The sequence below is a fragment of the Ambystoma mexicanum genome, chromosome 5q (assembly GCF_040938575.1).
Source record: "Ambystoma mexicanum isolate Mex_15411 chromosome 5q, UKY_AmexF1_1, whole genome shotgun sequence".
Lineage (NCBI taxonomy): Eukaryota > Metazoa > Chordata > Amphibia > Caudata > Ambystomatidae > Ambystoma > Ambystoma mexicanum.
In genome coordinates, this window is record NC_090933.1 from 490,542,874 (window position 1) to 490,687,052 (window position 144,179).

The 144,179-nt window shown below is 43.3% G+C and overlaps 1 protein-coding gene across 1 annotated transcript; it reads right to left on the reverse strand.

The window, feature by feature from the left end:
- Positions 1–1,488: 1,488 nt before the first annotated feature.
- On the reverse strand, positions 1,489–108,187 carry DSC2 (desmocollin 2). Its single transcript, XM_069620957.1, has 16 exons — positions 107,892–108,187; positions 84,802–84,886; positions 76,588–76,790; positions 70,833–70,958; positions 69,380–69,535; positions 65,064–65,208; positions 63,669–63,835; positions 41,161–41,295; positions 40,822–41,007; positions 39,604–39,863; positions 39,087–39,226; positions 31,694–31,921; positions 30,390–30,632; positions 18,771–18,901; positions 5,570–5,896; positions 1,489–3,545 (listed from the first exon to the last, which is right to left on the reverse strand). The coding sequence occupies exons 1-16, from the start codon at positions 107,943–107,945 to the stop codon at positions 3,345–3,347; spliced, it is 2,787 nt and encodes a 928-aa protein (XP_069477058.1). The 5' UTR covers positions 107,946–108,187; the 3' UTR covers positions 1,489–3,344.
- Positions 108,188–144,179: the final 35,992 nt, after the last annotated feature.

Sequence of the window (144,179 nt, forward strand, 5' to 3'; positions counted from 1 at the left end):
CATTCCCGCATGGCGTTTTGGAAAGCTTCGAATTGTGGGTAAGTCTGTTGGAAACTATTGATTTAAATTTGGAGTTTGAGTGGGAGCAGGCTGCAGGGAGGCAGCACTTAGTTCAGATGGTGACAAAGGGGTAACACATTTTAATTTATCTTTCTCCGTAGAGTGGTTGCAAGTTCTGGCTAGACCAGTGGAATAAAACCATTGAGGAGGGTTACAGAATCAGTCTTCTATTGCGTGACCAACCAGTGGCAAGAATTAGAAATGATACGAGAGTCCAAGATGACTTTATGGACCATGGATACTTCCAAGGTCAGTAAAATGCATATGTAAAGTGTCCCAAAATTAATTCTAGATATAGTTGTGTTCGCTTTGCTATTGAGATAAACTTAGGACAAACTTGTGTTTTTTGTGAAATGTATTGTAGGACACAGAGAATCGAATCACATCAGCACCTGAAGAAGGGGTCAAGATAACCCCGAAACGCGTAGTGGAGGAACATCTAGTGATTGTGATTGTGGCAGGAAAATAAAACCCCTTTTCCTCAAATCTGTATAGAAAACGAGAAATTTAGAGAATTTATCTGAATTATCTGTGGATGATACTGTTTTTTTGTTAAGAACTTGTTTGCCTTCTGATTTGGTGAAGATTTTGATGTGAAAAGTTCTATAAACTTGTATAATGAATTCTATAATTCAGGTTATTAAGTACATTGTATGAATTATGAATACAAATTGTCTTTAAAAGATACTTATGAATTGTGTTTTTCTTTGTTGCTCTTTGAGATTTTGATTTAAATGAAGTAACATTTATTTGATCAGCACTGAATATTTTTGAAGAGATTTCTTCTCGAGTAGAGTGACCAGGTACATGTCTCATAGGTTTCTTGAGGCATACATTTTATCAGCCCTAATCTACATCACCAGTCTCTGGAACCTCATATCCATAAACATTAAACTCTCGCCCACCCTGATGATATTCAGAATGGAGCGCAAGACCCTCTTTAAGGTTCACCTACATGCACTGTAGACAATCCCGATCCCACCTGCCTGACAAGAACTCCTCACCCCTTCATTACTGATCGTGTTGCTGAATTGCATACAACAGCCCTTCTGTAACTTGTGCCCCCTTATTGTATTCCTGTCAGCCCACTGTTGCACATTCCTCTGCATTTCAAAGGTAGGTCCATGCTTAAAAAAGTAGGCCACAGGAGCCACATTTAAACCAATTATTTGGCAATAGACCTGCCAACTGGTCTCAACTCCTTCAAATGCAATTTAATAGGTATACTCTGCACCAGAGACACAAATGCATAAGGTATCTTGCTAAGAAGGTAAGATCACACGGTCTAATGAAGAGGAAAAATAGTCACAAATGAAAACTAAAAGTATGAAGGGAGAAGAGAGGCGGCTTCCAAAGGGGAACACATTCAGTGCATGACAAAAGCAAGAAGGTACAGTATGAATAGGACAATAACTGGAGTCAGGAAAGCATGATACGGATGTTTTAATGAATTTAAGAAATCTTAGCTTACACACGGAGCCTTAGTACAGTTTGCATGAGAACCAATATTTTGCACATTAAAGTAAACCGCATTAATAGTGCTAGCTAGGCTACCTAAGCTAAAATGTGTTTAACTAGCATGTATGTACGGACAAGTACTCCAACATGAATTGTGCACCAACAGATTTTACATAGATGCCGCTCATGTTCTTATATTCCGATGTAAAATGGTACGCTTGAAGAGAAGTGCAACAGGCTTTCAAAAAGAACTACCTAAATAAACCAATTAAAAATATATACAGTGCACATTTTTAAGAAATTCTGTACAAAAACATGGCATACAAAATTTACATTTACTGTACAAAAAAAATAAAAACTTCGTTAATGCCATACTCTAAGGCAAATATTCGGTCCCAATAACAGAAGTCAATTAAAAGGTAGAAACATTTTTACTATGTATGGTATTGCAACACCATAGCACCTACTGCACTCATAACAGTGTATACGTATTCAGTGTCCAACTCTGAATTAAATTCAGATCGGCAAGTGCCTACATACGAAACATTCATGTGCGTCATCGATTTCAAGAGGGGACACGTCACCAAAACATAGTACTAGGGTTTGAGCCCAAGCACGATTCCGTTTAATAAATACATGGTTTCCCTAGGAGTCTTTCAGTTACGTGAACCACATGGCTCCTTTTATATTTCATGGTTTGGGCAGGATACTTATTTTTAGAATAAATTGATGCCAAGTGAGATGTACAAATTTAAAGTGGCAAGTTACTTGCCAGTCCTAAAATGTCACTGGCCACCTTAATTCTACACAGATAGAGTAGACTTCTTACTCACCAAGAGGCAATTATCAGTAGCCAGTGACAAATGGAGAATGCACGTGTTGTGCCCTGTGACAAGTTACATAATGTTAAACGTGCAAATGTGCAACATCAAGGTTGTGCTGCTATGATCAGCAAAGGAAAACACGTTGAATTCATTAAAAAACCCAGTACCATTTTTTTATTACAAAATGTAAGGAGAAAATATGCAAGCATTCCCTTTAGCAATGCAGCCAGAAACCGGCCTTGTAATTTGATATATAGCACACACATTTTACAAAAAACTTAATTTAAACCATGGACAGTGTCCCACATAAAAGTCTTGTTTGCTGTTCCTTCCTCCTCGAGTTATAAAATGCAGTGCCACATTTCAAAGTTCAAAGCAACCATATGCAAAAGGTACAAAGAATGTAAATTGCAATATGAATAGAGGAAAAAAAAATGTATCTTTAGAGAAAAGATGGCAATAACCTTTTTTCCATCGAATCCAGGTAAAAATATCAACTTTGCATTAAGCAACCCTATTCAGTGCAAGAGATTTTACTGTAAAAACGTACAAGGTCTCCAAAAGGGGAAACACATTTTGATGTGCTGCTCCAATTAAAACTTTAAGCAGACTTGGCTTACGTAATTCTAATACTATAGGTTGCAAGTACACTCAGTAGCAATGGTAGCTTTACCAAGGAAGAGCAATGACTCATTGCTCGTCCACCGCCCCTTGGCACTGCTATAGTCTTTAGAATCAAACCCCGATTTCCAGTCAACGGATGGACTCCAAAAATAAGTAGCATCAGTAAACCCTTCCCCCCCAGTTATCAATCGCTAACAATGTATACTATGGTAGTGAAGTAGGGAACTCCGATTTGTGACTTAAAGGTGCTGAAACAAAGTCTTGGACATCTTAATGTCCTCAGGTCACTGCTCAACAGTGTTCTAAACATCCGATAGCTGACCCGTAATAAGGTATGCGTAGGATAAAGTCACATTTTAAATGATCCTGGAGGTACATTTATTTCTTTGTGCAAATATCTGCCAATGTTCTGAATTTTGGTTCGAGGGTTTTGGAAAACTCAAACCGTTCGTCTTCCGCTTGGATGTCGCTACAGCAGCCTACAGAGCCGGCCATGGATCCTTTTCCTTCATAGTTGTATGGCAGCACGTAATCCTCGGCACGTTGATGTTCTTCATCCTGTCTGCAAAGGTGCAACTTCTGCTCAAAGAAGAAAGACGTATACGTATTAATAATTAGCATAATTATGCAACTAGGCATGTACAATTGTGAACATGGACGTCTGTTCCTAAAAGTGCTTACTAGTTTAGAGCGCTTTAAAATATTAGTACCATAAAGTATTTTATATCATGCAGAGATGTTGAATAGCTATCCTTTCATAGGCCTGGAATACATATGCATTCAGTGAAACATCAATGACAAGTACTTCAGTTGGTATTTTGATTTGTTCTTTCTGCATAAATGAGGCTGATGGCAGGCAAGATGGTCAATTACATTCCACTGCTCGCACGCCAGAGGTGCAGTTATGTGGACGATTTGCTTGGGTGTTCAGGTAACAGGAAGACAAATCGTAGTATTTGCACTTCACTGTGCCACTTTGATTACTCTTGGTACTTTATAATCCCAACCCATGCCTGCACAAGCCCTTAAAGTTCAACTTAGGCCCCACTACCTAAATTATCACTGGTCAGCATTTGGGCAGGGTGGTGCAGGACACGCTACGAGAGGACAGTCCATTTGTATGGCCAATCATTTCAGAATAAGCATATGAAAGGGTTCTCTTGTGACGAATATATGTGCTTTAAAAACATGTGAAAGGTGTTTTCTGGATTGGCAATATCATTTGATCAGTCCAGTGACTGCTCAGACGAGTTGCCAATTAAATGCAAGTCAATTTCTGCCAAGTCGGTCAGTGCTCTATGTCAAAAACCAATTAAAAAAAGGGAGGAGCTGGGGGATGAGCTAAAATGTTCACCACCCTTCATACCTAGTCTTACTTCATCATAGCACATCATGGCCAGTGTTTGTGAATTGCATAGTCATGCAGTATCTCGAAGAAGCAGTTGCACTCGAGTCCCCCCAGATTGAGAGGTAGAGGTATGTGTGCTGCACCTTGATGCTAAATATTAATTCTGAACATCAAGCAATTACTCCCAGCCGTACTCCTCCTGGGGCTGCTGGGTAACCGCAGTATTGAGAGGTTAGATTCTTCAGGCATCAAATGTCATGGTTGATGCTGGAGCAGCATGGAGATTGCATACTCGCTTCTGGCTCATCAAGGGCCTTTCCTTACACTCCTAGTCCAAGTATCACGGGAGGGAGACACAAAGGCATGACCTATTGGTAGAACCTAATTTTTATTGCTCATTAAAGGGCATAATGGAGTATCTGTATTTCCAGCCCTTTCATAGTATTCATCAGCACAAGGTCAATGGTGACCAGATAAATTGTGCATGTGGGCCAATTCCCAAAACTTCACAGCCAGCCATCAGGGAGATGTATAGTAATCATTCATGGTTTTAATGTCAAACTATGGATAGTCCTGCAATACAAAGAACTTCAAGGCCCAGAAAAAGCCTTCAGGTCCAGCATTCTCATGTGCAACTACGTGTCCTCCTCTGGCCCTGGTCGCTATGGGATCTTAAAATCCCAATCCCGTCCATAACTGAATTTGGCCAAATAGTCTTCATTTGGAGACACTCAGGAAGTGTTCTTGTGTTAGTCCTTCAAGATGGACCTTCGATAAGCACAAGATGTATAAAATTCCTTTGACTGGGGACTAGGCTCTCTGAATCACACGCAGTGCACAGCATTTCCTCGAGATAAGGTCTGGCTTGTGAAACTGCACCAATGAATAAAACATTGTTTGGGCCCATAGAATACATTACACCAACTCTTTAGGAGCATGAACGTGGGTACTTCTCACAAACTATACTTGCTCAATGACTACCAAATGGTATTTGCGCATACACCGACAATTAACATGTAACGTTACCAAACATTCAGATTCTAAGGTGACATGCAACTTGCCGAACAAAATGTTAGACTGTAGAAAGGGTAGAAAAGATCACAGAGGCAAGCGCTAGAGTGATTTACATCATACAAAGCCTTTTGTAGGTAGCTCTTTGGTACTGAATATTTGAGAGGTTCCGTGTTAAGGAAGATTCAAACATGTGATGAAATTGTCTATTTTTGATGGAGATAGAAAAGGTGGTGGCACTTACTTCTCCAAGATGACCTTGCATAAAATTCTGCCATTCAGAGTAGGAATATTTTCCTGAGTCTAACAAATACTGTCCTCCTCGGACCGAGCCCATTGTCTGCTGTCCTGTTCGATAGGTTTCCATAGTCTGATGGCCTCCTCGAAGGGTGTCCATGCCCTGATGCCCTCCTCCTCGAAGGGTGTCCATGCCCTGATGCCCACTTCCAAAGGACTCCATTACTTGCTGTCCTCCAGATTTTGTGCCCTGGCCATATGTACCAGAAACCGGTGGCGCTTGCCCAGTGAGATTGGCATTTGAAATATGGATGGGTACTTTGAAATTAGCATCCTAAAAAATAAAAAGGCTTATATTCATGTAATCAGCACTGAAACATCGTTACCCTGAACATTGTCCACACATTTGACATGCACTGTATTTGAGCACTAATAAAACTGGAGAAATTGGTTTTCCAACATACACAAAAATAAGCAAATACCATGTACGTGTAGGAGATAGCAACACGTGCCTTCAGAAAGTAGACATTGAACAAACACATCTAATATCAAGAAAAGCATCGCTAGAGCATGAAAGAGGTGGTCTTACCCATGAACACGCACCATTGTCATTCACTCACTCCCACCAGTGTATGACTTGTCAATACATTGAAGAACATTGATATTTCGACTGTTTCAGATGTTTGACAAGTTTATTGTGAAGACGATTGTGAATGGAGTTCCAAAGTCTGTCAGAACTACAAGGATTAGCCATTTCACTGAACTCTGGGACCCCGATTCCCAAACATTGCTGGGAATAACTTCGGCGAGTCTGGGGCTAAATCGCTCAAATGGGTTTCTTATGTTCAAGGTAGCCTTTAAAAACCACAGAAAAACAAAGCTGGTCCATTCGCTTCAAACAGCGCTAAGTGTTACAAGTAAAGCAAGGCATTTATTAGGTGCACTCCTGCAGAACTAACCAATATTCATTATACTGTCTGGGAAAAGTTTAAACATAACTTCATAAATTGACACACTCTTCCTTTGCAACTATGCAATGTGTAATCCCACTGTTAGGGTAGATTTTCATGTATAATCTTCTCCACATGCGAGACCCCGCACACTTTTGGCTGGACTAATGGATTTTTGCTCTGTTCCCCCTGAGTAAGTGGGAACCTTTTTCCACACTCATTCATTCATTCATTCATTCATTCATTCATTCATTCACCCTATCTTTTGGAAAACTTTTTATGCATTTTTCTTGGACTTCTTTCCTCCATGTTGTATAGCATCTCTCTTGACTATTGCATCACACAACACTCTATGTGAAGGATTGCAAGGAGCCCTTTGGCCTACCTTTGTGTTTTTCTGTTATAGGGGGATATTTGCATCCCTCCCATCTTTTCCTACTGTGAGATCAGCACACCTCAACTTATGTTGAGTGCTGAGAGGCTACATAGTATCCTCTTTCTCACTGTTCCTAACATGTTGGTTACAGTGACAGTGTTACCTGAATGGCTGGTGGCAGTGGATTTATTCTACCTACTTGTGTGCAATTCTTTACTTCCAGGCTGTACTCCCAGCCATGGTAGTGCACAGAAGGGTCACCATTGATCCAACATGGTGACTGTATTCTTTTTTCACCGTTTCTGGTTTGCTTGTCCCTTCTTGGTCTTTCTGCCCTGCTGGGTGGGGGCGGGTGAGGGGTCCTGGTTTGACTTTTGTCTTGGGCGGGAATCCTTTGTGATGCCTGCCAAGGCTCCAGTGTGTCCGAGGACAGGAAACTTGGGAGAACTCCAAAACGCCAATGTTCTCTGTCTTCTGGTATGCCTGCCTGGAACTAGTTCCAGCTGGGGAGCTAGATGTCCTGAATGGATAGCCACCACCCAGAGTGTGAATGGTGCATGGGTGCCGATTGGCTGGGTTCCTGCATAAAAGGAATACATCCTGAGCTGAAAACAAGCCGACCACTGGAACCGAAGTATCGATGAGGAAGAAGAGGATAAGACGTCCACAGTCACTTCCAGATGACTGGAGATGCCTTCTCTGTAATCACTGCTGCTAGCTCTCCTTCTTCCAAGCATCAGTAGAGCTAGGATGACAATCCCTTTAGACTAGTGGGACCAATCAGTCTTGAGACGACATGCATTTTGAGCCATCTCACAACGAGCTGTGACCTTCACAAGCTGCAAACCTCCAATACCCTGCGACCTGTGGCCACTGTGCAGTGCATCATCATCCGAAGATCGAATGCTCCAGAAATTTGGACGACTCCTTATGGACCTCCAGAGGCAATATTCCACTCCTTGAAGTCCCCTCAGCCAAGTGCTGCACTGAGAAAGCATGACAAATTGACCGGGTGCTAATAGTTCTTCAATGGTGCTTCCCAAAAGGTGCCACAATTGCAGAACTCTTAAGAATGCTTTGCTGGAAGTCTCTTCACTTGACTGCTGCTGCGGAATCCTATTCCAGTGTCCCTTCCCCAAGAATTCAGTGACAGGGTCTGCTGCTGCATCATGGGGGCATCATGCTGCGACATCTTCTTCACTCCTAAGGTACTGTGAGACTCTTGGTAGAACGGCATTGCTGGAGTACTAATTCATGTGTTTGCCCATACACATTTGACCAGTTTCAATGCCTGCAAACTTAGAGGGAGACTTCTGCAAAGTCTCTGACCCTTTTTGCCAACAAAGATTGTTACTTACTTGCTACACTTCCTCTGGAACATTTGAACTTTCTACAGCTTTGCATTACCTATTTCTCCCTCCAATATGACTGAGACACTCCTAACTAGATAAGGATGGGCTTCTAAAGTGGTAGACCTCTGTGAAATAATTGCAAAGTATTTGTTTACCTTCTGTTGGTTTTTGTTTCACTCATTTGACCTGAAACTGATATTCTGAAAAGTTATTACAAAAGATATACTTCCCTTTGAATTGCATGCTGCCATTCTAAAAGTATTATAAAGTGATTTACTTACTGTGGATGATGCATTGATTCTTCTAAAGTTACTTATTGTGCGTTATAGTACTTAGGCTTTACCTTAGTGTATATAGAAAATAAACCATTATTATTATATTGCTTTTAGTGCGCCAGTGTTTCTTTGGGCTATGTGTATACTATGTTCTTTGTACCACCTACAGTACTTTCTCCCTAAGATAAGCCTGGCTGTTCAGCCACTGCTACCAACAAAACGTGTGTGGTTCAGGCCTATACTAAGAGTTGGAGCCCAAGTGTGAGTCTTCTAAAGTCTTACCTGTTGGACTTTTGTAAAACTCCCCAACACCCACACATCTACAGATTATGTGAGGGTCCTTCATGTCATTTTACCCCAGGCTTTAAAAATGGGAACATGCCACACCCCATGCACCACTTTGCTCTTAGTTTGTTATTGGAGTAATGGTTCAAGCTAAACATTTTGGGTCTGCAATACATCATACATTGAACCATGTTCCTCCGAGTTTGAAAATACTAGTAAGGCAACAAGATCCAAGCCACCCATGATATTTAAAATGCTACATGTTTCTGCCTGGAATTCACGGTGAATGTTGATTTCCCTTCACAGGGCTAATGGTTTTGGAACATCTGCATGATTAAGTTTAGCAGGACAAGAACTCACTGGGTTTTCTACAAAAACAAAGTGAGGCTCGTACACTCTTGATTCTTTGCATGCAGATTCTATTTCAATGCGTGTCCAAATTTGTAATTAATTATTTATAGAGATATAGCGTTTTGCCTGTCAATTACTAAAGTTTAGAGGTAGTTTAAAGCAGTGTACATTTCAGTGCTCAAATGTCTCGTAAATAACGAGTTCCTCAAAAACAGGTGTGTGTGCATGCATGCAAGACCCTTTACCTATTGTGGCGTACTTAAATAATAAAAATGGCTTGGACTTGTAAATTATAGGGAGAAGCCCTTCAATGCAAATTCCAGTACAGCAGGGATTGCTGCATTCTGTAAAAATGTGTTAGGAAGTCCATATATCTAGGGCTGTATAGAACTCTCTCTACTTGGCAATACAGAACTCCAACTTCTAGTATAGGCCTGTACCACTCAAGGTAAGGGTAGCCAGGCTCCTTTTAGGAGGGCGAGTGGGTTGTAGGACGGTACAAACAACTTGTAGCATACATATGGTCCAAAGAAACACTTACAAACTCTGGGAGTTATATAAAAACCTATGGTTTACTCTATATACACACACACAAGGAAAGATAATTCTTCAGAATGTAAAGTACTATCACAATTTGCACACACTACAGAAAACCAATGGAACCCTGCTGGTAAGTAAACCACAGTGTAAAAGACGTACACAATGGCAGTATGTAATTCAAAGTAAGCAAAAACCACTTTGTAGTAAACGTTGTAGAATATTCTGGTTCAGGAATTGAATGAAGTTACAAGACCAAGATAAGCAGGTAAGCACTTTTCAACACATGTAATACTTTCTTTAGAGAGGCCTTAAGCTTTAGCAGTCCTTCACTATCTAGGTATGAGATTGTCCCAGAGTCAGAATGGGACACTGGACATCAGTGGCCTGTTGTAGGAAGAACAGGATGAGGCACAAGCTGTTGAAGTCATAGTTCCAGAGGATTCTTCTGTAACAAGTAAGTACTAAGCTTTTGTGGGTAGAATGCGCACCTGTGTTAGGCCGGGTCAAATGTTTTTGGATGAATAACCAAACATGCAAATCACCACCCCAGCAACAAAAGGAGATACTTACCCAGAGTTGTTCTGCCGCTCAAGTCTCACAGTACCTCAGCAGTGAAGATGATGATGCAGCCGGAAGCCCTCACGATGCAGCCACTACAGGACCCAGTCACGAAATTCTTGGTCTTCTGACGAAAGAAAGGACACTGGAAGGGATTGTGCAGCAGCAGTCTAGTGGCAAGGCTCCCAGCAAAGGATTCTTCATGGCTTCTCTCAGCTCTGTGATTTTGATGCCCTTTTCAAGACACCAGATGAAGAACAGTAACTGCCCGGTCGATTTGCCCCCCTTTCTAGGTCCAGCACTCTGCTGAGGGGACTTCAATGGGTGAAATCCTGCCTCTGCAATAGAATCTTGCCTCTAGAGGTCCTGAAATCCCACTCCTGTTTCGAGAGGATTCAATCTTCTAAAGATGATGCACCGCACATGATGGCTATCTGCCCCAGTGTATTGGCAGTTTGCAGCCCAGGAAGGTCACAGGTCGTCGTGAGATGGCTAAAAATGCAGTGATTATGCCCACCGGCCCAAAGGAAGGAGTCGTCTTTAGAGCTCCTCTTTCGCATGGAAGAAAGGGTCAGCACAGCAGCGGTCACTCAGCAGGCCGCTAAAGTAGCTGCAGGCGTCTTCTCTTCTTCCTCTTCCTCTTTGGATCACGTTCCAGTGGTCGACTGTCTGTGCACCAGGAATCCAGCCACTTATCTAGGAACCGAGCATTCATTTCACATTCTAACGGTGGGTGGCTGTCCTTTCAGGACAACCAGCCTCCCAGTTGGAACGGTTTCCAAGCAGGCATGATAGACAACAAAGACCAGCAGAGTTTTGGGTCCCCCCACCTTCCTGTCTTCACAGACACACTGGCGCCTTGGCAGGTTTCTCAAAGGAATCCCGCCGAAGACAAAAGTATGAGAAGAACCTCCCTAACCCTGCAAGGCAGAAGGACCAAGAAAAGACAAGCAGCCAAGAAATACGACAGTCACCATTTTGCTTCAATGGTGGCCCTTCTGCGTATTATGGCAGTTAAGAGCACAGCCTGGGAGTAAAAATTACACAAAGGTCACAAGGAAACACAAAGGAACACGTCCACTGCCACCAGCCATTCATATATGCTTGTCACTGTAACCCGAAATGTTACAGGAGCAGTGAGAATGTGGGATACAGTGTAACCCCTCAGCACTCCACATACGGTGGTGTGTTCTGATCTCACAATATAAAAAGTACAAAGGATAAAAAGTATCCCCCTGCCCATGGGAACAAGTGTTCTTACAAGGAGAATAAAATAAAAAGGGGAGCCCAAGAGGCACCCCAGCAACACTGCAGGCAACACAGCACAGAAACTGTCTATAAAGTTGGAGAAAAGCATGACTCCAGGATAAAGCATGCAGAGACACAAGAATTACTGCCATAACCAGAGTAAAAGAATAGTTGAGCAGGGAAAAAGGATCCCACTCACCCAGGAACATAGATAAACAAATCCACAAATCCAGCAAAAAGTGCTGGGGTTTCACAGGTGAAGGAGATTAGGTATATATTTATATATATGATTTTTATGCCTAACAAATTTATAAAAGAGTAGGTTTCCCGGTGATAAAACATTCCCATATGAAATTAGCAGTCAACTTTTGACTCCAATTACTTTTTTACTAATGGGATGAAATCAGACAAATTAGGTGAGAAATCTTGCACAACTATATTCAGTTGTTGTGCACTGGTCGGCTGACCGATAAGGAGTCCACTAAAATGCATTTCACTTGCCAACATATTTAATGTAAGATTTGTGTATACGATGTTGGGATGGACTTTTAATGTTGCCCAAGGTACAGGGTTCATGTAGAACTTGGGGTCAGACCAACTAATCTGCCATTTCGTACACTCAATTCCTTGTTTGCACTACACAGGTCTACTTAACTTGAGCAAAGCCTTCAGCTTCCATTACTTTAAAGGCCAGCCATTTATAGAGATCAGGTAGTTTTCTGTGGACTGGTGTTGATCATTTCGCAACTGAGATGGCATCAAACAAAATCATTTGTTGTTCAGAGGACATTTTGCATACTGTGAGTTTAACAAAGTAAATTACTATTTGTTTCATACTGAATTACTTCATGAGGAAGTAAATGTATATTTTGTGTAAAGGTTAGAGGGTATAGGCAGGCACCACCCAATGTTTTCTTTAAACAAAAATGATAATTCTGGCTAAGTAAATTCCCACAGAGTAATTTACTTCATTAAAACTACATAGAACTGAACATTTTCCTATCTTTTCCAACCAATTCTCTGCCTGCACTTCCAAGCATCAGCCACCTCCCCACCAAGACTAATTTGTCCACAGTTTTTTGCAGTACCTCAGGGCCATTGCAGAGAGCAAATTTAAAACTTGTTATCTGGGAGTTCTGAACCAAGATTTTTTTTTCTGCCATAATGTGTGTCCAAAACTGTCTACTATGGCCAGTCACCCAACAGGGGGCAATTCTTTCCCGATTATCCTAATTTTCATAACCGTATTGCTCCCTTTCTGCCTATATTGCTTCTCTAGGCTCTTCAGCTTATTCTCAATTTGTTGCAAGCGTCTGGCTCTATGCTTGCTGCCAAACTTAAGCGGTTTCATAGCAACGCCTTAATTGCCCGTCAAATTAGCTGCTAGTCGCCCATGCCATTTCTTTTGGTTGTCAGGAATGTGACCATGTCTTTACCCATCTATCATTTCCTTCAGTCCATAGGACTGGCACATTAGGCAACCACAGTGGCCTGGACTCGTGTTGCACATTGCAACATTCAGCTGTATCAGCAGGTCATCACACATATGGAGGTTTTTAATACTAAGGTACCGGAACCTTTGCAAAACAGCTAAAGAAATTGAAAACATTTAAATACAATTGTAAATTAATGACATGGCGAGGTTTTGAATTTTAGAAACGGGACAGAAATAGTTTATATTAAATTCACCTCCTAGTAGGACTTTGTCCATGTAGATTTGAGAGAGTTTCTTCAACAACTCTGACAGACAATGCGAATTATAGATAGGAAGGTAGACATTCACCAGAGTGTCTCTCCATTTTGGTGATCAGTGCAAATACTACAAGGAATCTACTCTCGTTGTCCTTTAGCGCTACTAGGCACTTGTGAAGCAGTATTGACAAGCCTCTGGATTTGGTTTAGAAGGGGATATGGAACTCAGCCAGCCCAAAGGGGTACTATGCAAAAGCGACAATGTCAGTTGTAATCTCTTTCAACCAGTTTAAAAAAATTCCTCCACTTGATTGAGCCGTTGACTCAGTTTGTGTACCATGAGACAACATTTGCACTTTGAAGATGTTACTTTGCACTAACTGTAACTAACGCCCCGATGCCCGAGGGTTGTGTGCGCTGCTATAAATGCAAAAATAAAATAAATATGTTTATCTACTGCAGCATTCTGGTGAGTGGGTACATGCTTGTAGACTTATCATTGTTTTCCATACTGTGGAACCCAACTCTCAGTGCAGGCAGAGTACTGCAGCACAATTAAAAGTAAAGACCCAGAGTACTACCTACCCTCCTGCACAGGCTAATCATATCATCAAAATTATTTCCTGCTCCAAGTCCTTCCCACTCTCCCCCTTACTAACAGTATGCATTATTACCTCACAAAAGAGCTCCACCCCGGTGTATCCCCCACCCTCCTCCACATTCCTTTGCTCAGTACCTCGAATGTCACTCAGTCATGCATAGTGACAATCTTAAGTTAAAGAGTCACAGTTTTAATCTTTCCACTCTAATAACTGTTTTTTCTAGTGACCTGTGCAAGACAGCAAAGTCTTCTCTCGCTGGCATTCCCAGCATCTCTGGGAAACGTAACTTAGTGATACGTAGAGGGGCACTCCAATAAGTTATGTTTATTTTTGTGGAGTTTTGTAAATGTAAAGATGAAATTCTCTGACTTCTGGTGCAAGGGGGTATTGTCTCGTGGCCCTAGGAGACAGTCTTCGACCAAAGCATCTCTCCCTTGTCCAACATGTGTTTACGTTGTGTTCAAATCAGTACATCAGAAGCATAAAATAAAGACACTGATTTTTCTGAATACCAAGTCATGGCTAGGGTCACCCTAACGTAGCCCTCCTCTGCCCCAAATTGGCCCACACTACTCTACCCATTCAATAAACGCAACTACATGAAGACTTCACACCAGCTATTTTACAAGGTCAATCTGTTCCTCCGAACTCTAACACAATCTAGCTCTATCACCTACTTTATACATTTGGCTGTTCCTGAAGATCAGACTTTTTTTTATATTACATTTCTCAAAGAGCTGCTAGGACTATGCTTGGAGAGCTGAAGATGGATGTGCCTTTGAAGACAAAGTCTAAGGGTTGGAGGAGTCAAAGGGGGGCTTTAATGCCCATTTCCCTTGATAATCTTCTCGCATCAACATGTTTTTATTTTTTTTACTCTCAGTGGAGCAATCCTGGTAGATTACTAAACGGTGTTCTTTCCATTCGAATATGTTTAATTCAGTTGCCTTGGCTTCTGGAGTAGTTTATTACTAGTACAAAACCACTGGAGTGTCTCGTTTGTCTGGTGTGGTGTTGTTGATGCTGGTCGACTATCATACCAGCTCTGAAAGCTCTGCATCATGGGCTCTTAAGATGTCAACTAAAGCTTCATGTGGCAATTGTACAGCCTGTAAATTCACTAGGAAAACCAAAGACTTCCTGGTTAACTGCAGACCATGGACCCTCCATAACCTCACAAACTGCAAGAGCAAACAAGTAGTATATGTGATTGAGTGTCCTTGTGGCATCAGATACGTGGGTCAGGCGATGCGTCCAGCCCATATCAGGATCTGTGAACATCGATCTAGAATCCGATGTAAGAACGTGAGTGCCCCCCTAGTTATCCACTTTATAGAATCTCATCACTCCGTCGATGACATTACTTGGTGGATCATTGACATAGTTGTCCACTCAACTAATGCCCTTGCAAGCCTATCTAAGGAAGCCCGTTGGATCCATCGTTTGGACTCTTTTCACAATGGACTTCATGAGGAATTCATACCTCTAAGATGATCACTTCCTCCCTCCCTCTTGTTAGTTGGCCTTCCTTGTCCCTTCTTCCTCTGGGACCACAGGGTCCTGCCCTTTGAGCGGTTGGTCATCCCTTTTTCCTACTATATGCGGGTGCCATTTGTTGTTTTCTAAACAAACACACGGAGCCCCCTTTGTCTTTGCAGGGCTGCGTTTCCACGGCCTCTCTGTGCTCGCTCTTGACGAGGCAGCTGCTCTGCCTCTTGCACCAATAGCCTTGCGGCACTGTGATACACTTCGTGCCCCACCTCCCGCGCCATTGGCCGCGTTGGAACCGGATATGCTCCCATCAGGAGCCGCAGAACGGTTTGGCTCTCACCACACCCCCGTTCAGTCTATTTGAAGACAGGTTGCCATGACAACCCTCACCCGAGTACGCTTAGCAGCGTCATTCGGCTGCAGCTGCTTCCCGGGTGCAGGCTCCTTCATTGTGAGTCTCCCGCATGACACAGCATTTTCGCGCTCTGCCGTGCGCCTCAATTTCCAACTCTCTGCACTTCTGCACCAGCGCGCAAGGTAAGCATACCCAGCCTGGTCCAGCAGAGGGATATTTACGGTGGGCTCCACGATAGATAGTGTTTTCCACGTACCAGTTCTTCTCCCTCCCCCCCCCATTTTTTTATGAAATCATGAGGCCACCTTCGAGTTCCTAAAGGCACTAACTACATTGTCTGTAATGGTGGTCTCACCACCTATATAAACGGACCACATAAGTAACGTTTATACCTGCTCGATTTGGGGGCCACTTGTTTTCGTTTTACAGTTATTTCTGTACTGCAACACCGCACCCGCGCCACACCAGCTTCTCCTGGACTGACCTGTGTTGTCCTCGACTTCCCCACCCAGCACTGACTGATACCGTGCTGCAAGTTAACCCGCTCGTACACCTCTGTATACTTCGTCGGTATGCTCCACACGGGTCACCAATTGTGTATGGGTTGTGCATCTCCCTTTTTTCTTTTGTTCTTGCCACTCTACACATGGAACCTATCATCGAGTTTGCCGCTCTCCAGCCTCTCATACACATCTATCTTTGCCTTGTTCTTAACTCATTTCTACAGTATATATTATTCACTTCTGTACCTGTATTCTCCCTCTAGGCAGTCATGGGGACATGGTGTATACACTGCAGTTTTATCTAACACACCATTCTTGTGAATCCTTTTGACGCTTGCATGCACTTGTGCTCGATACTTAACTTGATGACTCCCCCCCCCCCCCTCCCCATTCTGAGATCTACTCCCTTTATGTGCTTACTTCTACAGCTGTTGGATTTCCGCACAACTAGTAGAAGTTCTGGCATCAGCCTTGTCCATTTTCATAAAGCAGTACAAGAGTTCCGACACACCGGGACGGCAGCCACGCAGGTAAGTTCCCCTGTCCTCCATACATTCATAGGGTGAGTGTTTCGCGTCCGTTTGTCAACAGTATCATACAACCTCAACACTCCTTTGTAATTTTTCCTATGGAGTACTAGTTTGACCAATCATGTTTTAATTTTCTCTGCCCCCTTTAGGGATTAATCTCTATACTACATCAACTCTGCCCTGAGGAAGGCTTCAATCACATTAGCCTGTTTAGGCCTGCCAAAACGTGTTTTTTGCTGTGTTGTGTTCCCCTCCCCTCTGGAAGCACCTTTGGGAACAAATCTACGATATTTCATACACGTTGGCAGTTAATGATATGGCAAAATAACCATATGTCATAAGTTGATTGTGAATGATTTCACTCTGTACTAACCAGGGTAAGTTATTTTATACACCCTGGTTAAAATCCAACCCACAGGTACAACTGTTTTCCTGTTGGGCCTTCATCCTTTTATCAATTGTTTTTGCACAATATTCTAAATGAAATTACAATGTACACATGTTATGCTCTTTGTTTCTCTTTCATTTTTTGTTATGTTTTTTAAACTTGTGTAAGAAGCACCTTGAAATTCTTAAATATGTTTTTCTGTATAATAAATTTATTTTCATGTACTCCTAGGTTTTTCCATTGGTTTTGTTGTCTCTGTGACTTCCTTTGAAAGCACATACCTCATAATAATATGGCGATTTAACTTTAAATCATTGACAGAATTCAGGACTGTCTCTGGCGTGGGTTCCTTTCTTAGGTACCTTGTTTTGAATACTAAAGCTTCATGTAGCAGTTTGGACAAAAGTTGCATATTTCTTCATTTAACACATTTTTGCCTTCCACTCCTTCAGTATTCCTCCACGGCAGTGGGTTTTGAGTCAAGAAGCATGACCATTTTCTCCAGCCCTGCACCCAGACGTCAACGTAGGCTTTGTAACTATTGCCCAGATCCACTTTGCAGCATTGGTGTAGTCAATATCTATTTGTGTTTCTCATCACTGCTGTGACCTCAGTAAAGTCTAACGTTAAGCTAGGGGCTCATGTGTGCGCGCAAGGCCCAGCCAAGGTTCAATGATACAGACAAGAACATTTTTGTTCAGGGAATTTATTCCAAGCACCATTTTAGTTTGATGCTTTTTATCATCGAGGTCTGAAATCTCGCTTCCACTTAAACTCAAAAGTGGATAGCTTAATAGGAGAGAATGTGTGTGTGATGAATATTGTGTTATCGTTTGAATCTACTTGATATTCCTAATATTCATAGTCTACCTCCTACCCTGACAGCTATGTTCTTATTATTGGCTAATGTAATTATTGCCAGCAAATATCGGTGATGGTATATAAACTTGTTATGGGGGGTGGGGGTGATGACAGAGAAACTAAACTTTCCTGCATTTTGTTAAAGAGCAAAAACCTTAATTTTATGCACGGTCAGTAGAGTTGGACCAGTATGATAGAATAGTCCAAGTTGGCACGAGGCCAGAAGGTGTGGTAAATTATAAAGTCTTCTTTATCTGTGAAAAACTAGATATTCAGCAGCTTTGCTTTGAGGACGTTTCCTGGTATGAATCCTGAATACGCAAATGCCTCTGTTCTCTTTAGCTATGTGGGACCCCACTACAACAGGGCAACCCTTGTAATTACTTTAATAAAAAATAAAAAAAAAAAGTAATTGACTTCTCCAGTTCATAAATGGAGCTAAAAATACAATAATGCTTTGAGAAAATATGTTTATAAACCCACAGTGACATTAGTGAGCTAATCTCTTGCAGCCCTAGATGCATTACCCACACCTACCACCAAACCTAAAAATAAGTAAGCACTGGGAATCGTGGCATATGTATTAAGATCTTTACCACCAATTGAATACAGAATATTGTAAAAAGGAAATTTCAAAATCTTGCTACTATATTAAACCATGTTTCAAGGAATCCACTCTCAAAAGGTCTGTTCTATGCGACTGATATGGTTGGTCAAAAACAGCCATAAACACTTTAGAGACAAGAGTTCTATCGGGAAACAGCCATATCGGCATACATTTACAGAGATCGAATACACAAACCTTGCAACACCAGGATATTTTATTACACTAGCTTATATCCAGGACTCACCATAACTTCTTCTCCTGGAGCTTCGGTGTTCGACACAATTAAATTCTGTTGTGCCAAATCATCAGGAAAGCCTTTGTTTCCATGCATACTCCCAGCAGCACCGCCACATAGGCATTTGAGGAGGAGAAGACCTAAAAGAAAGCAGTAAATTGTTCAGAATCACACAGCTTTCCCCTTGCACATCTTCAACCGTGGTAGCAGGGGAGAACGCAAAGACGAATAGAAAACTGGCAAAATGAATACAGCATTGCACCTGAACAAAACTACCTCCTATGCACCATCAAGCACCTTAAACCTCATCCACACGAGCAATAGTGAATAACACACACACAACAGAGTCCACCACACAGCACCTCAATATGTAGCACAGCATAATTTACCACCTTGGTTTCAAAATATTTTGACAATTACAGTGGAGTCCCTTCTGTGTGTAGGGTTGGGTGCTATAACATCACTTCTGGACCATTTTACTGTCCAGGAGGGTGCCTGCCCCCCCCAGCACCCACCATGGGCATCAATGTTTCTCAACCGGTGGACCAAAGAGGACTTCTTTCTTCAATCAAGATGGTTTCCAGGAGAACAGCCAATGCCTCCACATCCCCCATAATCAATCAAGTGTATTATTTTGGGATGCAACAGTTCTGCCTCTGACAAATATGTAATCTGGCACTGGATACGACAGTCAGTTCACATAGCAACCAGACATGATTTGCATGTGGAATGCACCTATTAAAATAGGTTTGCCAGCAAATGGTTTCTGTCAAAGGCAGGCAGCAATGTAACCCACGGACGGGGAGCGCAATTTGGAATTTACAAAAAAAGGCATGTGTGCATATTTACACATCAATAACATTAAAATTAAACTGTTTAACATTTTCTTTTCTTTAATGGTACAGCCCAGGTATATGCAGATCCTCAGGTTTTTCGTGGCCATGCCCGAGAAGGCCATCCAGTCCTGTTTTTCCCCCTGGGTTTTAGTACTTGTAGTTTTTATTCCACATTTGAAATTTAGGAAAGTCCCTTAACTCCAAGAAAAATTAGGACTTGGTGGACTTCTCACACATGGCCATGGTAAACTAGAATGCTTTGTACACAGTGAACGGTCCCCCATGGCTCATGGGTCACACATGAACACTTTCAAAACAGTGTGCAACTTGATAATACGGTTGTATAAGAATTGATCGTTTTACAACTGCTCGAATGACAATTGACCTTTTCACAATTGACCGAATTTTGAAGGTCAATTGTACCATATATGTGGGGGGAAACCCCCCACAACCCCCCACCCAACGCCAAACCCCCCAAAACCCATATATATATATATTCGGTCAATTGTGAAAAGGTCAATTGTGACCCTTTAAATTCGGTCAATTGTTCATTCGAACAATTGTAAACGAACAATTTGGGTAATACTGATAATACATATGGAGCAGAGTCCTTGCAGGAGGGCCTTGCTGCATTGCACTCTGATCACCACAAGGCCATCCTGCGTGCACGCACAACATACAATCTATGTGCCTGGTTGATCTTGCCTGCTGCTGCACCTCCCACACTCTTCACTTTGTTTGTGGGTGCACTGCACAGATCAGTCATAACCCACATTGCAAAGCTGCCCTGCTCCTCCATTTCCCTTAACCCAAGTCACCCACTGATCTCAGTAGCCCATGACTTGTTCCTCCTCTTGCTTCCACCTGCTCCTCAGAAGGCCTGGGCCCCTTAGAGTGTGCAGCCCAGGGTATGTATTTGCCATCACACAATCTGTGCAGCTTGAGCCGGAAAACTCCAGACCTACACGGCCCAGAGGTTCTATGGAATCTCGCTGCTGGACCCAGGCTAATCATAATCCAGCACATTACTGTATGAAAAGCCAAAGGGGCAATTGGAGGCTAGACAATCCACAACCAATCTACAGCCTCATCCTGCACCAATAGCCCACCCACAGTGAAAGGGTAGGGCTGCCAGGACTTGATCCACTGTTGGGAGTCAACTGTAAGAGGACATCTGGAACAGGCTTACTAAGCTGCAGATGCCACCACACTGCATCTTAAAACTAGCCATTCTATAGAAGTGCACACTTTAGGTGCTTTGTAAAGTCACCATGGGTAAACATACAGTGTGGGTATAGGTAGGTTTAGATAAGGACTACTCGACTCTTAAGGAGCCTTCAAAACTGTACGTGGCCTGCACTCAAATGGAAATACTAGCCCCACATGCCCACTGAGATCAAAGCCAACTGTTGTACTGGGCTAAAACTAAAGCTGGAGATGAAGTTCCCCAAAAGATCACTAAAAGATTGAACACCAGTCAAATGGGCCAATGGGTTTATGGAGTGCTGGACATGTGTTAGAGAAGTTTTTCATTGTTATGCCAAGTCTCCTCCACCTGTGAGACCCCCAGCACTTTTTGCTGGACTCCTGGGATTTGTGTCTGTTCTCCTGCATTGGTGGGAGCCTTTTTCCCCCAACTCAATCGGTTGCTCCGACTACGGGAACCCCTTTTCATTATGTTTATACTTTATTTTATGGAGTCAGACTTTCCTCCATCTTTTCTAAGACATCTGTAATTTTCTTTTGCAGTACACAGCACCTTTTGTGCAGTGTTGCTGGGAGCCCTCTGGGCTTACCTTTTAATTTGAATGGATTGTCCTTGTGTGAACACATGTTTCTAAGAATAGAGGGATACGTTTTATCCTTCTTAACTTTTCTTTTGTGAGATCAGCACACACCACCTTATGTGAAGTGCTGAGGGGCTACACTTTATCCCCTTTCTCACTGTAACCTTTTAGTTAAGTGACACGCTCATCTGAATGGCTGGTGGAAGTGGATACAAACTACAGACTTTTTGTGTATTTTCCTACCCTGGCAAAGAAGGGTTACCATTGGCCCAAAATGGTGGCTGTATTTTTTGCCTATTCATGATGGCTTGTGCTTTCTTCTGCCATGCAGGGGGAGGGGGAGGTGGGGCCGGAGTCTTCAGCGGGTATCCTTTGTGAAGCCTTCAAAAGCACAAGTGTGTCTTTGAGGACAAGAAGCAGGGGTCGATCCTGAAGGTTCTCTGGTCTTTGTCTGCTAGCATGCCTGCCTGAAAGGACAACCATCCTGTTTGAATGTTGCTTGCATGCGGATTGGCTGGGTTCCAAGATAGAAGGCGAGAATCCTGAGGCTGATGTAGAGTTGACCACTGGAACTGAAGATTCAAATAAGATGGTGACGACGACAACCAGGGACACCTGCAGTACGTTCCAGCAACCAGAGAAGCCTGCTGTAGAGACTGCTGCTGTCCTGACCCCTTTTTCAAATTGATAGCGAAGCACCGAAGAGGATGGCTTCCTCCATTGGACTGGTGGGCATAATTAGTCCTAAGACAACCTTCAATTTGGGCCATCCCTCAATGTACTGCAGCTTTACTGGGCTGCAAACCACCAATACCCTGGGACCTGCGACCATTTTGCAGTGCTTCATCTTGTCATGAACAAATGCTTCCAAAACTTTGGCGGACACCATCCGGACCTCCAGAGACAAGCCTCCCCTCCTAAAAGTCCCCTCATCAGAGTGCAGGAACAAGCAAGCGAGGTGGATTGACCAGGCAGTAACAGTTCTTCATTGGTGTCTCTAAAAAGGTTCCAAAACCACATATCGGTTTTGGAGCATTAAGAATCCTTTGCTGGAGGTCCCCTCTCTCAACTGCTTCTGCAAAATCCTTTCAAGAGTCCCTCCTTTCATCACCAAAACCAAGGAACAGGAGACCGGCTCTACAGCTGCTGCATCATAAAGGCATCCAGCTTCAATCTCTTCATCACTCCCAGGAACTTTGGGACTCCTGGTAATACTTACCTTGAGTCATTCTCTCGCTTCTTTGCTGCTGGTGTGCCGATTCTGTGGTGTTTGGATGTTCGCATATACACATTCGCCCGAGCCCAACGCTTATGCGCATTGTGGGAGACTTCTCCGAAGTCCTTGGTCACGTTTTACCAACCAAAACTTTCTACTTGCTTGTTACTGAAGACTCCTTTGGAACTTTGCCTTTTCTGTTGCTGTACCTTGCATGCTATTCCTTCCAATCTGACTTTGAAGAATGCATACCTAGAAAGGAATGGACTGCTAAATCCTTTAAGCCTCTGAAAAGTATTACAAGTTTTTGAAAGTGCTTAGCTGCTATTGTTGGTGCTGTTCATTCATCGCATTCCTACAGCAGAAATTCCGAGTTACTATAACTGTGGTTTACTCACCTGAAGTACTGTATTGGTCTTCTATTGTGTCGATTAGCTTTAAAATAGTACTTACCTATCTGAAGATGTATCTTTACCTTGTGTATACAGTTAAAAATAAAAACCAATGTTATTTTGTATTATAACTCAAGTGTGTAAGTGTTTCTTTGGGCATATGTATATTCTAAGTTCTCTGCACTGATCTACAGCTCACATCTCCCTCCAAAGAGAAACCTGGCTGCTCTGCCAAACTACCAAAACCCAGAGTGGTACAGGCCTATACTAGAAGTTGGAGCACCGTATACCAAGGGGTCCATTTTTATAAAGTCCTATCTCAGGTGGACTTTAGAAAAACTCCCCATCAACATGTACATACACTGTATTGTATTTTTATGGACTTGGGAACGCTTTCATGCACTTTATCTTGGCAGTCTTCTTCCGCACCTATATGCACCTACCATCCATCCATCCATCCATCCATCCATCCATCCATCCATCCATCAGGGTTCAAGAGAGACAGATATTATGTCGGAAAAGGGCGATTACAGTTAATAAGAAAAAGCTCATCATTACCCTTCCTGCCTGCGCCGGTCTCTAGCTCAATGTGTACATGCATCACCTGCTACACAATGCACCCGAACGCCCTTTTAATCAGCCCTTTCAATAATGAAAATGGCAGTGCAGTAGGGGAATGACAAAGAAAATCCTTTGGGTATTAAAGGTTCAAGCACACACCACTAAGGACTTTTCAAACTATTTAAATTGAGCTTCATTTCAAAATCCACATAATTTCCTGTTGGCAGACTAAGGGCCCGATTAACAGAACGTTTTCCTATGGGATTGCACCATTATACTTCCATGAATCAAGCCCTAAATGTTTAATTTACAAAAAAGGCAGGTTTAGTAATTGTTGGCACCTATCACTTCCAATTAATCCAACATATTGAAAAAGGGCATTCGGATATGCCAAGCCTAGATCAAGGGCACAGGTTTATAGCATGTCAAATGGCATTCCATTCCTGCCTGCCAAGATTAGGTCAAAATGTTTCGTTGTCAAACAACTTCTTGAAATTCAACAAGAGGACATATATATATTTTATTTATATGTAGGGCACACATGGAACAGGATTCAGAATATGCAATTTAAACAGTTATCTTGAAAATTGGTGGTATTTCGGGTTACTCAGTACAGGAGTCTTTGTACACAATGCCCATCATTGAATACTAGGCAGACAGGATTAATGGGTCAAGAAAATAAATATATATGGATGCTAAATATTTTCCCGGGTCCGAGGATAGCTCAGGGACAATGCACTCATTTTATAAACAAGATAGCACTGAGCAGCACAGGTTGGATACCCGAACCCCACACTTATAGGCTGGTGTCTGACATGAAGCAAGTTATTAAAAATAAAATATATATTTTTTGGCAACAGCAACAATGAAACATTTCGGAAAGATTATTTTTTTCTAATTTTACCATAAGAATCTGACACTACACTAACCAACTTCACCTCATTAATCTTAAATATTATGCCTAGGATAACAGTACAATACAATAGCCAGAAAAATGTTGAAATGGAGGCAAAGCCTCCTAGAACTGAGCTGCCATGGGCATTCTTAAGAAGGACTATCAACAACAGCTTTGGGTACGGATATATTGCAAAAGTACATTTTTACCATTTGAGAATTTCTATGTGCAAGAAAAGACAGTAAGCAATTATTTTGGTTATGAATAAAAAATAAATTAAAAAAATAAGGTCCAGCCACCACTCTTCAGTTTTTCAAAGTCACTCAAGACACAACTATCTCGGGACCCACTGCTGGGCATATCGATACCACAGATCGTAAAGCTGCAAATTGATTATGACCAAGAAGGCCAACAGGTCTTGGGCTACTTGCAGTTTTGTGCAGAAGGCATATGACCTAGTAGTATGGGCTAACTCCCCCTTTTGGAATGAGGCCACGACAGATTCAAACATGGTCTTTCTCCTTTTCCAATAGCATGGAATACAGAAAATAACATGGTTGAACAGCTGCCCAGAACGATGCCAAAGGTTAGGAATTATTCAGGACATCCATCACCCTTTAGTTTGGTCCATGAGAAGACAGAAATATCAAATATCTGAAAAATGAGAAGACCTTTTCAGAAGTTGTGTGCATCATTTGCTCAGCCATATCATCTGTCTCAGGGAGTTGCACTTTCCAGTTAATTTCAGCCACTTTAACAACTACTGTGATTCATGATAAAAATGTGTGTGTGTGCGCGGATGGTAAGGACAAAATAATATATATGTACAGAGATTTAAAATAAAGTCATGATGCTCAGATTACTCTGTGGTTATCTTCATTACTCCGTCATCCCTTCACCACAGCCGTGACACTACAGAGGTGGGTTTGTATCTTCCTCCTTTACCCTAACCCTTCCTCCTCCTAGGCTTACCTCTGATTCTTACAGTCAACATCCAAGCAAACATCAACCCAACTACCCATCAAAACCTACAAGAGATGAAACCTGGATGGGGTGGAGGAAAAGAGGATTTAGGAAATAAGGATGCAGTTAGGTAAATAAGGTTATTACCCGTCTCATCCCTACAGTATCGCAACAATCCCTAAAGTATTGAGGATCAGCTTAGCTTGTTTTCAAGTGAAGATGAACAAAAGCACACAGAATGCAAGGACAGACAGTGAATAAAAGATGGACAGGCATTGTTTCTTCAATGCAAAACAATTGCCTATCAATGTAAAACAAATTATGGATTGATTGGAGACCAAAATGTAAACCTTAGGCATAAGGAAGTGTTGTCTGAAGGATGTCTCAGCAGCAACTCGTACAGAAAGACTATGATGAAAGTTCCTGAGCAAGCAAATTCCAAAATGGACAACAGCACCCTAATACCACTAACTCAACTCACTGAGAAAATAGTGCAATGCGTATGCAGCACTGGGGCAAAAGCAGTTCACAGCAGGATAGTTAAAAGATCTGCAGATCCACACACGTCAATTCTCCCCGATCCACAGATTCAAGAATGCAGCTTTATAAACCCTTGACTTGCAAAAACACTCCTCAATCAGCCCATTAAGCAATTATTGGGAACCAGTAGATACACCGTACATGGAAAACAAACTGGAAAAAGTAAATGCACAGATGAAAGGAGTGCAACTAGGCAACACTGTTCAATTAGGAAACCCAGAGACGACGGGTAAAAATCCCAGCTATTCATACCCATAAGGGAGGTTGTGGAAACAGTATAAAAATAAATGGCAGAAGTGAATCATCAGTGAACATGTAAGAACAGCATTCCAGTGAGGTGTGTGTTGGCTGCAGAGGATGAACTTTGAGAGAGGTGGTGGGAGGAGCGCCTTGCTGAGTAGTGCATCTCAGATTGATGGAAAACAACTTAGTCTCAAAAGGTACATAGGGGAGAAATGTATGCCTGTATCTATTGAAGGTGCCCATAGGGCAAGGGGCATGGTAAGTTCCTGCCCCAGTAGAATGCTACATTTTAATGGCTGCAAATCCCAGAAGGTTGCCAGGTCTTCTAGAAAAACTGAAAAGGCCGAGAAAATAAAAAGTGTGCTGGGGTGCTCGAACTACATGACTGAGTGAAATGGAAGTGGCTTTCAGTGTGCGACAACCAAGATATTTTGTTTAAAAGCAGGAGGTGAGCATTAGGGCTAGGCCTTAAAGTTCTCTTGGAACAAACGCTTGCACAAACTTCAATTGCTTCTCCACCCGACACTGCTAGATTTTCCTGGGCACCGCATAGACTCTAAAGGAGTTTCTCACACTAACTCCTGGTCCTCAAGCTACATATTGAAGGTAACAAGTGACAATGTTAATTTCATCCTGTCACAAGGCTGGGTGTTGTCGAGTAAGAGTCCACCTTTTCTTTGTATTGTTTCACATAGAAGGACAAATTGGTGTGCAATGCAAAGGTAGTCATTTTTGTGTCTTGACCACCGCCCGCCCCTGCCATTTTTTCCAAATACTGGCCTTATTTCAAATAAGAATATAACTTTCCATAACCCAACCACAACTGACATGTGTTGAATAATGTTACTTCTCCACCACGACGGGTGTCTAATTTCACATTGGGGATGCAGCTTCTGACCTCCCAGGCAAACACAGGCCTCCTGGCCATGAAGCGAAGAGTCTATTTGTATCAATCTTACCATGTCTCCCAGATTACCTAAGTGGGGTATCTGGTTAATCTGAATACCCCTGGCCTGATCCACTAAACAGGACCTGGGAGACCACGTTTTCCTCACTTTAATATTTACATTAGTGGTTACAGTTTAATGTATTGCCTTATAACCCACAAGGGGAGGGTCCTATTTATAATCAGATGTCAGGCACACCCTACACTACATCCACCAAGTAGGAGACACATTATTGGACCATTCTTTGCTTGGGGCTAGACAGGCTATTTGGTGCCATTCTATTCTGAACTGTTATTGCCACCAGCATTATCATCCCCACCAAGGCCACGACAGAGCTCCACTAGTGCAGCAGAGATTGACCTGACCTAGAGGTGAAGACTTCATTTTTGCCTCTTAATGCAGCAAAATAGACACTGGGCCCTTGGCATATAAGTTCACTGCAATAGCTCATGTTATGTTAGTGGTATTTATAGAGCACACGTTCTCCAGGGGCATCATGTCTCTAGGGGAGCATCAACAGGAGGGCCTTGAACAGAAGGATTTTAAAAAGTTGACGAAAGCCAAGGTGGTCAGCAGTTGCTCAGAGAGACAAAGGCAAAGTGTGCCACAGTTTGGCAGCTGTAACCAAAAAGGAGCATCCACCCATCCAATCCCGCCGAAACCGAGGGATGACCAAGAGGAAGGCAACACATGATCTCAAAAGACGACCCGGTTGATAGTGCTGAAATTTCTCCTGCAGGAGTTCTGCTCCCACTCCAATAGGCTTACTGGACAATACAGAGGAATATGAAGATCATCCGCGTCTGAACCGGGAGCCAATGGAGTGAGCGCAGAACTGGGGAGATATGAGCACCATGTTGGTGGCAATACAAGTTGCAAGGTATTGCAGTAGCTGCAACCATGGAGGATATAGGCCATTTGGGCCAAGAATAGAGAGTTGCAGTAGTCGAGCCAGCTCGGAACCAGGGAGGAGATCACAAGAGGACAGAGCTTAGTAGGGAGGAAAGGCATCCTTAACACCAAGCTGAAAGTAGCCTGTTGTACACATCGAGCTAACTTGGGCTGCAGCTGATAGAGGTTCAGAGAACATTAACCCCATATTCCTCACTGAAGAGACTGGCGAGGGACCTGGGCTGAGCTCCGGGGGCCACCAAGTGGATGATCACATTGAGAAGGAAGCTGGAGACGAGAGGAGTGCTAGAGGGCGAGGAAAGATTCTTGTCCCCATTAAGCTTCAGCCAGTTGCTCCCCAACCAATTACCAACCGCTGCTCAGACAGCTGAGAGGCGGTGTCCGGCTAAGCAAGGTCAAGCTGGACAATGATTTGAGTGATCAGCATAGGAGGAAGAGCGGAAGCAGTGGGAACTGATGAGGAGCAGAAGTAGCTGAATGTAGACCTGAAATAATGCAGGGCACAGAGCAGAGCCCTGCGGGACACCACACAAACGTGTGCTAGATTGGGAAAGCAATGGTGCAAAAGAGAGGGTCCGAGTACTGTCAATCAAGAAAGATGCGAACCAGAAAAGAACCTGGCCAGAGAGACCAGCCTGGGAGAGACAGTGAAGCAGCATAGGGTGATCCACTGTGCTGATTGCTGGTGAGAGCTCTAACAAAATCAGAGCATCCGTCTTCCCCTCTACTCCCTCCCCACCCCCCAGCATCCACCAATTTGGTCAGGTCATCCATGTCCGAGACCAGGACATTTTCAGTGCCTCAGCGAAACCCTGATTTAAAAGGGTCAAAGAATTCGGAGCACTCCAGAAAAGATGTAAGAAGTGGAGAATTCAAAGAGTCCAAATGATTCATGAGAAATGAGAGAAGTGAAATAGGGTGAAAATTAGCAAGGAAAGAGGGGCGAAAAGGTTTCTTAAGCAGGGGAATAACATGGTATTGCTTTAGTTCTGCTGCAATGAAGCTAGTTGAACTGGACCGATTGCCTGCCAGGCAGAGCCAGGGAGCATGGTGACCTATATCTCTTGGAGTGCATAGAGTAATAGCATCAGAAGGGGAAATAGATTTAAGCACTTGGTTGCCCTTAAAATGTCAAATGAGGTAAACAGTGGAAAGGTAGACCACCTTTCAGTGTCAACTGCAGGAGGGGCCAAAGAAATCGTATTACTCTTAGGATGCGATCAATGTACATATATCGCTGCCCTTAGAAGTCAGCCACGGAGTCCCAATACTTGAGACGGGGTGATACCAGCTAAAGAATCTGTCTTGGTTGCGAGCGGTTTATTCAGTGCACCTTCCACTTTGTAGGTATAAAAATTAGTTTTAGCAAGGCAAAGGAAGAGCACCACTATGTTCAATTTGGCACTTTTTGGGCGAAGAGTTGTCAACTTATCATTGAACCGTGGCTCCGAGGGGCGGGATGTAGTCTTGCAGCTTCCTGGGGGCTAGGGAGTCAGAAAAAGCCATAAGGATGTGTGCTATGCAAGAGAGGTCCACAACCCAGGTATCATCCCAACTAACACGGAAGTTAGAAATCAGGTCTTCATTAGATACCCTATGCGAGCTACGCTTTAAGACCTGTCAGTGACTAAGCTCTACCTGAGGAGTGGGCATGTGAAGCAGAAAAGGAACGACATTGGCATCAAGTGCTCTGCAAAGAGTGGCCTTAAGATACATAGCCTAGGCTGCAGCAAAGGAAAATAATAAAGGGCACCCCTGTGCAGTGCACCAGAACTCCACCCAGGACACATGGTAAATATTTATGGGCCCAGGAACAGTGGTGGAAGGGCTTTTTATTATCATTTTTTAGGTAGTCTGCTACAAACCCGTCTCTGGGTATGAGGATGTGCCTCGATAGCTTAAGTACAGTGATAAAGAAGTAGGAGCATGGTGATATTTACAAAGCACATTATCAAAAATGCTTTACAAATAATACTGTGTATGCAATTATATTGGTGCATAATCGAAATTGAAAATGATTGTATTGACCCTTGGAAGATTAACGTCCGAGCCAAACCTGCCAGGGAATGAACTGCAGATAACAAAGATCACACAGCGCATACTTCACTCACGAGTTCTTAACAGACTAAGAAATATTACCAGCTGTCTGAATAGTCATTGCCAGTCTTCTGTGAAGGATAAGCCATTTGTAAATTCTGTCTTGGCCAAAATCTTTTCGAAGACCAACAAAACATGCTGTGGCAACATTTGATCAGTTTTATTGTTGTAACCCCTACAGACATTTCCATAGCACTCCCTGCAACACTACAGTACAACAAATATACTGAGTTACTTACCCAGCAACAACAGTGGTAAAAGTGCTGTCAGTATCAATGCAAGTATACCCAAGGGGCCAAAAGAAACCTCCCCGGCAGTTCTGCGGTCGATGGCACTGGGACAGTTAACGCCATCGGGGCAATTACATATATCCACTGTAACTTGGTGGACAGATCCCTTGCCCTGCTGGTCAACTATCGAGATTGGAACATTGTATGTTCCAACTGGCTGATTCCCAATATCTTCAAGTGTCATGGAAGTTCCTGAAATAGAAAAGAAAAACACATGGTTGCACTTCTTAATGTGCCAGTTCATATAACACACAGTTAGTCAAATCTTAACAGGTTTGGTTAATTCAGCCTTAAACTCCATGTGAAAGTCCTGGATTCGGTCTACTTGATCAAAAATACTTGACCCTCTCCTTTTTGACCAACATCTTTTTGCATGTTTTTTGCCTTAAAATGCAGACGAGACCCCCCCACCCTCCGTCACTTCCCCCACCTTTACCTATTCCCTTACCACACCCCATAAAATATATATTTTATATAGTTTGACCAAATTTCCCCTGAAAAACAAATCAAATTCAATCAAATAAAAATTCAGTCAAATTTAAAAAAGGTCAAATCATTCTCCATCAAGTATACCAATGCCAACGTCCTCACTAGATGAAGTTCAAACCCATCCATTTATTTTGCACTAGCAATCTGGAGTTTGTACACAGGCGGTTTATTCTCTAGAACTGCTAAAAAGTGTGCATCATTCTTGTCCAGTGCAGCAAAGGTAAGTGCAGAACTGAACACAATGTAGGCAAGCAAGGCATAGCTGTAGGAAAGGTAGCACATGCCCTTCCACAATACTGTCTGTTCTCTTTGTGGCAAGTATGGTAGCCATCCCTCTTATGCAGTATTTTTCAAAAGGAAAAAAGATGGAAGTCAATTTTCTCTTCGCATCTAAGTGAAGCATAAGTGACTGGCCCACATTCCATGCTGCCATGCCTGGTGCAGTTATAATGTATAGTACCAACATTTTGCTAATAAGTTATTATTTTTTTGTTGGATGCTTGATTAACTGAAACCAATAACAGAAAAAGCAAAAGTGATTATAAAAGATGTTAATACAATTACACAACTACAATACCAACTGGTGACTTGAGATTTGCAAAATAAATTAATTAGGTTATGATTCACTACACCGGCATCCCTAATCAGCAGTCTGAAATAATTACCCACATAGGAAAGGCTTCTACAGAGAGACACTCTAACTTGAAGCAATCAGAGGAAAGTTCCAAAATAGACTGATAAATGAGCAGTCTTGATGTACATACCATCATGCTGAGTTATCCTCCATTTGCTCTGAAGGTCAGGAGAACCGCTGGCATCCAAACTGAACTTCAAGGGTACAGAATTGGGAACTTCATCAAGATCCTGGGCTTCAATATTCACTGACTTTTTGCCCATAAGGCACATGCTGGTCTCCTGTTTTGTGATGGACGGCTCGTTATCATTTACATCATCCACAGTTATTACTAGTGTTCCAGTTCCTGTCTTGCCACCTGGAATGCAATAAGAAGGATTTTGAGCAGCACATCTTCACCATTTGCCTTGCTAGCTTTTATGTCTCCCATACAGTCATGATCACAGAAGGGGCTCATGGCATGGGATAAAGTATGTAATCCATATACATAGCAATAGAATACAATTTTGTATCTAGGTGACATGGCAACATATGAGCACAGTACCTAGAAGAGAAACTGATTGGCACCCAAGAAGCACCAGAAGCTTTAACACATATCAAAGTAAGTGCACCTATAACTGGGTACACAAAATCGACTTACTAGACAAGCATCAAATTAAACTCTGTGCAAATGAATTAATTTGGTCTTGCCCCTGAGGCAATATTGAAAGGCACAGGACCATTTTAGCAGCAATGCCTCTGAGTGATGTCAATTAATCCTTAGCCCTGCAATTTCTCTGGCTTAAAATTATGCTTTAGCAACGGATATCTCAATGAAATATAGAAGAAATGTATATTCCAAAAGAAATAGAAAAAAGTGATAAACATTGAAACCTTCTCCGACTACCCTCTTTGAATAATATTTCATGCCATTTTCGCTGGTTGGAAGGACAATACATTTATAGATTTTCTATTGTGCATATTTTTGCAAAACTCCTACAGTAATTGTTTGAATTTGATGGCGTGGTAAGGCTGAACTATTGGAAAGGATTTTCTTTTCTAAAAATAAAAAAATAAACATACAAGGAGCATATTGAGCAGGAACAGTAGGCTACATAAAACTTACTTAAATAAGTGAGAACATGCAAACTTTTTAAGCTTGCATTTAGAATTTGATATATAAATTTAACTGCTGGAACCTCTTCCAATTCCTGGTGCTGGACAGTATTTTGCAAATATATCAATATTCTTCAGTTCTTAATTGGGATCTTATAAATCATTTCTAATACTGATAGAGTCTCTCAATCCATTTGGCTTAAAAATCAATTATCCGAGGACATATTCAACAGTCCAAAGAACGTGAACATTTGAGAGACTGAATACATCCACCTGGCAATCATGAGAGCCGTTCACAAAGGTCTACATTGTACAACTATTGTAGACTCCCGTCCTAATGTGTTCTTTAGAAAAGAAAGGTGTACAAAATCATTACTTCCTTACCTACGTGACACACTGGACAAGGGAATATGCATGAGTGTCCCCTCTCTTCTTCTCGGATTTGTATATAAACCCCAATCTCAGGATATCACACAAAACAGCAAATGTAATGTCTTCAACGTAGTGTGTTTGTAGCGCACTGAAACCAAAATGAGTAATGGCAACCTCCTATGTTTTCAGTTTATACTGCACTGTTATGATAGACTGAGACTTGCTAGGTGCAAGAGTTTGAATTCCTTCAGGACTCAAAGAAAAACAAAAGGGAGATAGCTTAACAAATATATCAAAACAGGACTTTAGATAATTCAGCTCCCAACTGTAAGCTGCAGAAGAAATTAATGAAAGTTATTCTACATGGGCGATTGAGAGATAGAGGAACAGCTGTGCAGTCTGAGCATATCCAATGCCTGGTCTGGAGACTCTGCATGCCAGATAAAGGTCACAGAATTGCATTGGCTAGGTTAGATCCTTAAGATGTGTCCTGTAAAGCAAGGTCACCATTAAGCTTTAAAATAGTCCAACCAAGTCCTACAATATTTGGTTCTATGTTGAAAAAACAAATTCCAAAAGTTACAAAATTGCAAAGTCCACTTGCTGGCATTTTGTAACTCAAGCTTTTGGGATTTTGGTTGTTTGTCACCCGCTGTTCATTTAATGTATGCAGGGGACATCCCTGCAACCCCCGCAGTCCATAATACCAAACTGGGGGGGGGGTGGGGAATACCCCTGCTCCCCTTCTTCGGTATTATCGGCTTTGGTCTTTTTTACCATCCCTAATGCGCACCAAATGTGCAGTCGCCTTTTTTTTCCTACCTTCGATGGAAAAGCAACATTTGCTGACAGAAACGTAGGTGCCATGCAGTTTGCACGGCCACAGGATTCTAATGCCTGATCAGACTTTCATGGACACAAGAGTCGTTAGCTGCCTAAACGTTCCAAATTATCAACACAAAATATCAATACAGAACAGCCAAACAAACACATTTAAATGGATGTCTCTTTCCCCTATTCATGCCTCCTCCATTTAACATGCTTTCACAGTCTTTCAACCCCCCTTTCCAATGGCTGAAACTGGGTGTTAACGCCATTAGCATACCAGGTTACCAAAGCGGTAACCCGGCCAGATTCTACAAATTCATCTTAACACTACCCTACAAAAACTCCCTTGTTGCCCGCACCTCTGAACTGGACTCTACCAAATCCTACTTCTCAAACCTAATCTTCTCACTTCACAAGAACCTCTACAACCTTTCATCTGCCCTCCCATCTTTGCTTACAACTCCCAAACCAATATCCATTGCCTCCTACCTTTTTACCAATGACTTGCTTAATACTTTTCCCCTATATTTCATGCAGTGGTCGAAGTGTCCGAAAAGAAGTAGTGGAACTATGTTCCCTGCTGGCCTGTCACCCAATCCCCAAAAACCCCATCCCCACACCACCTCCAACACACAATACAAATCCTCAAACACATGTACCTGCTGTCTAAGGAAATCTTCAGTCTTGTGCACTGAAAGAACAAGTTTCAATTTGTTTCTATACTGTTATTTTTAAACTAAACCATTCCGGAATGGTTTCTTTTTAAAATAAAAGTATAGGAGCAGTACAACTTAATTAAAAAAAGTAGAGGAACACCGCTCCCGCCCACTTTGACCACTGATTTCGTGACACTCACAGCCACTCTCCCTCCTCCTCAACCACATTTTGTCCTCCACCTCTCCCCTACCTCTTCCTTGCTCGACTTATAGTGTACCTCTATTGAATTAGAATCCATCCTTCACAGTGCCAACCCATCTTGACCCCCCATCAAACCTTTTGCTACCCAAATGGTGAAAGACACTTTCAAATCACTTGCCTGTAGGCAGCACAGATCTTTAAACCCTCTTTCCTCGCTACCTCTTCCCTGCTTCCTTTAAATCTGCAACTGTCTTTTTCCTTTTGAATAAACCCTCTGCGGACCCAAAAGTACCAGCAAACTATCACCAACTTGATCTCCTTCCCTGCTGTTCAAACGCCCTTAAGTGAGTGGTCTTCGACTGGATAACTGATTACCTTGAGGATAATGGCCTTGGAGATCCACTTTAGTCTGGCTGCCATAGTAAACACTCCACCAAAACTGTACTTGTGCATGTTTCCAACTTTCTAATGTTCACTACCCCAGACTCCTCTATGCTCATCCTTTTGGACCTTTCTGCCACTTATTGACACTGTGGACCACTCCTCTACTACTCACTATCCAGAGCCTTAGTTTTCACAAAACTGCTCTCGCTTTAATTGCCCGCTACCTGGAAGGTTGAGCTTTTAAAACCTCAAACGTCTGACCCCACCTCTCTCTCCCCACAGGGATTCCCAAAAGGAACGGTCCTTGGACCTCTGCTCTTCACCCTGCATACCTCTTGCCAAGAACAATTGCTTTCATCCTTTGGCTTTCACCATCACTATTTTGCTGATGACCCTGCATTATTTTTCACCTTTCCCTCCTTCAACCCTGCCATCTCGGAATGCATTACCAACTGTCTTACTGCAATTGGTCACTGGATGGCTCTCCGCTGCCTCATGCTGAACTCTTCGAAAAAAGAAGTTGTCTTTCTCCAGGCTCCCAATGCCATCCCTACCTGTGACTATCCTATCTCCTTACTGCCCGACGTTCTTGCTCCCTCACCCAAGAATCGCAATCTTGAGTCCTCTTTGATACCAACCTAAGACTGCAACAATTCATCACTAGCACTGCCTCTGCAGGTCGTATTAACCACCTCAACATTTGGGAAATGTGTCCTTCTCTCACTAACAACTTTACAAAAACTAATCTCCACTCTTGTCTCAGCAAACTTGACTACTGCTCACGCCTACTCCTTGGTCTCTCCCTCTATTCCCTTTTCCCTCTAGACAAAGTCCTCAACTTTGCTTCCCCAAAGCTACCAAGACCCCCCCCTCCCCCACTTCATCTACCAACAATATACTGGTCGACTCTCCATGCACAAGCAATCTTTTCCAGTTCCTTCCTCCTAGTTTACAAAGCCATCAATGGTCTCATCCTCAGTACCTGCATGATTTAGTTTAGAAGCACATGCCCTCTTATGTTAATGTTAAATTTGTAAGTCACCAAATTTCTCATATTCATTTTGTTTGTTTTGTCTTGTCCCTGGTACATGCTCTTTTTATACCCTCGGTCTGGCTCACTACTTCTCATCTTTATGCTATTGTACAGGCATCCTTCATAGGAATGCCTTCAGAGGCTGAAAATGTGCTATTGTAAGGCATTTATGATGGAAATGGACATCCCTTTTCTAGAAAACAAAATAAATATATCCGCCGCAACAGTTTCACTTCTTTAGGATAATCTTTAGGATAATCCTAGTTGCAGAACACAGTTTTAACCCTGATTGACACCGGTACAGAACTTTAGCAATTCCCTGGTAATGCTAAGGGTCATGCACACCTATTTAGATTTGTTTTTAAAAAGTCAATGTTTAGCTAGATTGATAGACTCCATTGAGGACTTGTTTAGAATTATCAATGTTTTAGGGAGTTTTTCTAAAGTCCAATACCCAATACTTTATAAGACTATTTGGCACCACAGAGCTCCAACTTCTAGTACAAGTCTGTACCACTCAGGGTAAGTAATGGCAGAGCAGCCAGGCTTATTTTAGGGGGGAGTTAGGGCTGTAGGAAGGTACAAAGAACTTGTATAAGCAGCAATTCAATATTTCTTGTAAGTAAACCGCAGTGTAAAAACGAATGGAATGGCCTTATGCAATTCACAGGTAAGTAAAACTACCATTATAGTTTTAAGATATTCTGTTTTGGGAATAAAATGGAGTTACAAGTCCTACATAAGCAGATAAGCACATATCAGAGCTTATAGTTTTTTTTTAGACAACAATACAAAAAGAAATTAGCAATTACTTTTCATAATAGCCTTGTACAAGTAAATAACTTTGGCAATTACTTTTCAGAAGGGCACTATGCAATTCAAAGTTAAGTAATAACTTTTAATATACTTTGCTTGAGATCCTTATGATAAACCATCCCAAACACAAGGCAGGTTTCACAGAGCCTAGGCTTTAGGAGTCCTTCCCTATCTATTTCTGAGTCACCTTCAGGGTCGGATTGCAGACCCGGCTGCCTGTTCCTTGGTCGCGGTGACTCTGGAAGCTATTTTGCAGCAGCAGTCAAGAAAAGGGGCCCTCAGCAAAGTATTGTATGAGTTTGTTGCCTTTTCAGAGACACCAGATGAAAATCAGTTACAGCCCAATCGATTCACCTCACTAGCTTGTTCCAGAACTCTGGTGAGGTGACTGAGGAGTAGAATCTTGCTTCTGAAGGTCCAGCAGGAGTCCACCAAAGTCCCAGGAGTATTTGCTGTTCAGAGGATTGTGCACTGCACTTGGGTCGAAGGTCACAGGGTATTGGCAGTTTGCAGCCCAGGAGGTTTTCAACACATCTTACAGGTTTTTTCAAGGCTGATAAGGAGGAGGTGTGGAGAGTTGGTGGGACATCCTCTTTGGAGCTCCCCTGAGCCTTGGAAGGAGGGTCGTGCAGCAGCTGTTACATTGGAGGCATCTCCAGTCCTCTGGAAGTGGCTCTGGCAGTCTTGCCTCTTCTTCCTCATCGGTTCTTCGATGCTAGTGGTCAGCTGGTCTTCAGCCTCGGATCCAGCCATTTATCCAGAGCCCAGACAATCAGCACTCAAGCAACATTCAATCTTTTGGAGTTACAGCCTCCATTTTGGGTCAATGGGAACACTTCCATGCATTAGAGGGGATGTGAACACAGCCTGTAGGTAGAAATTGCACAAACGTCACTAGAACACGTCCACTAACAAAAATGTTACCGGAGCACTGAGAAAGGGGATACATAGTAAATCCTCAGCACTCTATGGAAAGGTGTGTGTGCTGATCTCACAAGATAACATGAGTCTCGGGAGGATAGCCTAGGGGCAACCTGCTCACCTTGGAAGCAAGATAACACGGAGCAACACAGTTTTGATCCCCAGATCCACGCTTAGAAACCTCTAGGTATTAAGCGCATTATAAATAACCTATCGTATCATATAGAAAGGATAACAAGTATCCCCTACCTTGGGGAACGTGTTCACACAAGGAAAAAAAAAAAGGGAAGCTTAAAGGGCTCCCAGAAATGCTACAAAAAAGGTGCTGTGTGCTGCAAAAGTAAATTCGAGATGCCATAGACAGTTGGAGGCAAATATGACCCCAAGTAAAAAGTATTAAAATAATTATAAAAAGTTGGCACAGGCAGAGTACAAGAATGAATGAGCGGGGGAAAAAAGATTTCCACTCACTCAAGAGACAGGCCAAAAGATCCAGCACAAAGTGCTGCGGGACTGATAGTTGTAGGAGATTTGGCGTAGAAATAGAAAATCTAACACCACCCAAAGTGAATTAATTAATAAGGTGTTTGGCTAGAATGACAGCAATATTAGTTTTTTTAGAATTGTAAATACGGCTAGGTTCAATTTAGTTTAGTTATTAGATTGAAAAGTCTTGCTGCCCCGCGTTTGGAGGTACACATTTTACGCAGGTAAGGCATTGATGTGGACTCAGATGTTGGTTAAATGGTCTTAGAGAAATTGTTTAATATTTGCAAACCACAAGGGGCTCGGAGAGTATCTACACATGGAGCGTGAAACTCATAGGTAAACTGAAATAATGGTTGCGGTTTATTAGATATTTTGGGCAATTGCTGGAAAACCACTTTGCAGAAAGCAGACTTGCAACTTAATCACGTGTAGTCGCACTGGTCTTCAGCGTGCTTAATGAAGGGTCAATCTTATCCGAGCTACTTTAAGCAGAGTGAAGATCGTGGAATGTATTATTATGGTCACACAGCAAGTAGAGGCAAGCACAGGCTATATTTTTACAGTTAGTTATGAAGGACCCATGCCCTCTAAACCCAGAGTTCAGGAAGAATCAGACCACTGCCCCGTAAAGATGTCATACATGGGTAAATCTATTTAGTGGTAGACACAGACAAATGCAAATACGTTGTTGCATGAACTTAATTGTCACAGTAAATCTGTCACTTACTTTGGTCAGTAGCAAGGACCGTTACATTATAATGTCCCTTCGATACGTCAGCCGATTCTCTATTCAGAACTTTTGTAGTTTTTATTTGACAAGCAGATGTAATATTGACCCAGGATGATGGATCGGTTAACTTCTTGTAGCTGTTTTTTGAAAATCAAAAAACATACTTTAAAAACTTCACAAGGGAGAAGAAACTACATTTATATTTCACAATGTACATTCATCACAGAGAACACAACGTCCACCCTCAGGACTACTCTACGTTACCTGTAAATATGCACTTTCTGGCCTCAAGCTGTCAAAATTAAAAACATTTATCTCCTTCTCCTGGAAACTGGATCCTACTCTACCCAGTCATCACCTTGTCAACCTCATTCAATCTATCAATGTTATTTGTAATGGGGACCCTACCCTGGGAATACTGCCACAACGGCTTGTGGTTGTCTACTTCAGAAGTGATTCCTGTTTGAAATGACCCTTGTTTTTCAATAAATACAAAATAAAGAATTATTTATACCTGATACCATCACTGGTTTTCTTCTCTGGGTCCTTGGCTGAGCATGTGTAAATCAATGTTCCAACTGGCTGTCCTTCTTTAACGCGCACAAACCAAACATTTGGCATGAATTCTGGACCTTCATCAACATCCCTCACTAACACAGTGACTGGTACAGTGTTCCTCATAGTCGTTTTTGATCCTGATTTAGTAATGAGAGCTGCTTCATTAGCAACACCAACTTGCAGTTGATAACGAGATTGTTCTTCATAATTAAGTGGCTGGGGGAAATAAACAGATTTTGTAAGTATGACAGGTAATGATCAAAGTGACCGTGAATAGAACAATTGATTTTTCTCAGTTTCAAGGGTATGTAAGAAGAGACTAGACTTCAAACTGTACTTTGACTAGGTGTTGCCCACATGGAATGCTTGGATACTATTGATTGCCAAGAGTGAAATGTTGAAAGAATAACAGAGCCAGTGGAAGACTGTGGCAGCATAGGTGGAGTGCCAGGTTGGTACCACTTCCTCAATTGCAATTGGAATGGAATAGAGGTTCCCAAGGCCACTTACAGAGATCCATGGTGGAAGACCCCTAGACATACGAGGGTGCAGAGCATGGGGACCTATTTTGACATCTTAAAAGGAAATGAAAATATCACCCGTCAACAAGTTAAGACTACCAGCTTCTTGAGATCAGTAACATTAACTCAACACATACAGGACCAAAGCAAAATGGTCCCTTTTAACCCATTTGTACTTTCTGGCACTATAAACCGAGGATTCTGTGCAGGGCTGAGCTCCTTCAGAACTCACATGTCACAGCTGCTAGAAGGGCTGTGCTCTCAACCACAGAAAGTACCCAGATAAATAGTACCATGAAATCAACAGTACAGGAGCAACAAAACAAAGACATTAGGGCAATGATGCTTTTTAAATTATCCAAAATCACCTGAAAGGTGTGATGCTTTTAGACAGGTAATGATCAAAGTGATCAGTGTAGTATTTAAGGTTGCCACCTACGATTCATCAAGAGAGAAACGGAAAATAGGATATTTTTGAATATAGAGTTAAGAGGTAAGTGAGAACGTATCCACAAATAATCCAAGTAGAAATAAACATAAGTGTCCTTCATTGAGAACAAATATGTGATACAGCTCTGATTCAATGACCTACAGTAGTCAGGTTACTCTAGCAATGAGCATGCCTAAACTTTGACTCCATTGGCTGCCCTTACCTTTACAACACGTAAACATCCTTCGTTAGTTTCTGGATTGGTCACAATTTCGAACTTCCCATCATCGTTTCCGGATGTGATTGAGAAGTTCGCCCTCCAGTTAGGAGTGTTGATCTGATCATTGTCTTGGACAGGAATACACAAGACTGGCACGTTCACTTCATTTTCATTCACTTCACCTTGGTACTGTTAAACGAAATGTTCACGATTTAAATGGTCACAGATCATCCACAGAGTTGTACTACATTTCACTGATAAGATGGCATTTCACTGATAAGAGGATAGCAAAGGAAATCAATTGCCAAAGGGAAGTAGAAAAATTAGAGGAAACCTACTTACCGATGAAGCAGTAAATGTTGGTGGGTGGTCATTTATATCTGCAATTGTAATCGTCATTGTTCCAGTGGACGACAAGGAATAAGGCTGTCCACCCATGTCTTGTACTTTAAGTAGTAGCACATATTCTGCAGTTTGCTATAAAAAGTGATTTTAAAAATAATTAATCGGACTGCAACAGGTTATCAGAACAAATTCTACATTTCTACACTATTTATATTATCATTGCCTTAAATCTGAAGTACTACATTGTAACAAAACTTTTACATAAGGAAAAACAAAATAGTCAACTTGGGAAAACGAGGACAACAACATCAAAGCATAAACCTGAGAAAGGCACCAATCAAGGAACCCGAGGACATTGGCATTTCAGCCGTCTGTGTCTGAGAATACTCTATTATATTTTAGTTTGAGGTCCCCATACTGAGACATACAGCAAGTGATTGCATATTACTAAAAAGAGGAGAAAGAGAACTTCAGTTTGTCAACTATATAAAAACAATTTAAAAAACATGTACCTTAATACGTCACCATTAGCATTAAGAGTTACAAGCAAGGTCTTAAAGGCAATGATGTACCGAACTATAACATAGCCCCACATGAAAAAAGTAAAAGCTATAATATAAATCATCCAGAATCCTGAGCTAGTGTTAATCTCGGTGTTAGGCAGAAACCTGTGCAGTTCCCTTGGGGAACACTGCAAAAGATTTAAGACTACAGGTAGAGCAGTAAACCCCTTTGGTAGCAGTCCGCACCACCCAGATTTACCTGGTAGCTGTGGCTGAGCAGTCAGACCTCTCTCAAGAAGAGTTAGGCAGTATGTAAAGTATACACAATATGTACCAAAACACAATAGCACAAGCAAACACTGACCAGAGCTTGGTTTCAAAAGTATATAGTTATTTATTTAAAATACACATAAGTTAAAAACACTCTAGCAAAAATATAGTAAAAGCACTTCAACACAGTTATAATGGAAGTAGATTCAATCCTTTCTCCTATCTAGACAACTCTAAGTAAACACCACTTAATTAAAACAGAGGTGAGTGCTTAACGTTAGATGACACTCTAGTAGTTTCCAAGAAAGGGAGAGAAAAAGCAGAAATGGGTTAGACACACCACTCTAAGGTCCAGAGCACTTGCAATAGGCTTAAAGAAGAATAAAGTCACAGGTGAGCAAGAGTCACTAGGCAGGGCCCACTCTTAGAGTAGCCGGAGCGAAAATGTGCCCAAGATCACACTGTTAGTTAGAGATTCAAAGTCTTGCAAAGAGTCAAAAAGAGGTTAGAGTGGCTCAGAAAGTTTAGCCAAAGTGTCCCAGGCACTCCCAGGTTCGAAAGCCGGGGACTAAATCTACCCCGTACAGTCGGTAGCAAGGGAAGCCAGGCAGAACACAGTACCTTAAGCGGAAAGGATCCTCCAGCGGTGGCAGTTGTTCCAGGCAGTGGCAGCAGGGCTCGACGTCGGTCAGGGGAGAAGAAGTTCTCGCTGAAGAGCAGAAGAAGAGGGTCGTTGCACTGCCCGGGAAGAAACCAGCCGCGGAGTCCTCCGGTTAAAGGGTTGGTACCGACTTTCGCGGTATGGGGGTAAAGTGTGGTATTCCGGTTGCCGGGGTGCTTGGCACAGGCAAGGCGGCCACGAGATACCTCAAAGAACGGAAAGAAGGCGAAAACTGGTTGTCCCCACCAGTCAAGGGAAGGAGCCACTCCGTTAAGAGTTCTCCTCGGTCGTCGGGAAAAAGTGGTGAGACGGTTCAGCAGGGCTCCACCGGGTGGTGTCGTCGAAGCAGGTCGGCTCAGCTCTTCCCTCGTCGGATTCTTGGTCCTGTGGCGACTTCTGAAGTCCCAGTCCCCAAAGCCCTGCTTTTATGCAGCAAACCCCCATTCACCCAGCCTAGCTGTCACTCAACCATGCTAAGTGGTGAGCCGGGCGGCTCACCACTTGGGCCAATCAGGACGGAGTGCGACTTGAGTTACCAAGGTAACTCAGTCCAGGGTGCCTAAATCCCCCTCCACCCCTCCTAAGTACCCCAGACAGAGTGGCACCACTTTGGAGGGCTTCTGTGGAGAAGCCCGCCAAAAGTGGAACAAAGGGCTCCACTTTGGGTCAGAGTTACAGAGGCGAACACCAACGCCATTTTAGAATCAAGTTTTGGCAAAAAGTCCCAACCGGAGTTATAAAAATAAATATATAAACCGGCGGTGTGTTTAAGGCTACCGTAAATAAATAATTAAATGTGTTAGCCTAAAACAATGGGAAATCCCATAGGGAAATATTCGCGGTCGAATATAAAAAGTAGTTTCCACTGCCACCAGCCAAAACTCGATCAGGGGGGACGGAGACGTGCCCCCTCGACTAACAGACCCTGGGGCAATCGAATTGCCCCAGCCAGTACGTCCACAATATGATGGTTTGTACTGGTTCTGTTCAGGATTCAAGACTAGCAAAGTCTTTGGTGACTTTACATGCCCTGGGAGACAGTAGTCAGTCCCAGGGTATGGAGTCTATGTTGGGGAGTCCCTAGGACACCCCTGGGTCACGGCACAGAGGGTGCTGTGTGACCCACATCACAAAAATACATGAGGCCCTATGGAGTAAAAGACCCCATCGCCCATTCAACACAAGGTTTGTCCAAGATAACACACTTCAACATGTCCAAGAGTGAGGGTAAAAGAGTCTCACTCTTGGCAGGAGAAAAAAATTAAACCCCAGAAATCCAGCAAAGCTGCTGGGGGACTCACTAGGTAGGGAAATTCAGCCTAAACAGAGAATTCTCCCTAACACTCGCCCCCCCCAGACTAAGGGACAGGAGGATTTAATCCACTCCTGGATGAACCTCATACCTCTAGTCGATGATATACATCCTAGAGAGTCCATCAGCATTTTGATGGTGACACCTTGACCTATGCTTAAGGGAGGACTCAAAGGTTTTCTTTTGCAAGCTAAAGGACCTACAAACCCTTTGAGGAACATCAGTCTTTTTGTTATAGGGGATCTGGTTGACCAGTCCCTCAGAAGTTGGTACAACTTCTGAACCTATGTTAGGCTTTTTGAAGGGGTCCTTATAAAGGATTCCCTTAGATCTAGAGGGGCCTCCAAGGTTCCTCACCACCTCTCTTGTGGGAGCAGGTTGGGTCTTAGGCCTCTTGGTTGGAGGGGTTGGGGTTAGGCAATGTACCTGCTTCCCCTTCCTCTTAGATCTACCCTTACCTATTTTAGGAGTTTCCCCCCTAATATTAGGATTTGAGTTGGGGACTTCAGTAGAAGGTCCAACAGTCTGAGGGTTTTTGGCCTTAGACTTTTCTTTTCTGGTTTTCCACCAGCACTGAGAATTACCAGTTCTCTCAGGTCCAGATAGGGGCCTAGTTGGTCTATCCACCTCTTCCTCAGAAGCAGGGGGAGTCAGAGACTCTGAGACTAGGGGAACAATGATGGAGCTTGGTTGGGGCGCCCATGTTCCTAGCATACTATCCTGAAATGTGCCGGGGTTAGAGGTCAACTTACTAACACCAGGGCTTGTAGTGGGGTTCTCAGTAGAGGGTCCCACAGGCTTAGAAGGGTCCTTCAAGGTAGCCTTTCTAGCCAATTTGGTTAAGTTCTGCTTCTCCATACTGGGAGGCCTGGGGGTATGTGACACTACTCCTAGAGTTCTTAGGTCATTCCCTAACAGGACCTTCCCAGGTACCTCAGCCGGAACACTGACAGGGATCCTTACTGTCATGTTGTTACATTGAATGAGGGCTGGTAGAATAGGAACCATTTGGACAGGGCCTCCAGACATCCTAGTGGGACCTTTGGGTGCTTTGGCCACATCTTCAGGTTGAAAGAAGCTTTCATCCACTACTGTTCTGCTGGCCCCAGTGTCTCTCCTGGCAGGAGTATCCTGGCCATTGACAAGAACACTGTCCACATAATACACCTTAGAGTTAACAGGTAGGGAGTTATACACAACCCTATTCTGGGGACTAACCAGACCCATAGGCTCTAAGTTTACAGTAGCTTGAAGACCCAAGGGTTCTTCAGCAAAGAGTTCAAAGTGGGCACTAGCCATCTGTACTTCATCCTCAGGAGTGAAGGCTAAGGAGACTGTGCTGATCCCTGCAGGTTTACCCTTGCACTTGGGATCTCCTTTGATATGGTCAGTACCCTGACAGACATAGCATTGTCCAAATGCTCTCTGGAAGGGTGGCTTGCTCTGACCTCCTTCTGGCTTGTGGCCAGAAGGTACACTAGCCTGATTCGGTTTACCCTGGGGCTTACCCTGGTTATTTGGTTGTTTGTGGCCCTCTTGGGTATGGGAGGTATTAGAATTCTCTTTGGGGTCCTTTTTAGGCTGTTTCTCCCCATCCTTCTTCTGAGTTACCCCAGAATCCTTGTGAGTGGCCCTGTTGGCAACCCACAAGTCAGCAGCCTTAGCTAGCTTCCTAGGATCCAATTCCTGTGAATCAGCCAAGTGCTGTCTGAGCTCAGGAGAGCAGGCATCATAAATTGACTCCAACATAAAGAGATTTCTCATCCCCTCATAAGTGTTCACCTTGTAACCCTTAATCCATCCCTCTAAGTTTTTCAAACATTCACTCACCCAGGTAGCCCAAGGGGTACCATCATGCTTTTTGAGGCTCCTAAACCTCTTAAGATACTGGGAAGGGGTCTTCCCAAACCTAGCTATCAAAGCTAGTTTCACACATTCATAGTCCTTCCTATCCTCCTCCCCCATCTCCATTACCACATCAGTTGCAACAGGGGGAAGCCTAGAGAACAACCAGGTGAGTAAGTCATTTCCTGTGATGTTCTGGAGCCCATGATTATATTCAAACAGAGACAACCAATCCAACACATCCAACTTAGGCTCATACATACCAACCAATTCTTTAGGCATCCGGGGTCTTTTAGGACTGGAACTTCTAGAGGAGCCAGAGAGAGAAGCATTCTCAACAGATAATTTCTTCATTTCTAGCTCATACTTGAGCTCCATTTCCCTTAGCCTTAGTTCTTTGTCAGTTTGAGCATTAAGTTTCTTATACTCCAATTCTAGCTTCATTTTCTCCAGTTCAAAGTACTGAGGACTAAATGTGGGACCTGGTAAAGGTCCAGTAGGTACAGCAGGTAGAGCAGGCAGAGGCCTAGGGGGGACAGTTACAACAGCCTCACCCTCCTCTTCTGACTCTTCCTCAGAAACATCAACATTTTGCTCCATGTTAACTTCAACACTGTCATCTACAGTCGCTGGAGTGGTAGGTTCCTCTGAACCATCACCCAGACTTTGGTTAGCTAACAATCTTTCAATCAGCTCCATTTTCTTGCCCTTAGTCAGGAGATCCTTATGTTTACAGAGTACTCTTAAACAATCAGCAGTTTTGGCTGCAAGGGACTCTTGACTATAGCTTTCTATAACTGACATGTTAGAGGTTTTACTTTTTCAGTGCTAAGCTTTGTGGTTAGTTGCACTAAGGTATCTAAAGCACAATAAAATGTATACTCAATACAAATCCCACCGCTGTACACCAGTGTTAGGCAGAAACCTGTGCAGTTCCCTTGGGGAACACTGCAAAAGATTTAAGACTACAGGTAGAGCAGTAAACCCCTTTGGTAGCAGTCCGCACCACCCAGATTTACCTGGTAGCTGTGGCTGAGCAGTCAGACCTCTCTCAAGAAGAGTTAGGCAGTATGTAAAGTATACACAATATGTACCAAAACACAATAGCACAAGCAAACACTGACCAGAGCTTGGTTTCAAAAGTATATAGTTATTTATTTAAAATACACATAAGTTAAAAACACTCTAGCAAAAATATAGTAAAAGCACTTCAACACAGTTATAATGGAAGTAGATTCAATCCTTTCTCCTATCTAGACAACTCTAAGTAAACACCACTTAATTAAAACAGAGGTGAGTGCTTAACGTTAGATGACACTCTAGTAGTTTCCAAGAAAGGGAGAGAAAAAGCAGAAATGGGTTAGACACACCACTCTAAGGTCCAGAGCACTTGCAATAGGCTTAAAGAAGAATAAAGTCACAGGTGAGCAAGAGTCACTAGGCAGGGCCCACTCTTAGAGTAGCCGGAGCGAAAATGTGCCCAAGATCACACTGTTAGTTAGAGATTCAAAGTCTTGCAAAGAGTCAAAAAGAGGTTAGAGTGGCTCAGAAAGTTTAGCCAAAGTGTCCCAGGCACTCCCAGGTTCGAAAGCCGGGGACTAAATCTACCCCGTACAGTCGGTAGCAAGGGAAGCCAGGCAGAACACAGTACCTTAAGCGGAAAGGATCCTCCAGCGGTGGCAGTTGTTCCAGGCAGTGGCAGCAGGGCTCGACGTCGGTCAGGGGAGAAGAAGTTCTCGCTGAAGAGCAGAAGAAGAGGGTCGTTGCACTGCCCGGGAAGAAACCAGCCGCGGAGTCCTCCGGTTAAAGGGTTGGTACCGACTTTCGCGGTATGGGGGTAAAGTGTGGTATTCCGGTTGCCGGGGTGCTTGGCACAGGCAAGGCGGCCACGAGATACCTCAAAGAACGGAAAGAAGGCGAAAACTGGTTGTCCCCACCAGTCAAGGGAAGGAGCCACTCCGTTAAGAGTTCTCCTCGGTCGTCGGGAAAAAGTGGTGAGACGGTTCAGCAGGGCTCCACCGGGTGGTGTCGTCGAAGCAGGTCGGCTCAGCTCTTCCCTCGTCGGATTCTTGGTCCTGTGGCGACTTCTGAAGTCCCAGTCCCCAAAGCCCTGCTTTTATGCAGCAAACCCCCATTCACCCAGCCTAGCTGTCACTCAACCATGCTAAGTGGTGAGCCGGGCGGCTCACCACTTGGGCCAATCAGGACGGAGTGCGACTTGAGTTACCAAGGTAACTCAGTCCAGGGTGCCTAAATCCCCCTCCACCCCTCCTAAGTACCCCAGACAGAGTGGCACCACTTTGGAGGGCTTCTGTGGAGAAGCCCGCCAAAAGTGGAACAAAGGGCTCCACTTTGGGTCAGAGTTACAGAGGCGAACACCAACGCCATTTTAGAATCAAGTTTTGGCAAAAAGTCCCAACCGGAGTTATAAAAATAAATATATAAACCGGCGGTGTGTTTAAGGCTACCGTAAATAAATAATTAAATGTGTTAGCCTAAAACAATGGGAAATCCCATAGGGAAATATTCGCGGTCGAATATAAAAAGTAGTTTCCACTGCCACCAGCCAAAACTCGATCAGGGGGGACGGAGACGTGCCCCCTCGACTAACAGACCCTGGGGCAATCGAATTGCCCCAGCCAGTACGTCCACAATATGATGGTTTGTACTGGTTCTGTTCAGGATTCAAGACTAGCAAAGTCTTTGGTGACTTTACATGCCCTGGGAGACAGTAGTCAGTCCCAGGGTATGGAGTCTATGTTGGGGAGTCCCTAGGACACCCCTGGGTCACGGCACAGAGGGTGCTGTGTGACCCACATCACAAAAATACATGAGGCCCTATGGAGTAAAAGACCCCATCGCCCATTCAACACAAGGTTTGTCCAAGATAACACACTTCAACATGTCCAAGAGTGAGGGTAAAAGAGTCTCACTCTTGGCAGGAGAAAAAAATTAAACCCCAGAAATCCAGCAAAGCTGCTGGGGGACTCACTAGGTAGGGAAATTCAGCCTAAACAGAGAATTCTCCCTAACACTCGGTAAGAGAACACGGTTTAGCATAAAATATAGGTTACATAACCATGTATGGGCATGCAAATTCTTTAAAATGTGCGGAATACCAATGACCTTGTATCATTTAAAATCAAGTGGGCTCAAGGAACGCTCATGTTAAAGGCACACATTCAGTAGATTGTTCTTCTGTTAACTAAGTGGTCTTTGTGGATGACCACCAACATTAGGTATCCAGCAGACACTTGAAGGCGAGTGCCACTCCGTCAATATGTATTTTTGTTGCTGGATGTCAGTCTTTCAACCCAAACTTAGCTATATCCCAAAAGAAAAAATATTTTGAAAGGGTACTATGGTTTCCCAAATCAAAACAAAAATATATATATATTCAGATTCAGTGGAAAAAATAAATCTTCTGGGGGACATTTTAGTTGCAGCACAAACAGTTAAAATAAAATGTGTCAGTTATGGTTTCTAAAAAAAAGATAATCTCACCACTAGCATATGGACCAGAACTCAACGATTCATTACTCATGAAGCTGCTAAGAAAACTTCCCTGGGAACTTGAGCCTTGAATTCCTTTTTTTCACAATAGCGAGTATTTGGTTTGTGTTCTCTTGCTTTGGCTTGGTTTCCTTACCCATGTCCTGTTGGAAGTATGATTATTTGCAAATTGTTTGAGTTGACATAAGGAAATAGACTTCCCAACAAACCTGTATCTGCCCAGTCATTCCAGAATCTGGTGAAAAACCACATGCCCTACCGGGTGCATTGAAGAAAGATCACCCAGGCACTATTGATTTTATCTGCCCAGAAAATAAATCAAAATCCCCAAGAAATGGCAAAATAATTGCTTTTCCAATTATTATCATCGAGAGAAGAACTTTTTTTTCTCCAGCTTTAAATCTTTTTTGAAAAAAATTATTTCATGTACCAAAAGCAAACTATAGGATTTGAAGAAAATATAGTAAAAATAAACAGTAGAAGCAGTGCTGGCAAGCAATAGAACAATCGGGTTATAGCAAGTAGGATAAATATGACACCAAGGTGTAAGAGAGAAAATGAAAAAATGTAATAAAACAGAAGTCATAAAATCATGCACATAACATACATATGCAGTAGGACCCCAATACATGAACAGTGTGATTAAAATTACATGGATGAGAACATATCAGGAAATGCATCTCAAAAGCATATCAGCCACATGCATCCTGGAAAGGCCCCCATATGTCTGGGAATTTATCAGTGTGCCCAGCCTGCTTGAAAATGGCCCTATCATACATGGACATAGTCAACAACTCCTCCACTCAATCACTGATAAAGAAGGAATTGTATGATTTCCATGCACGTCGGTCCATGCTATTTGCAAGCAAGCAGCTCCGAAGCAGCCAGATTTTCTTAGAAAAAGACAGATCCACTAATGAAGGCACATATCCAATAATCAAAATGTAAGCTTTCCTTGGACTGGTGCAGTTCAGCACAAGGCCCATCCTCTCACAGAACCATTCCCAAAAGGTCTCTGGTCTCAAAACTAAACCAAGAGGCTCAATGTACCCGTTGCCTGCTTACATTTCCAACACTGGTCACTCTCTGAAAGGTGTTTCTTAAACATTTGTTCCAGGGTCCAATATGTCCTAAAGAGAATTTTAGTTTGAGAGGCCCTCAGAACCCAGTCTAAGCTGGCCAAACGGACATTGTTACAGCATCTCTGCCAGCATCTAGGGTCAATTGACTCACCAAGTTAGGTTCACCAGCCCAGACACTGGCAAGCTCAGAAACCCCTTTCCAATTAGACACAAGAACACTCTGCATAGTGGCGGCTGGATGGACTGTCGTTCAAAAAGTTCTACCACTGACCAGGCCACACGCTGCATTGTTAATGGCTGAGCAAGAGCACGCTTTGCTGCAATTATCCCCTTAGCTGTCTGTATTCCGCATAGCTGCAATCTTTCAAGTGAAATTCTCTGCACAGACGTGTAAAGGCAATCCATGTTACATTCTCAAACAGGTTCTACCGAATACCACCAAGAAACCAGGATGGCCAGAAGAAGACATTCCTCTGTATAGTCAAAGCCGGGTTCAGCGAAATGGATCATGACACAGGAACAGTTCACTGCCCAGACGTCGTGATATGCAGCACCAGCACTCGCGCAAAAAAGCTATTAAGATGATTCAACGACCGGGATAACCTTGAAACTATTGGCAACATGGCCCTGGGTTCCAGATGGGAAAAACAGTTTGATTCCAATTTGAATTAGTCCCACTGGTCTCAATCTTCGCCACATTCCACAGATGCCTAACTGTGAATGCACAATGGTAATCTTAGAAATTTGGCAAATTCATACTACCATGCTTCAATGGGAGTTGTATCTTCCACAGGACCAACTTGGCTGGTTTTCCATCCCTCAAGAATTTCCTTGAACATACATTTTGATTGTAACAATATAATTGACCCTCAATGCCATGTTAATTTTGATGCAGTTAATTTTGCCCTATGGTGAAAGTTTCAGAAGTGACCACCTGTCAAAATCAGTACCCAGCTTATGCAGTATGTAGTCAAAGTTGATCCTGGGCAACAAATTCACCTCTCGGCAAATCCTCTCGGCCAATCCAAACACCCAAGTACTTCTTTGCAGATAACTACGTAAACTCCCGCTAGTCAAACATGGATTGAATGCAAGTTCCGGTGACAGGAAGTATCTCAGACTTGCTCAAATTGACCTTCTAGCCATATACTTCAGAGAAGAGAAGCACCAGATGTCATTCATCAGATGAGTAATGCTAGATTCAGGGTCACGCATGACCACCACTAAATCATCTGCATAAAGCCAGATTGTTAGGGCATTCACCTCTTCCAAGGTTGCAAATATTGTCATCAGCATAACTGCCAACGGCTCCATTGCCAGTACAAAAAACAAGGGGGAAAGTGGACATCCTTGCCTTGTCCCACTTTTCAGCTGAAAGGAGTTGGAAACAAGGTCATTAGTGAATACACTGGTGGTTGGGTTTGCATACAAAAGCTCCACCCAGTGCCTGAAACACTGTCCAAATCCCATTTTCTTTAGGCATTCAAACAGGCAAGGCCACTTAATCCTATCGAAAGCCTTCTCTGCAGCAAGAGAGACTGCTGCTACAGGAAATGCTAGCTTGCTTCCTTCGCCAATTTTCAGCAGTAGTCTTCTCATGTTATCTGCCACAGAGCTTCCTGTGACAAAGCCCACCTGGTTCTCGTGCACTAGTAATGGCATAGCTGACTACAACCTTTTGGCTAGTATTTTTCGCCAAAAGCATCAGGCTAATAGGCCTATAACTTGCACATTGTGTTGGAGACTTGTCTTTCTTCAACAAGCTGTCACTAAGGCATGCTTTATGGTGTCTGGCAGGGACCCATTTTTGGACAAAGTGGCGTATACATCACAAAGCAATAATTGAAGTGCACAGTCTGGCAAGATCCAATACAACACAGCCGGAAACCCGTCAGTACCAGGAGTCTTGTCTCCTCTTAGTGTAGAAACTGCAGAACGGATGTCTTCCAGTGATATCTGCGTCTCCAACGAAGCAGCAAAGCCATTAGACAACCGAGGAACTGAAGTATGATTCAAAATTGATTAATTGTGTTGTGCCCATTTGTAGACTGCGATACATAGAGACGTTCACAAAAGCCTCTAAACACCCCCTTAATGTCAGTATTAAATGATCAGATATATCTCTCACCGCCGTGATTGTCTGTTCACTCTCCGCCAACTTCACCCTATGTGCAAGCAGCCTTCTCTCCATTTTCAAAATAATGAATTTTACTCCTAAACAATGCATAGTCTACCCTGCCAGAAATGATCTTGTTCAGTTCATACTACTTTCTGAGCATAGATCTCATTCTGGGTCGTCGCTGACAGGATAGCGATTTTTTAATCCTTTACACAAATTCTTCAAATTGTATAATCTTCATGATTTTTTAATACTATATGTAAACTGTAATTTTGTATTTTTGTACTACCCTTATGTCAATATATGTAATGGTTTATAATTGTATTCTTTTGAAAAGTTGAAAGTTATTTCAGCCAAATCAAATAAAAAAAACAATCTTAAAAAACATAGCATTTTTTCAAGAGCGTTTGCCTCCTTGGACAGTGCCCTCAACTCATTTCTTTCTCCTTCCTGTAACGTCCTGTCTTTGACATCAAAATTCCCCCCAGATATAGCACTTCGTGGACTCCCACACAGAAGTAACTGTGACATCAGTCCTATTTATTGTAATTAAGTTTTAAATGTCATTCACAACCTCATCCTTTATGTGGTCATTCTGTAGGAAGGACGTGTTCATCCTCCAGATGAATGTTTTACTCCGCGTGTATCGCAATGAGAGGCACATTGACACCAGCACATGACCAGTAATCCCAATGTCAGAGTCATAGCAGCTAGGCGTCACACGCCCCGATGTCAAAAAGAGATCAATAGGTGAGTAGGCCTCATGACATGCAGAGTGAAAGCTGTAATCCCTTTCCGATGGATTCTCTAGAAGCCGTAGGTCAGCCAGATGAAGTTCAGCAATCAAGTTACCAAGCGACTGCTTACTCCTCGTTGACACTCTAGATCTATCCCCATTGGAGCGGTCACGCATTGGGCCCATAACAATGTTAAAGTCCCCACCCAAGATGACAGAAGCAACATGCAGTTTTGGATATGTTGAGCCAGTCCAGGAAAAAAGGGGGTCATCTGCACATTGGGAGAATACACATAGCACAACAAAACCACAGTGTCTTGAATTTTAACTTTAACAGAAACAATTCTGCCCCAGGCATCTGTATTGCTGGATAGGACCTTCAAATGGTACTTTTTATTTTTGAGAATGGAAATACCCCTTTTGTGTGATGTGAACATGGAAAAATAATTCTGCCTCACCCAGCTCTGTCCAGGTTTACTTGCTTCATCATCAGTGAGATTATCTCTTGAAGCAAGACAACATCACAGGACATGGACTTAAGGCAAGCATCAAGGTTATTCAAACCATTTACATGCCAAGAAATCAGATTGAAGTGATTCATTGCCCTGGCTTTCATAGAGGACATATTCATAAGATGTGTTGGTAACACAAAAAGATAACAACTTAAAAAACAAAATTCCCAGCCCAAATATGGCAAGGACAAACAGAAAACCTGCTAGTGATCACAAAAAGATGAACCATCAAAAGGCACAGCAACAGTAAAAGAGCTATGCAACAAGAAAGGAAAACGGTAACAAACATGTGAAAGACGTACCCACTACCCACCTGGTGCATCATACTCTTAAGTTCAAATAATTTAAAACAAGATACTTTAAAGCGCCACCTGCACAGGACTAGCCAAGCTAATTGATTGCGATTTGATTAAACCCTGTTATATAACGGGCATGAAAAATGCCTTTTCGCAAGGCAGTTCAGTCAGTAGTACCATAGAATGTAAACTCCCCCGCCCCCACCCAGCAGAGTGCTATATAACCCAATACATACAAGCAAAAACTGGTCAAGCCTCGCTCAATTTCACAACCCATACTAATCTGTGCAAACCTTTTCCAAACTAATGCGAGAAACCGGGTGCCACACAATCATTGGCTCCACATCTACAACATTCAGTGAAGGACAATAAACCGGACCATACGCACGGCGCACACATCAAATATCAAATGCAAAGGATGGGCAACGTATCATATTCTCAGTGACCAGCAAAATCCAAATCAACTTCAGGTGGTCAGATCCTTCCATTTGAATACACAAACATTGCATATCACCATTGTCTGTTGAGTATCCAGTCTTAAGCAAACAGCATGTACGTATGGGATCGTCATCAATATGTCACCTACCAAGTAAGGAATGTCTATGTCATGTTCTAGTGACACAATCGGAATCAAAACAAGCACCTAAACTCAAAATAGTGGAGTTTTCTGGGTTAGAGCCCATGCAAAGGCATCACGGATCGCTACATGCCTGTGACCCATCTCGGTTTATCAAGCGATCATTCATGTAGCCAAAATGATCTTAAAGCGGGCATCATTATGCAAAGGAAACAGATGTAAATAACAGTGGCATGGCCAGGAACGTAGGCCATCGAGCTGTGCATCAACATTCACTAGTCAATTAACAAAGACCTGAAAAGCTCAATACCAGGTCCATCAGTCCACCCGATATTTACTCCAGGGCTAAATATACAAAGGAGTTACTAAATACTGCACTCAAAAAATAGAAATCGAATGAACAAGACAAAAAAAAGGCTAACCTCACCAGGTCAAAGTGCTGGCAAGGATACGATGTGCATCCCAAGGAATATGCAAGATGAGGATGAATTACAGGTGCAGATGGGACAAGCACACCAAAAGAATTATGCACGTTGCCTCCAAATGAATTCCCCAACGTTTAGTACTGCACAATGACATGCTAAGGAAAAACGGGGGTCACATGTAAGCACAGAATCCTGACATTCAAAACTGTCGACTATGGAGCACACAATGATAGAATGTTTATGCATATTCCGTCTCTGGCTGACTACACCTTAAAGCCAATGTACATGCAACGACGCAGAAAAATACGGAAATATCATTCCAATGCTCACATTCAAAATGGAAATGCACTCACCCCAAACATCACGCTCGCATTCCGGCCAGGTTTACGCTAGCAAAATAGAAGCGCACTACCCTGCAATATAACTTCTATTGATATTCTGGAAGCAGAGATCACTTCTCATGCGTGATCCCTAGCAGGGTGGCAGGGTGCGCTCCTCTAAAGTAATCCCCAAGCAGTATCCCACGCGAACACCAAGACCAATGCCAAGGATGAGTGCTGCCTGCATCGGAGAGTACAAGACCCGCTCACCATGGCACCGTTGGAGAAGCCCAGGCAGCATTACATACCAAACAGTGAACGTGAGGGGGCGAGTACCTGGGGCTTGGGGAAGGCAGGGTAAAGCACGCTCTTCACTACTAAGGCACGGCATACATGGCGGGACGGAGATTTGAAGTCCAAGCATATCTGTCACTGCGCACTGTGGCGCAATGCTGTATAGGCCAAACTATGCACTCCAAAACCAAATAGGGATCATAGAGGAGGGAGGTGAGAGGGGGAAGCGAGGACTGCAAAAAAGACAGTTAAAAAAACGGTTGTACTCTGCCATCTCGACTGAAAGTAAAACAAATAATGAAAAATAAAGGGACATAACCAATTCACCAAAATCTTAATACAACCAACAATAAAACACATATATTTGCGAGTGTTACAAGACTTAAAATCCACTGGTAGACTTTCATTCGATGGAAACAGCAGGGCATCCGTTAAGCCATTCACACACTTGTGCAGGATCCTGTGTGATCCTTAAACCATCAGGCATCAGGTAGATGCAGCTACAGGGGTGTGGGCTTCCGGAGGGAAACCTTGATCCACAATCTTTTGCAAGCCGCTGGGCCTCCCCAAATGCCCTCCTTTTGGCTGCCACATCCTTGGGGAAGTCAGGGTAAAGTTGGATTATGTTGCCACACCAAGAGAGAGAACCCCGGAGTCTAGCCCATTGCAGGACAGCTAGAGGAATGTAACCAATATCTGCCTTGGTCTGCCAGCATCCAACTTGCCAGCTCTAATCTCCACATCTATGTCACCCCTTTGTAATAGACAGTCAGGCAAGCAATCTTGTAGCAGTTGAAAGAAAGGTCAGCCAAGTCAGGGTCTTGTTTTTCGGTAGCACTAGAAGACAGATTATTAACCCTAGCTTTAATTTTGAGCTGCATATTTCTCAAATGCTGTCTATTCATGCCTTCTCCCAGCTCTTTGTAGGCTCTATAATTGCCAGACGCCTGCCCCTCCAAACCAGAAGTACTTGACTCTACCTCTGTTATTCACAACTCCAGGGTATGGACCTTGCCTGTCAGGTCAGAGAGGGCAGTCTTGACATGCGCCACATCACTAGCGACTTACTTCAGGAGAGCAAAACATCTGAAATACTAGGAGTGTCTTCTGGGAGTTGCTTGGATTTCTTGGTGGACATTATCCGATGTCTCAATCTTCTTTTTGCCATACATAGTATGATTTCCAATGAAATCCAATGGTCAGCCAAGTGGTGGGCAGTAGCTGCCTTCTCAAGCTGCTGCTTCTCCAGTGGACATTCCAGAATCCCAGAGAAGAACCTTACGAAACCTAAACACGGGTACAGGCAGGCCCATTCCCCCCACAAACAGCGCTTCCAATATCACCTGCTCAGAACAGAATATCTCCAAGCAATTGAATGCATCTTCACAAATTTCATAGAGATCACGTCCTCAAAGTACTTTCAAACAACTTTGCCCAATCATTTAAAAGCCAATATCGAGTCAATTCTGACCATCACTAGGGAATTCTAAACTTCCGCATACCCCAACCCCCCCCCCCACCCCCCCCCCCCGGCTGAGGACATTACTGTACTGTCAAGATTACAAACCCACCTCGCAGACCAACATTTGCTCAATTGAGAGTTTTCACTTGTTGAGAGCTTGAAGACCTTGGAGGGAGGCAGCTCCTCATTTGTCCCCCGACCCTTTTATAAAATCATGAACACATTTGGCACCTGCCATCTCTATAGTCTGCGAGTCATTTCACAGGCCAGTTATCATCCCTCTCCCACAAAGAATGATCACTTGCGCTTTGCTAAAAACAAAAAAACAAAAAAAAAACACAGAAAAAAACCACTCCCTTCTCTGCAATGACACATCCAATCACAGCCCTTTAAATGAACATCCTGTAGTTGGCAACCATTTTTTTTTAAAAAGCTACCACAGTTCCACTAGCCAACCTTGGTAAAAGATTTAATTAATTACGTGATAACTAGTCATGGTTCAGGAGCCCAGAATGGGTGTACAGAAAGCAATCCCAAAAGCATTCAACTTCACTATACTAAATCTGGCAAGACCATCTGCAGCTTATGATACGGTGGATCACACCACAATTATTAACAGACATGGGCATCAAAGATGTCACACAATTTGATCTTGCAAGACCTGGGTTAAAGTAAGCAATTCCAGATCTAGCCCAACTAGACTAAACCTAGGCACCACCCTTCCCAATGGCCCAGCACTCTTCCGCAGGGTGTTCAATGCACACATAATACCCCTGTCCTCTATCCTCAATCTTTTCTCCGGGTTTCCAGCTCTACAGTCACAGTACCCCTCAGGGTAAGCAACCAAACTGCCTCCACACATTGCATGAGTGGCCAAGCCTTAATAACCTCCATCTCCACTTTATAAATACTGGCACACACATGTTTGGGTTCCCCAAGTCCAACACCCTCCTAATGGCCAATTAACCTGTCCCCCCACCTGTTCTCATTCGTACAGTTCACCAACATTTCTACGTTTAATCTTTTAATACAGAAACGTTTGGCAACCTGAAAATTGATGAAATCTATCCAAAGCACACTTCAAACGTCTCCTTCCTTCTTAGAAAATCAACCCTTTCTTGTAGGTAGCCCAACAAACACAGCTGGCCAGTGCGTTTGTGCAGTCAAACCAAAACTACTGTAACTATGTATGTAGGTCCTCCACCAACACTCAGACTCATTCAAACAGCACTGCAAGGCCGTTACTAAAACTCAAAAGAATAAATCACACAAGCACTCAAGGCACTAAAAAGTCTCTTGCTCAAAGCCAAATTTCACCTGAGGGGTCTGTGATTGACCTACAGATGTTGATGTCACCAAGGATGCAAGTCCCTCCGGACTCTACTGCCACACATGCCCCAACTAAGCACCATAGGTCAGTCTGTCTTCTTGACGTCCCCAAAGTTAAAAGTTGGACACGTAGAGGGGGTTAGAAGCTTTGCAGTCTCTCACAGAAAAATGTGGAATGATTTACCTACCTGCCTGGAAAACTAACAAAACTACAGAAAGGTTCCAAAGCACTCTAAAACAAGCTTTTAAGGACACTGGGCCTCATTACGAGTTAGGCGTTAAGGGGTTTATGGCGCCCTAAACGGCGCCGACCCTTAACGCCTGATTACAAGGTCCCTTAGCGCCATGGTGAATTTAACGCCTGCTTTTTGCAGGCGTTAAAATCCATGGCGCTAAGGGACCTTGGAGATAATTACGGCACCGTAATTTACGGTGGCGTAATTATCTCCTTCCCCACTCCCATTATGCCCTATGGGGCAAAAATGGGAATAGGGAAGGGTAAATGGGAAATGGGGATTTACCGCCCCACTCACCTTGGAATGGGGCGGTAAATCCACCAACCACCATGGCGTAAAAGTAGTTTACGCCATGGCGGTAAAGGTACGACCCAGGCGGTAACTTACCGCCTGGGTCGTAATGAGGCCCACTGACTTTTTGAATTTCACAAAGCATCCGGACGATCCACCTCGAGTTGCTCACTGCATGTTTTATCATCCAGGTCGCGGTTACACTTCTTACAGTGCTTTTCTTCCACATACTATTCACTAGGTTTACCCTGATGTTTAGTTCATGGTTTAGATGTCAAATAGAAGTTTATTACTCTGCGCTGTACCACGACTGTTTGCTTCTACTTCCCTACTTTTCCCTTCACTCCCAAGGCTTTGAAATACATTTGGTTGTAAGTTGCCACAGTAAAAAGCACCAATAATCTGTGGCATAATGAGCAGTGCATGCCGGTGGACCAGTTATGGTTGTTTTATCACCATGTTCTGAGCTTTATCCAGGGAAATCAATGAATCAGTGGCCAGTGTTGCCAAGGTAGCACCATCAACTCTGCCATGCCCTCCCCAAATTGAAGTAACTTGGTCATTGGACATGGCTGGCAGTCAAGATCAGTGGTCCATGTGGCTGTAAAATCCTGTTACTTGGAAGAAACTCATTTTAAAGTTGGGAAAATTCTCTGCAAGCAGAGCAATGGTGGCGGAGCAGTTCATAGAAAAGTAACGGGATGTTTGTACTTTAGTGCTATAGGGGATCTATGGTCTAAAACATGCCATTTATAGGCAATATAAAATGCACTACATGCTGCTTTATGGAGAATTCAATAACTTAGACACCAGCCCCGATACCACTGTACTAACCAACCTTTGTAGTGGACGAGTCGCCAATGTCAATATCGGTTTTAATTATATTTGTCAAGTTTACATATCACAAGTATGGCCTACTGCTTGAGAACGCTTTAACAAATGAAAGTAGAGAATGAAGGGATGGAGTAATAGGTCTGAGGCAGGCTTAGCAATATACTGCACAATGCATACGACTAAGTCCAGAACCCACACCTGTCTGAGGAGGACAATTAATTCCTTTGTGGTGTATGCCAAAATCATCACCCTGAAGGCAAACAGACTAGTCAATTGTGGATCATACAGTTAGAACCAGGTATGAAAGCAGTTCCCTGTGGACATCTCCAATGGTTCTATACATTCCTCAAGACTCTGACAAGAGATCAGAAGACTCAGCTGTTCCAGTCGCTCTATGGAACCTTAGGCACAGAAATCTTGCTTCGACTTTTCACCACCTCTGACATTACCCTGCCAATGTACTGTTCCGCACCACCCTTTGTGCATTCCAAGGTGGTGTTTTGAATCCAAGCAACAAAATAAGAAAGCCAATAATATGGTGCTGGGGACTTTACATAAAGAAATTGTCTCCTGTGCATGTAGGGTGCGACAGGGTGGCCTGCCATAAAGGATCAGGCAGACTCTTACATTAAGTCCATGGGTGTTTATTAAAATTACAGATGGTCAGAATGGCTTCTCGATTTCAAGGTTCTTTGGGGCCTACCAGGGTCGAAGAGGAATTGGCGCTAGAGCCGTCCCCCTCCGCTTCCCCTACCTTCTCCCCACCTCCCTAACCCAGGCGTCCCTAACAGGGGGTGGGGGTTAATAGTTCTCAGATCTGTAACCTGGAACTGTTGTCCTCGGACTGGAACTAAAGAAGTTTTTCCTCAGACAATGTCTCCCTAGGGGTCTTCCAGGCATTGCCTAACCCGCTTAGTAGTCTTAAGGAGTTTGAGATGGTGCCTTCTTCCACCCTGTATCAAGTTTGCTTCTTTCACACAGACTTGTGTCTTACCCTTCACTATACTGGTCTCTTTAAGATGTTCTCCTCCCGCCACGTTACTGTCCCTCCAATCGCTCATTCCACCTTTCCACTGCTATCCTTCAATCTTACTTCATTTTACTTCATTTTGCTACATATCGCTCATGCCACCAACTAGCTATCTACATCCATTGCCTACTCTTCCCCGTCTCTCTCTCTACTTCCCCACTTCTTACTGTACCTCTACTTATAATCCCTGTTTCACCCTATACCAAAAAATTCTTCTCCCACTCACTGTCACTCTTCCTACTCTGTCTATTATTGTTCCTACTTTGTTGCTCACACTATGTTCTTACTACTTTAGGCTCGCACTACCACTACTGTAAGTTTACGCAGGTCTTGCAATGTCTTCTAAATCCTACTAGACCTGCAGGGCAAGTTCCTGCATTTACATACTCAACCTAAAAGAAATGCACTTGCTCCATGGTGTCAGGTGACAAAATATTTACCCATACTAGCTGTACAATGGTGCATGTCACCACAAGGACACTTCATATTTGGTGCAATGCTGCCACCCAGAGGGCAGCCATACACAGTGAAACCTTTATTTGCAATTTACTGAAACAAAGTTTGTATTCTGTAAATATCAAATAAAAAAAAGTCTCAGACATCCCCATACTCTCCAGCAAGATCGAGTAACATGCACATGCAAACCTATCCACTAAACAGGCCCTAATCACTTTGAAAATATTTTACATAAAATGAGCTAGAGCGCTCTATACTCCGGGTTGCTCAATATGATCTATCTTGAGTGTTCCAGAAATTCACATGGGCATTAGATCTGCTGATTGTTTGGTTATCCATAATCAAAGTTATTGGCTGTTTTTTTTTATTTTATTATTCTTGTTTTTAAAATTTTATTATTCTTTTATAATGCGCTTAATACCAGTGATTGGTTTCTAAGTGCAGGATCGGGATTCAAACCTGTGTTGTCTTGCTTCCAAAACAAATGCGTTGCTCCTGAGCAATGCCCCTCACCATTATCAAAGTTCTGCAAGTTTCCCCAAGTTCAACAATAACAAGTCTTAAATTCCTGCAAAACCAAACTGCCCATCTTTCCCTGGATGAAGGGGAGATTTCGCTGATTCCGCTCCACCACTTGGGTGGCTCGGGGTGTGCAGTCATAATGTCGAAAAAAAAACGTCGACAGACAAAAATGTCGACAAAAAAATGTCGAAAAAAAAAATGTCGACTTTCTCCTTTTTTAATTATATATTTATTGTAGGGGTTTGGGAGCTAAAAAAAAGGGAAAAATTAAAAAAAAAATTAAAAAAAAGGGGGTTTGGGGGGGAACCCGCCCATATAAAAAAAACCCGCCCATATAAAAAAAAATGCATTGAAAAAAAAAGTCGACATTTTATTTTTCGACATTTTGACTGTCGACATTAGGACTATAAACCGTGGCTCGGGTATCTCCATTCTCTCGTTTCTCATCTTCACTTTGTTTATTAAGCCCCCTTGGGTTCCTCTGTCCTAATGTCTGATGTACCACACTGGGGTTTTGGTAATACCCCTCTCCTTGTGGCCCTCTTCAATCTTGTGGGTTCCGGTGACCAAAGGATGATCCTACTCTGGTTTCTCAAGTTCCTGTAACCCCTTTTCTCCTGTGCCTTTTCTCTCTCTGGGCCTCTTTGACCCTGGTGTGTGGTTAGGGCATTACTTCATTCTTCCCCACTAGCTCTTTTCTCTACCCGCCTCTCTCTGACCTGAACAATGTGCATATCTTCAGTGCTGCAGGGCTTGCTCAAAGGAGGAGGAGTCTCTTTGGTAGCGGTGACATTACCCATGGCTTGCCACTCCCCCGGATTGTGTAGGAGTGGTTCTCAGGTTCCACTTGTCTCTGCATTCTCTTGCCCTTGTGCTCTCGTGTTGAGAGCAGAGGATTCACTCCTCCCTCGGTTCCTGGGTTTGGCGTCAGGTCGCAGACACCGGGGCTCACCATGATCACGTCCTCCCTTCAGCCGGCTCTGCTGTACAGCGCGGCTCCACCCTTCACAGATGTCCTCAAGTCTGAAGCTTGCCTCTGTGTATGGTTTCTTCCTCTCCATTCAAGGGTTGTTGGCCCTTTATTCTCGTTCTGTGACTTCAAAGGGGTGTATTGTTCACCATCAGCTGTCGAGCCTATGGAGAGTTCAGTATTACCTTGAGCCAAGCACATAGCAGCAATGTCAGGGTTGTTTTGAGTCCAATCTATAGATGTATGATCAGTCTCTATTCCCATGTAGGCAGATACTTTTTGGTATAGGGAGTTCCCTGTGTGAATGGGAGGATTTGTTCTCTGAAGGGGAGTCACTCCCATTTAGGTCCCTTGTTTCCCAAACCGCTAGGGATGGTTTTGATTAGCTGGGTCAACTCCCTAGCCTCAAATGGGGTGGCTGCCCCTTGGGAAGAAGGGACAAAGTCTCCAGATGTCACAGTATTTGATCCTGCAACACCTTTATGACTTCATCCAGGAATAAATGCCAGTGTGGCTAAATTAGCACTTTATCATCATTGCTACTACAGCAATTGGCAGTAGCAGTGCTATCATGTTACCAATACTTCAGAGTGGATCTTATGTATGTGGAAATTGCAGCCATTTTAAAGTCTTTCTTCTGCTGGTAGACTGATGGCAGTAACACATTCATCACAAACTATAAACTTTACTGCCAGCGATAAATGGAGGGTAAACCAGTGGAGCAGTTTCTTTAATCTACTAGTACTTGCACTGCCTGCAATTGTCAGTTATTCCAATTCTTTCTGGAGCGATACCAGCCCACTGCATGGCAAGGCTAGCGAAAAAGCAGATGGGCCCACATACCGAGGGCGTGGCTAATGCTTTCAATAAAGACTCCGAGATCATATTACATGCATCAACATAATATTACCTCTCTGTCTGTATTTTGCGAGAGAACGGTGACGATGCCGGTGTCGGCGTTGATGGCAAACAGTCGAGGTGAAGCGGGGAACTGACCGATTATGGAATATTTTAAAAGCGTGTGAATAGTACCAGGCTCATCTCGATCTGTAGCATTCACTCTTCCAGCCACTGTACCTGCAACAAAGCAAACTGGTGTCAGCATGCCAAGGAGCTCTTATGTCACAAAAAAACAAACCTCAAATTACCTTCAAGAAAACAATTCAGGTACAATAGATCTAATTGATCTTCCAGGCTAAGTGCTGCCATTATCTCTGTGCAAAACTGTTCAGTGCCACTATGCCTAGGTCACTAAAACTGACAATAGGATATTGTATTGGTCCAGATTCTAAACACTAATCTACCTGGCAAATGAAAACCCTGTAGAAAGAGCATATTTAAACGTGGGCCGTCGCAAAGGAACTTGCACACTCCGTTAGACCTTGGAGCGAGAAAAAAACATTGTTTGAATGCATATCCTCTACAAGACCAATCTTGTTAAATCATCAAAAAATACATGCAAGAAGAGAAACGCAAGGAAAGTGTGCGTGGGAGCAGATATTCACTCAGAAACACTAGCTTTGCGACAGTCACTCAGCCATTTTGCACAATGAAAGTAAAAAAGAAAAAATGCGAAAAGCAAGTATTATAACAGTGTGGCAATGTTAGAAGAGGACGATGGCTATTTGGTTGTAAAAATGCATTGATACATTGCGAATCAATGGTGAATCCCAAAATCAACAAGAGGGAAATCTTTGGTTGACTATGCAGCAATCAACCAAGTTGAAATACTCTTCATAGTCGGCGGAAATAGAAGATCAATGAAAATCGGTGGTAAATCGGTCACTTACAGGAAGGAGTTTAAGCTGCTGCAAAATCTTGACATTCGTGATAAGCATTCAAACAGTCAGGTTTCCAAAAGCATCTCTTTTTTTACATTGTGCTTCCACTTCTGCAAGCGCTCTAAAACACAACACATCAGATACCCACGTTTCACTAGCCTGGGGATCGGGTCCCTAGCACACCACGTGACACAATAAGCCATGAATCTAGCCGAGCATGCAGAGTTCACTAACAGAGTTGAGAGACTAATTTATTTCATTTAAACCAGAAAATGAGAAAAGGTAGGACACTGCAACCTCCTACTTTACCAAAATACCATGCCCAATTCCAGCCTGGGAGGACTGGATAATACTAGTCCAGTCCTTCTTTTCCTCTATTCTGGGAGCTTTCGTCCTCGGGCTTTCCCCATTATAAAGCCAGGACAGAAAGTCCCAGAATACAAATTTCAAACCAGGACTGGACTAGCATCTCCTGAATTGGAATGGTGCGTGTATGGCATTCAATTGTGTTGATATTTACTCACCAGCTTTGGAGTGCTCATAGAGAGTAGTACAAAAAGATTCTTCTGTAAATTGTGGAGCGTTGTCATTATCGTCCTCCACTCGAACGACCATGAGAAGTGGCGACTCTGGAGAGTATCCTTCTTTGGTTTTTGCATAACCGATCAGCTAAAAAACAGAAAGTCACTTTAGGTAGGAGTTCTGATCTGTCCTGGTGCTGACGCTGGCCACATTATATTTGCAAACCACTGTTCATTTAGAAAACTTTAAAGGTTGGGCATCTACTTAGTGCCATATGTGGTTGGGCACCGACTGGGCTTTAAAGGTCATTTTCTAACTCTTCCGTTCTCTGTGACTGGAAGACTATGCTAACAGCAAGGGAACGATTCTTAAGACTGTCCAAAACCAAGCCAAACGTGTCCATACCTTTCACGATGTAAAACGTAAAGCCACGGATTGTCTCACTTTCTTCCCATGGCCTGTCAATGCATCTCCTTCCCATAGGCCGATCATCTAGCATGATTTTTTTCACGCTTTTGAAATGGGGAATCTATTACTACCAGCAGCAATTTCCAGTTCTCATAGGCACTACCTTGGTACCCATTTTTGTAATGCGAACTCTGGTGAGCTTCAAAGCCCCCCAAAAAGTTGATCATAACTTTTTTTGTCAACTATTATTTCATGAAGCAATTCCAAGCTTTTCTGTGCCTCAGTAGAAAGCCCCTGCACTCATTTCCATGAACTCTCACCCGCAATGCTTCTAAAGGTTCTCCTTCTATGTGCAACATCAGGCCACGTACGATTTTAAGGAGTAAGATCTGCAAATATGACCATAGTGAGCAATACTAATCCAACTTTGATAACGTGGGTGGACAGCAGGGACGCCACATCCTTTTCTTAGTGAATGTCATGAAAAACCTAATTTTGACAATTTTTATAGGTGTTCATTCCTTTTTAGCATACAAACTCAGTAATTCACTACAACACTACAGTAAAAGTGCCTATCTACGTGGTTCACATTTCGGTTCCATTCCACAGAGCAGTCTGCTATGCAATGTCAACCACGATGCAAATACCAATTAAACTAGTACAACTATTTGGAAATCCCAAAAGGCTTAAGGTGTAATAGGAAAAAACAAGTTATTCATTCTAGCTTAGTCATCATGGTTAAATTAACAAAAAGGAGACGGCATCATCGATTGTATGGCTTTGCACCAATGTGTTCAAAAGGAAGTGTCTATCAGTGAAATAAGTGTACTGCGGTCATGCTCTGAAATCCTGCAAAGAGTGTGGCCCCTGCCACTCCCTGAGGTCCAGGAGGCACGAGGTGGTTATAGCAAACGACAACAAAAAAGCTGAATCCGACAACCTCGCCCATGTTTCAGTAGAGATCATTAGATTTACTTTATGGATAAGCAAGTGGAATGATTAAAGCCAAGAAAATAGGAAAACTCCAGGTCCGGTGAATTAGTAAAAATGTTGCATATGCTTTGCCAATTACAGGATTGTCTAGCCATTTAGATAAAGTAGTCGTGAATACAATATGGCACTGCCCTGCACGTGGATTTTACACTCTGTACCAGTGTTCAACATACTTTAGAGCCATAAAGCTATGTTGAACACCTATTGCGGAGAGTGCAAAAAAGTACGAACATCACCAAGTATTCTAAATCCCCAAGGCCTTATGACCGATAGATAGAAGCTTGCTCAGTCTTCATCTCTAGTTCAACATTGCAACCACTGGTTCAGCTTCCACAGCTGGTAAGGCTCACCCTCGATGCCAGTCAGCAGTGAATTTGTTGCTGCAGTGTTTCCCACCACCCTTTGGCAGTCTAAAAGCCGTGGATAGGATGACCCACTGCCAGAGGCTTAAGGCTCCCGCTATGCTGAACTACGGGCCTGAGTTATGGCCAGACTATTTCATGGACTCCCCCTTTGATTTACAGGAAATGACCTGCGGGGCACCCTGTGAACAATCTACTGAACAGCTAAAAGTGAAAGACAAACTATCGATCTAACGGGTGACCTTCCATCCCTTTCACATGCACACTGTGGCACATTCCCCTTGGCTAGGTTGGTAAGAGTTTCTCTTTTCCCATTCCCCCGTTTGAATTTGTAGCATGATACAGCGCCAATGAGGCAAGATAAATGGCCTATTCCATCTGGAGCCTAACTTTGGAATCCTGTAATGTGAGTGCAGATAGCACTTCGCACCAACCTCCTCTCCCCTTTACTTCTACAAACACCAAGCGATACCACCAACTAACCCTGAGCCAGTTTTAAGCAACGGCAGGTAGGTTTGGTAGGGCACCCAGGTTGTAGTGTGCATGCAGTGTTCAACCTGCCCTGGGCATACCACACGTGATGGTGGTGACGATGATGAGGATTTAAGGCTGATGGTCTGTGCACAATGTGTTAGAGGTGAGCTCTCCTTGTTCTCTTCTTCCTTTGATTTCATGTTTCTTGTAGCACACTGGGAGTCGGGGGGAAATTGAACTCCCCTTCTCTTTCCTAATTTTGGCTGGCTAAATAACATATACCAACTGGATTTAGGGATTTTTTAAATGTTGTTTAGATAAATTATGCTTCGTTTTTATGCCCTTCAGAATGTTGATGTACGAATATTTTTTCAATCTATTTAGTGAATTTTCTTTGCTCCCCTGATGAAGACGTGCAATCAACTATACGTCGGAACCAGTTGGAATTTCTTTTCACTTGGGCTTCTGCATAACCTTGAGAGCCCATTTGTTGTGTACTGTTCTGTATATGTTGAATGTATTTCTGAATCCCAATGTTATGGGGATGTTTATTGATATAATCTGCATTTTACATAAATTCTGAATGATTTTGAATGTGAATGAATGAGTTGTGTCTTGGGTAATTGACACATTAGGTGTTCAGTGAAGAATTGGTGCTAAGTGCGTTTCATTAAAAATAAATCTCTGGTTCAAAAATACTTTATTGAATGCATGTCTCTTGGAAATTATGCAAGATTGTCAAATAAACTGTGTATGTAAAAAGAACCTCAATAAAAGAAGCTTCTTTCACTAATAAATAAAAACCCTTTGTTCTAGAATTTCTTTCAGTGTTCCTTTCTAGCCTCCATTTCTAGGCACGCTGGGGGCTCCTGCTTTTCTGTTTCCACATCCTGTTGTTGCAGTGTTTCTCACCACCCATTGGCAGTCTAAGAGCCGTCTGTGCACCATTTAGTGGAACACTACCACCGAGTGCTGCAGGTCCTCAGCAGGTTGTAAATTCATTCTCTGCTACCCACTTCCTGACACACACTCTTTTAGAGTGGATCAAGGACTGCCTTTGCAAAGACTTCCACTGCAGCATTCTTATAACAGGTCACACTGAATCACACCCCATGCAAGATCACCAGAGACCCAGCTCATATGAAATGGATTCATCAGAGTTATAACTACACATTGACTCCCGGACCGGACATTTTTGGCAAGGAACGCTTGGGATTGTAACCCTGGCCTACAATTACAAATCAAAAGACTGTACCCGCGAGACAAAGGAGAAAAGAACATTATACACCTCATCGCTCTTAGAAACCTTTTTCTACAAACAGCAATTCAAGGTTCAGCCTTCACTAGTGGCCCCTGTGGATTCATGGCAGATCCCTTTAGAGCGATTAGTCTCATTAATGGAGTTCTAAAGGCCAACTAAGATGTTTCCCTTTAGTTAAGTCCCGTCAGTATTAAGTTAATAATACTCGCACCTGCCATCCCCATCCCAGTATGTGACCCATATGCAGCTCCCGCCATGTACTCTTGACAGGATCGACTACTAATGCATGTCATTTTTCACAACTCACAAATGGAGCTACTTTACTGGAGACCACTCGTTTCACATGATTACAAAGGGTTAATAAATATCAGAGCATTCATACAACCATTATTGTGGATTTTAAAAATGAACAGGGCCTTCTAGGTCACAATTCGTTTATAAACAAGTGGACACTGCTTACTCCTTTTACCTATAAAGCTTTTGTGAATGAAGCCTTTTTCACAAAAATACTTGCACATACTGCAGGATGCAGCAGTGATGCTTCTGTAGGGCGGTACCCTGGGGGGAAAGGGGGGGGGGGGGCAGGATGAACACCTGTTAAACTACTTTTACATCTCTGATTTAAACAACTGTATCTCAGGGGAGCTAGGAACATGCATTTCTGGAATCCCCAGATGTGTGATGAAATGTAGACAGGTATGAAACGCTTCCAGGAATCACAAGGTCAAAAGTTTGGGACAAACTGGACGGGTACAGGGTGAATGTGGCATTTCGACATCGATTTCAGTAAAGATGTAAAAACAAAAGAGGGGTAACTTACATGAAACTCGCAGTACTCTTCGCGGTCCACTGGGCCGTTCACCTTAATCTGCCCAGTTTCAGGGATTATGAAGAAAAGGTTAAAGGGTGGCTCGTTCACCCCAGCTCCACTAATGCTGTAGAAAATGGTGTAATTCTCTTGAGTGTCAGACTGAATCTGAGAAGCAGAAGAAAAACAGAAGACCTTATTAAACGGGCAGATTATAACCAATGAAGTATGTCAAATTATTATTAATTGGAATGCTAAAACGGATAATACTCGTGATAAATAGTGGGGGGAAAGTAGTTCCATTGTAGAAGCATATCTCAATAACACTGAAATTGTTAAATCAAGAATCATTACATCCATTACACACTATTCTATTTTTCGTACGCTTACTCAGTAATAAAAAAAGCGGGGTCTGAAATAGTGAAAAATCGCATGGTTTTTTAAATGCACAGTGGGTTTAATTGGCAAACCTGGTATTAATGAGTAAGTGGTTGCTTAAAACGCCACGGGGCAAGAACGGAGGGTTACACTTATAAAATGTGCCTAAAAAAGACCTACGACTTAACGTATCTGTTAACTGCATCACTGCACGCCAGCATGCTTGCTGGCGATGTAACCAATTCCCAGGTCAACTACATTGATGGGAGTCTGCCAATTCAACTACTGCCTGGGAAGCTGCAGGGCAAAGTGCACCCAAATTGGCAACCTATCCTGAATTGGTGTCACGTACAAGCCACGTCACACAAACGCAGTCCATTGCTCGCAGAAAGGTAATGCAAACATTATACACTATTTAAAATCACAAAACACGTTTCAATATGTGAAACATTTAGCACAAACTCCGTACAAATGTTTCAGGTGTACCTGGCGACTGCTTCATCTTAACAATATATGCATTTGTTTAAGTTCGAAATGATTTTAAAAGTTTGCCGATTAAGCAATGCCCCGTAGACATACTCCTGTTAAACACCACACATCCACCAGATGGCGATATTCTCTCATACATTTTCATTCAGCTCACTCTGGAGCCCTGCTCTCGCACTTTCCCCGCGAGAATACAATTTTGGGACGTATAGGATTTTAAACCGAAGAACCTTGCAGCCTACCGATGGGTTGCCGATTTCGTTTGTACTGGGGCCAAGCTTCCCACATACTTCTGGTGCGCTAGAACTACAGCATAGAGCTGGGCATCAAAATGACTTGAAATATTACAGAATACTTCCCAAATGCGGTATGTGGGTAGCACCGCTGAGGACACCGCCGTTCTACGCAGAAAACACACCGAGTCCGATTCACAAAGCATTTTTCTATGAGATTGCGACATTATAAATGTAGTCCTTTGTGGTAGGTGAATTCAGTGTGTTTTTAGTTTTATTTTTCTCCAAACAGAATAGGTACAGTCCTAAGCTTGTTTTGGCTCACGAGTCCAGAAACATAGCACCTCCAGAATAACTTTGATACCTACCATTTGAACATCTTCCGGGAAGGGACCCAAGGAGTTCTCCAGCAAGGAAACTGGCTGCGGTGCCCATCTTCTCTTTGTTCGTCGTAGGATAGCTTCTCTGGCACTTCGTGTCTTGTGCGACTGTTTCTTTAACAAAACCCCAAAAATATAGAAGATTAGCAAAACAATAAATTACAGCAAAATAAGGCATCGGAAAAGTTGGATTAGGAGCCGTTTTGTGACTCAAATAACGGAGAGCGCGAATCGCTGTGTATCCCTGCAAGGAGTGGAAGGCATTAGTTACATTCCATGACAATTTCAAGCATGGGGTAGATAGAGCATTCACAGGCGCGGATCATTCAGGCCCAATCGCTTCAAACCCTGCGCTCCGCGTCACTTAACTGCAGCAGCCATGTTATGCAGCATCACAACGCACGCCCAGATGCGGGTTGCGGAATTCTTTCATTTGAATTCAACAGTTCCTAGGGAGGTACCTCCTCACTGCCACGCGTAACGTACGTGCTTCAATATCCTCCTCCCATTAATTCAACACTTACTGAATCAGAAAGAATGCATCTTTGTTAGGTTATTTTACACCTATTAGTCCCCAGAAAAGGAATGCGCGTTCCGGGTATATTTTGTAATCTGTGAAACGTTTAAGTGTACACATTTCAATCTGCCGAGATGTATAGGAGCCCGGACCTACTACCCCAGTGCTACTGCGGAGGCAGCCCCAGTTTCATTTACTACGATTTGTGGGGGTGGCCACCCTCTCCCATACGTCGTCCTCGTTGCACCTAAAAGACTTGGCCCACTCAAGAAATAGACACGTGCCCCTACACACGAAGGGATGGAAACAACAATAGGGTGGCATGCTGGATTTACAACGTTATAAACCCTACCCCAAACAAAACAAAAACGAATGAAAAGTATCAGTAAGAGCACTACAAGTAAAAAAACAAAAAACAAAATTAAGACAACCTCTTCGATTGCTCCATTTGAGACCGCACAATGTAGTTTGTACAAACATGCAGCGCTGGTCATTGGGCCGGCTCTTGCCGGATCTGAGATCTGGTGCCGGATCTCGGGATCCGGCCAGAGACAGCCACGGCAAAACCCAAATTATTTTGAAAAAAATAAAAAAAAGCACCTGCGATGGCACGGAGTAGGGGGGCAGTGCAGCTCATTGCCACCATGAGCTCTCTGCTGGCTCTGCAACCCTACATGGACACAGCAGGACTGTGTGATACAGTTCACAGCTGTATGAAGAGCAAACTTTAACTTCCTCTGGTGACCCTGTTGAAGGGGTCACCAGAGGAAGGTCAGCCACGACCCGGTTTATTTGTTTATGCAATGTTTGTCGGGTATATGGAGCCGGATTATTTATTCATGCAATGTTTGTTGGATACCTGTATCTGACGAACATTGCATAAACAAATAAAAAGCCCTATTAAGATTGAAACTATCACACACGATGCAGCCAACCACCCAATTGATTTCAGAGGGGAGCTGCAGGAGCTATGCGGGGTAACGTTGCTTATGCCCAACAGAAATCACCCTGTTTGAATAGTACCCAAGGGGGAGTTTTTTTTAAATAAAATAGGATGAAAATTGTGCATTTTAAAAGGCTATTTACTCTGCAACACTGGTCAAAACTATTATCCACACAGTGAAGTAACTCATCACCAGTGCCATGGAAGTGGTTTAAAGTGGAATCTATATATCGTTTGGAAAAGGAGCAGCATGCAAGAAATGGCGCAGTTTAAACTATTATGTTTGACATTTGCTTTGAGCGGAGGTCAACTGCCAGCTCCGCCCCCCTAAACCCTCCCTCCTCAGGCACCGCCCCCCAAACTCCACCCCCACCCTTGTGGGATCCCCCACCATTCCACCCCTATTTCCAGCACCGCAAACATGTCCTCAGCTGCACAGTTCAAAGAACACACTTCCTAGGGGAGCATGAGAATGGCTTCACTGGCAAGCAGCTACTTTAATTCATTTCTTCACAATATACATGTCTTGTTTGGTAAGAAAACCACTTCCCAAAATGCAATTAAATAAACATTGGATGCACCATTACACATGGCTGCTGGCATTAGCTCACGTGAACATCTGTCTGTACTTAAAAAGCAAACTCATCTTTTTATAGGAACAGTAACGACACACAATTTAAATACGATTCCCCTTAAATCGTGCAAATCATGATCAACTTAAACGAACAATTATACCACCACATCAGGCATTAACATTTTTTTTTTCAAATAAATTACAAAAATAAGTAGATCACCACATGAAGAAAGCTCTTTAATAGAAACCTAAACTAAACAAAAAGAATACTCTTAAGAAGCATGACAGTCTATGGTAGACCAATGGCCTTTGAAGATGTGGATCAACTCTGTGCTGAGTAGGTTTCAGGGGGGGGGGTGTAATCACCTAACCTGTAATTGCAAGGGGACACTGCACTGCCCATGGCAAGTTGCACAGGTGGAAATGGGGACTATGGAAAGAGCAGAAACACTACATGAATATTGAGCAAATCGGGCTTCCTGCCTTCACCAAATCAGTCAAGCAGCCAATCCCCCCCTTAGGATTTTGCTGGATAAATAATACTTTTCTAGCACATTATTTTCTTCTAACTTTGCTTTTAGGCGCTTATAATGCATTGCGAATTATTTAGAGCATCTTGACTTGGAAGACTGCATCCATCACAGAGTGTCAACTGACTGAATTGGGACCCAAATCTGAATGAAATACAGCCTCGGCTCCAAACAAACACCTGTTATCCCACGTGGAGTATCGGTCCAGTAGTGGGCGCCGTCACCCAGTGGAAGAACTCGATTGAATACATAACGAAGTTACATCAGATTGGCAAAACTTTCCACTAAAGCCTAAATGCACAATCAGAAAGTAGCTTGAGCGTACGAGCCTTCCAAAGGGGTATTGAATGTAGAAATGAACTTCAGGAAGACTGTCAAATAAAAGCGGAATCCCAGATTCATCGACCAAAAGAATCTATTCAAATATGGGGGGGAAACGTGGCCAGTGACAGTGTCTGCATGGTGCAAGAACAGAGCCAAGGCACCTCAGCCAGCCCACAAACATCCATCATCCAAATACATTGAAAAAAAAAGCATCCAGCTGTACCAATGCTCTGGGTAGGTAAAGGGCACCCCAAAACTCAAGAGGGTTTTCGGTGTTCGTTGATGTTATGGCCTGTTCAAAGGACTTCTTAGGGAGTTTGAGAACCACTCATTCTGGGTGGAACGAAGTAGGTTGCTTTTTATCCGTCTGCTATTCTTCATGTTGTTCCAAGTGTTGTCCATCTTCCTTTTGAGAAGTGGACTTTGTGACCGTTGTTTGGGCTTGTGGGGTTCCACTTCAGGGCAGCACAGGTTTTGTTCCTGGAAAGGTGTGCGTGTGTGGCGGGGTAGGGAGTACTAGACTTTCTTCCACTAGGTAGGCAATTCTGCCCTATGCAATCCAGGGGCTCCTTTGTGAATGTTCCCTTTTCGGGCAGAAAGTTCATGCACTGTGTCTTGGTGGTTGTGTTTCCAGAGGAGATGGATTCTCTCCCCATGCTTCTTTTTAATGTATATTTCATATACAAAATTCAGCATTCAATATTTCTTGTCTTCACTTTTGTCTGGGGATTATTTTAGAGCTGTGAGAGCCCCTGGACTTCCCCTTCTTGCTGGCCGCTTTCGTTACCCTGTCGGGAGAACGTTACTGGTGATGCTATCCTGAAAACAAACTTGCATTTGCGCCCTAGTGTGGATGGGCCTGCAGCCTTCAGGGAGGGCAGAGGACAGTTTAGCGAGGGGAGCATCACCCACTTGCTTCATTACGAGGTATTGTTTTCATGGGCGGCCTGCACGTCTGCAAGGGAGCCGCATGAAGAGGCCCTGCCGTTGCCCACCCACAGGTGGCAAGCAGCCAGCTGATGAAGCAATGCAACCACACAGTAGATACTGTACTGAGAAGTAACAGCGCAGTATCTCTTCCCTGTTCACTGCACCCTCCCCTCCATACCCCTCAGCAGGGCCGCAGATTGGACACACCGAGCTCCACTTCACCCCTCAATGCACAGCACTCTACCACACACCACCCTTCCTCACGAGGCTCCAAATGTCCTATAGCACAATGCCCAAAGTGCCAGCCCAAGATTTTAGCATGAGACCATTTTTTTGGGCCAGAGTGGACCACTTTTTGGGCCAACGTGAGCCAGTTATCGGAGTCGTTTTGATCAATATAACTTGGCATCCATGCTTGCAAATACATCATTTGCACCATATTTGACCAAAAATAGCCCCTTCGGTTGCGCTCAGTCAGTTATTTAAAGGAACAAGTCGTATTGTGGAATTGTGGGACACTTTCTACCAATGGTGCCTCAACCAAGTGTATGTCCCAGTGTAGTCCTGTTCCTCAACCATTTTCTTTCCCACCTCAGCACCATTCTTTCCCGCTGTGGTGACCCCCATCACAATGACTGTACACATAAATCTACAAATGCCACTGGCTTTGCCACTGCACCACGTAGTAGGCGCAGCATACACACCCAACATGAGGCATTGGCGTAGGAAACGAGCACTGACATAGCCAACAGTTTTGGCTTTTGTGCACGCATGGCATCATTTTTTGTCATGCACTGCCAAAATGCCCATAAAACGACAACAGCTGGAAAACTGAGCGATTACCAGTGAACATGATAGCACTTCATAGAAAATACCCATCTACTACCTATAAACAAGCCACGACCGTTGGCCCCGTCAATGCTCGTTTTCAATAGGACTTCGGTGCAAGGACTAGATATGGTGGGTTGAAAAACGGGAGGAAAATAATTCAAGATTCCAGAGTGGAATGAGGGTGCAGAGACAGCCACCTCAAAGAAGTAGTTAAAACAATCTCTACATCAGTGTCTTACACAGAGTGAGCGACACGTGGCGTTGCAGATGGGACATGAATGCGGATTCTTGCCCCCATGCTGCTATATTCAATAACACCTCGCTGTCCATGCACTGCACGAATGCAACAGCACAACGCCAGTCAGTGACACGTGCAATGTTTTCCCTCCTTTGCAAAACGTATGGAAACGCCAAGCTACGAGGTCGAAGTTTAGCTTTCAAGCCATGCCTTACTGCACACACCTTTTAAAAATTGGATTGTTTAAACACGATATGAAGCAGACTTTGCACTGTGCCTGTGCTAGACATGTTCAAACCTCTTGAACCCAAGAGGAAGTCCTGTAGAAAAACCCGTTCACAGATTGAAGGACCATGTTCACGGGAAACTGCTGCAGTACGGTGACACATTGACTGTCACAATAAATTCCAAGTCCACAGTTTTAAAATGGTCTCCTTAATTTAGCCAATTCATTCACTCCATAATACAAGTTGCATCGCTAGGTGAGAAATGCAGACTTGGCTATCCAATGTATGTGTGTTTATTTCAAACATATGACGGTACTATGCATTGGGGCAACATAGCTGAAATAGTGCAGGCATATCAAAACAATCTCACAAGTTCAGCACACCATGTACTGGATGGCATTACCAACTCGTAAGTGGAAAGAAGACACACAATCTCAAGTATTGGTCTGCAGCCTTTGGCTCCCCAGATGTGTTGGACTACACATCCTACCAGTCCTAGTCAACACAGCCAATGGTGAGGACTCGTGGAGGTTGTAGTCTAAAAAATCTGGACAGTTGCAGGTTACAGACCCCTGCCCTAGAGCATTCCGCACGTGGGGCAAAAACGGAGGACAAAAAAGTTGCCTTACCTTCTGTTTGTGGATCAATTGAACCTTAATTTTCCTTTTAGTCTGACTGTACAGGTCATGAAGGCCGAGAGTTAAAGTCCGCTTTTCTGAGGTCATTGAAATGCCTCGTCTTGCATAAAGCGAACCATCTTTTTCGACTAGAATGTCTGGATCACTCGATAGCACCATCAAATGATCGGAGATGAGACAATCCTCCAAGTTGACTGTAGAAGAAATTCGAAACAAAGACGTTTATATGCTCATCAATATAGACCTATCTGCAGCACCAACACCACCCGCCTCCCACCTTCCATTCGAAAAGACATTTAAAAACAGGCACAAAAGGACAGAATGGGGATCTACTTCTGCTACCAAGAAGTGTAGGTTGCAGAAAATCAAATCTGTATCCCCATCATCATACATAAAACAAACACTAGCAACAGTTTGGGCTTTTGTCTAGGCAGCGGAAAGGCACTTGCCAGGGACACTGGCAGTGGTATTAACTGGCCATTGAAGGGAGCAGGTGCAAAATGGTGCAAGTACCTGGGCATCTAACAGCATTCCCTAATACTTAATGCTTGTTTTTAACAGGACTTCAGTGAAGGACACGCTGAGTGCTTAAAAATGAAGTGGCTGAAGAGACCTGGAAAGACATTTTTATTACACCGGTGGTGGGTTTACAACTCCAATTAAGTCATTGGGGATCATTACAAGTTTGGTTGTTTTCTGCCAGTAAATTCACTGGGATACCACCAAACTGTAAACACCATTTAATTCAGCAGTACTACCACCAGATTACAAATTGGCGATGCTGGTGTTAGTCCCCATTAATTTTGAGTCCATAGGACTATATACATGCCTTGAAACACTAGTGTATAGGCGCCTTATAAATGCCATAGCATATATGGGCATTTTACTGGAATTAACATGCCAGTAATTCCGGCGCCGGTAATTCTGGCAAAATCATCTGGAGAGCTGTTGGATTCCCCTCCAGCCAATAGCTGGAGGGGAATCCTCCAACTTTCCAGCAAACTGGCCGGCGCTATAATGTGCTACTGTATGTCCAGAACATTATTACCACACCAGCCAGCTTGTAATGAGACCCATGAACTCTCAGAAGACTGCTTTGAAAAAACACTGCCAGGCACTTCCGGTGCAAAGTTTAATGGTAAGTGTAAACTGCACAACAGATATTTTATTGCAATCTAACAATCAAAGTTCAGACAAATTTCACGTCAAGCTGTTGCAATCGGGATTCGAGGTATTGAGGTTAGTGACAGCATGTTCCCCAAGCGCATCATGTTGAATGTACTAATGGCCTTATGCTGGGAGGAGGACTACTTGGAGAGACTGAAACAATGCGGGTGACTAGCACTAGAAACTCGGCTTTGCATAGAGCTCTGCACTTGGGAGTAGCAGCATATTTAGCAGTCAAAGCAAGGTAAGCCTTGGTGTAAAAACCGAACTGGAGCCACATTTGTCCATCGATTTAGGGATGAAGTCGTCACTACAGAAGTAAAAGACCCAGTGGAGTAGGACTACTCGTGTTAGTTTTACTTTTTAATTCAATTTGTCCAAACAGTTCCTCTGTAATGTCATCCAACTTTGTTCAGTTGGTTTTCCTTCTTTTGTAACTGAACCTATCCGAAAATTATTCGGAATAAAACATTATAGAGAAAAGCAATCCTTACAGGCGTTCTTTCAATTTGAGGATCTGTTCTTCTGCCTTCAGGTAGACAAAAAAAAAAAAAAACACTTCATGTGTGCATTCTCTTCCAATATCACTGGGTAATACACACTTCAGGGTGTCAAATGTAAAACACTGACACCCTCTGGGACATGTTGCATATATAAAGAGTAGCAAAGCATCTAAAACACAAGCACAGAGGATCCCAATTACAATCAATCCGGAATGCTCTGAAAGGCAGTCCTTCAGGGTGTAAAAGTGTTGCTAGTGTTAGTGCTCCCAGGATCAGAGAGTATGAGTGCAGGCTGAGGAGAGAGCGCCACTGCATAACCGAGAAGGCAGCGAATGGCCACCCATCACAATAGCTCCACGCTGACTTGACTAACCACATCTGTGCCTTTGGGAGAAGTTCAACTTTCATCAAGATGTACAATCTCCCAGCACCAACAGTGCCTCAGGGTATGCACAAAATCATTTTTGAACGATAGATCTTTTCAAATTATCCCGAACGAAATCTTAGGTCGGCATTAACATTAAGATAGCTAAACGATTAATAGATCTAAAAAAAAAAAAAACACATTTCGACTAGATTTAATGCTGAAAAGTCAGTCATAAGTATACCATAGATTCATTACACGGCCCAGCATTCTATTCTACCCAGTGAGTTCTGTACCCACTTTTCACCTGGTGAATCATAAAGACTGGCCCATAGCCTACACGAGTTAATGTCACATTGAAATCAAGTGTTAAAAGTTCAATTCGCCAAGGAATGCCATTGGAGGCAAGTATAACCACTCCCCTAACGTTTGTGATGTTTGCTCAGGAGATCAAATGAGGGGTAATTCGTATCTGCCCCACTCCTCTTAGTCCCACCAGTAGACACTCCATTATAGATTTATGCAACTCACACGTTATGGTTGCGCCTACTCAAACTGTAAATGGTAAAAGACACATCAGTAACAAAAGGAAGCATGCCAAACAGTGTTTTTCAATCTAAGTGCATATTTCTTTTTTAAGTCAAGGGTATAACATACAAGCAACCACACCACATGCTGTACCCATCACCACTCAAAGCAGTTGCAAGCTTGGCTGGACACTGTTGAGCCCTGAAGCTCATGTCAAGCAGCCCTGTACCCCCGGACAACCTAAAATGACCTTAGAGACTCTTAAACCCCTTGCTCTACCTTTTGCAGGGACAGATCTAATAACAGACATGTTGCTGAAGAAATCGTTCCCAGACAACCTCAAATTTACCAACCCAGAGTGTACCTTTACTTTGCTCCTTGATTTCTCTTCTCGATTTTCCCAGACAGAGGTGGGACAGTAGTTTTTATAATAGGTGTGTGCATTTGTGTTCCATTTTTATTAAAAGATCCTATTCTTATATAACTTTAGGTGGACATCATTTGATTTTGGTACCCCCATTCTAATGCCAATTGCATTGCGTCTGTACCAGCTCCCACCCACTGCTCAAGAACAAAGCCTGTCCTCGGCCTGCACTAGCTACCCCAAACAGCAATTGAAGCATGCCAGTTTCAGCTCTATGATGAAGATCACTGCTGGTTTAATATTCGTGTGGGGCCGAGTAGGCACGTTAGCCACTACTCTTGCAGAGGAGCAGCCATTTTGTCACCTGAACAGAATTAATGTGTTGTAATGTGCAATGCACTGTGCTAAAAAGCTTGACTCTGGAGTCTCAGTAATACGTTTAAAGGTTGACACCATTTGAAAATCATTTCTCGTTTGAGTGGAGAGTTCATTACATCACCAGCTTGCTCTTCAACACCTGGGGATAACTAGAAATAAACTATAGCTAATGATTATCCATCAAACACACTTGTAAATAATCTATGGGAAAAGGCTACATTTTACTTTTCCATGCTGTGCTGAGCGGGTGACTGCAGGCTGGTAAAAAGGTATCTTGACCCTCTGTGGGCCGTGTGTTTCAAATTGTGCTTCTTTCATTGTTCCCCCCTCTGCGTGTGCTCCACCTGCCCCCTCTCCCCTTCCGTTGTCTCCGTTGCTGTTTCCCTCCCTCCCGCCTACCCCACCCTGTTTGTCACGCCCTCCCCCTCATCATTACAGGCGCTACCAGGGCAGCCCCTGCCCGGCAGCCCCACGGCCAAGGGCCCGGAAGGTAAAGGGCGGCTCCCACTTAGCAGCTCCTGTTGTGTCTGCAGGTGTCCTCAGGGGACGCCAGTTTGCCAGTCAGCCTTCCAGGATAGTCCCACTAGCTCCCCTCCTTCAGACCCTTAACTCTGTTGTTTCCCCCTATGGTGTTGTTATTTTAATATGCACTGTATCAGTATTTAAAAAACTGCATTGTGAACATTTTAGGACTTTTCTCCCCTATTTAGGATTCTCAAACTTAGGTGTGTCTTCTCACCTGTCTTAACATGTGCATTTTGTGAACTCTTCAATCCTAAGCACTTCAATCCTAAGCACTGTCATCTGTCCTATTGCTTGTATCTAACTGTCTTGTCTGCCCTTCACTAGTGTCTCCCCCTCTCCCTTCACCCGCTTCTCTCCCACCTATGCTATGGTGCTCTCTGTCTCTCCTATCTTTTCTAACTGCTTCTCTATTGACTATCCTGCTCTCCTCACAAAATCTGGCAGGAAGAAGTTTAAAAAGGACATCCTGGTCCCCAACCTAGGCCTCCCTTTCGCCGACACCTACACCAGTGCCTCCTCTAAGGAAACTCTCACCGACATCCTCTTTATCGTGCCTTCAACAGACCTATGGACCCTTCATATGGTCTCTGTGCTCTCTCTCCTTTCTCCTCCTCTCCCATTAATGGTGGCACCCACTGGGATGCCCTCCTGGCCTCCTTCCATTCCTCTAAGGTCATCATTAATGTTTACTCTAATGGGACCGTGTTGGTCCAAGGCCCTCAGGCCAACCTTCACCTCTTTGATAGATGCTTCCTGCGCCGCATCAAATTTCTTTCTTCTCCTGCTTCCCCCACTCCCCTTTCAGTGACTACCTCTGCTTCCTCCTTGGCTACCTTGCCATCCCCTTCCCTCTCGGCCTACCCGATGGCTACAAGATCCTCTCTGCACCCAGGTCTAACCGCTCCAGCGGGGGTGTAGCCTTGATCTTCCCCGAGTGGATTCCTGCCTCTGTCGTTTCTTCGCAGGCCTACTCCTCTTTTGAATGCCTCATCTGCAGGCTCGCTCTCTTCCCCTAGCCATTTCCTTACTGTGGCAACCATCTATCAGCCACCTGGTCAGATTTCCTCCTTCCTTTCCGAGTGGGCGGACCTCTCCCCCTCACTCCTGGACTCTACCACTCAACTCCTCCTTCTTCTTGGAGACTTCAACATCCACCTGGATGCCTCCTGTCCTCCCTCTGGACTCTTTTGCGACCTCTGTGACTCTCTCTCACTCACCATTCTCCCCTCTGGCAAAACTCATTCTGCAAGGCACACTCTGGATGTTCGGATCTCCTCAGACCTTCCCCTCTCTGCCCCTCTCACCACTCCTCTCTCCTGCAGTGATCACTTCCTCCTCTCCTCCCACATTACCCTGCCTACCCCTCAGGCCAGGCCACCTCCATCACTGCCACCCACCTGCTCGGTTATCCGACCCATGAACCGTGTGTCAGCGGAGGCTTTCGCTGACACCTTCTCACCCCCCTACCCCTTTGGCTGACTCTCACCCTGACACAGCCCTCTCCATGCTCCACTTTGCTATATCTGATACTCTTATCCTTGCCCCAGTCATGAGAATCCGCCTGAGGCCCAAAGCCAAGTGCAACCCCTGGTACGACTCTGACTCATCACCCTAAAACGCAAGTGCAGGGTGGCCGAGAGGAAATGGCATGCTTCATGTGCATCCTCCAACAAACTGGCCTGCTGCAAAGGCAATACCAACTCTTTGTCCTAACCAATAAGAGCTAATATTCAAGCCCGCGTCTCTGCAGCATCTAACAACTCGGTGGAACTCTTTAAAATCTGCAAGGAACTGGCCAATCCTGCTGCAGTCGTTACCTCTCCTGTCCCTTCCCAGGCCCGCTGCACAGCACTGGGTTCTCACTTGATCTCTAAATGTCAGGACATCCTGTCCTCACTCTCCTCCCATTCCCTCCCTATTTGCTGCTTTTCCTCTGGCCCCTCTGCAGCCACCTCTCCTCCCTCCTTCTCTGCCTTTCCTCTGTTATCCGCTGACTAGGTTTCTAGACAAGTCCCATCTATGAAAGTCTCATCGAAACAGGTTCACCCCTGCTCCTCCAAAACTATGAAGGACCACATCGACTCCCTGGCTGATTTCTGCAATCACTCCTTTGCCACTGGAGTTTTCCCTTCCCCACTGAAGCACTCCCTTGTGCACCCTCTTAAGAAACCCTCTGCCGACCCCTCCTGCCCAGCTAACTATCGCCCAATCTCCATAACTCCCTTCCTGGGCAATCTCCTGGAGAAACTGGCCATCTCGCAGCTTAATCTCTACACTGAATCTGTTGGTTGTCTTCACGACCATCAGTCTGGATTCTGAGCTGACAAACACTGCTCTCCTGAACATCCATGAAGACCTGTTCTCCAACCTTGACTCAAACACCCCCTGCGTCCTCATCTTGCTCGATCTTTCTTCTGCTTTTGACACTGTCAACCAAGCCATCCTTCTCAACTGTCTCTGTGATAACATGGGTATCACTGTTCAGGCTCAGGCATGGCTGACATTCTTTCCTCTCTGACCGACCCTCCCAGGTCCAGCTTGGGTCCTTCCTCTCTGCTATATTTTTCTCTACCTGTGGTGTCCCCCAGGCGTCTAACCTCTCTCCCTGGCTGTTCAACCAATACCTGGCACTCCTTGCCCACCGCATCGCCACTCTCTACCACAACTTTCAGTGCTATGCGGATGACACCCTGCTCATTTTCAGGCTACCCTCGGACTCCTCCTCCTCTCTTTCCCTCATCTTGGACTGTCTGTCTGCTATCCAGGAGTGGTGTGCCGTCAATGACCTCTGCCTTAATGCCAGTAAGACTGAGATTCTCCTCATCGGCACACCCGTTCCCTCCTTCCCTGTAGCTCTCTGGCCAGCCTCTCCTGGCCCTCTTCCTGCTCCCACCTGCAAGGCTAAAAACCTCAGGGGTCATCTTCGACTCCACACTCTCCTTCTCTCCTCACATCTCTGATGTTTCTAAGAAGTCACACTACCAGCTCCTCAGAGCGATTCTTCCTTTCCTCTCCTTCCCCCAAAAGCTCACTGTCTCCAGAGCTCTGGTTCTCTTTAGACTGGACTATCACAACTGCCTCTTCGAGGATAAAGTTCAAAACCCTCTGCATTGTCCACAAGGCCTTCTGGGGCCTGGGTCCTCAATACCTTCAACTCTCCCTTCGTAAATCTCTTCCTTCTCGTGCTCTCCGCTCATCCGCCTCAAACTCCCTCAGGGTTAGCCGCTTCTCCAACCAACAAGTTGGTGGTAGATCTCTTTCTTCAGCTGGTGCCTCCCTCTGGAACAGCCTCCCAGTCTTAAACTTGAGGAGAACCAGTTCCAGTTCCGGAAGCACCTCAAAACCTTTCTCTTTGCTTCTACTTTTCCCCCCTCCTCTCCTCTGCTGACCTCATGGATGAAACCTGAACTGCACTGGCTATCTGGAGACCCTTCGATCTCGGGCCCAGGTCCCTCCCCAGCCAGCGTCTCACACCTGCACTGCCCACTGGGCAAACCCTGCACTCTAGGAATGTTTCTGTATCCCTACAGTCCCCCCCTACTAGCCCTTGACACCGGATGTCCGTACTTACCCATGCACTTGCCACTTGCTGGCCGTTACTTATTGTTATCATCTTGTACTGCACTGTCCCTGCCCCCTTCCCACGCACTTGCGCGATCTGAATGACACCTGGCCTAGTAAGATCGTTGTCTGCCCTCCCTTTGTTCCCCTCCCTTGCCACGTCACACCTTGAAGCACTTACATAGACGCATTATAAATGTCATTTCATATCAAAATCAAATGTTATTCAGTAGAGCTTGGCCTTAAAAATAAAAAAATACTTAAAAATAAACCTCTCACTTTCAAATAGAAAGGACTGCAACAAAAAAATAAATATTAAAATAAAAAATAAAAAGAGAAAATAGCTAGCGAGTGGTTAGCCTGGATTATATTGAACATTTCTATAGATCTAATGTTGCCCAAAATACATTGTATATCCTTTAGCCTACCTTTTTAATGTTTCGATGTGTACACTGAGGAATAAGTGACTTCCAGCTACTCACTGGCGTAAGAATTGCACTTTGGCTGGAGAATGTATTTATTAGCCTTCACAATTTAAGTGCATGGGTAGTAACTGTACTCTTTGGCAACGATCTGCAACTTCTGTGAGTGCTAGCATTCAATGTTCGTTGGCTTTAGAGATTGTACATTTGCCCTGACAGATGCGACATCTACCTTTTGTTGGGAGTAAGTCAATGCAATAATGTATTCGGATGTATTTGAATGGAATGCAAATATAAAGTTTCACAGATATGCAAGTTGAAAATGAAACACACCAACATTGCTGATGGAAGGAGTGCCACAAAGTAGTTGGTCGATAAAAGCAGGATCCTTACCTTTTCCAATTAACATCCCAGGGTCTACTCTGGAAGGAACTCTTAATTTCACCTTCTTGCATCCTTCACAAAGTGAGCATAAAACCTAGTGGGCAGGGAGGAAGGAAAACATGAAAACTAAGTTAGTGCTGTTTTATATTGCACCATAAATTCTTAGAGAGTAAAGACTATACACAAATAGCAAACTATTTAATGGAAAAACAAGTGTAGCATTTAACATACATTTGGTAAATATCAATTATGAACCTTTTTTTTTAAAGAATAACATCGCTGACACGGTTTAAGGAGGGGCAAGGGAAATGATTAAAATGTTGCATTATGAAGCAGGTGGAAGTGGATCTAGGTTACCTGGTCTAAGCCACGCCCACCTTCTTAGCCCTGCCTCTTCCTTCCTGCTCTCTTAGATCAAGGGTGTCTCTCACCCGGGCGTCCGAAGTGAAGGGCTAAAGAAGAAAAGGGCAATTCCTGTTTGGACCAGGAGGACCCAGGACCCGACCCCCTGCTCAGACAGCAGGTAAGCATGCACCAACTTGTGTTTACTCCCTCTATCCTCACGGGCCATCCTCCACCCCCTCTGGTCACCCCGAGATGTTCCCTCACACAAAGGTGTTGCCTGTTTTACTTGATTCTTCTACCCTGCTCGCCCCCCCCCTTCCGCCTACTTCTGCAGGAGTCTGTCCTGATACAATCTGGTTTCACCATCACTGTCTTGTGGCCAATGCCCGATTTGACTTTTATGGACTTCATTGATTCACAGTGCGACACCCTTTCTCAACTCTCATGCTGGACCTCCTTGCATCTTGTATCCAGGCTTGCAACATTATGTGTTACTACTTCTGCAATTGTATTCACTCTTCCCCTCTTGCTTCTCCACTCTTTTTGACTGCTTACTATATGTTCTCTCCTCCTCTCCCTATCCCCCCCCCTTACTTTCTTCTATGCACTTACTCAATCAGAATTGTAACTGGGCCTAGGATGATAGCAACCTTGTCTGTTTCCTCCCCCCTCCAGTTACTTATTTCTGCCCCTGCCCCCCACAGCACTATCTGAAATGTCGTCAGGCCTAGTACGATAGTCTTTTGTTTTGTTCCTCCCCTTCCTTTCTGCTCCCCTCTCCCTCACCTTTTGTTTTTCTCTGGCTCTACCAGAAATGTTGTCAGGCCTAGTACGGTAGTCGCCTGCCCGTTTCCATTTCCTTCCCACTACCTTCATTATCTATGTCGAGCTCCTGCACTATCTATCTGAAATGTCCAGACCGAGTACGATAGTTAATTTCACATCCTTACTGTTCATGGCCTGTAAGAACGTCAATGTCCCTTGGTCCCTCCCTTGCCTTGAAGCGCTTTGAAACAGATTGTGTATAGGCGCTATATAAATAAACTATCATATCACCATCCACTCAACAGGAGAGAGCCCAGAGTAGTTTGAGGTTATTCCATCGCCCCAAATATTCAGATTAGGAAGCCAAACAAAACAGGTTCCACAAGAAACTGGATTTAAACAAAGCCACTGGATACAGTCTCTTCTAAAGGGGAATATCTGAGATCGGGGTGCAGAATGTGCACTTACCATTGGCCAATGATGGACTCTTGGCGAGTACGACATGGTGTGATGTCTGTATGTACAGAATTGAGATGGCAAGTGACTTTAGGGCCGACTAGTAGCTTGCAATTGTACCCTGTATGAGATTACAATATTCCGGAAGTCTTGTCATACACAGTACACAGAAGCATTTGTACAGGCAAATCGTGTTGCCATTGAAAAATGGTGTGCTATGGATGCATAGTGAACACAAACTGGTTTACAATCCATCGCATTTAAATGCTATGCCATGTGATGTGCATTGAATCACTAGTTCTGTGAAAGCTAATGCAGTACACGAGTTAGAATACGGAAAATAATGTGCTACGTGTGCAGTTGAAGCGACATGAGACCTGTGCTCCTTCCTTCTGAACATCTAAACCAGTACAGCCCAGTGTTCCTCTCGTAAACCAAGTGCCCTTGGTTTACGAGAGGAATGAACTTTCCTTCCCGAGACTGCCGCTTCATTGAAGGGAAGTGGGTTAGACACTCTCCATTTGTTAACACGCACGGAAAAGCTAATATTGTTAGGCTCACATTTCTCCACTCCTACTGCATAGGAGCTCTTTGCATTTTTAGAGATGTAGGTCTGCAATGACACTGAAACAGAACTACGCGTCCCAGAATGCAGTGGAATGTGTTTAAAAACCGAGACTGAATGTAGATGCTTCTCATAATCTCAGGCCTACCGGCCACCCTCTACGATACGATATGTACAAAGGGCACAACAGCAATAGAAACATCACAAATGCACCTTACTGAAACCAAGGGATAGAACTAGGGGTTGAAGGCTGCAGATAGCAGGTGAATAAACACACACACATCTGTAATTACCGACACCCGCTGCAAACACTGCAGATCGGTTCCAAGAGCAGGTTTGTCTGTCTCAGCTATTTTCTCCTCGTCCGCATCAATGGACTTCTGGCAGTTTTGGTGTCTAAGTAAAGCCACCAGGACGTTTTCTAAATAGAACATATTAACAAAACAGCCCAGCACACATAAAACCTGCAGAAACATGCCAGGGAGAGCAAATCTTGCAATCGCCATGGCCTTCTTGGCAGATGCGTACATTGGCCAGTGGGGAGTCCAGCAGTGGGAGTATTCGAGGAACACAGGTTTCACGCCTGTAATGCACACAACGACCATCGCGCGATGTGCAGTGTCAGCCTAGAGCTGAATCCATATTAAAATATCTTCCGGCACCTGCTTTGGTGAAGGGCCGCTGATACCATCAGTGGGCGTGAGCAGTGCATTCCATGGTTAAATATAGAAGTGTGTTTCTCATTTCCACCGCCATTATAGGGGTGGGAACATACAACGCGCAACCTTGGGGCCGGCATGGCTGGGGGTATTGCTAGGTGTGTAAAAGATCCGTGGCTACGCTGATGTCGGGAATGTGGACTCTGGGCTAGCTAGCCTTTTGGTTGTAGCACCTGATCACCCGGATCTACAACCGAAAAACCCGGGGCTATAGCTCCCCCCTCCCCCAAAAGAGCCACCCCGCCCCCCCACAGCAATGTCTCTCGAATTGGCTGTAATGCGTCTGAAATCACAACAGGTTTGTGCGGTCATCTCGACCAGATTAAGCAGTATGGTGAATGTTGGCAGCGGGTGGCTGGGGTGGGGAGAGGGTTGAGTCGCGGCACAATAAGATACGGGTTGTGCAGACAAGTGAGCAATTGGCTCCAATTTTGCCCCACCAATTAAAAAAAATATAAAAACAAAAAAAATAGACAAACAGGTTTGTTTTAAGAGGTGCGGGGATCAGGAGCAATGTGCTAGACCTGACAAGATGCCGGATTTGCCAGTTACACAAAACAGGTCACAAAACACGCACCATAATGTAGTTCTATAAGATGTCTAATCGATGGTTTAATTTTATACACTCATATCATTAATGTTTATTGTAGAATTTCGCAGAGTGCTTGAATAGCTCATGATCCTGGTGAACTGAGCAACACATGGATGCTCACAATTTTCACGAAAAAAAAGGAATTCTGGATTATTATTTAGTCATGTTATCCTAAACCAATAAAATAGCTCAGTTGATCCAGTGCTCGCTGCTGAAATATGTGTGTGATCTGCAGGTCGCATGTTTGAATCCTTGCACGGATTCTGAGAACGATAAATGAGTACCAACTCCGGTTGGGTGATAATGTATGTAAATATGTGCTTTGGTGAAAGTGATACTTAAATAACATATCATCATTATCCTTTAAATTACACATTTTCAGGGACGTCAGTATTAGGTACTCAGAAGATGAAGGTAAAACACTGAAAACATATTTCCTCCCTCCACCATGAAGCAGTTTGCTTTATTTTCCATTTTCAAAGTTGCGTTTTCCTATGGGATACGATCAGCGTATTTTAACTGCAGAAGGCGAACGTTTCAAAATCCACTCCAACCACATATTTTAGGCCCATTGGGGGACAAGGGGTGATCATGGAGAGGACGACCCTGAAAGACATACAGTGTGACACTAGGGAAATAAGCAGATTTGAAATAGATTGCTTAAACCTCACTTAGTACAAGGTGCAGAATAGGGCGTGTTGCTTAAACCTCACTTAGTACAAGGTGCAGAATAGGGCGAGTTGTTGAAACATGGAAATTGATAGGAATCCTTTCATCTGAACGATCAAAAAATGTATTCTATTGCAACACAAGATTAATATTTCAGTGCAAACAAATAGTAGGAAGTGTACAGCCAGCTAAAAGCTGGTAAGGTGGCTCAGCGAGTTGAGCCCTTGTCATGGAGCTCTTTAAAACAACAAGCACTCACCGATTTCAGTCCTGGAAGGGTGAACTCGGACAGAGAGCGATACTTTTGAAAACCGTACATTTAGTAATAAATACTATTATTACCATGTGAGGAATCGTACCCAAGTGTATTTAAAATATGCCATTATCTATACAAATTGCTATCCTTTATTGAAAGTATTATCCCTCTAATATAATATACCTTCACAGAAGTGTAAAATGGGTTCATCATTTACCCCCATAAACATGGCGTCATCAGGCAAAGCTCTAAAATACAGTATCAATATGACATTTTTAATAGGGTAGTGTCAAGGGTTTTGACCCATGTTGAATCAATAGACTGGGTAGATGTGGGGATGAGCTGTCGCCGCCCATTATTCTATCCCAGAACAAACTAAATCAATAGACTGGGTAGGTGTGGGGATGAGCTATCGCCGCCCACATTCACGCCAGAATCCAGGAGAACTGCGCAGTTGGCACAAGACCACTCCAAAGATACAACCTTCTTGTGGGGGGTTCCACATCACCATTCTACTGTAAGGATGCCATCAAAACAATGTTAAGCAAGGGTCCTATTCTATCAAGCAAAAGACCACTCTATGGAAATGCAGTAATTCAAGATAGAACCCAAAAATGGTTGCAGTACCGACAAATTCCCCAAGGCGGCGCTAGCGGTCTAAACTCTGACAGGGAAACTGTATTTAGGAGTTGCAAGAGGGGCAGGGACTTCAAAGCTTGTTGGTTAATTGAACATCTTAGCCACCTGCTGTTCCCAGAGGCCAAGAGGCTGAAAACTCTTAACACCCCAGAGACTCACCATAGGAGACAGGATATCACATGGCCCTTCTGAGTGAGAGGGAGGGAGGGGGTTTCCCCCTTCAGCCTGGAGGAGAGAGACAATAGCCCCTTTCTGTTGAATGGGGTATGTTAATTTTGAGTGTTTCCTGTCAACAGCCCTTTGCCAGCAAGGAGAGACATGTGATCACTGACCCACCCAGACTTCTGGAGGCGCACCCAAACACTTTGGGGAGTTGAATTGCAACAAATATATATTTTATAGAAACAGTGATAACTTATTGTAACCAAATGACAGGAATGTACAACTTTGAGAGTCTTAGTTTGAAAAATGCCCTCACGATTTGAGTCCAAACTCCAATTTGTACCATGTTCTGGGGCAAAACCCCGCTAATTATGAATATTGTAGACAATGTATTTAAGCTAGAGACATGGAATGTTACTGGGATATATGTGGAAGGGAAATGTACCTTTGTATAATTTTTGATGAAAAACCAATATTGCACAACCCACTAAAATCGAAAATAAGTTGCCATTTTTGAATGCAAGCTCCTAGAAACGCCAGAGGCGGAACAGAGACTACCTTAAGCAAGGTGTAATATGTACATGTAATGTCAACCACTTGTGTACCTGGGAAATATGTATTTGAATCAAATATAGATTTGTGGGCAAATTGACCAGGGGCCGATCCTCTGACCCATAAACAGACCTCATCACTCTGACTCACAATCATGGGAGAGGGGAGAATTGGGCCAATGACAAGTAGAGAGGGGCAGGCTCAGTTATGCCACGCACACACCCACTTCCAAAACACATAAAAAGAGACTGCTGGGACAGGTAGAGACATTCAATTACATTTTCTGCGGGACGCTCTGCCGGGAGACCCCAGACTTCACATCCATCAATCTTCAGAGATCAGAAATTTACTTCAGAACTTAAAGCAAGGGCCTAAACCCGCAAACTGAGAACTCTTCTCAGCAGGCCTCAGCATCCTTAAAATCATTTTCAAACTATTCAACAGCCGGGCGAGCTGTTTGAATTCCCTGGCAAGAACTTTTGCCGGAACCGCAGACCAGACCCAGACCGCTGTGAGCAGAACCAGAGATCCGGATCGCTGTGAGCAGAACCGGTGCCTGATTGACCCGCCGAGCAGAGAGAACCTCCGCTGGACGTGTTGACCAGATCCGTGACGAGGCCCATTCATTTCAAAATTAGGAGCGAGTATCCACCAGAACTGTGCAGAACCCAATCTCTTAGTTAAAATAATCTAATCCAAACCATTTTAACCTAATTAGAACAGCCCCCTAGAAATCGTGTCATCTGTCATTTGTAAAGCTGCACAACTGTCACCTGTCAATTCTGCAGCTGCAAGCTGTCACCTGTCATTTGAGTTTTACTTTAAATCCGAAAATCTACCTTTATTAAATGGTCCGTATCTCTGGAACCGTTTGTCCTAGGAACGAGATTTAACTTTCCTCTCAAATCCTTATCTTTCCTTTGTTAAAATCTGTTTGCAACCTGGTAGTTACGCATAGAGCATTGCTAAAGTGAGCCTGAACTAATATAAAGTATCTCTCCCTCACCCTGAACCTCCTGCAGGGAATTAAAATAAATTTTAGCATTTTCACTTCATTGCCACCACATTTCAAAGTAATTCGCCTGTGTTTAAAACTCATACCTGTTTTCTCTAAGCTTGCTGGGGGAACTGGAACTGTGTATTGCATTATAAAGTGTGATTTGTTGGAATTCTTGAAGACTGTGTGCTCTCCTTCCATTTCTTACATTGCATAGGGGGGTGGGGGGGAGTGAATTGTCAAGGAAAAGTGATTACATTGTCGTTTGTTGAAGCCACATCAAGTTACTTTCTGTACTGCATTTCATTCATCATTGCGTTTCCTTGAACCATATAAAGCATTCTTTCCCACCTTATTCTTCTGTTCCTATTCATAAATTACCTCTTGCGGATTACTGCTCATATTCACAAGTGTAATATCCATTATCAATTTATTTATAGAAGTGTGATTATATATGTTTAAATTTTCAAATAAACCTTTCAATTTGCAAAACAAACCTACTTCTTGGCTCAGTGGGGTCAGGGGGATTCTAAGAGGGGGGTGTTATACAAGGGTTGTCATCCAGAGTACTGAACTGGACATAAAAATACATCAATAAGGGTTTTCCTCAGCATCCCAGACTAGGCATTGACTTAGCTGTAGTGTTGATTGAATATCGCTTACAGAAGACACAAGCCACACAGAACCTCTCTTGCCTCGAAACTCTAGGTACTTAGGAAGGTTTAGCATGAATGCTATGGCTGAGATTAGAGTCTCTAGGTACAGGAACCAATCAAATACACACACACACACACACACACACACACACACACTTACTCTTGCAATGTGGAGATGCGCCACTGAAGAGAACTACCAAGGGTTCCACTTAATGTGCCAAGCTCCTTACTTTTTGCAGTTTTTGTTTTTCCGCCATGCATCCATTATGCATGTGCCAGAAATCAACGAGATCTCACTGACACACCAACAAAGCCCCGTCATTGGGAATAGGTGGTAATCTGGTGCCCGTGGCTCCCAAATTAGTGGCATGGGAGTGATGTGGCAGAATCCCCCCCCCCACACACACATTAGTGCATCCATGTTTAAACATAAACCAACTCCCTCCTCAGAGTAATGGTGGCGATTTAATGCTGATGTATGTAATTTGGAAAGTAAGCCTGGCTGGGAATGACGTCAGAGTTTAGCTTTCAAAATAGTTGCACTGTCGTTTGGAGGTGGAAGCCGGAGGACTGGTCCCAGACGACAGATTGAAAAATGTTAAAAAAAATTAAAATACCTTCCCATAATTTGTGAATGTTTGGGGGATCTGCCTGCAAAATCCAGATGATTCGGCCAAATAAATTTGCACTGGGTTAGTTGGGATTACACACTGCTGATTTTGTTCTGCAAAACATAACTATCTTACAGAGGGTGAATTACAACAGGGTTGAATGGCGTGTACGAGTGTAAGTATGGTTATAACCATTTTAATAAACAGTGGGATATATAAAAATGCTGCCATTTTTTGAAAAGCTTGTTCAGCACAGTAGATCGACAAGAGATATTGCAAGCCTCTTTATAAATAGAAAAAAACTGCCTCAAACGCTCTTTAGTCAAACAATTGTAATATGTCAATTGTAAACGAACATACACTTAAACATAATGCAGACATTCAACACAAAGAAAGCACACCCCGAACAGAACGATCATCCAGGCTCAGAAACACAAACAATAACATTCTCACATGCAGTGCTGCAGATGATTTGCAAGTGGGAGTAAAATACTCCCAACCTCATAAAGTTGTGAGTAAAATGATTTTTTAGGGAGTAAAAATGGAAGTTCAATTCTCAATAAGAATATTTTATAAACAAGTAAAAATATGTTTTTAGTAAAAAATAGAAATGTTTTTGTAATATCTATTTCTTTGCATTTGGTTATTCATGCACTGTAAAAGGTGCACATTTATGTCTTACAATCAGGCAGTTAAAATAGGAGTTTCTTCCTGTGGTACTACATGCACTACTGGAAGAAACATTTATGGAGCTGTGAGGGTGAAAGTATGGGCGCAAGATTCTTCATATTTTCTGTTAGGAGTATTTTGACTCCCATTTTAATATTTTTGAAGGTATTTGCCAATTTTTAGAGAGTAAAAGTGGCCGATACACCCCTTATCTGGCATCCAATCATTGTAAGATGTGAGCCATGAAAATACTAAATTTACAAGACATGTGGGAGCCCCTCTATCGAGGATGGCCATAGTTCAAATAACCTAAAGGGGCGCACCCCACCCAGGAGTGTCTACTGCCACTTTTTAGCTCACTGCACCTTTCACAGGGGAGTGTGGGGGTATTTTTAGCCCGAAGGTACAAAGGAACTTTATCTGGCCATGTTTAGGCCCAAAGGTGCATGAATATGGAAAGCACATTGTTGGCTGCCAGACAAAAGGCCAGCATTTAACTCTCAACTGCCAAACATCTAAATAGTGTCTTCAGAAAAAGAAACATTTTAAGTGTACCCTGTGTTCGAACAACAAGGCCGAAAGGCTGCCGGTCTCCTTCCCACTACGGTACTGAAGTACTGGAGTGCAGTTCTGCTGAAAAAGATATGCCATATAGAGACGTTTGTGAACTCTACAGTTTTTATGCAACACATAAAAGATGGAACGTCATTGCCAGAAGTAAATTCAAAAAGGCACACATTAATGAAACTTTTGACACCGTCAGCTTTTACAAAATAAATTAAGATCAGTAGCGAGAAGGAAGAATTAACAACTTGTATATTGTATACTGCAAGATCTGGTGCATGCCTCATGCGTAAAGAAAATGCAACAAGATAAAAAGTACCATTTCTGTCCATCATTAAAACGTGTGTTTAGGCAAAAGAAACACGTCCCACCATTAGATTCAAAGGTCAAATTCTCCTGCATCTTTCCATTTGGTCAATCTCTTTGAAGCTCAGCAGAGGCAAGAAGGGAACAGAGCGTGTGCCTGGGAGGAGGTTTATTTGTGGTGGAATGATGACCACAGAGTAAATAGAACTGCAGCCCTTGGAGTCTGAACTTTTTAAAATACTCAACATTGTATTCTGTTTGTGGTGGGGTTCTGGGCTGACTGACAGTTGAGATGTAATTGGAGAATGTCACATGATTCAGGGGCAGAGTGATGGCCCTCTGCTCAAGGAAATAAGGTGGCACACCTTAGCCTTGAAAGAATGTATAGTGTTTTTATTGCAGACTAAGTCAACAAAAGCCAGATGGCCAGGCCTACATACAGGTTTTGGTAACAGAAAGGATTATTAATTTAGTGAAAAAAATATCCATGTAATTAAAAGTGTTGCATAGGGTTATATGGGGAAATCAGATTTTGTTCAAACTGGGGAACCATAATGGATACAGAGAAGGTTCATATGTCTTCGGAACACACATGAAAACCATTATTTGATAGGAATCCCCCTCAAAATTGAGCCTGTGAACCAGAGTTAAGCTAAAATGTGATTTCAGCTTCCAAGAAAAGGTTACGGGGTCAGAAAGTCAGAGATATGGCAGCTTATTGAATCAGAAACCAGTCTATCTATTCTGCCAAAATTGCACAAATCTGTCATTCGCACAGGCAGTCACCTGCCTACACCAGACACGGTTCATTGCGATCACCATGATTAGACCAATTTAGAAATATATGGGTTGAGAAAATGAGGCTCAAAATGGAGAGAGTGTTGAAGATTTTCAAATTCATATCAAAGTTGTTCAGAAATGCAATTTCAGATGGGTGGACCAAAAACTGCTGAAAATGGGTCCTGGAGATCTGAGAACCAATCAGAGGGACTGGGCTAGGCCTTGTTTAGGGGTGGAAAAACAAGAGATGCTCTATCAGGAGTATCAATGAGCTAGTACATTTTAATTTAGACATTTTTGGGTGTGGTTAGATTTTAAAACTGGATGCACAATGGGACAGTGGACTGACTAAAACGTTTTCAGGATGAAAAGGAGGAACTCAGATCGGGAGATAAGCAGCAGAGCTGGGGGCTGGTAATCTGAAGAAGGGCTGAGGCTGGAGTGGCGCCATAACAGAAACCAGGAGAGGCAGACTGCAAGATTGAGCCTGGAATGCCCTCCCTAACTGAGACCACACCAGAAGGCAGTAATTGTTTCCAAGGGGCTGACGTGATAATGGCACCTGTGCACAATCCCAGACAAATTCAAAGTAAGCAAATGTGCCCAACAGAACAAACCATTGGTGCAGGTTCTATTTAAAAGTCTTTCCTTATATAGATATTCATGGAATGGGCATCCAGGGGTAGATCCATAGCATTTCCTTACTAATCAATAATGTAATAATTTAATGAATTCCCACATAGTCAACCGACACTGGAGTGATTTGGGGACAATTCGAACATCTATCCAAGGTGCCGATAAAGATATAGAGCCAGATTCATGGAATTATTTGCGTGGAAAATAGGGAACTTGCATGCCAAACTGCGTGCATAATCCTGTATGTTGACCCATTGAATCGAATGTGCAGGATTTTCCTCGGACTTGGGTGGATTTCCCAGCAGTCCGGAACATCCCTGCAAGCGGCCGAGTGCCTTGTGCGAGACAGCAAACAGAGCGTGGGTGTGGCTTGTACAGAGGACAGGGAAGGGTGGAACACAAAAAAAATGGGGAAGAACATGCCAAAAAGTAGGCATTACAAGGGACGGCACTCAGGCAATCGCACACCCACTATTGCGTGGAACAATACAGATTCAGGGATCCGGCCGCACAACCTCCCGGTAGGAAATGGCCACACAAAGCCCTCATACTATCCACCACCCAAAGGCAGGCATACAGACACTTGCGCATAGGAATCACTACGCAGAGGTAAGATCGGGTGTCCGATTTAGGGGTGCGTGCATGCAGCTGGGGTTTCCGATCTAACTTAGTGGTGCTCGTAATCAGTGTAGCGGTGTGCAGGAACGGTTTACCTGGGTGTGAATGCAGATTGGTCCCCGAGATGCAGGCCTGCTTGCTGGGACCCCATGCACGATTTTGAGGGTGCAAGTATTCGCGCCAGGCAGCATGCAAATGTGGTGGTTTCTAATTTGCATGTGTGCATGCAGGGACGTACTCGGCGCACAGGCGCTCCAGGATTTCTGCGCACTTTACCATTAATCGGGTCAATAGTCTTTTAAAGTAATTGGGTGTCACCTACATTATTGTTACCAAACCCAACTATCCCCTAAAGAGATAGGGTGTATTTAAAAACAAAAATCCCACACTGTTCAACATTTCGCATATCCTGCCTTAAAGCAGAGGGGTTATCAATGTTAACAATATCTGTGCTGTGCAGAATGTCTTCATGGTTAAGCAAAGTGCCAAAGCTGATTTAAAAGCACACTTTAGATATAGAGAGCACTAGGAACTCCACATTGAAGGGGAACATTCTCACCATCTAGCGGTAAAGGAAATATGTTCATTGTATACTGAAAAGAGCGTTTTTATTATATGTCTGTTATGGTAGAATGTTGTTACAGATGGAAAGTGTGCAGGAATGTCAGAAATAAAGAGTGCTGCACACGTCGATTATTTTGCCCAATAGAAAAGCTCAACCTTGAATTCAAGTAGACCACATACCAAGGTGAAGTACAATTGTCATGTCCTAGTGTGCTGCACAGATTATCTTTACCATAGGTTCATTCTTTTGAGTACCCCAATTATCTGAAATAGTCTCTAGACCCATGTTTCCCGTTACATGTGACCAAGGGGTCTGGAGACAAGAAAGGAAAACTCAACAAGTTGTGTTTTAGAGATTCTGTGATTTTTCATTTTGAAAAACAAACGGGCGTTTTCAACTTGTTGGTAGTTATAGCACTGTCAGAAAGGAAACAAGGTGTGCCACGGAGCAATGTGATATGCCTCTTGATAATCACTGTGTTAAAAGAAAAATTCTATTCCTTCTGCATGTCAGCCTGGGGTGAGGGAGTACTGTGGTGTTAGATTCTTAGCTAATTCTGCCTTTGAAGCATATAAGCCATTGTTCAATAGGTGTGGCACTCTTGCTTGGGGGAGGAATGAACCCCCAGCATTAATTGTTGCCCCCATGAATAGCTCCTACAGGAGAAATACATATTTGCATATTAGTATGGTTATTTGAATTTTCATTCTCAGTAGAGGGGCTCCCATTCTTGGGTAAAAAATAAAATGCAGTGGGTCAAAGAGCAAAATGCTTTATGTAACAGAGCAGTGATAAATAAAATGCAATCTCTAGTAACGGTGTACATGTAGCAAAAGTGGAAAAGGCAGCAAAGTATTGAGCAATACAAATAAACAATGCAGCACAAAAGTCAAATAAATCAATATACCAAGTGGCATGGAAACAAGCAGCTTTCAACTACCCTCCTCCTCCAATGTCATACAGTTGCTGTAGCGTCCAAAAACCGCACGCTTGCGAGCAGTTGGAGAGATCAGGACTTCCAAAACTGAAAAACTTCACACAAGTCTGTTTAGGATTCAAAAGTTATAAAGGGTAAATGAAATGGGGGCAGGGGGTTTCACTTTTTGCACTCATTTTCCATTGAGAAAATGTACCAATGTTTGCACACGAGTACTGTCAAACGGCTAGACAAACGTTTACCAAATTGGAAACAAGTTGGGCACAAAGCACTCGAAGAAAATCCTTTGTTGGTTTGGCATAAATCCATCCATTAGTTAACATGGTGGAAGGCTGGGAGCCCCTGTACCCAAAAGGTTATCTCCCATGATGCATTGCTGGACCCAAAGCGTTTCATTTTCTCTCCATTCCTACAATTGCCTCTTCTTCGACCCGCTTACCCAAAAGTAATCCAGGTCTTTACCCCATATTCCTCCTCATCACAGTGCCCCACTCTACCGCACCTCTCTCTTCCACATCACAGCCCCCACCATGCCCCCACTACCCAACTGCTCGTGAAAGTGCAACATTAGCAATCCATTCTTATCTAGTGGACAAAAAAAATAATGATGTACTTGATAAAACCCATGTTGCTTAGCTGAAGAACACATGCAGCATCAATGATGTCATCCGAATAAAAACGACAAAATTACAGGTGGTGGGAGGTATAGCATAACAAAACACTGTAGAAATCAGTAAAAAATAAATATAAACACTTTAGTTGAAGTGACAAAAAAGGTGAACTTTGATGCAAAGAGACTCTTGAGTTTAGCAGGTATTGGAAGCTATGCAAAAACAAAGTTGATGGCTGGAAGGTTTAGAATGAATCTTAACCACTGGCATTGCTCTGGGCAATCCTCTAGACCACCGTTCTTTGCGTGCCAAGCCATTACAGAAGGGGAAAGACCATATGCAAATCAGGCTTGGCCCCAACCCAAAAGAGGCAGTCCAGCCCGAACTGCTAGGCCACATTCCTTCTGCACGAGACCACAAGCATCTCCAAACATGTTTCGCCCTTGTTGGGGCTCATCAGTGATGAGTAGCTTGGGTCTCTAGGCCCAGCAGGCACGGGACCCACGTCTGGGCATACCCGTCCCATTCGGGTGACAAAGCAACGCTATGCAACTATGACTGCACAGCACCCAAGCACACAGATGACATCACATAGAACGTGTAAATATTTAGTGCAGTGCCTGTAATATCAAAGTTAATCTGCCATTCAGGGGAGCTGTGCACTTGGGATACAAAGGCAGTTAAAGAGGGACATGCAAGCCAGAGCTTCCCTTCACAGGTGGTAAATAACCAGGACCATAAACCTATCAGGCGGGGCTGGTGTGCAATAGACAAGAACCTTCAAAGGAATCACGACGATGAACTTCAAAGCACCTGTTTGAGACAGCCACAGCTCCTACAACCATCACAGGGCAGTGCATCTGGATAAAGAGCATGTCCAGTCGCCGCAACCCCCTCCCCCCGAACCCCCCACTGATTTCATAGGGCAAATCACCATTGTATAATATGCTGCCTATAGAAGCTTCCGTGTTGTTAGGTACAGTACAATTACTTTGGAAAGGTAATATCAATACAATACGCAAACACTTGGATAGCCTGATCTAAGAAGTTATAAGTGCTGCAAAAGAACGTCTCGCTTCATAGGTATTACATCAATTTTACAAATAGAATATGTGCCTCGCATGGCGTTACAAGATGTTATGTATTCTGCTGCTCTTGGGCAGGAAACAAAATTCCAAACTGTGGCTTACAGCTGCCACATACAAATTAGCACTTAAACGAAACAACAAATGTACTCTAGGGAGAAAATTGCAGAAACTTTTACTAAAGTAACAAATATTGACGACTGAAAGTCTGCCATCGTTCAACTGATGCTACAGCCTTAATTAAGTAAATTCAAGGCCACATTGTAACACTGCACTGTAGCTTGTGCAACTGGAATCGAGAGACACGCAGGCATCAATTATTACGTCAATGAAACAGTGCAGCGACACAACGTGGCACCGTATTTACCTTCAGACAGACATAGCCTCAGGTGAGCAAGGAAGGTCAAGCTTGCTTCAGTCATACATTTATTGATTTTTTTTTAAAAGTTGCTGCAAAATGGCAACCAATCCTAAAATGGCTCGCCGTACCTCCCCACAGGGATAAAGGCTCATTTTGGTTGAGAATGTACGTATTAACATGCAAACTAAAGCTAGTATTAATTGTGGCACTCAAGAAACTGCAATATATAGTACTATACATAAAACAGTTTCAATTACCTTGGCTAAGTGGTGGTCAAGCACATCACAAGCACTATGGAACTGGTTGTCAACAATGAAACTATGGTTTTCTGTTTTATTGTAGGCGTACAGCAGACTTGGAGAGAAAGAGATGAGCTCTGATAATGGCCTTTATTCTCCCTGCTAGCTGTAGAGACGGAAGGTGATGTTGAACAGCTGCATGGACTTATTTCTACATTCACCGTAATGCCACGAATACACAACTAAACGCGCCAGCAGAAGAATGCCAAAAATAGGATTTGCAACTATTGCAAACATACATTTAGGTCTCAAAATAATATAAAATAAAACCATTTAGTGTGCAGTTAGGGCGATTTTTCAAGAAATCTTTGTTAATGGATTAGAAAAACCAACCTGTACTTCTGGACAGCGTTTACCACCAAGTTAGACCTGCCACTCACTATCACAGGGATTTCGAAGAATCATCACCCTCCAAAGAAAAGACCTGAAGGACAGCAACCTCCCCCCTCAGCTACAAGCACTGCTGCCAGGCAGGATCCCTACAAATACACACGTAGTGCTGGGAGCTACCCATCAATCCGGGCTGTGGCAGCCATTTTATCAGGACAGGACAATTCAACGTTTTTCTCCCCGGCATTTTTCATTCGAGAAAAATGCATTCGAAATTGTGACATAACGAGTGAATCTTGTTTGTTTCTTTGAAAAATTGCCTTCTGAATGAACAGGCGGGGCTTTCTTGTTCATATAAAGTTGCTGCTAGAGACTCTATAACTAAGGTTGAGTTGGCCTTGTCCACAGGAAAAGATATATATATACACACATACACACCCGTTGAAAATGCAAACATTCCAAGTCTAATAACGTTTGACTGACTTTGGGAAATGTTATGCTGAACGTTCCACCAAGAGTGCGTCGCATTGAACCCACAATACTGAAACATTTGCTGCAAATCTTTCTTTTGGTACAAAATTATATAATGAGGAAAAGAAAAAAAAAAGTGTGTTTTTTTATTTTTTCCATTGGGAAAACGTGCAAATTGTACTCATGTGCACAGACCAAACCACTGGACTGATTTTCTTCAAATGCATTTGAAAAGCATCAGATAACTTGCAAAGGAACTCCTCTGTTGGTTTGTGTATAAATGTTGGTGTAGAACAGTGTGGCACTGGCACCCAGTCTCCCATTATGTATTGTTCGAGCCAATTTTTCATTTCTGAAAGTATGCCATATTGAAAATCATTTCTGTTTTTAAATTTGACCTTAAAATATTTATTTTTTTTTAAAAAGTGTTGTGGGGGAATGAGGTATGTTTGATGTTGAGAACATGTAACTGAAGGCAAATTATGATGGTTTGGAGTCTAGGAATAGCTCTGTTAAAAAAACAAAAAAACACCCACCCCCATATCGAATATCGTCATCCCTTTTGGGTGGCAAAAGGAAAGAGTACATATTTGGAAAATATAAAATATTATGATGAAGGAGGCTGAGAATATGCTATTTGGAACGTCAGAAGTAGTTACAATGCATTTAGAAAGCAATCCTTGATTTTTGTTGAAAAGAAAATATAAAGGAAAAAAAAGCATATTGAAAGATCAATTCACAAATACACTAAAGATAGTTGTGAGAATGCAAACAGGGGAATGTGGTACTTTGTGGGTTGGACTGGGAGAAATTGCTACAATTCTCCATTAAAGTAAATTGTGCCCATCTGTGTTTCTATTATCCTTTGTTTTCATTGGACAAACTTTTCATGTGATTTAACTAGAAAGATCTCGAATTTAACAGTATAACCATATACTGAACTACATATATAAAGCAGCCATTGACAATGTTTGTGTCACATCACTTAGCAAACTAATACAGTAAAGAGAAAGAAAAATAACGCTATTTTTTCAAATATCTCAATACTGGAAACAGCAACCCAAGACCTAGATGCATGCAATCCGAATCTTCTTGTATTGCTCATATATAAAGTTCATATAGTAAACAATAATCTAAAGCTTCTTTAGCAGAAGAAAACATGCAAGAGGTTGAAAGATTTGGGCTATGGTTTTCTTTTGGATTGATATCCTAATGTTGAGGATATCACAATTATATGTTTTAAATTACATGTTTTGGTTCCTTAGCTTCTCTTCCCACATCTACTTCTTTCATCTTTTTTCAAGATTTCTTATAAATGAGCAACACATTTATATTTGTCTTTGTTGTCCTTGATAGCCAACTTCTGTAGAGGTTTAAAGGTACGGTTCATCTCAGATGACCCGGTCAATCATTCCTAGACTTAGGATAACCCGAGCACATCTCAAGCCTCTCAAGCATCCAGACTATATATTTACAATTATTTGTTTCTCTCCATGCACTCTTTCCCTCAGTTCATTCTTCCTATCCTCTTTTCTATATCTCTATTCCTCCATTTTCTTCGGTGCAGTATAAAAGCTCATTAATTATTGATAATGAATACTCTCTAGATCCCAGTGACGACTCCTCATCGCAGTATCTCCTCCTCCCACCAGTGCCTCCATCTTCCCGGTTCATTGCAATTTTAGATGCAGCAATACATGTTAAATGCTGCATCTCTCTCGCTTTCCAATGAGATCTGATGTACCAGTGATGTCATCAGTGTTATTTTGAGCTGAGCAAGGGGGTGGCTCATATATTGAAGTTGGCATAGCTTCCAACAACTGGGGGATTTCAGGGTTTTTGTTCTGCGTTAAGATGCCGATTTATTGTTTATGTCAATGAATTTCAAGAGAGTTTTGTTGCACTGAACCTCAACTGCTTGTTAACTATATATTTTAAAATATTACATGAAGTTCTGTTCAGGAGGGCGAAAGTTATGTGGGGTGTCCCAAAAGTTGCATTTCCCGCATAGGGAATGTTTTCTCTCATCAACAGACAGAAAAAAAGGGGGAGGAGGGCACTGCACCGAAATGTCAGGAGTAGTTGCAGTCTGTGCTTGAAAGCGTACCCGGACACACTTTTCCAGTGTTTTTTTTTTGTGTACATGCCAAAAATGAAGACCACGTTTACATATGTGCAGATTGTGGTTCACAATGTTTTCAAGTGAAAATCTGCAACGTAAGGAAAACAAACTCAATTTGATAGGCTCTGCAATATCCAGGGATAAAAACGTCAACAATGTGGGGACTCTTTAATGGCTGATGTTCCCATGGACACAAAAATACTTCTACATGAAAGCTCAGCTTCTTTTAAACCCAAAAGAAAATTCAATCGAGAAATGTTTTTCTCTGTGTCCAAGTCACTGGCCAGAGTAGCTGTACTGAACGACCATTATTTATTCCACATACTTTTAGTGGGGTGCTTTTCAATAGTGCCGTTTTACTACCATCTCAGAAACAAAAGATAATGAGGATGTGATAGTATCATTAAACTTCAAAGTAGTGGACGGGTTAGGGTGCCACCCTATTCCGACTGGTTAGGGTGCCACCATATATGGACTGGTTAGGGTGCCACCCTATAATGACAAAGAAGTGGGCAGTGCTTAATAACAAAGCCAATTATCATATAGGCTTGGCAAAAGGTTTTGCTTTTCTGACACCATAGTTTCTGTTTCATCTCACGAGTTTCGTGCAGCCATACCATACAAGGTCATCGAATCGCTGACGCACAAATGCTTGATTTATATCCACGTTTCGAGGATGGTGTTCCCCTTACCCTTGCCTGGCTTTTCCTTACGTCAAAACTAAAAAATGTTAAGATAACTGCCTATAGGACCAACATTTTAAAAAAAGACCTCCAAGTGACATATGTGTAAGTTAGCCTCCCTTAAATTAGGCATATACCCACACAAAGACGGAAAACTGGGAGCAGCACGTAAGGGGCTCGAATCCCCCTTCACCGGAGATGTGGTGTTCAGGTCAAAAGTAAACTTGCCACATAGACCAGACCTACTAATGTATTTTCTGAGGTATTTGTAACAAAAATGCTTAGATATTCAAAATTAAAAGGTATTTTTACTTGCCTAAAATACCCCAATGAACAAAGAGAACTAGCTTTTCACTCGCAGGAAAAAACCTTTACAGCCCAACTTCCAAACATGAGGAGTAAAATACTCACACTTCAAAATCATATCTGGGGATGTGAGGCCTGAACTTAGCTGCCATTTTGAATGAGCTCACACTACAAAAGCCGGTTTCGGTTTCCTGACTGTGGAAGGTATGCGGGCCAATCAAGTCTTGTTCAAACAATAAGTGAACAGCATTAAATTTCTTCTTGGGCCACTAGGGTTGCAATTAGAATCATGACCAGGATGGCTGACCAAGATGCCCAATGATATATTTATTAGTGGGTTAAGCAAAATAAGTGCTTACCGTTAGAAGTAAACAGTTTGAAAAGGTTTTGAAACTGGTGTGATTCTTCCAGAAGGGGTGATGAGGTGCTTAATTTAAGACTCCACAGCAGACACAAAAGTATTACTTTTGCAAACCATTTACAAAGTTAGATTGCGATTCACTTTCGTTAAACTTACTGGAATTTCACTGCTTGGAAGTAACAAAATATTTACACACATTGTTGCGGTCACTGTCAAATGCGTTTTTCACCTTAGCAGAAAAGGTCTGAAAAACTGCACCATCGGATGGCAAACTCTTCAATTCGAGCGTAGTGTTTTTAAGGCTGTGCCAGTCTTCCATTGGCAGCATTTACAGTTTATAATAAAACGCAAATGTTCAAACGCTGCTAATAATTTTCCGACTTAAAAATGAATTTTGCATGGCAAAGAACACTTGCATCGTGTCAGAGACACATACAAATGTGTAATTTTGTGTAGGTTTTATTTAGGAAAAACAAAGTTGGTTCTACAAGAAACCCACCACAGATGCTAATGCGAAGTAATCACTTCTTAAAGTACATCTATCACTCCCCAAAGAGGGCTAAACACTTCCCAAGGTGTAGCAATAGATAAATAGGTTGCCTGCCAAAAAGCCTCCTGTACAGGACCTTACGAGATCAGACAAGCTCTGCCAATGTCTTGCCTCGGCATTCGCCTAAAGTTTTCTTTCATAACAAAAAGCAACCTTAATGTAAGCAAAACAGCACACAGCTGCAGTAGTGAATAAATAAGTGTAATTTTAGTTGGGGAGTGGGGTACCACAGTACTTCACTACAAATACAAACAAAATGCTAGTTGCCCTGAAGGACAAGCATGGCAATACTTAAAACGAAAGGGGGTGTGGTCTGTAAAGTAGATTATTCGCTTTCAACAGGGCCAAAAACCAAGTTACACCATTCTCAAAGTAGAAAGTGGTCCCATCAGAGAAAATGTACTAAGGCATCTCTCAAGTTGCCCTGTATCTTCTGACCTAATCGGGGTTAAGCAGCAACTCGTGTTCATGGAACTGTACAGGCATATTGCTCTCATCCAATGCTATCAGTAAAAAAATAAAAAATAAAAAAAACATTTGGTAACTAAAATTGAAGATAGCTCTTCCGAGTCATAGGTCATTGTTGGAAGCAAAGCATCCAAAACATATCAAATTGGTAAATTTAGCACCCAAAAAAACTTCTAATAGAGGGGAAAGCTGCGTCAAATCTAAAGATAACAAAAAGGGAGGGTTAAGAAGACATGTTCTCACTCAACACCCGTTTGAAGGGTGAAACGGGCATGTGAAACCAGCAGTCAGTGCTCCAGATATTTTGGAGTGAGTATTTTACTCACGTTTTGACTCGCACTTTCAAAAATAGGAAGTCCCATTCCCAATGGGAGTATTTAATAAAACAATATGCTTTTGTAATATTTCTTTGTACCTAGTTATTCATGCAGATTAAAAGATACATTGACCTCTTTGGCTCGGGCAGTAATAATAATAGTTTCTTCCCATGGTACCACACGGCATGCACTTATGGTTCAAACGTATCCATGGACTCTCCGATGTCCAATACCTATTTTTTGGTAGGCGTATTTTGGACTTCATATGTTTCTTTTTTGGGGGAGTATTTACCAATTTTGAGTGATTAAATGTGGCAGCTACACCACCTTATCTGTAGGGATATCTCCAGTGGAATATATTTCGAAATTAAATAGCAAATCAGACCTGTGGTTGGTTTGATGACCATGGAACTTGTTGAAAATCGCCTGTGAATAAGGGTTTGCCTTTACCTCTTTACAATAAGAAACCCAATGCTATCCTCAGTGTGCACATGCAAATCCCCATTGTAAGGGGGTCAGAAGCCCACCCTGAACCAACCATTACTGTCTAGTCTGCCATTCCAGATTAGCCTCACCAATAAAAACCTGCATGCTTTTCCATTGTTCTCACTAGCTAACTCTCTGGCCAATCAGCAAGCTTGGAATGGACGATGTAACCACCTGTGAAAGTTACATTCCGAGGGTTCCCTTTGTGATGCTCAAACACTATGAAAGGGGACCCGAATGGTCACAGTAAGTCCCATGGAAGGCTTCCCTTTCCCCTTGCACAAGCTCTAATAGCCTGAAAGCCCTTGTCATTGGGCTCTATCGTGTGCTAAGTGACATTCACCGTAATTAGAGGACCTCACCCTTGCCTTGGCACCACTAAATCACCTCCAACACATTAGAATGCTCTGATGCACGCTCTCACACTGCCTTTGAGCCCCAAATTGTTGCACTCTGTTGCATCCTGTACACGAACGGAGACCCTTTTCTGTAAACTCTCTCCTGGGCCAGCACCCCTCCTCCCTCAACCCCCTCCCCCACCCCCAACTCAGGCAACAACCATGGAATCGGTAGATACAATGGAAGTGCAACCTTTTAATAAAATAGTAATTCATGGGCAAATATGGGTGACACAATGTTCTTGAGTATCAATCAGCCTTGAAGGGTTAGCAATATAAAATCACCAGTAAACACTACAAAGCGTTGTCAGCTCTGATGGCACTGTGGGTGGCTTTTACCGTCCCCACGGGGTTGCATGGTAAAACATTTGTGCAGAAATGAACAATATTGTTCTTAGCTTTGAAACAAAACACCACACCCACGGCACACACACAAAAAAACGAGCACGTTCAGCCAGCAAGCCAGTCGGCCGTGAAAAAGAATATCTTTCAGCAAGCACACTCTGTGTGCTGAGCAGCTGAAATACACACACAGTGTTTGGAACCCCGTAGATTTCTAAACGAAAGCACGCTTCTCGTGATGCACTCTAGGCCAACAGTGCAAAAGGTCTCATTCGGATCAACTCGAAAGCCCCCGCTAAAGTTCACCGCGGTACAAGACGAGGGGGCGGGGAATCAGCCCTCACACTCGGGCAAGCAGGGGTCAGTGTTGCGTGGTGCACTGGAGGCAGCCCACATATGAGATGACTACACCAAGAGAGGCATGCGTTACTCTTCGGCCATCACCCTCACCCGAAATGCCGGCGTTACATCGAGGGAGCGGACATTATTGTGCACTAAAACTTCAGGAGGAGGTGTGAAAATGAATACGATTGTCACCTTGGTTTTCATCTAGTTTCAAGCCCAAGAAAGGCATTCAGCGATTTTAAACTGTGCCCTGTTAAAGAACGAAGCTCCTCTCCCCCCCTTTCATAAATCTGCATTCATAACAGGTCAATTCTCCGACATGCAAAGTACAAAAACAGGACTGGATTAAGAACTCAGACTCAACTTGGGACATACTGAAATGTCTCCTTGTTGAAGCTAAACGGTGTTTCTCGCGATTAAGCGCTTTGCCCTCACAGTGGGGCACGAAGCCAGGACCATGCCCAGGCGGTCTGTTTCCTAGCGGGCCAGGTTGTCAGTCACTCACCAGTAGCAGCAGCAGACCGCAGGGGAGAAGGGTCCGGGATCCGCAGGTGGCCATGCCTCGCGCACAACCCGCGCTTCCTCGCGATACCAAAGCCGGCGAAGTTGTTCCTTGCAGCAGAGCGCGTCCCACGGCAGCACCAGGTGGAAGCAGAGCAGGAGCGAAGAGACTTGCGCCGCCGCTTTCCAGAGAGGAAGTGCCAGCCACCACAGCTTCCGCGGTCACAGCAGCGCCACCGCAATGGGCTGGGTGTTATTTTTTCTCCCAGATCCCGCAGTCGGTGACTACCAGGTGAGTATGGCTTTGTTCTGGGTGGGGCTGCGTTTGCAGCAGGGAAAAGAGACACTCCCCGCCGCTGGTTTCTACGTGAAACTTTAAAACAATACCGCCTCCCCTACTGCTGAGCACGGTGACAGGCACGAGGAACCTCCCTAGCTATTCAGTGTTACTCATGCAGAGGGTGGGGGCGGCACGCGGCTCCCAGCGTTCGGCCTAGCGGAGGCTTGACAGAACGGCCTACTACGCAGACAGCAGCAATCGCCTCAGGAGGCCACGCCCACTTTCCCGCACTGTTTACACCCCAGCTTTGGCCTTGACACCTTCTGTGCATGGCTCGGCGAGCGTGACGTCACGTGCCTAGGCTTTTCTCACACGTGAGCGATGAGGTAGACACCCTCAATGGACTGTACCCCCTCAACTCCAATAACTTTAACTCGGTGGAGACCACCAGCCAGTGTAAATAAAGTACTACAGTCCGAGTTCTTTTCCCAAGCCCCTGGACTCTTTGCTGGTCATATGGTCGGTGCCCTCTGCATTATTCCTTTGACTCATGACAATTAACTTCACATTTGAATCCATTGTTTGTAAATGTTACCATTCCCATAGTGAGGACTTTTTAACTTCGTTAATTTTTTTTTTCATTCGTAAATATTTAAAAGCTTTAATTAAATAGCATACGCTTCAGATAACATTTTTTGTTTGTTTTGCGATTAGGTGCCACTTAAGCGCCACCTATAAGCCAACATATTTTGTGGTGCCCACAAGCCGAAACTATTGCCTTGGATTACAGAAAGGAGGAAGATTTCTGGAAGGGCCACTCAAATAGTGTTGTTTGGTAATTTATCTGTCCATTGACTGACCATCACCATGCTAATCTCTATGGCCTTGCCACACACCACCTGCCACTACTGTTCTCCTAGGAGCTCCTTGAGCTAGCTGTATGAAACAGTAATATCAAACTTTGACCTATATCTGCATTACTAAGCATTCTTCTGAGAGTTAATGGCTTTATTGCAGCTGTAATTTGGTACTGGTAAAAATGGCTTTACCAAGTGTGCCTCCAGCCACTTGATTATGAGCTGCAAGTTTACTCACATCTGGTCCTTGAACTGAAGACCTGTTAAGAAACGAGCACTGGCAAAGGCAACAGGGTCTGCTTGTGTATAGGTATTAGGTATTTGCTGGGTACTTCCATCATATGCCCAGGTACTCAATTTTCTAGCTGTTGTCTTTGTTGAGGGAAAATGGCAGGAAATAAATTAAAAAATAATAGTCAAATGAATTTCAGATGTATAATATATACAAACAAAATAAAGTTGGCCTGTCTCTGTGACGCCACAACTCTATCACCTAAGGTTTTCTTCTTTTGTCAGATTGTTTGATATTCCCCGATTCCATTGACTTTGCCCACCACCTGTTTCTCTATGGACGTAATTGGTCATGTGCTCTGTGAGGAACTGAAAAGTTCTGGTCAGAGAGAGCTTGCGCCAAGGTTGAAGGCAATTGCGTGGTGGCTTAAACCATCTTAAACTGGGATGAACATTGGGACTGCTCATAAGCGAACAGAAGTCGTCATGGGGATGGGTGCTCCATGCCACACAGCGGGAATTGACAGCCCAGAAGATGTCATATGACACGACAACCGGAAGTAGATACAACAAAGGAACTTCAAAGTAACTCATTCATTCACTATATTTGTAGGGAAGCAGGATGCGTGTGCCGGAAAGATTAGCAATGGTTTAAGAATGTTCTTAAGTTTCGGTCTGTGATCTATAACGGTAAGGAGTTTAGAGGGCAGGTTAGGTTATAGGGGTCAGTTCCCATTAGGTGTAGGATGCTGTTTTTCCTTGGCTTGTAAGCCAGCAAATAAAGATTCTCTGTCATTAACTGAAATTGGTGTATAGACTTGCCTGGACAATAGGTATCCTCTATTCATCAGTATCTCAGTTCAAACCCAATGAAAGATCTCCTCAATTGAGGGTGACCTTTCTTATGAAACAACACTTCTCCAAAGATGTAATTACTGGGGAAATATAGGTTCAAATGAAAGAGCAAAAAGGATGTCCAGATTTTGCTAGGCTAAAGAAGGAAAGAACAGGACTTTAGGGAACTGAAACGAATGCATTTCTAATGAAAAAATAACAACATCTAATGTAAAGGAAACAAACCATAATATCCTGTATGTAGACCACGTATAAATTGTATCAAGCCTGATAAGCAAAAACATTTTGTGTTCTATATCTGCTGAACAAAACAATATGATAAGTGTGTTATGATAAGTGTGTGCAATCTATCTTGAATCCTGATATAAAATGACCACGTATAAAGCTTCTCACCTGTATTAATCACTTGAGAAGTGTAACCATGAAGTTATTCCGGATGAGTTACGGCAGAGGCTTACCCAGGAACCAGAGAAGGGTATCCAAAAGTTGATTAGTATGGTTATTAGGACCTGACCCGGGACGGCACAAGGACGCTCTAAAGAAAACACCTTGGTAAAGAATTTTGCCCAAGCAGTATGAATGCAGAATAGCTTATAATCCAGGCAGGATTCAGGGAGCAGCGGAAAATAAACCAAGCATCTCATTAACAGTTAATGGGAAATCCAGATACCAATTCTTCACAATGAAATTCAAAAGTTGGAAACCCGGGGCAACAAACTTGTTGTAGTATCAAAGGGCAAATCCACAAGAGGCAGTCAGAATCAGGAAAGCAAGATCAAGAAATGAGAAGAATTGAAGAGCAGTACTTCAGTAAGAAGCACTGTTGCACTGACAGGGGAAAGCTATTCTCTTTCCCGGAATGTCATTGTTCGGACAGTGATTTGCTAACGTGCGTGCCTCCATGGCAATACGGGACACGCAGCGCTCAGAACGAGGCGTCTATGCCTTTCTGTGTCTAAGTGTGATAGGATATGATATGATATGGCATTTCTAACGCGCCTATACTCAAGTGGAGTTTTATACTAATTGTCATGGCAACTGCCAGCAGCAAATATTCGGGATCCATCGTGCCTGTGAGTTTATCACAATCTGGATGTGAAGGGGTTTTGGGTACCACAAGGCCCCGGCGTTGGATATTAAGTGCTTAGAGTTTGTCCAAGTTGATTTAGTACGTGAAACACGAGAAATAAGCAGTCTTTGTCAACTCAATTGGATTTGGGTGCTGGTTTATTAACATCTGTGGTGCCGACATGTGTTTTGACCCAACAGGGGTCTTTACAAAGGCTGCGTAGGTTCAACCGTACAGTAATGTACATTTATTGTGTACTACATAACATTTTGTGAGGTGACCATTGTAGTTAAAACAGCATTTAGTTGTGATTCAAAACCGTGTGCACAATGTGAGATCGGCGCAGTGGTGTTCAAGGAGTCATTATTGTGACATATGATGGGCAGAGGTAATGATTGCATATGATGTATAGTTTAAGTGGGCAGTTGTAGTTGGGTTGATTTAATTAAAAAAATGTGGTTACATGATCGGGTCACACTGTTGATTATTCAATTACATTTTTAACAATACACGTTACATATAATGGTTACATTGTACAAGGTTTATGTATCAAACTGGGGCTGGAAGAAATGCACCAAGTGAGGAAAAAGACAGAAAACAAGTTGTTAGTGGTAGTGTGTGTCCAAATGGGATGAGGGGGTTGCTTGGTGGCCCCTTGAGTATGGGATTTATATATTTAGTTTTACCAGGTTGTGGGTGGTTCGAGGAAGGTGGGTCGGATGGCCAGCTTCAAGAATGAGCTCTGCTGAATAGCGAGCTAAGAGAAAAGGGATGGAAGGTAGGTGTTAGAAGGGATCTACCCTGTGACCTGTGCCAGAAGATCAGCTTCAAGGGTGAGCTCTGTAAGTAGCGAGCTAAGAATGAAAGGGATTGGAAGTAGGCTTTCGAATGGGTCTACCCAGTGACCAGTGGGGATTGAATTGATATTTTATTTCTATCATGCTCGTACACAAGTGTTTCAGAGCGCGACTAGGCAAGAGATGGGAACAGTGGAGAACAAAACAACGATCTTACTAGGCCCAGTGACATAGAGAACGCGCAAGTGCATTGCAGAGAGGGAGGGGAAAATTACATAGAAGGGGGAGATGTGGAAAGTGCAGAGCAAAGGAGTAACAGATAAATAATAAAGGCAACAAACAGTGGTAGTACAGCCATCAAGTGGCAAGTGCTGGGTTTAAGGCAGCAGACAGGGTAGGTCTTATAAGTGCAGGAAGAAAAAGGGGGGTGTCTGTATGGGTTATGGGTACAGATACATACCCCAGTACAAGGGGTGGCCAGGAGATGCCGAGAGGGTGGCAGGGTGAGCAGGTACCAGGGCCCAGAGGTCAGAGGGTGGCCAGGTGCACAGTGCCAAGAGAGAACAGATCAGCTGGGGAGAGGGAGAGCGAAGGCAGAAGCAAAGAGGAAGGTCTTGATTTTTAGAGTGTCAGGGAGGCTCTTCCAGAGGAAGGTCCCAGCCAAAGACAGAGATCTCCCCCAGCTCGTTTCTTTGAAAAACCTCTGACCCTGAGGTAGTTGGAGGTAGAGGAGCGAAGAGCTCGAGAAGGGAGGTATTTGCAGAGGAATAGCTAAAGGTATTTTGGACGCAGGCCCCAGAAAGCCTTGTGGACAATGCAGAGGGATTTGAATTTAATCCTTGCATCCACTGGGAGCCAATGGAGAGATTTCAGAGCTGGTGAGATTCAATCCCAGAGCTTGAGGCCAAGGACATGTCTTGCAGTCCTGTTCTGGATTAGTTGCAGAGGGCGGAGAGTAGATGCAGGTAGATTTAGAAAGAGGCTGTTACAATAGTCCAACCTAGAGAGAACCAGAGCTTGGGAGACAGTGAGCCTCTGGGGAAGGAGAGGAAAGGCAGAGTACCTCTGAGGAGGTGCAAGTGGAAGTTTGACTTTTTAGAGACATCAGAGATGTGGGTGGAGAAGGAAAGTGTGGAGTCAAAGATGACCCTGAGGTTCTTAGACTCGCAGGTGGGGGTAGGAGGAGGGCCAAGGGAGGCCGGCCAGAGAGTGAGGGCAAAAGATGGTGAAGGTGTGCCGATGAGGAGGATCTCTGTCTTGCTGGCATTCAGACAAAGATCATTGTCGGAACAACAATCTTGATGGCAGTTAGGCAATCAGATATGAGAGAGGGAGAGGAGGCAGCCGAGGGCAGCCTGAAAATGAGTTCAGTGTCATCAGCATAGCACTGGAAATTTGAGCAGAAAATTGCAATGCAGTGGGCAAGAGTTGCCAGGTATTGGTTGAAAAGCCAGGGCGAGAGGTTGGACCCCTGGGGAACACCACAGATGGAGAGGAAGATAGATGATAGGAAGGACCCAATTTGAACCTGGAGGGTCAATCAGAGAGGAAAGAGGTCAACCAGTCCAAAACCTGATCAGTGATACGCATGTTATCATGGAGACGGTTGAGCATGATGGTATGGCAGTCCGTGTCGAAGGCAGAAGAGAAATGGAGTAGGATGAGGACAGATGGAATGTTAGAGTCAAGGTTGGAGAACAGATCTTCACGGATGTTCAGGAGAGCAGTTTCCATGCTTCTGACAGCTCTGAAGCCAGACTGGTGGTCATGGAGACAGCCAACAGAATCAGAATGAAGGTTAAGCTGAGATGGCCAGCTTTTCCTGGTGTTTGCCCAGAAAGGGAGTAATGGAAATTGGGCGATAGTTAGCGTGACAAGAACGATCAGCTGTGGGTTTCTTGAGAAGAGGATGCACAAGGGAGTGCTTCAGAGGGTAGGGAAAGGATCCTGAGGAAAATGAGTGGTTGTAGAAATCGGCAAGGGCTGGAGCGAGGGTGTCAATGTGGTCCTTGATGGTTTTAGGGGAACCAGGATGAACCTGTTTTGACAAGGCTTTCATAGATCAGACTTGTCTAGCGCCCTCATCAGGGGAGGAAAGAGGAAAGGATGAGAAGGAGGGAGGGGGTGGCTGAAGGAGGGTCGGCAAGCACAGAGAGGGGAGAGGAGGGGCAGAGGAGGAGAGGGCGGACAGGATGTCCTGGGTTTTTGAGATAAAGTGAGTGGCAAGGGCATTGCAAAGAGCCTGGGAGGGAATAGGAGGGGTAGAGACTGCAGCAGGGTTGGCCAGCTCCTTGAAGATTTTAAAGAGTTCAGCCGAGTTGTTAGATGCTACAGAGACACAGGCATGAATGTGGACTCTCTTCTTGGTGAGGACAGAGAGTTGGTATTGCCTTTGGAGCAGACAGGCCAGTTTGTCAGAGGATGAATAAGAAGCCCTCCATTTCCTCTCAGCCACCCTACACTTGCGTTTAAATGTAGCTAGGTCAGAGTCATACCAGGAATTGCACTTGCCTTTGGACTTCAAACGGATCCTCATGACAGGGGCAAGAGCATCAGAAATTGAAGAGTAGAGCAGAGACAGAGCTGTGTCAGGATGTGAGACAGTCAGAGGTGGAGGACGGGGAGAGAAGGTGGCGGCGAAAGCCTCAACTGGCACACACTTCATGGGCCGGATGTCCAAGAAGGTAGGTGGCAATGTTGGGGTAGGGTTAGCTTGGGGGGAGGAGAGGGAGAGATGAGAGGAGGGAATGATCACTCCAGGAGAGATTAATGGTCAGTGGGATGGAGAAGGGAGAGGTCAGAAGAGATCAAGACATTGAGTGTGTGCCCTGCAGAGTGAGTCAGGCCAGAGGGGAGGATGGACAGGGAGAGGGAGTCAGAGGTCACGGAAGAGTACAGAGGAGGAACAAGGAAAGTCCAAATAGATATTGAGGTCACTGAGGAGGAGGAGTTGAGTGGTCGAGGCCAGGAGGGAGGGAGGGAGGATGAGAGGTCCACCCACTCAGACAGAAATTAGTTGATTTGACCAGAAGGCCAGTAGATGGTAGCCACTGTAAGTTAATGGATAGGACAGAGAGAGAGCCTACAGACAAGGCATTCAAAAGAGGATTAGGTCTGAGTGGGAATGATAGTCAGGAATCCACTCAGGAAAGATCAGGGTTATCCCCCCCATCGGACCAGGAGGATCTGGGTGCAGAGAGTATCTTATAGCCATCAGGGAGGAGAGTGTCAAAGCTTGTGACAGAGCTGGCCATGAACCATGTCTCAGTAAGACCAAGGGCATCAAGGTCTAGTACTTCAAGGAGGTGGCAGATGTCAGAGGAGTGTTTGACAGCACAGCGAGAGTTGAGAGTGGCAATATGAAGAAGGTTGCCAACCTTAAACCCTTCCAGGGAGGTGTACAGATTAGAGGTACTCCCTGCCCTAGAAGAGTCTTAGGAGGGGCAGAGGAAGTGAGAGAGGGCCAGGTAGCCAAGGGGCGAGAGGAAGGGACAGCAGGAGATGAGATGAAATTGATGAGGCGAGAGAAACGCCTATGAAGGAGATGGAGATTGGCCAGAGGCCCATGGACCATGACAGTGCCATTAAGGTAGACATTAATGATTACGTTAGAGGAGTTGAAGGAAGCCATGAGAACTTTCCAGCGAGTGCCACAATTAATGGGAGAGGAAAGAGATTATATGAAGAGTCCATAGATCTGGCGAAGGAACGACAAAGAGGATGTCGATGAGGGTCTGTCTGGAGGAAGAATAGCAGTAGGTGTTGGCGATAGTCAGACCAGGGTTAAAGGCCAAGATATCCTTTTTGAACATCTTTCTGCCAGACTTAGTGAGAAGGACAGATAGTCCATGGAGAAGCAGTTGGAAAAGAGGAGAAACAGAAAGTGCCATGGGCTTGGAAGCAAATAGTGGATGGAGAAGCTAGGGGGCTAAGGCAGGTAGGTGTGGGACAAAAGTGAGATCACTGGGCTGGCAAGTTACAGAGAAGCAACAGTATACAAGCAAAATACATAGAGTTTAGCAATGAGCAGCAAGATTTGACTTGCACGGAAAAAGCAAAAACAGCAAGATTTGACTTTCATGCAAAAACAGCAAGATCCGATTTTCTAGCAAAAAGCAAAAACCTCAAGATTTGACTTTCATGCAAAAACATCAAGATTTGAGTTTCTAGCAAAACAGCAAGATTAGACTTTCCAGCAATAATAGCAAGATCTTACTTTAATGAAAAAAGCAAAAACAGCAAGATTTGACTTTCCAATCAGGGATTCAGATGTTAGCAAATGCTTTTAAGAAGCACTGCGCATCAGAATGACAACATGGGAGAAACAAGCAGAAAGAACAGTGATAGTCAAAGGTGGTAGGAATGAGTCCAGTAGGAGGGAACTAACCCATAGTTCTGGAGGTGAAAATGTCAAGACAGTCCGGATTTTTTTGCGGAGTGAGGAGGCAGCATCATTGTGGTTAAGGAGCAGGGAGGACTCCAATTAGCGTTCCAGAAGCAGACAGGGCCTTAGAAGTGGGCCTTGCTGAGATTGTGTCCATGGCATCTGTGAAACCAAGCATGTAGGAGCTGGGAGCTCTTAAAATGCATGTGGCATAGTGGCTGGTGTGGGAGGAGAGGTGTACTTCAGCGATGGTTGGAGCCAAGGGTGGTGGGCATGATGAGTATGAATGATGCACAGTGGCTGGGCTGATGTCATGATGATGTGAGAATAGCCCTGGAATCTACGTGGGTGCACAAGGTTGTGGGTCCCTGGCATGGTGGGTCGAGTTGTTGTTATACTTAAGGGACGGTTGGGGCCAGGGGCGGTGGGCTAAGTGAGCACAGATGACTCAGGGTGGTTGGGTTGATATCATGAGGAAGTTGGCCCTAGAAGCTTTATGGTAGAGCATGATCATGGGTCCTTGCTGTGGTTGATTGTTAGCAGTACTCCTGTGTCCTAGCAGAATGGTAGTCCCTCGTGGTGGATTGTGTGTAGAGGGAGTTGACAGCAGCGAATAGGGGGATTTGTGGTAGGTGGAGGGGTGGGTGTTGCAGAGTTAGAGGGGAAGGTGGAGTGATGGGGCAGTTGCCTGGATACTGTTCAAGGTACAAAAGTGCCCTGGAGGAGTGGTAGTCCCACGTGGTGGGTTGTGTGCAAAAGGGTCTATCGGGCATGAAGGAGGGTGGACGTGGAGGTGGGTAGTGTTATGTTAGAGTGGGCAGGTGGGGTGATGCAGTGGTAGCATGAATGGAGCGAGGTGCCCTCCGGTCCTGCATGGTGAAGCAAGTGCTAGTAACGTAGTTGCGGATGGAGGAATAATTGGCATTGTGCACAATTGCGGCCTGGCTCTGGTGGTCATGTGAAGTGTTACGTGGCGTAATGCTTGTGAGGGTGCTGATCTAAAGGATGAAGACTGGAGAGGAGTGAGGGGGTGGGTGGGCAGGGTTTGGAAAGCAGTGTATGGGATGAGGGGATAGAGAGTCCAATTAGAATTGGGGGGCATTAACTTACCATGTGGGCCAGCAAGGCCTCTGCAGTCAGGATGTGCGGTCACAGTGATCTTTTGATCCCGTCCGCCATCTTGAAATGCAGTTTTTATAATATGAAAGGAGCCCCACAATAGGGTGTGTTAGAGCCCTCTGGTTGGACACTGGGTGAGCCCCTAATGAACGTGATTGGGTCAGAAGTGCGGTGTAGTGGCATATAATATCATGTACTAGAAGCCGCCCTTTGATTGGTTGGGCAACGTGGGTGGGTTGTGGTTGGGGAAGGCCTGGTGAGCCATGCGGGTTAGTAAGTAGGGATCTGAGAAGGGAAGTGAGTGAGGGGGGGAGAGAGGAGGGCTCAGGCCCATGTGAATTAGGTTGTAGAGCCACATGAGGTTGCTGCTGTGGGGGCTGGTCTCTACCTGTGTGTTGTTGGTGATGCTGTGTGGTGTTGGGTCGCAGCCCTTGTGTGGTGGTGTTAGGGTTATTTTCACTTGGACAAGTTATCTAGAGAAGTTGAGCATTTCTGTTTCATCTAAGGGACGTTGTGATGTCTAGTAGGCAGGCCACTGTTTGAGTGAGTGGGGTTAGGGGTTGTGGCCTCGGGCCCATGGGAGCCTGTTGGTGGTTGATAGTTGGGGGGCAGGATTTTCTGTTGGGTGTGTGGTGGGGTGGGTGTCAGTGAGGGAGGAGTTGAAGGCTCAAGGAGGGGAGCTGTGGAGATGTGAAATCTCATTTGTCAGAGGTAGTTTATTAAAGGAAGACATTACATTAAGTTTGTGTTCGGTGTTTAGGCCTAGGTTCACACATCTATGTTTGCAAATCAGTTTTGCTTCCTTTGGTCTGAGTCTGAGCTCACGGTTCCCTCCTCATGAGTCACATTTGACAGTTTCTAGTCCAACAAACTTGATGTCCTGTGTGTCGTGCAGTTGGTGGTTTTCTTGCCAGTGGGTATTTTGCATCTGACGAGTTGAGGAGGCTCAGATGTTCCTGTATCCTTATTCGGAGTTCCCGGATCGTGCTTCCAATACACTTGAAATTGCAGACACAAAGGATCACATATGCAACAGATTTGGTTTTACAGTTAATAAATTGGTTGATTTGGTGACAGGGTCTGTCATTGTTGTGGGGTACATTTACCAGCCCAATGGAAATCCATGCATCACTAAACTGCATGTTAGCAGTTACAAAAATAATGGCTGCACTGTGTCTGCTCAGCACATATTTCCTTGCATCACAAAACTGCATTTTAGCAGTTACAGAAGGAATGGATGTGCTGGGTCTGCTGAGCCCATATGGGGCGAGATGGAACATAGACACCCCAAGAATGGCTGCATTTATTTCTTTATGTGAATCCAAAAAGATGAATTCAAAGGCATCCTGGCTCAGCGCTGCAGTGCTGTGATTTGCAAAAACTTAAAACTGCAAAGGAAAATGTTCTGTGTTTATTAATGACCTTGCATTGGTCCTATTTCCATCTTTAAACATCACACAGTTTGGTTCCAGTAAACCACAGCCATGCCCATCTATATTCAGGCTGAACATCATCAAATGAGGGCCATTCCTCCCTGAACGGCATTGTAGTGTCAAGTAAAATCTGTGAAGAGCAGAAAAATTAATTTCAGTCCGCACGGCTGGCGTTCACCTTTGCAACAAATTAACACATGCATAGCCCTTCAAAAGAAGCTCTCTCCCCCACCTTTGCTTGGTGTCAGTCAAAGAAGCTATTTCTTGAACATATCCCTGTGTGTAGAAATTGACCAGAGCTATGAAAGCTTTCAGAAAGAAAATGCAAGGAAAACCGCGTTTTGTTAAATGAACATAAAAATAAAAATCGTGTTACTTTGGTTTGCAAAGAAATAAAATGACATTATGGAAGCTAAATGGGAAAGAATACTGTAAAATGCCCAGAAACACAACTGTACATTTGGGGAAGAAAAGCTGCAAAAATATAAGTATATTTAACTGTGTGTATTTTTTATTTCTTCAAAAAAAGAACTTCAACAGCCTAACTGAGGCAGGCATTCCTATTAGACCAGTTTGGCTTAAAGGCCAAATGTCGCACTTCCCCCCGTGATTGATACTGCCAGGGTAGGGACCCTGTTCTATGGACTGCCAAGTGTGATAAATATGGGGTGCCTCAGACTGCATGGCAGAGATGCTCCAAACAACAAAGTGGGGATTCCAACCCATGTGTTGCCTCAGAAGTGTGAAATCATCTGCATTCAAACTGAAGGACTTCAAAGGAGAAGTCATGGCAACCTCTGGGCAAGCTGGCCAGGGAATACATTTGGCTGGGGGGTTGGAAAGACTGCCCACTTTTGGGAACAAAGCCAGCCCATTTGATTTGAAAGAGTTTTTATATTAAGACATTTATTTCAGTAGACTGCATAAGCAGTAATGTGAAATTATGATGGTTTTCAATATAATTTGTGTATCAGCAAGATGAGACTATTTGGGTCTTCCTAGCATGTGGGGGACGTGAACGGCATTAGAAGGGCATTTCTGGGCAAAGAGTACATGACGCAGATGTAAAATTTAATGGAAACATGTCCGACATTGATGGGTTTATGTGTAGCCATTTGTAGCATTTTAGGTGAAAAGTTTTCCATAGAAATGGCAAAAGTTTGCCAGAAGAACAAAACAGCATCGCACACAGTTGGGTTATGGAATGGCATATTCCTTGTAAAATATGGGGTCGGCCCATCTGATTCTCAGGAGGATAACAATTGTAAAGATAAGGGTTTTGTTTCATAACTGACTTTGCCAAAAGTAACTGTGGTGTAACAAAGCGCATCATAAAACACACACCATAAAACAGATGTCACTTCCCTGGCTCTAATCCGCTTACAGGGAGGCCGTGACATGCACAGCCTGAAGATCCCATCTTGGAGGTTATTTCCACCCACGTGGGACAAATCCTCTGATGTCATCCTGCTGATAAAAGAAGGAGGCATAGGGAGAGTCAGGACATTCCAAAATTCACCATTCAAAACCCAGAGATCCAGACATTCTCCATTCACCCTGCAAGACCCCAGAACCAGACCAGAGGTAGTTGATCCAGATCCAGGCAGAACCTCCTATCCAGGCAGAACCACTATGCAGAACTAAACCCTACAAAAACCCCAATAATTCTTGGAGAAAGGAAAAAAGGCTGCAGACCCCTTTAGGAGAATCCAGTTGCCAGACCTTCCTTTGCCCAGCTGATGCACCCCGCTGTCCACTATGATCAGATCCTTGTCCCGCTGTCCAGAGATCAGTTAGCTGTCCAAACTACCCAATTAAAGTGCATTTTGTAAGTATTACCCTCCCAGTAATAAAGCTGCATGCACCACTCTGTTACCTTGCTTTCTGTCCAACCCTATAAAAATCCTACAGGTACCCTAGTAACTTCTTAAATTGTCAGAATCCTAAGTTCATCCTTTCCTTAGAAGAATCTGTGTTAGTCTGCAGGTGTTAGCATAATTCTTTCCAAATCATTTCAGTCCATTGTATAAGTCCTTAGTATGATTTTGAATAAATTAATTAATTTCCCATAGAGATGAACGTGGCATGAATCGGTTAACCTTGCAAATTAACCTCCTTGCGTATCGTGTCTTTCTTTAACAATTTAGCCATTAAAATATAGTTGCAGTAGAACAAATAATTTTGCTAACAAAACTGAGTTTGCCTGTGAAAGTGTTTCCCTTTTTAAAATCCAATTTTTCCTTTCCTATAAATAATTCCATACTGTCACCCATCAAGAGTCACCCTTTCACTTTAGTATCATACCTGTTATGTGCCTTTCTACCACATCAGTAAAACTGATTCACATTTTGGACTGTTTAGCTCATTTTCTAAGCTATTTGCTTGTTTTAACCCATGAAAAACTAAGAAATTGCAATTCTGCCCCATGTGATTTTTGCTGCACTGTTTTCTCCTTCCAAAAGTCAATTTTCTCACCTGTATGCATGTTGTTTTCTTGTTTCTTTAGTACAGCCACACAAATTCCTGTCTTATTCATTCAACCGCACATGTAAAATAACTATTCAGTGAATTCTGAGTGCCATTTTGCTAATTTCAAGGGTTTTTAATCAGATTTTGGCCTCCCATCCAGGAGTGGTAGGTCGGATTTGTAATCTGATTTTTGCCTATTGTACCTGACTCCTTGCTACTCCTCTCCACCCACACAAAACCTGGTTAACGGGCATTTTCGGGGAGTGTTACAAGGGGAAAGCATAACAGTGGTGCCATCTAACAGTATTACCAAAAAGTAATCTTGCTTTCCTTCATTTTGGCATTGATGTGTCTGAGGTCAGAATGTTAAATTAAGGGTATCATATAATTTTGCTTTGTAATTATCACCACACTGGGGATTGCTGCCCTATATTGAATCTGTTTGACTTTTATTCGAATTCTAAAAATAAATAAATATTTCATTATTACACACCGGCCTGGTTCATGGTCCAGTGCAACATGGGGTGTACGTCAAGGGGGATGTGAGACGGGTTGGCTGCCTTCTCAAAGCAGCATCTGAATTTAATAAACTTCAAAGCATTTTTATTGGATTACACACTGGCCAGGTTCATGGTCCATTGCGACACGAGGTGTACGTCAATGGGGGTGTGAGACGTGTTGGCTGCCTTCTCAAAACAGAATCTGAATTTAATAAACTTGAAAGCGTTTTTATTGTGTGCCACATCCCTGGCCAGTAGAAAGAGTCCTGGTCTGGAGTGTGCTGTGTCTTTAAATCTGTAACATTGTGAACTGCACCAGTGTATGCTGGTTTGCTCTAGAGGTGCCATTTAAGATGGGCTGAGCAAGTTCTTGAGGGTGCGAGCTAAGGAAAATGATAAGTGAGGTCTTGGAGGAATCCATTTTTGGATGACTGTATCTATGGCTAGCAAATGGCAATGTTTGTTGAGGATTTTATGCGCCTTGTAACTGTCCTTCTTATTTTCTCATCCGTAGATTTAGACTTGGCTTTAGGGGTGAGGAGTGTGTCTCTGAGTAATTGCTGTTTCAATTGTCTTTTATTGATATCCTCTGTTGGTAAGTCTTTCTTTTAGAACACGGCATTCTGCTTGATATGCTGGGTCATTGCTGCAATTTGTTCTTGCCCGAATAAATTCACCCTTTTCGATGTTGTCAATAACAGACTTCCTGTGGAAACTGGTGGTGAATAGAACAGCATTGACCTCTGTAGGTGTTCTGTATGTGGTTGTGTGTAGTCCCAAGTTGTCCATTGTGATTCTGATATCTAGAAAGTCAATGGTGTTGTAGCTCTGGTTCTTTGTGAGTTTGATCCCAAAGGTGGTGTTGTTGAGGTATTAAGGCAGTGAGTTGTGCCAGACCAGATCATCAGCACAACATCATTGTGGCTGTACCATTTGTATATGTGGTTGTTAAAGTCATGGTTTTTAATCGCATGCACCTGCTCGTAGTGATTCATGAACAAATTGGCAATCCCTGGGGCGTAAGTGGCTCCCATGGGGATGTCCCATTGAAAAGGAATACATTGTTGGTGAGGGAGAATTCAAGGAATTGTTTGGTCATTTACAGATGCGAATAGAAAGACTCTGTCTCTGTAAGACAAATTTTGTCTTACAATTAATGAAATGAAGAAGTTGTTTTACATTTCCCATTTGGTGACACAATGTTATTCTTACCATTCATAATTTGTGGGCATTTTCTGCAATTACCACACTTATGGTTACCCGTGATTGGTTTTAAGTTCCACATTGTACGTAGATTCTATGGTTCTGCTGTAGGTATGAGGATATTCGGAATGATCAAATTTAATAGTGGGGTGACTTCCTGTGTGTAAATGACGGTTCATCATCTAAAAACGTGATTAAATCTTGGCCCAAATAGAGCATGTTGCAGTGTTTTCTAAAGATGCTCTGAATCTTATTTCCATCCAATCTGTATGTTATGATCCATTTTAGTTTCTCTATTGTTCTTTTAGTTGGGTCCTGAACTTTATCCATTAGTAGATTTTCTATGTCCATCAAGTTTACTTTACTCATTGCTTCATTTAGATCTTTTACTTTGTATCCACGCTGACTGCATTTCTCCAATGACTTCTCCACATGAGGTATTGCTGCAGTTCCTTTTTATTCTAAGCATATCTCTATATGAAGATGCTGTTTCCTGCCCTGGGTTTTGTATACAAAGTTGTCTGAATAGTATTATTTTGTACATATAGTTCCCAATCCAAAAATGGTATCCTTTCAAAGCTTTCATTCGTTGTCATTGCGAGTTTAATGTTATATTCGTTTGTGTTAAGGTAATTGACATATTGTAAGAGAGATGATCTGTCACCATCCCAAATCATGAGGATATAATCAATAAGGTGTCCCAAATAGAGCACATTGTTTTTTTTCTCTGAACACTGTATGTGTCCATGCATGGTTATTTCCTTATTCCCCATGAAGTGGTTTGCATAGATTTGGACACATTTCGACTCCTAGTTGTCGATACATCTGATCATTAAAACAAAATATGTTATTGTAGAGTGTAAATCTAAGCATGGTTATGATCATATTATTTTGTGTTTGATATTAGATGGATCTGGATTTCTAAAAATAGGCAGTCATTTGAATTCCCATGTGGTGTAGAATGCTTGTGTATAGAGATGCCACAAATCTATAATTAGTTACCCAAGGAATGGAATCTAACTGTTGGATAACATTCTTTGTTTCTTTAATGAATGAGGCCAAGCTAGAGGCCAAGGAGATGAATAGGAAGGGACTGTCAGACCCTTTCAGTTAAAGACCCAATACCATTGGTTATTTTTAGAAGGAGATTTATAGTCACCATTGTTGGAAATTGTATGTTCATATAGTTATATTCTTCATCAGTTTGTAGACCTTCATCGCATCAGGTTCTACTCATGGTTTGCCATTCAAAAGTCAGATCTGGAAGTGGATTGTATGACAACGTCTTATAGCATTTAGTCATTTAAATGTACGGCTTCATGTACATGTTAATGTTAAAGGACATTTGCATCATCCCCACGAGAGTGGTCCCCTGGCACTCTGGCGGATCTGAAACATAAGGGGGGTAGGTTACGGCATGTTATGGTCGGCCTGGTCATGCCTCCCCACCCAATTAGCCCGACATCTATCATCACTCCTGTGGTCTGCTATTCAATTAAGGCTTTGAACTTGGCCTTGCAGAAGCTCTCTGTGTTTGAGAATAAAAGGGAGAGTGAGTGTGGCATGGTCTTATCTTCTGGTTTCGGTGTAGCTCGACCCAAAGACTATTTTCATTTGACCATGTCAGTGGAGACCATGTTTTCGAGCTTTTCATTGCATATAATACTATCAAATGATGAACTCTTGACTCCTTTTCTGTTTTTTCATCCCACCTCAAACAGAAGTTTGTTTCTTTCTCACGTTCATGTAGCTTCTTGACAGACCACCAGGCTCACGGTGGCCTCGACTCTTGGTGCTGGGCTAGCCAGCCTTTCTTGAATTCTCCTTCACCATTAGCTATTTTCCAACTGCACCACACTCAAGCCATTTCAATTCACAGGGTTCAAGTCTTGCTAAAGTGCATTGTGGAAAATCCAGATTCTATACATTTCCTATATATATACATTGGCGCATCGCCACAATCTATTTACTACATACCCAGCCTCAGGATCACTTTGTCTACTTGCATTACAGCATCTGTACAAGAGTAAAATGACTTTGCAGTTTCTGCAACGTTTCTTTGCATGAGCATCTTCATTTCAATCCCAAAATGGTGCTTTACTTTGACACCTCCTCTTCAGATCTTAGAGAATGTCTATGTTCTTTTGTATCTTTTCAGGGTGCATCAGTTCTGCTTTGCAGGACGTCACCAGTCCGCCTTCTTCTCCATTTTCACACTTCTTCCCGGACTCCGTCCAGAAGACCATCATTTCTTTGTGAATGCATTTTCTCAATGGATACCTTGTTTCAAGAATTCTTTGCAGTATAGGCATCCTCACTGATACTTCAAGTGTTGCAATTTCTGGTTCCTAACATATAGGCAACATGGGGGCGGAGCTTTTGGCAGGGGTATTTGGCTCCTCCTCTACAGCCTCTTTAATGGAGAGAACTTCTCTTTCAGTTAAAGTATACTTCCTCTCATGAATGGTTGGCTTTTGGGAATAGAATGCTACCAGATGGAGTTTACCAGTGTCAAGATATCTTTGAGACAGGATAGCCCCTATAGCATTACTAGAGGCATCAGCTTCTACTATGAATGGTTGCATTGGATCAGAATGTTGTAAAACTAGTACTGTTGTAAAGGCGGTTTTTAATGCATCAAATGCCTTTTGCACTACGGGATTCCAACAGAACGGCACTGTAGAGCTAGTTGAACTCATAAGAGGAGAAACTATACTGGAGAAGAGTGTATGAATCTTATATAGAAATTGGCGAAGCCAAGGAATGATTGGAATGCCTTCAGGGAGGAAGGTGCTCGACACTCTAAAATAGCATTTACTTTAGCTGTGTTCATTCGTATCCCCTTATCTGTGATTTTATAACCCAAGAACTCTACTTCGGATGTGTTAAAAACAAATTTTTCTGCCTTCGCACACAGTGAACTTTCACGCAGCCACTGTAGAACTGAGCGAACATGCTGCACATGTTCGTAAGAATCAGACTAGATCAGGATATCGTCCAGATATATCACAACAAATCTGTCCAGCATATCATGCAAAGCATATATCCATAAAAAAATTGGAAGCTGGCTGGGCCATTACAGGGCCAAAAGCACATGACAAGATATTCAAACAGGCCATAACAGGTTTTAAAAGCTGTTTTCCACTTGTTGCCCCTTATGTATTCTAACCAGATTGTATGCCCCTCTCAAATCCAATTTCATGAATATCTTTGTTGAACTCGACTGATCCAACAGTACTGAAATAAGGGATTGTGAATATTGTTTTTTTTTTTTTAAAGTACTTGCATTAAGAGACCTGTAGTCTCGGTAGGTCCAAAAATTCACTTTTTTTCTTTGGGACAAAAAAGTGGTGCAGCAGCTGGTGATCTAGAAGGTTTTATAAAGCCATTGGCTAATGCCTTATCCAGATATTCACACAAAATCTGATTTTCTTTCCCTGCAAGCAAGGGGCTAAGGACATAGAAACCACTGTCTGCAGAGAATTTGTGTTACAATAGTTTGATGGAGGAAAACAGAATTCTTGCATCTCCCAAAATATGCGGGTTATGTAGGCGTAACCAGGGAAAAACAAGAATGATCTTGTAGTGTGGTGCTGCAAATAAATCGAATGACAACTGTTCTTGGTGACCTATTACAGTAGACATCATGAGTATCAGAGTTTGCTCTGTAACCAGACCTGAGACCAGGGCTGTTCCATGTACTGCATTAACTACTTGTGGTTGTTCCTTAGGAACTATAGGGCATCCAGTTTGTTGGGCACACTGTATATTCATATAGTTGCCAGTAGCCCCTGAATCTGTTACAGCACAGGATGCAGTTGGAGTAGTAGAGAAAACTTCAAAGGGGTGCAGGAAGATATAGGATGCAAATTTGGTGCACCAGGGGAATCCAAAGGACAACCTCTTGACTGAGGGACTCCTTCTACGGGCGAGTTTTGGAGTTACCCTATTTTGGTATTTTTTTTTTTTTGGGGCAAGAATGTAAAAAATGATCTAAAGCTCCACAATACATACAAAGGTTGGCTTTACTTTTATGTTCCCTTTGAGCGGTCGTGAAAAGGCCCCAATGGTTCTCAGTCCTAAGGACTACCAACTGTGGCTATCTTCTCTCCCCCCTCCCCTTTCCTTTCAGCTCTATGAGCGTCAATCTGTTATACCATCTCCAATAATTCATTAAACCCAGGGGGTAATACAGTTACAGTGGCTCGGATAGCCTTTGTTGGGTGTAATCAAAGGACCCAAACCAATGAAACTTAAGGGCTCACTGGGAAACTGACCTGCCAGTATTCAGAAACCTGCACAATGAAAAATTGGGCCTATTAGGCAGATTATGCGGGTGTCTTTCTGCAAGGGAACTAACAAAAATGTAATCCGAGTGCAGATTGAAATCACATTGCGGGATGAGAAATAAATGTAGCAATTTTTTCACTGAAACTGTCACCCATCAAAATAGGGTGCACCGTGATAATTAAGACCCACTTTTCATCAGAAAAATGAGCAGCAAGTAATTAACAGTGTATTTTGTTAATGACTGAAAGAAACAGCACTGCACTTTCAGGGCAAAAACAAAGTGAACTCTGATCAGTAAAACACACTGTGTGTAAAAAAAATATAGGCTGATGTTAGAAATTGCAATATATGAGTTCCTTGCCGGCAAGGACAAATGGTGGGCCTCTGGATAAACTTCACAAAGGATTCCACCCCACACCCCACTGAAAGCCTGTTTTGTGCATCCCAACTGTTTACAACTGCAATAAAATGTGGCTGGCCTGAAAGATGTTGAAAGGTTGAACTCTGGGCAGGATAATTGGCCCTGATGGGTTCTTGACTGGAAAGTAGGGGGAGAGGTAAAAACAGGGGCTACAATCAAAGGAAGCTGAAACTTTGAAATAAATACAAGAAATAGCCTTTGAGATTGTAGTGATGGTCCCCTTCAGATAAGAGGACAGGTGTGACATCACAGGGCCGGCCAAGATCATTATCTGCAGTGGGAGATCTCTGTGTAGCAAATGCAGCCCCATTTGCGATCTGCAGCCACCAACATCAAACAACCAACTTCAAACAACAAAAATACTAATAAAAACTCTGGTCACTGCCTAGCTGAGACAGACAAATGGCTTGGAGGATGCAGAGCTCCTATTTACATTTAGATTTTCAATTAATTTAAAAGGAGTATTATAACCTAGACCATTATCCCAGCAACGACAAGTTGTACTGCATCTGTTGAAATAAAAATAACCCACCTGTCACTTAGGGAACTGTAATGATCATATAAAATGGGTTTCCGGCTGACCTAAAAATTCCCGATTTTAAGAGTTGGTGAACTGCTGGAGGGTAACATTAGTAATGTGGGGAGTAAATTGCTTGTTTGTAATTGTTGGCATTGTGTATGTTAGGGTAGTTGATGAGGGTCCCACGGGTAAAGAGAAGTTTGAATTGTGTGCGTCATATTGGTGGCTGGGGTAACAGCGATATTGACATAATGTGGCAATTTAGCATGAATCCAGTCTAGCTAATGGGAATGAGATATGCATTATCTTTAGTGTTGCTTGTGTTTTTGTTGGAACATTTTCAAATTGCATGTGCGCAGCAAGATAAATGCCAAAACTACTGATACAATATAAATGTAATATAGGTGTGTCAGTCCAAATAGCACTTTAACAAGCAGGCAGCGAGGATCTCTACATGTGCATGCAAGGTAGGAGATTTGCAATGGGAAAATCAGTGTGATGGGATGCGGTAGTCCTGAACATGCATGTATAGGTACACATACATGGGTGTCTAGGCTAGGTAGATTGATTTTGGGCAGCATTAATATACAGATCTATTTTGCTGCAGAGTTCTCTGATAAGTTAGGAATTGTGCTGGCTGAAAACCTGGGTTTGGGCAATTCAACTCTGTATGACTGAGAAACTAGTTTTACAAGGTTGGGGAAAGGCAGCAGCTGTGATGAATATCTGATGGTACGTTTCAGGCAGGCATTTTTTTATGGCCTTGGTACATTCTGAAGGGGAGATGAAATCTCTTGAGTAAATAGGAGTCTGTTTTTGAATCCTGGGGATTCTGCCCACCAGGTAGAGCTAGATGTTTGAGCCGGCCAATTAAACCTGATGAAGGTTGCTTGCAGGGAAAGGAACACCAATAGATTATGGGTTTTCAATAGCGTTGTCAAGGTGTAGTTTGGGACCATGTAGGCTGGAATGGTACATTGCATAGTTTAGAATTAAATGTGGACACCAACATGTGTGGGTGATAAAACCAGCAACAATAGATCAAAAAGAAATGTGTTTACTCTCCTCCTTCACATCAATGGTATTTTCATAGAATAGCAATGCGCATCACACATAGGGGTAAAGGTTTCTAACCAGATAAACCTGTTGTCATTGAAAATTGTTTGTAAGCTGTGTAAAGTGTGTAACTAGGAAATTAAACTATGACCAAATATGGAAAGGCCTCGTAGAGGGGTGTAGTGTAAATATGAAACATGCAATTATAAGTTAAAGATGATGGTGCTTGGTGAATGTATCCAATAAGAAGTGTGGGAACTGAAGGGGGTAGGGTTGCATTGTATAGGTTTAAACAATCATGTGTTGGGGGATAACTCTGTAACAAAACCTTTTGGAGTGTTTTAACTGTTTCAAATTGTATAAAATGTGTGTTCTTTGTGTGGTTCAGGGAGACAGGTTAGTTTGACTCCTTGATGTCATCTAACCACTCCAGCCATTTGTACAATAAACCTGCTTTACAGACACAGCCTGTACGTACATTTTAAGGGAGGGCCTGCTTTTGGTTATGGTGATCAAAATGCCCACTCCTACATTTGGCATCCCCAGGGTGGGCCCAAGGCTCTTTCAGACTTTAGGGGTCTCCAGTCTGCCCAGGTTGGCTTCAGAGCTTCTCTGCAGTGACTAGTCTTTATGCTCAACAAGGAGGAGGGCTACAGGTGCCATACTGGCTAGAGGCCTGTCTGCCTCCCCACCCTGGGAGTGTACCATGGCCCGGCTGCGCAGGCCATATTAAAGGAGCACCACGTCAGAGCGTTTCAGGGTTCATTTTCATGAGAGTGCATCTCTGCCAGGTAAAGCAAGCGGGTAATGGACGAAGAAATAAGGGGTCCTTTTTTAAATTCTTGGATAAGGCAGGATAGGTGTGTATATGATTAGACGAGGTCAAGTAGGTTGGAAGTGTGAATGTTTTTGGGGTAGTGAATACATTTTTCTATGACCTAACCTTTTACCTAGATTGTTATTTTAGAGGTGTGGTATCCTGCACCTGCATGTCCATTGTAAGGATAGTCTTTATATGCTTCATGGTTACTTGTATGTTTGGCAGGAGCTCTTGCCTTAGAGGGAGGTGGCATATAATAGTAAGACCACCTGTATATAGCTTTATGGAGTGTACCCTTGGGAATCCCTTACTTTGTATTGATTGTGCGTGTGGAGCCTGCACCTCGCTTTTTCTTGGTTTGTCAAAGTAGTGAAGGGTACCTTCCTGTAGTCAGGAAAAGACAGCACTGTAGTCGAGAGTGTTGTACTAGTAAAGAAGAGAGAGATAATGTTGTTGTAATGGAAAACATTGTGCTCCTTTTTATGCTCGAGCAAAGGAAAAACCTCAGAGTAGTAAAGAGGATTTTGTGATAGCGTGTGTTTTGATAAATATGCTGTCTTTAGTGTATGCCTTAGGAGTATCAGATTATCGAGACGGTTGTGGTGAAGGCGATTAAGGAGAGTGAGTGCAGGAAATATTTTTTTTTTAAGAAAAGGGAAAGGAAAAGGGGATATTTTTGTGGGTAATGATTGTGCTGTGGGTTTGGTTCTTGGGGTTTATATCACAATTTTTGGTCTTGAGTATGGAGACTCCATTGAATCATTTGTCAGGAGCTCCCCGGATATAAGATGACATTTTTATAATACCATTGAGAATGGTTGAGGGAATTGAAAGGCAAAATGCTTCATTCCTGGTCTAACATAGGGTTTTATGATAAAGGTATGTTGGAGAATATGCATACTTTCCTAGTAACTAAGCATAAAAGTTCGAAATTGGAGAATAGATTGAATATCTTAGCGTTATGGCGGTTGTATTAGAAGGATAGGAAGACCCGTACAATTATGGCTGTTGAGGAGGGGACAAGCAAGGGGGGTGTAGGAGTTTCCTCTGCACCGTCACCATATGGGTGCAATCCTTTGTCACCCAAAGAAGGATATAGTAACCCTGAGTTTGAACCTTCATACTCTCCGGTTATCACTCTGGCGGTTACAAGACGGATGGGGGTGACAACTCTGTCAGCTCTAATCTTCGAAAGATGGGATCATGAGGGGAACAGGAGGATAACGCCCTCTTTATTAAAAATTATTAATGAGTATCAAATGGAAGGTGAAATGAGAAGTTTATTTTACATTTAAATCAGCACTGGAATTGGAGCTGAAGGAACAAGAGCAGGAGTGCACTGTAAGAGCAAGGAGCGATGAAGAGTTTAGAAGGGAGGAGGTGCTCCCTTCACTAGAATAGAAGATAGATTGCAGATGGTAGTAGAGAGGCAGGAACAACGAAAACGGGAAGAAGCAGTAAAGTTAGTGGAGAATGAATAATGTGGTTAAAGCAGAGCAGGAGTAAAGAAAAAGAATCAGTTAATAGACAAGTGAAGGAGGTCAAGGAAGGGAGTTGGAGGCAAAGTCAGATTGTGATTAGGTTCGATGAACCAGTTATAAAGTGAGTAAATGTGGATTTGGAGGAAGGACGTGTTATTACAGGTACGGAATCGGAACGAGGAGAAAGAAGTGGCATGCTCCAGCAGTGTCAAATACGCTTCCGCCCCCTAGAAAGATTAAGGGATGTGGTCCTATGGACAGAGGAGGAAGATGATGAATGGGAAACAGATGACGAGCAGGGAGGGTGAGAGGTAATAGTTGTGCCTCCCGCTCCTGCAGTAATCGGGGAAAGCACACCATGGGGCCTCCGGGCGCGCCATTGGGGTTCACATGGCTGTAGGGAGAGGCAGAGGACAGATGGAAAAACCCCCAGTTAACTTATCAGAGAACTCTGCGACAAAACAGATCTGTATATTCATGCTTCCCAAAACCTATTTCCTTAGAGACACCCATGTATGTGTACCTATACATGTATGTTCAGGACTACCACATCCCCTCTCACTGATTAAAAATCTCCTAACTCACATGCAAATGTAGAGCTCCTTGCTGCCTGCTTTTTAAGAGCCATGTGGCCTGAATCACCTATGTTGCATTTATATTGTATGAGCAGTTATGACATTTATCTTGCTGCGCACATGCAATTTGAAAATGTATCAACTAAAACACAACCAACACTAAAAATAAGGTATGGGTATCTCAATTCCCACTATTCCAGAAGGACCTGGGGGAGGTGTACCATGTCCCGTGATCACACAAGGACCGGAAAAATCTAATGAAGATGCTTCATTCGTTCACTGCAAGGGTCGGCAAGTGGATTTATGTCTTGGAAAAAACAAACTGCCGCTATCATGTTAGTGATTGGGGACATGAAAAGCCTTTCCACAGCCTTATGGAATGGGCAGATGAGCTCTGGAAAAAATTGATGTATCCAGAGGTTCAATTGAGCATGAACACCCATGATGGAGCAGCCTTTAATTTTTATAGGGCACACGTTTAGAGATGTTGAGAATGATGTACCCCGATATACTCGATAGAGTTCTTGGTGAAAACAATGAACCTAGATGAGGATCCTACTGCCCATATTCAATTAATTCAGGAAATGTGGAGGGCAGAGACGGGAGAAGCATGGGAAACAAATGCGGCTATCTTCTACCACATGTTGAAAAAGGGACCTAGATAAATTGGTAGGAATGGAGGCCAAGAGTTGGCAGGAGATTCAAGCACATATTGTGCATTTTTGTAAAAGGCGGCAGGAGAAGGAGAAGGAAGGTATAGAGCAAGCACAAAAGGCAGAGGCCAAGCTGGTTCGGAAAAAACTGCCAACGATCTATTTAGAAGGAGCAATGATAAAAAGCTCCACAGAGGGACAGCAGAGACAATCGGGACAGCAAGGACAAATGGAAACCAGAATGGGACAAGGATGGATGGACAGGTACGTACCTGGACTGAGACCAATGAGAGGGTTTCCACATAGTAGGGGTGAATTTTCATGGGGTGGTGGGGTCATTTGGCGGGTTTGGAGTGATGGTGCTCCATTTAATGGGCCAATGGGAGGAGATTATGTAGGGTATGGAGTGCAGTGCTGGGCGTGTGGGAGAATGGGACATGTCGCATGGAACTATCGAAACCGGCTGCAATATTTGAATGCAGTTCCCCCACAAATGAATCCCCAACTTTGCTATACACCACAAGGCCTGTGCCATTGCAGCAAGTCCAGGTTGATCAAAACCCACTAGCTAGAATGGTACAGATTATACACACCAACGACCGTGTCAGCCCAGGTATCAGTACAGGCTTAGGATAAAAGCCTACCCCAAGGGACAGTCACCCACTACAGCGGAGCAAGTGTGTGCAGAGGAAATCTTTTTTAGCCTCCTTGTGCTCATATGTACCAGGAACAGTGCAGGCCACAGGGATCTGATGTGTCCAGTTCTGTCGGGTATTACTGATCTGGAAGAGGAACCTTCAATAGGAGTAAAGGTAGATGATCAGACATTTCCATTTATGATCGATACAATACAGTGGCTACGAAATCATGCATCAAAGAAGGTGATTTTCCCCTTTCAGGTAAACCGATGGACACAGAGGGATTTTTTGGGGGCTGTCTTGTCGGTTCATTATACTGGGGATCTGCGTATCAAGGTTGGTAAGCACATGTTATCTGCTCCCTTGCTATACTGTAAGTATACCCCAGCAAATCATTTGGGAAGAGACTTCCTGAGCAAGCTTAAGATGTCGATTACTTTTTCAAAAGACAGCATAGTATGCTTGACTCCAGGATTGTAACCGGTGAGAGAAGCAGCCCTTTCCCCCGCATATTACAGTGATAGCAGGACCAGGGGTTGTCAGTGCATTCAGCATTGTTTCTGAATGGGGTGATGATAGTGTTGAGTTGGGACCCAGGCATAAAAGATCGAACATGGCGTATACCTCTTGATTTTTGTTTCGGCCTGCTGAGTCACAGGAGATAGCACCAGGAACTATTGTTGCCATTCTGTTAGAAGCAGTGATTGTCCAGAAGGACAGGTTGGTTCTTTGAGGTACAGAGGAGGAAAGAGGCGAATGGCGCACAGTGTTGTCTATCTATCGGACCTCATCGTTAAGAGGACATGTCCAATGAGCAATTGTTTGAGGATGCAGAAGACACAGGAGAGATGATTGGGGTGCCTTGCCAAGTAATGATAGAGCAACGGGAAGTACCACAGACTATGCTCGTCGTTAGGAAATCATAGCCATATTGGAAGGAGGATTTGGAGAACGTGCTGGATCACCTGTTGAAAAGTGTAGGAGCAGTACAGATTAAATTAAAATCAGGAGAAATATTGCCCTGAGTTAGGCAATACCCCATGTCTAGGGAGGCAGACAAAGGGTTTTTTGGAAACCATTATGACATTGTTAAAACAAGGCAATGTACAACCACCTGTATCCCCATGCAATACGGCCATCTACCCTTTGAAGAAAGCGAAAGGGTCCAGTCAAAGGATGTTCCAGAATTTGCTCAAGGTAACACATAAGGAGAAGTGTCCGATAAAATGGTCAGAGGAAATGAGAACACACCTTTGGCATACTACAGCAGGCTTTTCGATTCAGTTATGCAAGGTCAGTTCCCATGTGCAAAAGCTCTTGCGGTAGCGGCTTTTACGATACACATTTTTGAACAATTGCTATGGGCTGCCCAGTGACGACGTATGTGGAGCATGTACTTTTTGCTATCTTGGAAAAGTGTAAGTCTACTTTGACAAACCAAAGAGTATCAGGGTACCAAGTTATTTTGTCAAATGCTTCCATACTTCTGGTATGGTGTCAATCTGGGAACATTCTTAGCAGAACCAGTGAAGCCTGACTATGTTGTCCACGACTTGGCAACTTATGATGGAGAAGAAGAAGAGAGGACGAATGTTAAGGAGAATGCCTTGGAGGAAGGCAAGGTATTCTTTGTTGACGGGTCATCCAATTGATCAGGGCAATATTGAGAGGCACACAGGGGTATCTGTTGTAGCTCTTGTAGATGGGGAACATCGAGTTGGAGTGGAGGGAAAACTGCCTCTCCATTAATCCGCTCAAGCAGCAGATCTAGAGGAACTCATCAAGGTGCTAGAGATAAGTAAGGAGAAGGCAGTGACTATCAATTTATCAATTTAAGACTCTACGTATGTCCCTTCACAGAACATTCTGGGTTATCTAGCTGAAAGAAATTAGGGTTTAAAAGATCTGCCGGGACCCCAGTCCAGCATGCCGCACTGCTATCCCGAGTAATCAAAGTGCTAACATTGTGCTTAGAGGTGGGAATAGTGAAGTGCACGGTGCATACTAATAGAACTATAGTGCTTGGTAATGGTGCTGCAGACAGAGCGACAAAGAAAGTAGCATATTTGCCCTTTTCAGAACCTCCAAAAATGGAAATGGTGTCCCAACAGTTACAAATGCCAGTCCCATATACTGCAGTCCCTTTGCTTTAAATGGTAGAAAGGCAGGGAAAGGCACCTCCATAAGAGAAGGAGCTTTGGGCAAAGAGGGGATGTATGGTCTCGCCTACAGACTTGTTGTGGAGAAAGAAGCTGACAAAGAAAGTAGTAATGCCTGCAGAACTGTTTTTTGCGGCTCTAGAGCAACTAGATTACCCATCACATATGTCCCGACCAACAAATAGCAACAGACCTTCAGGAGGAGTGGTTTATACCAAACATTCACGAACATGTAAGTAGGTTCATAGGGAATTGTATAGTTTGTAAAGAATTCAATCCCGATAACACCATGAAAGCAGTGAGAGGGGTAATTCCCCGGCCTTCAGGTCCTTTCAGAGAACTGCCTATTGACTTTGTTGATATGATACAGAAGTGTAATTTCAGTTATGTGATTGTACTTGTATTTCCATTTTCCGGATGGCTTGAGGTTTGTCCCTGCATGCACCCTGATGCTATATCAACAGCTAAATTTCTAATGAGGGAGATATTTCCACGGTGGGGAATATGTGAGGTCCTGAGATTAGATAATGGGACCCATTTTTTTAATGCCTTATTTGCCAAGATTACATCCCTTCTTGGGATCAAGCACAGGTTGTGCTCAGTGTATCACCCACAAGCCAACAGGGTAGTGGAAAGGCTTAATGGTTTGCTTAAAATGCAGTTGTCTAAATTATGTAGTGAATTGTGTAAAATGTGGTTATCTTGTCTTCCCTTGGCCCTTTTATACTTACAAAATGAGCCATGTTAAGGTCACCACCTCATTCCTCATGAGGTGATGACAGAGTGTAGATTCGATACACCACTCTCACTTGCACGCACCGAGCCAGATGCACATAAGTCAGCAGAGATTCTTGGAGAAGTGTTTGGGGAATATGTTCAGGCCATGACTAAGGGCGTTAAGATTGTGTCTTCACAGGTTACAACATCACATCAGCAATAAACAGGAAAAGACAGCAAGGAGCAAGAAGATCAACAGCAACCATTGCTACTCCTTGGGGACTCAATCTATGTTTGTTCCTTTGTTCTCCACTGGAATGAACAGCATTTCCATGGGACTTATCAAGTTATCTTTGCTACACCTACTGCAGTCAAAGTGGAGGGAAACAAAACTTGGATCCATGTCCATAATGTATGAAGGGATACCAGAGTCCCTCGACTAACACCTGGAGAAGAGCAGTCCTAAAAAGATGTGCCCTAAGGAGACGCAGTTCATGCAAGTAAAAGAAGGAGGGGCTACACAATGATCAAAAATTGTTATTCTGACTGTAAAACAAAAGAATGCATTTAAAAGTGTGTATGAGAACATGTAGATCTATTTCTCGCTTGATTTATGTGGTATATGTTCTCAATTGTAGGAATGTAAATGGGTCTCAGTTATCAAGTAGTATGGATACTGCAGAAACATTATTAAGATCACAACAAGACGTTGAAATAGATTTTGTAAATAATCATGATGTAACTTTAGAAACAGTAAATGACACACACGGCTTTGCATCAGATCCTTCGTGGTATCATTATATGAAGAGGGTGAGGAAAGCTAGAGCACGACAGTTGTGTTATATCTGCTCACTTATCACCCATGCTTCTGGTGCCCTAGATTAATTATTACCAATGAGGTAGAGGTAGCAGAGTCACGGTGTATAGTGCACCTATCCTTGTGCAGGTTTTGAGGGCAGTTTCAGGGGAAATCTGTAGCAGTTTCTCCCCTTCCAGTCGAAGAAGAATGTTTATGTCAGAGGGGGGAAAACATAAGATGTCTGTTGCATGCAAAGAGTACAGTTCAATCTTGAAGGACTAATTATCGTGAACACTAAATGGGAGCAAGGGGTGAAGAATTGCAGAGCAGGATGATTGGAGGGACTTGCTGAAGAATGGGTGGCAAAAATAAACTGAATATGTGGAAGTGTATGGAAAAAGTATGTGAACTTTTTAACATGGTTCAAGTAACCAGAGAAACCTGTTAAAATCCAGTTACTTACACATTTTTCTGTGTTTTAAGGGTGATGCCATGGTGTCTGTAGGCACAAATCAAAACTGCAGCATCACGCTTCACATCGCTGATCTGGCTGAAGGTACAGCAGCACTTCTCGATTTTTACTGGTCCTGTGGACCCTACAAGCAATTACTTCCGGGCTGGCGAGATATTTGCAGTCTCAACAGTTTGCATGTGCCCTTCCTTGAGGTTCCCCATATCCACCTGACATTTGCACATTTAAATTCTTTGTCTACATGTGCGCCCACTTTGTCCCCCGTGCCACTTGCATCTCTTGTGCCATCAGATATGTCAATTAAGGAACTTTACATACTTTTGTAGAAACTGACTCCTTGAAATGATCGAGAAGATCAAACTACATCTCATCAGCATCCACTGATGCTCTTGTGAACATTCCTGAATAATTTTGACCTTTTAGCCGGACAGAAATTTTACTTCCCTTTTGGCCCCTATCGTACAAACATTAGCAGACTCAAAGTGGTTACAAATTGTTTGCTATGAATTATTATTTATGAATTCCTCTGAATCAGCCTTTAGTGCAATTGAGGAAGAACTTGGGGTCTTGGAGCATTGCACAATCGGTGTACCCTCAACCTCCTAACAGCTCTGGACGGCGGGGTTAGCCAGAAGATCGGGAGTACATTTTGAACATACATACCTCCCAATGATTTCGACAATGTAACTCTGGCCCGAACGATTGCTTCATTCCACAACCTGAGGGGGGCCATGAAAAGGGAGGTGGGAATTGCTGATGACTCTTTTTTGGACTCTTCTTTTTTTTCTTGGGTGTCTTCATGGATGAGCATAACTATGAAAACTCTCATGCCTATTTTTGTCTTTTTTTTAATTATCTTTTGTTCCTGTAAACTATGTCTACGGTGCTGCTCTGCCCGAATCCCAGGAGCCACTGGTATGATGCTTGTGACCCTGTCTAAGTCTAGGGCCACTTCCATTCCATCTCACTTTAATACTCAGACTGATTCTGAGATAAATACAGGAGTAGTCTTGTGTCCTGCACCAGTTTGGGGTTAATATGTAGAACAATGGGTAGATTGCTCAACTGGTGGTATGGTGAATTGGGATTGTCCAACAGAGGATTATGGTTGTTGTGGACTAGTATGAGAGATGGCTGTAAGCTTTCATTCCCGCGAGTAGGTGAGATTGATAATAATAATCAATGAGTTGGAAATTGGTTTGTTAGTTAATGTATTAACTAAAGGGGGGAATTTTGGGGTAGTTGATAACAGACCCATGGGTAAAGAGTAGTTTGAATTGCACGTGCCATATTGGTGACTGGGGTGACAGCGATTTTGACATAATACTGCAATTTAGCATGAATCCAGTGTAGCTAATGGGGATGAGATATGCATTATTTTTAGTGTTGTTTGTGTTTTAGTTGATACATTTTCGAATTGCATGTGCACAGAAAGATAAATGTCATAACTACTGATACAACATAAGCCCTATATAGGTGTATCAGGCCACATGGCGCTTAACAAACAGGCAGCGAGGAGCTCTACATTTGTATGTGAGGTAGGAGATTTTTAATGGGAAAATGTGTGAAGGGATGTGGTAGTTCTGAACATACATGTATAAGTACACATACATGGGGGTCTCTAGGGAAATAGGTTTTGGGAAGCATGAATATACAGATCTGTTTTGCCACAGAGTTCTCTGATAAGTTAGCACTTGTGCTGGCAAAAAACCTGGGTTTGGCAATTGACCTCTGTATGACTGGGAAACTAGTTTTGCAAGGTTGGGGAAAGACAGCACCCGCTGTAATGAATATCAAATGGTCAGTTTTGGGCAGGCCTTTTTTATGGCCTAGGTGCATTGGGAAGGGGAGATGCAATCTCTGTAAGAATATAGGAGTCTGTTGTTGAATCATGGGAGGATTCCAGCTACCTGATAGGGCTGGATTATAGGGCCAGACAATTAAACCTGATGTTGGTTGGTTGTGTGGAATGGAGCACTGATAGATCATGGGTTTCCAATAGAGTTGTCAAGGTGTTGGTTGGGACCATGTGGGCTGGAATGGTAAATTGCATAGTTTAGAATGAAATGTGGACACCAACATGTTTGGGAGATAAAACCAGCAACAATAGATCAAAAGGAAATGTGTTTACTCTCCTCTTCACATCAATGGTATTTTCATAGAATATCTGTGTGTCACAAGTATGGGTAAAGGTCTATAACCAGATGGAACCTGTGATAATTGAAATTGTTTGCAAGTTGTGTACACTGTGTAACTAGGAGATGAGGCTATGACTAAATATGGAAAGGCCCCAGAGAGAGGTGTAGTGTAAATATGAAATATGCAAGTATAAGTTAGAGGATGGTTGTTAGATGAATGTATCCAATAAGTAGTAGCGTGAGAACTGAAGGGAATATGGATATATTGTATAGGTTCAACCAGTTGTGTGGATGGTTGACTCTGTAACAAAACCTTTGGCATAAAAGGTGTGTACTTTGTGTGGTTTAGGGAGATGGGTTAGTTTGACTCTTTGATGTCATTTAACCCCTCCTGGCCGTTTGTACAATAAACTTGCTTTACGGATGAATCGTGTATGTTCTCTTTAAGGGTGCACCTGCTTTTGGTTACAGAGCTCAAAAAGCCAACTCCTGCAGGTGTAAATGGTGGGAAATTGCCACACTGCTGTGCAACATGATGCAGAAATGGATGTCATTTTATTAAATTCCCCTTGAGTAGCTGAAGCGGAATATATGTATATTATGATAGATTCTAGTAAAATTATGAAGTTCTTCTACACAATAAAATTTTGACCTAAAGCCGACATGGAGACAAAAGGAGATTTCAAAGTGAAGTTGCCATATGTCTGTTCCAGACTCTTAAATCAATCCTTTGAGAGGGTCTGGATTTGGGAGGAGAGAGAAGGGTAACAGTCCAATCCTGGGTGCGAGAACTCTTGCAGGGATCTGCCTCAGATTATAAACTTGATGGTGTCATCACTGCTATATAAAGTTGATGTACTATGAGGAAAGGAGAGAGCTCCTAAGATTACCATTGTGAAAGCAGCTGCCAAAACTTACAATTTGACAGCCACAAGGAAACGCCAAAAGGAGATTTTACAGAGATTGCCTCTGGGTGGAGATGTCTATTGCCGTCAGGGCCTAAAAGCTGTTTGGGTCCTATGGCGGAGAGCTGGAGGCCATCCTTGAAATTCAAGTGACCAGACCCCTGCCCTGTCTTTCCAGATGGTCCTGAAACACAGCTGGATTTCCTCATCTGTAAACAGAGGTTTTCAATGTGAGTAGAATGGAGCCCTTTTTAACCAAAAGGTTTGGGAATCTGTTGCCCTTCAATCTTTTCCTATTCTAGTGGGCGGGGGGCAAAACTGCTTGTATTGCCTATTTAACTAAAGAAATATTAATTTAATTATTTAATTAATTCTCTTTGGCAGAACACTATAGGGTGATTTTTCGTAAAACTTGAAATTAACAAAGCTCATTCCTGGTGTGCGCTGAAAACTATAGGCTATAATGTAATTGGGTAAACCTGTTTTGCCTGTTAACACTGACTTCTTTTAGGAAGAGGGGTGCCTTTGTTTCTAAACCAAAACAAACAAACAAAATCCTCCTCAATTTACCCCTCCAGCTTCCCCAACACAGGCCGTTAAGTGGAGGGTGGTCTGAAATCCAAAATTCTTCAATCATCCCAATTTTTCTGTCTGACTTCCCCCACAAAGAACAAAGTAGGGGTGGGGTCTGAAAACCCCACTGCTAAATCACCCTGTGTTTATTCTTTGTTTTGTTAAGTGCTTTGAGGACTTGAACCCTGAGTTCCAAAGAGGTGTCTAGGTAATAAATTAAGATTGGATTTGGATTTGGCATTGTGAGTGGAAATTAAGCGGGAACAGGGTGATTTTTGCCCATGCGCATAGGAAATTCTACAAAAATTGCAAAAAGGCATTTTTTAATAATGAATACAGATGATGCCAGGAAACATTTCCTTACTAAACTGTTCATTCGTGGTGAGTGGACAAAGGTGGATGTAGGGAGTTGGCAATCGAAAATGATGCAATATGTCACATCAGAAGGAATTGACATTCGATGTCAAGGTGGGGATATGGAACAAAGCATTAAGGCATTTTATATGACCCGAAATGCTCAAAAAGAACTGAGTCAATGGTTCAGCTCACAGTTTATCTATACTTTCACTTGCTGTTAGTGGAAGAGCGAGGGCAGAGGAGTGAGGCCTGTGCACAGAGGCAGACTGATTTTCTAAATGAGGCAGAGAAAGAACTCAAACTGAGAAGATCAAGCAGAGCAGATCTATTATTTTGAGTTAGAGCAAGAAATCCTCATTGAACAACAAACAAATGAGTTAAAAAACGGTATCTGGTCAATCCATCGAATACTAATGCATCTAACACCATACCATCGAATTATAAGCAACAAAATCCCATTCAATTGAATGTCCATTTAGTTGAATGTAATTTGATGGATCAATCGAAAAATAGTAATATAAAACTGTGGGTTAGGCTTTGGGTTAGGGTTAGGTGTTCGTGTTGGGGCTAGTGTTAGATTAAGGGTTAGGGTTTGGGTTAGGGTTTGAGGTTAGGGTTGGGGATAAGGTTAGATTAAGTGTTACGTTAGGGATAGGGCTAGAGTTACTTTAAGGTTTACATTAGGGTTAGGGCTTTGGGCTATGGTTAGATTAAGGGTTTGATTTGGGTTAGGGTTTGAGGTTAGGGTTGGAGCTACGGTTAGATTAAGGGTTACATTAGGGTTTGGGTTAGGGTAAGGGTTAGGGTTGGGGCTAGGGTTAGATTAAGGTTTACATTAGGGTTAGGGTTTGGGTTTGTGTTAGGGCTAGAGTTAGATTGGGGTTTGGGTTAAGGTAAGGGGGTGGACATGGGGGCTGGAGAGGGTGAACCACCCCCAATATACAAAAAAACAATAACATTTTACACAGAGCTGGCCAGTGACGAAATTTCAGAACTGGACAGCTCCATGTAACGTTTTAACATTACAAAAAAATGCTATCTTTTACATGTAAAAGTGCATTTCCATTGAAACCAGTCCATTTATATTTTCAATGGACTGGTTTTGAAGGAAAGACACTTTTACTTGTAAAAGATGGCCTGTTGATGCTTTTATAGTCTATGCATCTTTTTTGATGAGTTGGTATGTCGATGCATCGATTTTGATGCATTGACTATAAACCATTAAAAACCCATCAGCAAGAGAGTGCAGAGCGCGAAACAGTTTTCTGCACTGCAAAATGTACATAAGGAGTGTTGAAAATGTGAGCAAAATGCAATATAAGGTCAATGATCAGACTATTTATAATCGAGGGCTATTAGTTGACCTTATGGCCTTTAATTTACAAATAAATGAGTTAAAAACTGAAAACAGTTAATTTTAAAATGGGTTATTTCCCAAAAAGACTTTGATCAGATATATCAGCAGGTACATACTTTAAAACAGCAGACAATTCAACAAGTTACAGAAAAATACCACCTGATCCACCTAATTTCCTTGGACGGGAGGTGCACCAGTTGAAAATGGATCTAGAGAAGAATCAGGCAGGTTAGCAGGAACTGACTGGAAATAGGCAAGAAAATGTAGACCTCATGGAGTGAGTGAGGCAAGCAAAAGCTGACCCATTACAGGTAGCGCAGGGTAGAAACACGAAAGAGAAAATTGTTATTTTGAAAGGAAACTGCTTTGAATATGCGTGCACAATGTAGGCCGTACAAAATGAAAATGAGTTAAGTCAGAATTAAATCAGGAAATTAAAAGAGTGGTTAATGGGCCAGAGTAAAGTGCTTGAGGCCAATCGTGTCCTCATCTCAGAGTTAAAAAGTCAGCTCCTTGAACCCCATCAGGAACTGAGGACAGAGGGAAACAGGTGTGAGAGTTTGGCAAATTAATTTGAAAAACACAAACAGCATTGAGATACCCTGACCAATCCGGATATGGGAGAGGGACCTCTGATCCAGGGGTGATGCCCTCCTCCTCAGGAACCTCATGCCAGTGAACCACTACTTCCTATGAACCGACTGTGACTGATCTCATGTTTTCTGCCTACCAAGCCCAAGAAAATATGAGGCACCTAGACGTACCCAGGCATTGCCAAACTGATCCCGAAGGCCAGTCCTTATCTGAGATTGAGGAGTACTCGCCTCCACCACACAGAAGGGAGAGAGGCCAGACCAATGTGTCCTGGGAAGTAAGGAATAATCCAGTGAGTACCTCAGACCATAAAAACTACCTTGATGAGAAAATGAAGGAGATGGACCTTAAAAAAATGAGATTGTAGAAAGAGCACCTTGCTTCGCTGGAGAAGAACATTTAAAGCCTCAGCCTGGGGGAGGGGCATTTTAAAAACCTCTGTCCTTTCAGAGGAAAGGGGGTGAATTCCCCAGACTCCCTGGAAGGATGGATGAGGAACTGGGTTTTATCCTGGGCCTAAAAGTAACTACAGGCAGAGCGATCCTGGGAGTTCACCTTTGCCCAGGTGAG

What these genes read in the sequence shown, in the direction of transcription:
- DSC2 (XM_069620957.1), bottom strand. Translation starts at nt 107,945, where the DNA reads ATGGCCACCTGCGGATCCCGGACCCTTCTCCCCTGCGGTCTGCTGCTG. An exon ending in CTCCAGGAGAAGAAGTTATG is followed by an intron (nt 5,897 to 18,770) that starts GTGAGTCCTGGA and finishes TTTATTTTTTAG; the next exon opens with GATGCTAATTTCAAAGTACC. An exon ending in TGCAAGGTCATCTTGGAGAA is followed by an intron (nt 3,546 to 5,569) that starts GTAAGTGCCACC and finishes TTCTTTGAGCAG; the next exon opens with AAGTTGCACCTTTGCAGACA.